Source organism: Symphalangus syndactylus, chromosome 24, assembly GCF_028878055.3.
Source record: "Symphalangus syndactylus isolate Jambi chromosome 24, NHGRI_mSymSyn1-v2.1_pri, whole genome shotgun sequence".
NCBI lineage: Eukaryota > Metazoa > Chordata > Mammalia > Primates > Hylobatidae > Symphalangus > Symphalangus syndactylus.
Window position 1 is genome coordinate 14,806,099 of NC_072446.2, and position 141,346 is coordinate 14,947,444.

The window sequence follows — 141,346 nt, forward strand, 5'->3', positions numbered from 1 at the left end:
TCACTCATCTGGTTAGCAGTGATGCTGGGACTTGAAACCAAGTCTGACTTACTTGGAGTTGGCATCCACCACCAGAGTCCTCAGAGATTCAAGCTGCATGCCGCACATCTGGGGCCAGTGGAGAGGCTTGCAGCCTCGGAGCCACAGGGCTTCAGAGCGCAAGGTGGTGATTCTGGGATTTCAAACACAGACAGGAGGCAAAGCAAAGAAAGCCAGGGCAATCACTGTGTGCCAGCCACAGAGGGCCCCCTTGCGGGCTGCTGGCCTGGGGAGACCAGGGAACAAAGCTGCTCAGGGCATTCAGGAGCTGGTGGGACACGTGAGTAAAGCTGACATGTGTGACACTAGGGAGGGGTGGGGACCGAGGCAATTCATGTTTAAAAAATGTTTAAATATCATGCAGGCAAAACCAAAACCCCTCCTGCAGGCTGCGCTCAGGTCACCATTAGTGGTAGCTGGTTTAGACTGACAGCCTCATGAGGGCAGGGAGGGTGTGTCATGCCCAGCACTGCCCCCCACCAGCCCAGCACAGGGCCTGGCAAGCAGGTAGCCTGTTTACGGGACATGTGGCCCCAATGGCTGTCTGTCTCACAGTCCCTCTTCCTGCCCAATGCCACCCCATAGGGCTGGGCCATGCCATAGGGGGCAGGACCCCAGCTCGCCTGGCTCTGCCTCACCCACCTGATTCCTATCCCCTCCTTTCCCACTTCCCACTAGCACAGGCCTAACTTAGAACATTCTTGGGAAAAAAAGACTGAGTACTAGACAAGTACTGGGATAGTGCAGCGGTTAAGAACAAGGGCCCCAGGAGTAGACAGACCTGGATTTGAATCAAGCCCCACCACCTCCTAGCCACGAGACCTTAGAAAACTTACCTCGCCTCTCTCTGCCTTGATTTCCACATCTGCAAAATAAGAATAATAATGGTGCCTAATTTGGTTTTATTTTTGGGAATATTGTTATATAAGACTTGTAATTTTGTTAATATTAAATTGCATGTAATACATGTGAAATGCCCAGAACACCACTTTACACATAGTAGGCATTTCATCAGTGCTATCTGTTCTTCTTTGCTGTTGTTGCTGTTGGAGACAGGGTCTTGTTCCATTGCCCAGGCTGGAGTGCAGTGGCACAATCATAGCTCACTGCAGCCTCAAACTCCTGGGCTCAAGCCATCCTCCTGCCTCAGCCTCCCAATTAACTGGGACTACTGGCATGCACCAAGACACCTGCCTAATATATTTCTGTCTTTCTTTCTTTTTCGTTTATTTTTTTCTTTTTTTTTTTTTAAGAGATGAGGTCCCACTACCGTTGCCCAGGGGTCTCAAACTCCTGGGCTCAAGCAATAATCCTGCCTCAGACTCCCAAAGTGCTAAGATTACAGGTGTGAGCCACCGCACCTGGCCTGCTATTGTTCTTTATTGCATGAACAATTGCCATTTATCAAATACCTCCTATGTGTTAAGCTCTGTGCTGAGAACTAGTCTTTGCAATAATTATTCAAAAAGTATTTATTGAATATAAACTGGGGCAGACCTTCCTCAAGGCACATAGGTACCTCCCCGTGGAACTCACACCCTTTTAGAGGAGATACAATAAAAGCTAGGATGACGCAGAGCAGTGGGGAAGAAAGGGAGGTAATGTTGGGCCACCTACCCGTGGTTACAGAGGCAGCAGGCCTGGACTCCCGATGCTTCCCTCCTGCCTTACACCTGATCTAAGAAGGCCCTGCCGGGCACACAGTAGATGCTCAGCAAATGTCTGCTGAAGGGCTGGAGCCTCACAAAACCCTATTGATGCAAACAGGCTCAGCGAGGCTGAGTGACTGGCCCAAGATCCTAAAAAGTGGTGGAGGAATCGCCTTTCACAGGAAAGAACAAGCGCTTCGGGGCCGCAGCTGCAGCCCCGGCAGACCCAAAGCCTTTAAACACCGAGGCCCCGCGCCCCGCCCCGCAGCCACCACGTGGATTTAAAACCCACGCAGCCGCCGGGCTCCGGCCCCTCTCCCACCATTGGCCGAGGCCGCCAGCACTTGTATCCAATAGATCGTGCCTCTCCCGGAATCCAAACTTGGGATTGGCCCGTTCGCTGTGTCATTTCGGGCTGCCCATGATGTCAGCCTGTCTGGCACCCCCGCCTCTTCGGTGTCTTGACTGCTGTTAAAGGAGCCGCAGGAGGTAGGACTTGAGAGTTGCTTCAGAGGCACTGTTAAGTAAAAATGTTTTAAAATTTTTCTAAATGAATGCTCATCGTAGAAAATACAGCAAACAATAGGAGAAATATATTGCATTTAATCCATTACACAAAGCTGACCACTGTTAATATTTTGGCAAATATAATTTTAATCCTTTTTCTAATAATATTTTTGTACAAAGTTGAGATCGGTTCTGCAGCCTATTTTTAAATTTAGTTTATATGGGACTTTATATCATCAGATAATTTTTGAAAACATGGTTTTGAACAGTTTTATGATCACTGGCTTTTATTACGCATCTTCTATTTGTTTTTAATTTCATTGCACTTTTGCTTTTACAAATGAACATAGGATCAACGTTCTTCTCCTTAAAACTCTGTTCACTTCTCTGATTATTTCCCTAAGATATGTGGTAGAAATGGACCTACCGGTTGCAGATACACATACTTTAAGGGACTAGTTGCAAATTGTTTTGCGTTCATTCATTCAGCAAATATTTATTGGGCGTGACCACATGCCAGTCACTGCTAGGGGCTGTCGACACGGAGGATAAGACAGATGTAGCCTCTGCTGCCTTCAAAGATGCAATGCCAGTTTCATTGCCTTTGAAGCCAGCTCTTGGACACCAATTCCCAAGCCCCAAACTGACAACAGATTTACCCGGCCTGAGGGCTCCCTGTGCAGATGGGACAGGACCCTGTCTCCAACCCTGGCACAGAGATGTAGGTGAAGGGCACAGTGTTTTCCTGGGGACTGTTGGGCACCGTCGTGCCCTGTTCCTCTGGGTTCCCACAGTGCCTGCCTGGCATTCTGGATGCCTTGCAGACATCTCAGCATTTGTCCCTAGACCAGACACTGGGGACACACAGGACACCGTCTAGCTGGGGAGAGACACTGAACGAAGCCACTCACAAATTCACACACACAAAATTATAATTTGGGATAAGTTCTCCAAGGGGAAGAAGAGGGATTTAGTAGGGTCTGTTTGTATTTTGTCCAGGATGGGGAGCCCCTGGAATGCACAGCACGCAGTGTTAATCAGTCTCCCGTCCTATCCGTGGGAGTATGTTCTGAGACTCCCAGTGGAGTCTCACATAGCACCAAACCCTGTATACTCTATTTTTTCATACACATGGATACTACAATAAGGTTTAATTTATAAATTAGGCCTAGTAACAGATTGACAACAACAGTTAACAATAAAATAGAACAATTATAACAATGTAGTGTAATAAAAATTGTGTGGATGTGGTCCCTCCCTCTCTCTCTCTCACACTCTCAAAATATCTTACTGTACTGTACCCACTATTTTTGGACCTCGGCTGACCATGGGTAACTGAAACCTTGGAAAGGGAAGCCATGCATGGGGTGGGTGGTGGGGGGACTACTGTAATTAACTTTTTCAAGAGCTTGCTCCAAGCCAGGCCCTGTGCTGAGTGCCCTGCGTGAGTTCCCCATGTAATCTTCCAGTGGCCCTATGAGTGGATACCTGTCAGATCTCCACTTCTAAGATGAAGAAACTAAGGCCCAGAGTAGTTCATTCACTTTCTCCAGCAGGGTCACACAGAAGTGGTAACATATACTTGCCTGACCCCACAGTTTTCAGCATGCAGAATTCAGGTTTTGGGGAAATAGGCAGATGAGTGGGTAAGCCCATCAGAGGGGATACCGTGGAGGCAGAGCTGGCCTGCACTAGTCACTGTGCAGCCCCACGGCTTGTTGCAGCGCCTGGCACGAGGTATGGAACTCTCTCTGTGCCAGGTGAGGTGTCCGGCATTAGCACTGCACAGAGCCTGGCAGATACCGTCATGTCCAAGTCCTCTGTGATCAGCATGGCCTTTGCTGTCACACCCAGACCACTCTACCTGCTTCCCCTCAAACCCAGCAGCAGAACACCAAGGGACAGACTCCCCCAAATCGCCCTGGTGTCATTGAGAAGCACAGTTTTATATTATTAATTACTCCTAACAACAGTACAATGTGTCATTCATGACAAGAGAGACGCAGAACACTTTTGGTTGGGTATTTCTGGCCCATGAAATCAGCTCGAATGACTAATAGTTCTTTCTGAAAGTGTTTCAGACATGAGTTAAACATCTGGAATCTTCCATTCCCCTCTCAAGCTCAACGTGTGGTAGAAAAGTCTGTGTATTAAGTTATTTAAGGTAACCAAAGACCCTGCAGGGCCTGGGCCGCTGTCAGGCACTGGATGGATCCTAGCTCAGCTCTGCCTTTCACTGGCACCTTGAATCTTCTCCAAGTCATGGCCCTCTCTGGGCCTCAGTTTACACATCTGTCAGAAGACAAAATTGGCTCTAATGTTCCCTTCTGTCCTCTCCTTCTGCCCACCCTTGTCTCCCTGCCTGGCTTCCAAAGCCCTCTCTTCTCGGGAAGAATCCAGTTCCCTGCTGGAATTGAAAAATTGGACAGCAGAGAATGGGACGGCACCCCGGGGTGGAGGTGGGGGTGTTATCTGCGGCCAATTTAGCTGAGCATCTTTGGATTGCTGTTGGAGAACTCAACCATCTGACATTTGTCCAGCAGCGAAGCTCCTGTATCAGCGCCTAAACACACACAACGCAATCAAGAAAATGCACACACACGCGCGTAGATGCACGCACAACACACACATACCCTCATAGCACAAATACTCACATGCGTACCCCACACATATGTACAATACAACATGCACCCTCAAACCCTCAACACAGACGACACACACCACACACACACACCCCACAGCGTGAATATGCACATGTACGTCCCGCATATACATGCGACACACACCCACAAGCTCACAGTGGAGACCACACATACACAACACGTCTTTCTGGCTGAGACTTCTGGTTCTGGTCGATACCATGCAAACACTCCTTGCTCTTCTCGGTAGGTGCTAGCCCAGGTGACTGGCTTCTGGATACTCAGCTGCAAGAGGATACTTGGAGGTGGAGAGGGTGAGTGAGCGGGAAGACTTGTTAGCCAGTCATGAAGGCAGCCAAAAATGGGATTTGGATGTGTTTGTTGGTAGGTGTCCCTCCCGCATTTAGTCCACAGAGGTTTGCCAAGAACCCACTGCAGGCCAGACCCCAATCAAGGCACTGGATGCCAGACTGGCCTGCCCCCTGGAGCGGTGGAGGGGATGGTGAACTCACAGACACCGAGTCCAGGGGCCGCTGGGCCCTGTGCTGAGGCGTCCCCACACTGCCCCTCCCTCACTGTGAAATCCCGCTCCTCTCCGTTCAGTGGTGGAGGGAACGCAGGTTCAGTGAGCTGAAGCAGCCTGCCAAGGCTGCCCACACCAGACCCAGAGCAGGTGCTAGAGTGGCCTCTGTCACCAACCCAGCCGCTCCAGCCTCACTCCGCTGCAGAGTCAGCTGCCCCTCATGGTCGGAGTTGAGGTTTTATGAACAAACACCACCAGCGGTGAGGCAAATGGTGGATCCCTGGGGGCCTCCATGGAGCCAAGGGGGACAGTACCAACCGACTCCAGAGGGACAGCCAGGGAGGACCCAGTCAGAGGCAGTGAGGAGAGAGACGGGGTGCAGAAGGCATCATTTGCTGAGGCCAGCCCATGGGCTTTGGGGCCCAAGTACCTGATTCACATCCCAGCTCCACCTCATCCTTGGGTCCCTGAGCCTCAGTGTCCCCATCTGTCCAATGGGAATAATATTAGCTTGGACCTCAGAGGGTTGTTGTGGGGATCCAATGAGCTCATTCCTGGCTCACCTTAGGATCCCAATGCATATTTGTTGAATGACTAAGTGGAAGAATGTGAAGTGGTTAGAACAGGGCCTGGCACGGCACATGGGCAGTGCCCAGTAAACATTGGCTCTTACTAGTGTTTAAAAGTAAAACAAGACAAAAAAAAATGAAATCCAAAGTTGCTAACCTGTGAAAGTTGACAGCGCCAATTAACCCCAACCTGAGGAACAAAATGACCCTGCTGGACGGGGTTTCCAAAGGTGCTAAGTTGGGAGGGGAGGTCATTAAGCTACTTAAGGTTTCCCAAGACTAATTCTGCAGAGGCAGCTCCATCCAGGCAGGCCAGGGGGTGGCAGGCAGACAGAGGCACAGCTGGCCCTGAGGAGGGGCTCTGCCTCGTCCCCTCAACCGGCTCCCCAAGCAGGACTTTTGTTGGCACAGCCAGGCACTTTCCACAGTGGCCAGCCACCCTTGGCCAGCGGGCACAGTCAGAACACTGCCAGCCACTCTCGGCTGTGGCCAAAACCCACACTGACTTCCACAGGGTCCCAACTGGCTGCCAGTGTGGGCCTGGCATCTGAGCAGGACTGGTTACAGATTTGCAGGCCCCCATGTTCATAAATTGTTAACTATCAGGAATTTCAAGATGTCAACAGTAGATAATTAAACTAAACCAAAAAATAAAATAAAATAATACAATAAACCCCCGACCCTTCAGAGCATGGGGCCCTGGCAAGTGCAGGGGGGTCGCACTCCCACAAAGCTGGCTCTGCACACAAGCCTGGCATAGCACAGATGCGCGGCACCACTGGGAGCAAAGCCCCTTAACCTGCTGAAACAGGATGTTTCCTCTGGAAAATCCCCCCTGCCGCGGATTCAACCCATGGGCAGGGCAGATGGTGGCACACGCTGTCTGGAGTCCCAGAAAGGCCTGTGTCTGCAGTCACCTCTTTCACAATCCATTTGCTTCACACACCCATTTCACAACCCCATGGCCACAGCCAGGCTGGGAAATGTGTCCCAAACTCCAAACCTGCTGGGACCATGAGAGTCTCCCAGTTCCTGATGCCCCCACTGGCCTGGCACCCCCTCTCCACTGTCCCCTATATGCCCAGCCCACATCTCCCCATAGAGAAGGCCCAACCCTTTGGGCTCAAGTCGCCTCCAAACCCTCTCCCTTTATATTCTTCCCAGGTCTCGTCCCTCTCTGAAATTATCACCTGGACTCATCTTTTTACACATGTGATGTCAGCCTCATCTGTGAGCCTCAGTATGGCTGGGGCTGCACCTGTGGGTGGTTGGTAACTACAGGTGGAATGAGATGCCACCTCCTCAGGGAGGGTTTCCTTGATCTCACCCCAACTCTGGCCTTTGGCCTGTCATCACCATGTCTGAAATGACCTCCTGACCTCATTGAGCTATGAGTTTGCATGTGTGTCTTTAGTCCCTTTGTCCCCCACAATGTCACACAAGGTCAGAGAGTTTGTTTTCTTCCCAGCCCTGTGCCCAATACCCAGCACAGAGCTTCACACTGAATAGGAGCAGAATGTTTGTTGAATGAGTGAACAAAACCTTTTTTTTTTTTTTTTTGCCTCTGACTTGTGGCCTTCTTCCCAGGGACTCAGGCCTGCCCAATCATGGTGCCCCCTCGCCACTCCCACTCCCAGCAGTGAGCCCTCCCTCCTCAGCCCATTAACACCTTGGTTCTGCCCGTTTCTCCTGGGTAGAATCAGGGAGTTGTGACCTTCTCTGCCTGTGCCTGACAGTGGGCTCTGCCCTTCGTGCCCAAATTGCCAACATCACAGTCCCTGGCACATCTAGGGTTATCAGATTTCACAAAGAAAAATACAAGCTATCCAGTTAAATTGAGATATACTAAACATTATTCATAGTTTATCTGAAATTCAAACTGAACTGGGTGTTCTGTATTTAATTTTCACAGTCCTGGGCACACATGAAGCCTCCTATGAGTGCTGGCAGTCCAGCCTATGCTCCTTCCAAAGCAATTCTCCTTTCCTACTGCCCCGTCAGGGGCCCTGTCTGTGTTGGAATCATCATTCTCCTCATCTGTAAAATGGAAAATAAAATGATAGTGGTTCCTCCCTCCCAGGGTTGCCAAGATGATTAAATAACATGACAACTAAGATGTATCTGGCCCCTTCTCCTCTACTTGCATCCCTTCATTCCTCACAATCATACCACGTGAAGGTGCCATGAAGCCACCCCATTTTGCAGAAGAGGAAACTGAGGTTGGAGAGGTGAAAGCACTCAGCCGAGGTCACACAGCTATGTCCCACTCATCTTTGAGTGACCCTCAGGTTTGGACCTGAGGTCTGAACACTGCATTAAGCTCTCCAGACAGAATCAACTTTGGAACTAGCGCCAGAGACCACTAAGTCAATCCCAGGTGACACCATCAGCACTCAGTAAATGGTAGCCACTGCCGGTGTCGCAGATGGATCAATGGGAGGTCAAGCGTTGTAGGTAGGTTTGGTTTCTTTAAGCCACTGAATTAACTGGTTATTTTTGCCTGCTGGCAGTGCAGCCTCCTTTGTGTAAATGCCATCTCACTTCCAAGACAATCAACGTGTGACTTCTCCCAGCCAGACGAGCCAGGTCTCCCGAGACTTCCCGGAGGCCAGGGGCTGTGTCTGGCGTGGCTGAATTCCCCGGCTCAGGGTTGCAGCTCAGCCAGAGTTTGTTGATTGAATGAATGAAGAAATAGCTGAAAGCAGGGGTGGTAGTGATGACCTCCTTCACCCTAGGAAGTGAGTGGGACCCAGGGCATCTCCAGGCCCAGCCAGTATTTGCAGTGGTACCCCAAGGGACGCTTGGGGACCCCTCAGCTTTTCTCTTAAGTTGCAGGGGCCAAACTGCAGCAATATCTTCCCTGAGAAAAGACACGCTGGTGGTATTGCCCCTTCCTCAAGGCAGGGGCTGAGGGCGCCCAGTTCACAGCAGGGTGCCATCTGGGGTAGACCCTGGGTATTGCCCCACTCCTGGGCCGGGGCCTGGGTCCTGACCTAGTGCTGGCTCTGTGACTCCAAGAGTGAGCTTCTCCTCCCAAACAGAAGACAGTCAGTGCCTCTGAACCGCCCTCTGGGCTGGGCACTCTTGGACTCCTCCAAAGAGCCTGGACCAGCCTGAGCCACATCCCTGGGCTTGACTTCTCCAGAACAAGCCTCCTGGACTTTCTGGGGGAGCTCTGGCGGCACCACTGTGCCTGTGCAGGGAGAGCAGGAACCCACTTCCCGCACCGGCTTTCTCTGAGTTCCTCAGGATGAATTCGCTCTGGTCTAGGTAAGTTCTCCCCCGAGGCTACCTTCACTTCCCAAATGCCAGCTTTTCCTTCTCTATCCAAACTGTTACAAACACAGTAACAATAATTTTTAAAAGCTTTTTTTTTCTCTGAACACACACTAAGTCCCTGCTAATTACTAAAACTCCAGGCATTACAGGAATATGTGGATATTTAAAGAATCAGGACTATGTGGGAGAGGGGGAGGCAGCTACCCCAGAGTCCTGGGTTGGAACACAGGCTCCACCACTGTGTGACTTTCAACAAGCAACTTCCTTGACCAGCTTCCCTCTCTGTAAAATGGAGAGAATAATATTCGGCCACACTGAGTCGGTGTCAGGTTGAGTTAATATTTGGAGAGTTTCTGGCACAGGTAGGTGCTCCTTAAGTGCTTGTTAAATAAGTGAAGCTTTGAGAAAGTGTCTAAAAGGCGACACACTAAATTCTTAAGAGGCTGGCGGTGGGCCAGGGAGGGGAGGTCTCTTACGTAATATTTTAATATCTTTTTAAACCAGAAGAATGTGTTCTTGTAGCACTCCTGTAATTAAAACTTAATGAAATAAAAGTACACCCCTCCCGCTCATACCCCTTTTGAACTCCGGAGCCGCGCCCCCCAGCCGGTGGCCCCTCGGGCAGCAGACAATGGGTGTGGATTCGCCCCAGGTCCCGCCGGCTGGGGCGGCGACAATACACCAGTCCCCGACAGCTATTTACATGACAAGGGCTTCCGGGCGTGTCTACGCGAGTTCCCGTCTTTCCTGGTCGTCCTCCTTGGGTTCGGGTGAAAGCGCTTGGGGGTTCAGTGGGCCATGATCCCCGAGCTGCTGGAGAACTGAAGGCGAACAGTCTCCTGCGAAATCAGGCAATGGGTGATCTATCTTGGGGGCTTCCTTGCCCTTTCTCCAATTTCTCTTCCCTGAGCCCCCAGGGACCTTGTGCTCCTCAGAAGATAGGCTAGCCCCAAGAGCCTGGGTCAAGGACCCCAGGGACGGGGGCGAGGGGAGGGCGCACCAGCAACACGCCCGGGTGCGGCTGGCACCGATTTCGGCTCCCCGGCCCCGGGCGTGCGCCGGGCAGGCGTTCCAAGCTGACCGCCGTTGGGGAGAGGGCACAGCGCCCCTCCTCCGTTGCGCGGGTGCCGGGTCTACGTGGGCCACCTAGCTCTGGCCCTTTAAGAGCCCGCCCCGTTTCCCGTCACCCCGCCCCCCGGCTCGGGGAGGGGGTGCGGGGGAACCTCGGCGGGGATTGGCGCAGCGCGCGCCCCCTCCCCGGCCCCCGCGCGGTGGGAACCGGCAGCCCCGTCTAGCGCTGACGTCAGACCGTCTGCCTGCCTCCGACCGCGGTCTCGGAGCGAAACCCGATCTCCTTGGACTTGAATGAGGAGGAGGCGGCGGCGGCGGCGGCGGCGGAGGCGCTCGGCTGGGGAAAGCTAGCGGCAGAGGCTCAGCCCCGGCGGCAGCGCGCGCCCCGCTGCCAGCCCATTTTCCGGACGCCACCCGCGGGCACTGCCGACGCCCCCGGGGCTGCCGAGGGGCGGCCGGGGGGGCGCAGAGGAGCGCGGTCCCGCGCACTGAGCCCCGCGGCGCCCCGGGAACTTGGCGGCGACCCGAGCCCGGCGAGCCGGGGCGCGCCTCCCCCGCCGCGCGCCTCCTGCATGCGGGGCCCCAGCTCCGGGCGCCGGCCGGAGCCCCCCCCGGCCGCCCCCGCGCCCCCCGCGCCCCGCGCCGCGCCGCCGCGCCGTCCATGCACCGCTTGATGGGGGTCAACAGCACCGCCACCGCCGCCGCCGGGCAGCCCAATGTCTCCTGCACGTGCAACTGCAAACGCTCTTTGTTCCAGAGCATGGAGATCAGTGAGTGACCCCACGCCCCCCTCCCCGGAGACTCCGTCGGGCTCGGACCCTATGTCGGGGCACAGCTGCGGGCGGGGCTCCGGGCCCTGCGCGCCCCCTCGGACCGAACGCCCTGCGCCCCGGCAGCGCCCGCCGCGCCCCGGGCGCGCCCTCCCGGCTCGCGGCAGCTGGCGGCCGGCCCGGCTTTGTCCCGCGGCGCTGCGAGCCTGGCACGGCCCCCGCTGTCCGCGCCCCGCCCGCCCGGACTCGGACCCGGGGCTCAGCGGCGGCGCACGGCGCGGGAGGGCTGGGGCGGGCGGATCCGTGAAGTTTCCATTTTATTTCCCTAAGGGCAGTCGCTATGGAGCAATTAGGCCGGCTCTTTATCAACTTTGGGCGGGGGTGGAGGGGCGTGTGAGACACTGTCTGGTCTGCGAGGTGTCTGGGGCTCGGGGCGTGTGTCTGGAGTGTTCGCGGCGCTGTGTCTCGGGCTCTGAGTGGATGTCCGTGCGTCTGTGGAGTGTGCGTGGCTGCGTGGCTCTGTCTGGGTCTTCGGCGTCTCTCGGGGTGTCTGGGGATCTGAGTCGCGGTCTTGCCCGAGAGTGCGTGTCACCGAGTCTTCCTGCCTCTCTCCGTGTGTCTTTCCCGTGTCCGGGCCGGGGTGCCTTTCTTGAGCGTGTGCGTCTTTCTGGGGGTCTGCTCTGGTTGGGCCGGATCTGGGGACCGTGTGTGTCCAGGTGTCTGAATCCAGGGCTCAGCGCTGGCGCGTCTGGCCCAGCGTGGATCTCGAATGTGTGTGTGTCATTGTGCCAGTGTCTGTGTCCCCGACGCACCTATAAATAGCCTCTGTCTGGACAGCTTGGTTCAGTCTGGCTGAGACCATGGTTACAAAGGAGTCAAAGTTTGGGGCTGTTTGTGTTTGGGACTGCCTGGCCCTAAAAGGAGTCAGTGGACCAACGGTGGGGAGTGGGGTTTTGAACCTTGTGGCTAACGCAGCCGCCTGGGCACCCAAAAGTTCAGATAAGTAAGTCTCTACCTTCTGCACACACAGCAGCCCACCTAGGCGGACATTTGGTTGAGTGGAGAATTGAACCACTACCTCCCGGGTTCTGGCTTCTAGCTTCTAGCCTACACTGTCCCCCAGCCCACCTTTTCGGGGACCTTTTGCTTCCCTGAGCTTTAGTTTCCCATCCCCACCCTGAAGAAGCACCCCAGGTGAAGGGGCACACAGCCCTTCCCTGCCGGGGCCAGGCTGCCCCTAGCTGGGGCCCGGAGCTGAGAAGCAGCCGCCGTGGAATGAAGGCAGTGTCTGGGCGGTTCATAAGCAAGTGTCCGCAGGCGGCTGCCAGTTCGTGGCCCCTGAGCCTATACAGTGAGCTTCAAGTGGTAAAAATAACCAGGCTGGCCGGGATTTGGTGGTGGGTCCTTCCATCCATCCACCTCTCCACACTCTCTCCCAGCCTGGAATGGAAAGCTCTCCCCCTACCCCACCCTAGCTGGCCTGCGCCAGACCAGCGAGGTGCCAGGAGGACCTGCCCAGAGCCAGCGTTTGCGGAACCGACTTGCCTTCCCAGAGGCCCTTTGTGAACTCAGGAGGCTAATGAAATGCACGAGGATGTTATTAAAATACGTTCGCACACGTTTGGAGAGTCTTGCCTTAGATGGATTGCTGCTTCAGTGCCCTTGTTGCCTCACTTTTTGCCTTTCGCTCTGTAAAGCTGCCTTGAGGACCTCCTGCTCGAGGGGCACACATCCTTGTGTCACCCTTATTCCAAGGGCTGGGCACAGTGCAGCATTTTGCTCTGGTCTCTCTTTATGGTTCAGGACTTTAAAAAAAAAAAAAAAGGCATTGTTCTTATTTCTGTCCTTTCTTAGGCTCATCAGTCCATGGTGTTTTTGACCTGACATCAAGGCCTCTTGTTAAATGCCTTGCCGCCGCCCTCTGCACTTTGCCCCGCCGCCCCCAGCAGCCTTTGAGTGATTGGGACCCTTGGGGTTAATACCTGGAACCTAGCCTGTTCCAGCTGGCCCCTGGGTGCCCCAGTTAGTCCTGTGTTCTGTGTATACACAGCCCCCTACTTATTGGAAGAAAGCTGCAAGGCACGGAGGGAACCAACCAGTCTTTAAAATGCAGGTATACTGTAACACTTTGTTTTCATCAGATTTCCCCGAGAGACTAGGGTGAGGAGGGGGTAAGGCCTGGTGTCTCCTGGAGTTTCTTTACACCAAAAGATAGGAAGGAAGGAGGGAAGGAAAAAAGAAAGGAAAGAAGCTAGTACTTGGTTTTTCTTTTAACTAGTAGTGGCTGCTGTTTTTCATCTAGTACATGCTGGGAGTTGTTTGCAACTAGAACTTGATGGATGGTTTGGAGTTGGGCTTTGAGGCCCACGTGGGCTCCTATCCTGTAAGATACCTTCTGGTAGAAGGAAATGGACCTTGCTAGGTCCTTAAGCCACGATGGGCCTCACTGTCTTCATCTGAAGAATGAGACCGTGACGGATGAAATCTAGAATTCTATAGTCTTTCAAGATAGGGTCTCTCCCCTGCTGAGCCTGGCTGGAGGTGTCCAGGCTAGACCGGGCTTCCCACCCACTGCCAGTTCCCCTGGGTGGTCTTCAGCTACCCCAAATTTCAGACCTGAGAGGAGCCTACGCAAGCTCGGGGTTCACATCCTTGGCTTATAGATGAGGAGAGTCCACTGTGGAAAGTTTTGCCCGAGGTCCAAAACCCACACCAGCCCCAGGCCGGGGTGGTTTCTCTTGGACTGCACCCCCCCACGCCACTTAAATTTGGAACTTGGGCCCCAGAGCAGGTCCTCCTTGAAATTGGGGGCTGGGGGAAATTATCAGAGCCCCTTTGTAACCCGGGAGCAGTGTCTGCTCTCAGGATGCTGAATGGAGTGGGCTTGACTGTAACAGGACACTCCTGGGGCCCCATTTTTTCTGAGAGTCGAGGGATGAGGCTGCCGTCTGGTGGGAATTCAGTGTTCCCAAAACATACCCGTGGGAAAACTCTTTCTTTTAAAAAGCCAAGGGTCCTGGGATTAAAAGCAGGCAGCACGAGTGACAGCCTCGCAGATGACAGCCTAGAGCTTGACGCGGCTACTTTTGAGGAAAGGACTCCTGGCACCTGGTTTTCCTGGCAACCTCATCTGCCTCATTTCAGTTCTGCTGCGTCTCAGAGATTACCCCCGGTCTTTCTTCTCTGGCTATTGCCTCAAACTTCCGGGGCCCAGATGGATGCTAAGTTTGCACTCGGGAAAGACTGAACCTGGGGCCATCCAGTGTCGGCTCACACAGGAGGCGTTTCCCGAGGGTCCTGGGAGGTGCCCCTGCCCTGGGCCCATCTCTGGTGGTATCTACGGTGGCAGCTGTCTTTTTAACATCACCCGCTGGCCAGAGTCACCGAGCATCTGATTCTTCTTCTCCAACCTGTTCCAAACAAATATGAGAAAATATCAGAAACTCACAGGACACCCAGGTTTCCCTGGGCTTGCCTGGCACATGCTGTTTGACACTTGCTTGAATCAAGTGAGGGTGTAGAGACAGTGCCTTGGCACTGTAACATTCTGAGCCCGGTAATTCTTTGTTGGGAGGCAGGAAAGGCCGTCCTGTGCTCTGTAAGGTGTTAGCAGCACCCCTGGCCTACACCCACTAGATACCTGCACCCCTCTCCTAGGTTTGACACCCAGAAATGTCTCCAGACATGGTCAAATGCCCCTTACTGAGACCACTGTTTAATCAGTTAGTGGTTTCTCCTAAGGGGCTTGAGGGCCAGAGGGCAGCATCTGCGTTGCCAGGAGACCCTTAATTCCCATCAGACGTCCGTCCCTGTGAAGGCCTGTGGCCACTCCGCAGCCACTCATCCACTCAGCTTTTACTGAGGGCCTGTTGTGTGCCATGAAGGAAAGATAGGGGCTTCCTCTTGAGATGAAGTTTTCCCGTTTTCATCTTGGATTTGCATTTCTAAGGAGAGACCCTGGCATTAGTGAAAGCTGATGTTTTGGATTGGGGTTAAAATATAGATGTCTAACACCAGCTGTTCTCCCCCGTGGGCCCGCTAAACCCTGGGACTTTTCACCCACAGGTTTTCTGACTGTCTGGGTTTTAGGTTGTGGTGCAATAAGGGAGTTGAGTTCTGTGACCCGAATCTTAGGTCAGACAGTTGGCCGCAGCTTCCCAGGAGGTCTGGGTTAAGCCAGCTACACTGCCCAGTGTGACCCAGGATTGACGTGAGTTTAGCATTTGTCAAAGCCAAAATAACTAATTGTTCCTGTACAAACACACACGCGCCTGTGAGTGGGTGCCTGCATGCGCACACGTGCAGACACACACAGACGTGCGCACACACATTCATACACAGGCACACACAGCTTCTACCCCATCTGTCTTTCCTGCCCTCTTCTCTTTGGGTTGGGAACGGTTAAAACTTCTGGGCATGTAAGAAGAAAAGGAGGAAGAGTGCACGTTCTCCCCTGTAAGAGGTGCGAAGGTATGCACTCTCTCCATAAAAGAAGGAAGGTGGACCCATGTGTGCCGCTGCCCAGGAGAAGGGAGGCCGTCGGGAGGTCTGTGGAGGCTGGAAGCATCTACAGCAGAGTTGCCTCCCTTAGGAGCCCCAAGGCAGCCTCCATGCTGCAAGATGCACCCGCCACCAAATTGCCCCAGAGCCCCGGGGTCAGATGTGCCCACATGCCTGCCCCCACCATCTCCACTCCCATCTTGGCCCAGGGTCAGGGGGTTTAAACGTTTATAGTCCGGTCAATAGTTTAAAAGCCAGAAAATGTTCAGAGGAGGGTGCTGGTGGCAGGGTCCAAACCTGAGGATCAGTGTGGCCTTCTCTCTTCAGGTGTTAGCAGGCAGTGACCAAGTTTGCAGGCACCCCGGTGTCTGGGATCCTGCCCAGAGAGAAGGGACTCTTAGACGGTGAATTTCGGAGGCTGTGCTGCTGCCAGCCTCGGGTTCTGTACGGTGCACATGCTGAGAGAAGGAGATTGAAGCCGAGGGCCCATTTTTTGCTTTTTACAAAGTGTTGCGTAACGCACGCATGGTTGGGGCACGTGCGGGAGCTGTGCGGGAGGCAGACCTGCTCTTCATGCACCCTCTGGAGTGACAAGGATGGTACCATGCTGTGCCAGGGGCTCCCCGAGGCTGGGGGAGCATGGTTGAGGGGAGCAAACTCAGTTGTCTTTGGGGTGGGCTCCAGGGAACTAGGGGCAAGAGTCCAGTTTAAAGGCACTGTGGCCGCTGCTCAGCCCACCATTGCCACATGGGCCCTGAGTGGCCAGATCTTTCCATTCCAGGGCAGCCGAATGGTTAGATTTTGACATAAAACTCCTGGGTTTTAAGTGCTGGCAGTTCCTTTTGTCTCCCCTGTCACCAAGAAGCCCCACAGAACGTGCTGGCAGACCCTATCTGTCCCATCAAGTGACCTGCCCTGCTGTGGGTGGGTTAGGAGTGAGACCGAGGGCCAGAGGGATGGAGGCGTCAAAACTTGCTGGCCGCATCCCCTTTGTGTCCCCCTTCACTGTCACCTGATGGGTCTGTAAAGTGGGGTGATAATAGTCCCTGTGCTAAGGGTGCCGAGAGATTCTGGCTGTGTGTGGCCTGGTGTCTAGAGCAGCTGTGTGTTCGTAGAGGTGAGCGATGATGGCGGGGCAGATTGGACTCGATGGTCCATTCTGCCTGGTTCCCTGGCGGTCACTCTCTAACAGAGTGCCTAGTGATGAGAAGGCCGTCACCAGAAAAAGGTTGCCCATCCTCGGACTGGCTGGGAAGGTTGGAATCAACAGGCCCATCTGGGGCCCGTGGCCTTAAACATGGAGGTAATTGACTATCTGTCTAATACTCCTTGTCCTTGCCAGGCCCACCGCAGACCTGCCTGGCAACGACCCCAGCATGCCCGTTGCTGGCCCAGGAGGCCCCAGACGGTCTCTTTGGGTCTGCCAGCAGGGTTCCCTTAATCCACTGCCAGGCTTGGTGGACAGAGGCTGGAAGACGGGGTACAAGGCAAGGCACAAAAATGGGGCCGTGAGCTCAACACCGCCCTGAGGTCCAGATGCCCCACTGGCTCCAATTCCTAAGACAGCCTAACCTGGGAGCAGAAAGCCCAGAAGCTTCTGATGGTTTGGGGCTCCCCTTTTTGAGAATCAATTGAAATTTTTAACAGGTGAGCATATGTGAGGGCAAACCATTAAAATAAAGGCCCTGATGTCCCCCACCCCCATCAACGGGTGCAGCGGGGGGAGGGCTGGGGAGGGGCTGGTCTTCAGTTTCACTTCTGCTCCAAGCACTCCCTCCTGCCTTCTCCCCAGGGTGGGCTGCACACCTCTGTGAAGCTGTGACAGTGCCAAGTACTGACAGTCAACCTCATTTTCCCATTGGATGACACTACAAAGCCAAACCTTGACACCTCAGGGGTCTCGCCAGGGTCTTGTCAGGCGGGCACTGGCAGAACTGTTTGTCACCAAACCGGGAAAAATCCCAGAATGACTTACGAGCCAGGGCAGGGGCTTCAGTACTCTGGGGTGGGCCTGGAAGAGCTTGGGGCATCCCCAGACTATCTGAGAGCCACAGAATGGCTTCTCTTTTCTGTTCCTGGGTGACTGATGGATTTTTTTGCTTCTGCTCTTTTTCCTAGTTGAATATGAAGAGATTATTATGTGCCAGGTATTAGTGACGCATTTTTCTCAGTGTTCAAAACAACCCTGAGAGAGCTATTGCACCAATTTGTGGATACAAAAATGGGATCAGAGAGTGTAAGATACTTGGTCAAGGTCACACAGCCAGGAACTGATGCTCCATTGGGATTCAAACCCAAGCTCCCTGACCTTGCAGTCCACACTCCCAGGCTTTCTTTTCCACCACACTGACCTCCTGAGCTCCAGGGCTTTCTTTGCAAGATTGGCCATTGCAGTGGTATTTTAGGCTCCCAAGACTGCAAGCCCATATTGGACCATTTGTTAAGGAAGAACACATACGAACTGGCCACCTCTCAGAGCAATTGGGTCCATTCTACTCTGGCAAGACACTGGCTGACATTCATTGGAAATGTCTCCCCAAAACACACGTGCCTTGTCAGGCTGCGTGAGGAGCTGGTGTCTCTGTCTCTAGCTCTCTGTGCATCTCTGACATACCAGCACCAACAGATGTCATGGCAGGGGTTTGGGGAGTAGCTGGGGAATGTTCCCAGGGAATCAAATGTAGACTTGTTAGGGGAACATCACTAGACACAGGCTCCGCAGGGGCTCGGTGTTCAGCACCATTTGCCACGCACCTCTGACCTCCTGTGCTGTTCCCAGGGCCGCAGAACGTCAGGGAATGACACAGACAAATTCCTGCCCTCTGCGAGCTGCCGCTCTTGTAGGGAGACAGGTGAAAGAACACGAGTCATTTCAGAAGGGAAGCTGAGAGGCCACACTCAGAGGCACCTTCAGGGCCTTGCCTAGGAGGACCCCCAGCCTGGTGTCCTGTTTGGGGCCCAGGAGCACCCCGGCCTTCCTCCTGTCGCACCTTTCATGGCAGTAATTGAATCTTTGTGTCATTAGCTGTGCCATGTCTGCTTTCCCTCCAGGCACCAAGCACCGAGGGGTTGTTGTTGGTTGTGTCCCCGAACCTGGTAGGAGTCTCATGTGCGTTGGATGAAGGGAGGAAGTGGGCAGGTGAGCTTTCAAGAGATTCCAGATTCTTGTGATCAAGATACAGGCTTTGAAGACCTTCATTCTGGGGGTGAACGTGGTATTCTCCCGAGTCTCCAGTTGACCCTCTGTGAAGTGGAGGGAAGAATGACATCTGTTCTGTGGGGTTGTCAAGACCGTAACCATTGCTGGCTTTGGGAGCATGAAAGTGACAAATCCAGCTATGAATTTGCCTGAGTGTCAGTAGTTAAGAATATAAAAAGGTGTGTTTTTATATTTACAGCCACATACATATCTTCGAGTATATACAATATACATTTGCATTTTATGTATGATATATGTAAAACATGGACTGTCGAAACATGTGAGTTCCAACCGCCGAGGCCGGGAGGCTTCTCTGAGGGCCCTTGTTGGGGTCCACCATGGGCATCCCACCTCCCACAGGTGTGTCACAGGGTGAGCTCAGACGAGCCTGACCTTCTCCCAGCTTTGCCCTGGGTTCCCCCAGGCAGGTGAAATCAGATTTTCCAGGCTGTGTCCTCAGCAGCAAGAGAAGTGGGAAGCTGAATCAGTTTTTCAGAAATTTTGAGCAATGCAAACTACTCTTTCCCCCAGGAGGTTTTCAGCACCAGTGGTCTCAGTTGCCTAGTTACCCCTCTGCTCATCTAGATGAAATCCCGAGAGACTGCCCTGCACCCCATACGCCTTGCTTGGCCTGTGGGGCAGTCCTGGCACCTGGTAGTTGTGCAGGGAGAGAGACTGTGGAGGGGTCCTGGGGCTCTTTAACATAGCTCAGCCTCTTTCTAGATGTGGCTCCTTACTCTCCCTGATCCTGGCTGCCTCATTTATAAACTAGGATTTATAATTACTGCACGGAGGTGATTAAATACATTGTCTTTTAAGCACCTATCACAGAGCTAATTCCTAGTAGATGCTCAATAAATGGCCACGAGGGTGTTGGTGCCGATGGTAAGTAGGGATTGGTGGTAAGCGGGACGGCTGCCTGAGAGTGTGAGCTGGGCGGAGCTCAGGTTGGCTCCCTCTTGCATCAAGCTGCCCACTAGGCTTGCACATCCTTGATGCGGGCAACACCCACAGACGGCACAAGCTGTCCCATAAGGTTCAGATGCCCAGACAATAAGATTCGGTTCGAGCCCTGTGGGGTGATTCATCACAGAGACCACACTTCCTTTAGGGAGGCTCAGCATGTGCATGGGGCCAACAGCAAACGCCTTTCTTCATTCCCCTGAGTTATACAGCAGGTAACAAAACACCTCGTGGATGTCAGTTGAGAGATGGCGTGAGAGTTTGGTCGTGGTCAGTGATGTGCTTCAGACTCCCAGAGAAGGGAGAATCTCGATGTCCTCTTATGGCTGCTACATTTAAGGAATAAAAAATAAAAGTTAGTACAGAGACTTGCCAAGTCTGTGTGTGTGTGTATCTATATGTATGTGCTGACTTCTTAGGATTTCTGCAAGGCCTGGAACAGCTTTCCAGAAGGTGGAAAGTGAAGCCGGGGAGCTTTGCACAGGTCTGGGAACCCTGCAGGAACTTGGTGCCCGCCCCACCAATTCCGCAGATTCCCCTCACCGGGCTGAGCTGATGTCTGTAGCTGGCCAGGACTCTAATTGCCTTCCTAAAAACAATTTAGTCGGTAATAATTCTATAAACCTCTGAATCAACTTTGCGCAAACACCCTGAGTAATTTCTTTGTTCTTTTCTTTCTACTTTGTAATTGGTGTCTGTAAAAGCCAAAGGTTTGGTCTTGCGAAAGGCGTGATTCATTTATTGGTGTCTGTGCCTCCTCGTTATTGAGTCATTTCAGATGCCATCGCGGTGAGCCAGGGCTGATTCATATGAGGCTGAGCTTGGAAGCCAATAGGGTCACAGCCATAGGAGGAAACTGGTTTTCTAATCTATTTATGATATGGGAGAAAGAGGCGGGTGTATTGAGATGATGGAGAGGGTGTCAATTACATGGGTGAATATAACCAATGAAATAACACCAACCAGCCTTTAAACACCACTCCACTTGCTGCTGTTGATCGTTAGGCTAGATCGCAGCTCAATGCACTCCTATCTCGGGTGTATCTCTCCCTGTGTTTATGGATCTTGCTCTCTGAGCAGGCTGACACGGGAGGGATGCCCCTGCCCCAGACCTGGAGGGACGTTTCAAGTCGTAAGCCACAGATGCAGAGAATGTTGCCTTTTTAAAAAATGTATCAGCTGGACCTACCATGAAACAAATGTTTAAATGTTTAGGCTCACGTGTAAGGGAGCCTCTGCCCCATTCCCCACTCATTTCTCCAACAATGACAATTATTAGATGTTTGCGGTTATTAGTTCTTTGCATTATTCTCCAAACTGTGTGAACTTACACATGGTGCCACTTATTTTGCCTAATTTTATTAGTTGCTTTGGCCCTAAATTGTCACTGTCCTCCTCTCTAGAGGGTAATCAGAGTTGCTTGCCACGTGGCCCGGAGGTGTAATTATGAGTCCAAATTCCAACCGTCCATATAAATCTAGGCTCTGCCTGCAAGGGGAATATTTCTTCCTGCAGTGGTTTCCTCTGGTTGGTTCCCCAACTGCATGGCTGCACTGCATCCTCCACTCTGCATCGGGGAACAAGGGTCTGTCTCAGGTAGTTTTGAATCTCCAGCTCCTAGCTTAGGGCCAAGTGCAAAGCATGTCATTGGTGTCTGTCTGGCTGCTGGTTGGATGGCTATGAGAAAGATCACTGGAGGAGAAATTTGCCAGTAACCCTGTAGAATCCAGCCAGTATTTATTGAGCTGCCTAGTGACTTTCAAAGTATAGATGAGGGATGTTGAATGCATGGCATTCGATCCAGCATCCCCCACTTGCTGCCCATAACAGACATTGCTAATCAGTTGCACCCTCCATCCTTGCTGGGCTCAGATCCTCACCGAGGTGGTACTCCAAGTGTCTGCTCCCAGTCGGGATTCAGAGAGGGCTTGAGTGATGACACCTGTTGGTCATTGGTTATGGATGATCCTTATGGGGAAAACTGGAAGTTGTGCAGACAAATGACTGAAAGACTAGTGGGGCTGCAGAAATCCCGGCGCATGCAGCCAGCCACCAGGACCAACTCCCATCTGCTCCTCCGTGTCACCCTGTGTGAGTCCCAAGGCAGTTCATTCCATGAGTTCCAAGGACGTTCCCCATCTGTGGATGGCCCAGCCCCACACTGCAGCTACCATGCAGCGGGACCTCCCACACTTCAGTGAAGCAGCATCCAAGGGTGACTCCAAGAGCAAGGGTCCCCGAAGAGCATGACTCCCTGGAGTAAGCATTACTCCTTGGTTCCTTGACAATATGTCATTTTTCTTTTTTAAAAATCAGGGGTGTAAACGGAAATGTGCACAGAGGCCTCCATTTTCTCTTGCCAGCCTCTCTCCACGAAAGTCTTGAGCTTTGCTCACAGCACTTCACAGCATTCCCCTTCACTCTAGTGAGAATGAGCTCTGGATCCTTTTCCCAGAATAGACTCAGAGCAGAGTGGAGGGTGGGGTTCAGGAACAAAGACAAGAAAGGGGAGAATCTGGGAGGCAGTCAGTATTTAGGGAATGAACCCAACAGCCAACAGCTTTGTCTCCTTGATTGTTTTTCTGGGTTCTTGCCTGTGACATCGTGGCTTTTTGAACCCTAGCGATTCCTACTGACAGTGGCAGGTGCTCACTGAGCACTTTGCACACCCTGTCTCATTAATCTTCATGGCAACCCCATCGTGTGGAGGAGGCAGAGCTAAGTCACCTGCCAGGGATTGCCCAGCACACCGCAGAGCAGCATTTGAACTTGGGCTGCAGTGTCTTGGCACAGGGTGGGAGGGAGAGTCACAGAGAAGCGGGACCCTTGGCCACCACATGGTCGAAGGGGAAAGTTCTATACACAAGGTTTTCCTGGCATTCCTGGAGCCCCAGGGGCGCCCAGGCTCATACCTCTTTCTTCCTGAAGCCTGTGCCTCTCGTCTAGGCAGGGACGAGCCCACCTTCCCCTGAGCCTAGAACAGCCTGTCACTTGGTTTAAGGGATGGGCTGATTGGGGGCCTCTGCCCCTTCCTCCTCTCCTCCCATCCTCCACACACTTCCCTCCTTGGAAGGGTGCCAGCAGCGATCCCTGGGGCTCAGAGCAGGAGGAAGCAGAAATCGTCGGTAACAGGTTGCAGCTGAGGGGAGAAAGTGGTCCCTGTGACCAGTAGCGTGCTTGCGCAGGATCTGAGCTCCCCAGGAGGGGTGAGGGGAGAGTCCAGAGAACATCTGGACTGGAGGGACCCTCTCTAGCCTTCTTCAAAATGCAGTGGTTCTCAGTCCTGGCCACACATTAACACCACCTGAGGGGCTGTGGCGGCACCCCAGACCCACTACCTCTGGGATGGGGCCTGGCCATCCGGGTTTCCTAAAACTCCCCAGGTAATTCCAGGGTGTGGCAGAGTTAAGCCTGCTAAGCTGCCCTCAGCCCCAAGCTTGCAGATGGGTAAGTTGAGGTCTAGTGAGGGGGAGGAGGAAACTCAGGCCACTTTTCAGCCACAAAATCCTTCTGGTGCTAATGAGAGGAGTATTGCTAGGCCAGGCACAGTGGCTCACGCCTGTAATTCTAGTACTTTGGGAGATGGGTTTTCACCATGTTGGCCAGGCTGGTCTCGAACTTCTGACCTCAAGTGATCTTCCCGCTTCAGCCTCCCAAAGATTACAGGAGTGAGCCACTGCGCCCGGCCAGGCCTGCAGTTTTAAGCAGGGCAGACGGATTGTGAAAGGGCCAACCTGGGCTGGAGGTCCGATTCTCTAGTGGTGAAATGCCAGGTGCCTCAGTGGGGAAAACATTTTGTAACCTGGATCTGGGCCCATAACGGCTACCAGAGACCTGGGCGTCTGTCCCAGTGCCAGCCAGGGGTCCCAGGGTGGTGGCAGAGCCTTGGAGACTGGACAGACTCCAGCAGCTCTGGGGCTGGGTCGGCCCATCAGCCTCTGATGCCAGCCCCGCTGGGCTCCAGCCCAGAGCCACCGCCTGCCCGCCTCACCTGGCCTGCATTCCTTTGCAGGGAATGAGGATGTGGGTGACCCCAGACAGGTATGAATCATGTCTTGGGGAGGTGGTTACTCAGAGGTGGCGAACGCCGAGGCTGCCTTCCTCCCAGACAGCGTGGACCTCAGTGTGGAGCTTCATGTCCTGGGCTTGGGGCACGGCTGCTGAGGTGGGTGTTTGAAGGGCCTCACTGGAGTGAGATGGGCTGACAGGCCGTGATCCCTCTCCCCGTGACTCTAGCATGCTGTGAAGAAGAAGAAGAAAAGAGCAGTGTGGCTGTGGCACCGGGATGCCAGGTCACAGTCACGGCAGCCTCACTTACCAGCTTTGTGGCTCTCAGGCCTGTTTTTCATCTAGAGATAGAAGTGCTGGGAAGCAGTCCTGACTTCCTCCTGTTGTGAAGGCAACGTGGACCCCCCTACCCTTATTTCCTGAGTGCCTACCATGTGCCAGGCACAGCGCCACATGCAACCCTGCGAGAGCACTAGACCTGTCTTACACGGAGCTACATGCAACCCTCCAAGAGCTACTAGACCTGTTTTACAGATAAGGAGACTGAGGCTCAGAGGGCAGAAGTCAATTGCCCAAGAGTGCATGACTCGTAACTGGCTCCGCTGGATGTCGAGCCCATTGCACCCACCTGTGTCCTAGCCACCCTCCCATGTCAGTTCCAAGAAATCTATAAACCCAAAGCAAACGGAGCCCATGAGAAAATTAGAGATGGCACGTGGATGAGCATTTAAAATGTAATAGTTCCATACTCCTGTGAATGTATGTTAAGAAAAATATAACAAGCACATTGTCAATTTCATGAGTATTATTGCTTAAGACTGGGTTGAGTAATAAGTAAACCAATTGAATATTTTATTTCAGTTGAAAAGAAAAATACTGAAGAATTTTAATTCCTTTAATGGGGTACTTGAGTATGGCAAAAATCGGGAAGGCTGAGAGTGTCATTTGGGAGCCGTCTCCCAAGCCCCTCGTGGGTCTTTAATCAGCAGTTACAGATCCACAGCTCCTCCTCCAGGATGGCAGCACTTTGCTCTTTGGCCTTTTGAGGTCACCCAGCTATTTGAAGGTCAGGGTCAACTCGATTCTAATGAGATCAAGGTCACAGGGTCATGTTGCCCTCAGGAAAGTGGGACATGGAGTTCTGTGACCCAGGCTGTGGCCCTGCTGTAGGGCTGGGAGGTGGAGAGGTGTGGATAGAGAAGGACCTCCCGTCCTCACCTGCAGAGAAAGCTCAGAGATGCTCCCAGCCGGTGATGGGGCTCCAGCCTAAATCTCAGCCTGCTGCTGATGATGGAGAAGCCAGCACTTCACTGAGTACTTCCTTGGTGCCCCGTCACCACCCAACCCCTCCTCACAAGGCTTGCAGAAGAGCCTGGAGTGTCTGTATCCTGCCCCAGGTTGCAGCTGTGTGGCATCCTGATCTCTGTGTATTTTAACCAAGATCTCGATGTTCTCGTTTTGTAATGGAAAAAAAAAAAGTCTCCTTAATTTAATTGTTCTATGATGTCTGAAATGGGTGGATATTCTGCAGAATAGGTCTGTGACTTATTATTTAGCCTCCCCATGTACCTTTTTAGCTCTGGGGAGAGGGAAAGACAATTGGAAGCAAGTGAAGAAAAGGGCTCAGGTGTGTCCCAGCCCCAGGCGTTGCAGTTACACCTGCCATCTGCTGGCCCCCACCTTCGACTTTTACCGCTAGGAAAAGTCCCGGGGCGGGGAGGTGTTGGGGAGGTTCCGCTGCCTGTCTGGCTTGCGGTTTGGCAAACCTTCCTGGACGCAGGTCTCGGATCCCGGGCTTGGGTCTCATCCTACAAGAACTAGGGGGAAAGGTTGAGGAGGCAGCTCCTGAGCCCACTGGCTCTGACTTGTGTGGGGCAGGGAGGGCACCTGGCACTCTGGGCCTGGTCTCTCTGCTCATCCTGTGGGCCTGCCTCCTACCTGACTACCTGTCTAGGAATTTTTATTGCAGCCCGCAGAGGTACTGCAGGTCGGCTGGAATGTGAGATCCTGGCCCTGGGAGGCGTGGGGTAGGCGGGCTTCAGACCCAGCTCCTGACTGCTGAGCAGGAACACCGAGCGAGGCGGCCACCCCCGGCCTGCTCACAACATAAGCGTGAACATCGTGGTTTTGCGCTTCGGGACGTGTCTGGGTTTTGCCATGTTTCCTTATGCCCTGATTCTGCCAGGTTAATTCTGATTAGGTTTCGGTTTGACCACTGCCTGGGACAACTTGACCCACAGCAGGGATTGAGATAAACAATTGATTATGATGAGTTGTGAAAGCCGGAAAATAGTCCTAATACCAGCAGCACTTAGGCAGCCCCCCTGCTTCCTGAGACATTGCTGAGTGCTGTCCTGTAGAACAGAACCCTCCCACCTAGCCTGGCCTGGATCTCTGCCTTTTCTCTCCACAATAAAGAGTATCCAGGCAAGAGGAGGTGGACGGAGGTTCCTCAGGCTCCAGGTGACCATGGCTTCCACAAGCCGCCCTGCCAGTGGCACCTGGCTGGCATGGGGTGGGACAGCCACTTGGCCTCCTCTGCATCTGGCAGCCTCAGTCCTCGAGGAATTAAATCCTCCTGAGGCCAAAAGTGGCCGTGCTCGTGACCTGCCAGCCGCAGGCCAGGTACAGACCTGGGTCCTTGGAAGGAGCAGTGGCCTGGCAGGGAGGGGCTTCAGGGGGACCGGGCTCAGGAGTACTGGGCACCCTGGTCATGAGATGGGAGCTTCGCTCCCCTGTCCGGGCCGCCCTGTGAGTTCCTGCCACCAGCCCTGACAGCCCATTGCTCACCTGCCCCCATGACTCTTCCCACACCTGGTGGGCTGTGCTGTGGTGCTTGCAGCTGCCCAAGTCCAGGGGAGGCCACACCTTGTCCATAGGGAGTGAGTGGTCACCACATAAGAGTGTCCTCGGGGTTGCGTCTCCTCTGTGAGCCTCTGTTTCTTCATCTGTAAAATGGGGATTGTAATAAGCACCCACTACACAGGGGGCATTGTGAGAATTAAATGAGACAGTTTGTGGCAAGGGCTCAGCTCAGTCCTGGGTGCTTTGTAAATGCTCGAGAAACGCAGCCTGTTCTGTTAGTAAGACGTAGCCAGTATTGGGGGGGTGGTGGCTCCGTAAGCCCCGGGACCTGCCTGTGAAAGGGGAGAAGAGGGTGGTGGGATGTGAAAAGTTGGGAGGCTCATCGGGAAAGGAGATGTGAGAATGAGGCCTGCAGTGTGAGTAGGAGTTGTGCCCAGGGGGAGGTTTCAGGAACCAGCCCCTCCCAGGCACACCCAGGGTTCTGTTCCCCCACTCTGCAGATGGAGGTAGTTGTTCAAGACCACACAGCAAGGGTGGCTTTGGAACGAGGGCTGCGGGCACCAGTGAGGTGGGTCTGAGCTCCTCTGTGAGTATGAAATGGACACAGTCCGGAACGGGAGATGATGCACCCGGCCCTAGCTTGCAGCTTCTTCCTCTGAGAGGGGTGAGAGTGAGGGTGAGGGTCCTGCCTCCCCTGTCCTATTCCCACCTCTGCTGTGACCTGTGTAACCCTCAACAGCAGAGTAATGATTTTCTTCCGGGGAAAACGTTCTCCCTACCCCATCCCTGAGGAAGCAGGAAAGGAGTTTTGGGGAGTAGGAGCTGGCATCAGCTCAGGGGAGAGGAGTGGTGCCAGTGGTGCCTGTCCCTGGGGCTGCTGTAGCCTGGGCACCTTCGCCCTCCTAGACCGGCCCAGAGACTGTGATTGGACTCTCAGTCAGGCTGGGGCCTTGACTGGTCCTCGGTCTGTTCCTCCTCCTTCAGAGCCTGCACAAGAACCCCTAGCGCAGCCCCTCTGCTGGAGGGACCCTCGGAAGAGTTGGGGAGAAGGAGGCTACCCTCATGCCATGTTAATGGGAGGGAACACCAGAAGGCTGGGTGGCATTTGCCATTTTGCACAATTAGGAACCTCACTAATGGGTAATTTTACTCAATATTTCACGCCATTCATGAACTCATCTGACACATTTATTGACCACCTACTATGCGGTGGGCTTAGTGTTTTGGACGTGCACAACCGTGAAAAAGACAGGCCAGCTCTAGCGTGGCAGACCAGAAATTGGCCAGAAAACCAATGACTGTAGAACAGCTTTTCAGAAGTCCCGTAGGAAAAGACTGAGGGGCCGACAGGGACAAAGAGGAGGCACCAGGACCAGCTTTCTCTAACCCCACTGCTCTGGTAGCCTTGTAAGCGGGATCCCCAGGCCTCGGGGTGTAGAGGCATCAGCTTTTATCAGGTGCAGTAGTTCTTCCCTCGGATGTGAGCTGAAACAGGGCGAGTGCAGGAACCTGCATGCTTACACATTTTCTCCCAGGAGGTGCAAGTTCCAGAACCCCCGGCCCCTGGATCCTCACCAACTGGTGGGTGAGCAGTAGATGGCCAGGTTCCACCCCAGAGTTCCAGCAGGTGGGGGTCGGCCGGGTGTATCACTTACAAAACTCAGAAGAAGCCAGATCTTCATCCCCACCAAGTGTTTCCCAGGACAGAGCCTAAGCCGGAGAAGCGCAGGCTGGGGTGCGTGCCTGCTCTGCAGGCCCCTGCCACCTGTTTGCACATGACCCTCTACACCCGACATAGCAATGGAGACCCTGCCTCCTGCTACAGTTAATTCATCCTTCTTTTTTCCTTCACAATAAAAATAGCATGGCTCTTCTGATTGTAAAAAGTGATATACACTCCTTATTTTATGAAAAATTCAAAGAATTGGATAAATGACAGGCGAAAAGTCAAAATGCCTGCAATTCCAGCACATGGAGGTAAGTTTCTTCTCTGGGGGATATTCTCAGGAGCATTTGCATGTGTAGCACTGATGCAAGGCGGGTGGCAGTGGTGGGGGTGGGTGCAGGCACTGGGCCCAGCCCCCCCGGGTGGTCTGTGCCCCCGAGCCGCTGCCCAGTGTCTCTTCCCTAGGAGATGAGGTCAGAGGCTCGCTTGGGGACCTCTCTGGACTCCCTGGCAGCCCAGCTGGCAAAGGCAGGGAGGGTTCCACATGGAGGCCCCGGGGCTGAAAGCCAGGCAGGTGGGAGGGTTAGATCTGGCTGGCTGTGCCTTCACCCAAGAGCCTCGTCCTCCTTATCCATGAAATGGGGTGACACCGACAGTTCCTACCTCGCGGAGCTGAGGTGAGGGGTGCATCGGGTGTTGGGAGAAGCTCAGCAAACACCCAGCACACAGTAAGTGCCCCATGGACCTCGGCTGCTGCCGGCCGATGCAGCCACTGGGCCCTGGGACCCACATCAGCCCGAGCAGCGCCGCATCTGCATCCCTCCGGTATATAGAGCTGCGGAATCAGACTTTGATTCACAATCAAAGGCTTCCGTGGTCACACACGTCGGAAAGGCCACAGCCTCTCCTTTTACAGCAGGTCCCTGAGACCCAGAGAGGGTGAGTAGGAGGCAGGAGCATCTCCCTGTGGTCTTGGGAGGCAGATGCAGGGTGGCCCCTGGGTCCCCTTGTCCCCCGAGGTGGGAATGTACTCAAAGCTTCTAAGCTGGTCTTCATGAGAAGCAGCTATTTATGTGGGCACATTTGTGAGGACTCTCCTTGAACTAGTTCCTTTAGCGACGGGCAGAGAGGATTCCCTGAGTTTCATTTGGAGACTGCCCCGTCTTGGCACTGACCTAGGTCTGATTCCCGGTGCTGCGTCTGATGCTGGACTCCCCAGGAGGAACGGGGCGGTGTCTGGTGCCACAGAGGTGGACCAGGCCAGAGTCACCCCTCACCTCGCCCCACTCCCCAGCCGACCTTTCTGCCTGGGAAGGCCAGGCCTCTGTCCTGGTCACACAATACCCCCTTCTCACATTCAGACTGGCGGTCTAGACACTTATGCTCCCTTTGTTCCGAAGGGTCAGGGGTTGGGGGAGGGCCCCAGAAAGTGGGATTTGGGCCGAGACAGAAGAGAGGGGGTGGGTAGTGGGTGAGGGGAAACTGGCTTCAAAGGAGGCGGCCGGTTCTCCCTCCGCCTGCCCAGCGAGTGACCAGCCCTACCAACAAAACGTGCACCAATTTCTAATGATAGAGGCAGCTCCCAAACAGAAACGCGTTTTGAAACCCAATCAAGCTGACGCCCACTCGGGCCCATGCGCCCAGAGCTGTTTAGCTGACACCGTCTAAATAAAACCCCACAGCCTGTGCCAATAAGTCTGGGGCGGGCTGCCAGCAGGGATCGAAGGCCCGGAGGCAGCGCTCAGCCACGTCTGAGCCAAAGAAACCCCTGGGGAAAGACGCAGAATTCCCACCCCACCCACTCAGGGCATGCTCACCATGCCTGGGTGCCCCGTAAAGGGGAGGGCAGGTGGGAACATCCCCGAAGCCACCTTGTCCTCACGGCCGTTAGTGACAAGAAGCTCCAAGTGCTGACCCAGGAGAGAGGCAGAATCTCCAGTTTGATTCCCTGGCTCTAGGCTGAGTGTTTGCCTATTCAAGGCCTGTACCTCTTTTAGCCTCAGTCGCCTCATCTGTCAAATGGGAATGTGAGCATTTGCCGTGATTCCTTAGGGAGAATGAATGTGAGGCTCTGCCTGGCACAAAGTTCCCTGCCTGGCAGAGTGAGGTCGACCACTGGGTGCTGAGGATGATGATGTGGTGGTCATTCAGCCCTTGCTGCCTGCCGTTCTTTGTGGCTTCCGGATACTCTAACTCTGCGGTTCTCAACTGCCCCCTAGGGACATTGGCAGTGTCTGGAGGCTTTTTGGTTGTCACAACCTGGGGCATGGAGGAAGTGCCTACTCCATAGCCGTCTAGTAGGTAGAGGCCAGATTGCAGCTCAACAGACTGCCATGCCCGGAACAGCTCACCCCACTCCACCCCACAAAGAAGTGTCTCCTTCCTAAGGTCAGGCAGGTGGAGGTTGAGGAACCCTGATTCAACTTAATCCAGGCCCCAGACACCCCCTCTCCAACTTGCTCCCTGCATAATTACTCACATGACTTGAGGAGGAAAACGGAGAAATCTTGGAATGGGGAGAAACACCCAGGTGCCTGCTCCCCTGGGGAAGTCAAAGCTAGTGGAGGCTGAGCTGAGGCCATTCTGAGGTGGAGGCTGAGCTGAGGCCGTACCGAGGTGAGGGCTGAGCTGAGGCCGTCCCAAGATGGAGGCTGAGCTGAGGCCGTCCCTAGATGGAGGCTGAGCTGAGGCCGTCCCTAGATGGAGGCTGAGCTGAGGCCGTCCCGAGGTGAGGGCTGAGCTGAGGCCGTCCCAAGATGGAGGCTGAGCTGAGGCCGTCCCGAGGTGAGGGCTGAGCTGAGGCCGTCCCAAGATGGAGGCTGAGCTGAGGCCGTCCCCAGGTGGAGGCTGAGCTGAGGCCGTCCCGAGATGGAGGCTGAGCTGAGGCCGTCCCGAGATGGAGGCTGAGCTGAGGCCGTCTCGAGATGGAGGCTGAGCTGAGGTCGTCCCCAGGTGGAGGCTGAGCTGAGGTCGTCCCCAGGTGGAGGCTGAGCTGAGGCCGTCCCCAGGTGGAGGCTGAGCTGAGGCCGTCCCGAGGTGAGCGCTGAGCTGAGGCCGTCCCTAGATGGAGCCTGAGCTGAGGCTGTCCCGAGGTGAGGGCAGAGGCGGCAGAGAGGCCTGAACCACCCGGCCTGACCTTATGGTGCTCACAGTGAGAGGGGAAGAGGGAAAGACACCGAACCCAGGGTGGGTGCAATGTCAGGGCCCGATCTAGATGCAGGGTCAGACTTACTTCCCTGGATAGGGAACCCATAGACTAGAGAGAGCTCGTGGCTCAGGAGCCCTGCTGGGGGCCCTTGTGGGCTGGAAATGAGTTTGGGCAAGCTTGGGTCAGCTTGGAGTTGAGAAGGGCAGGCCAAGCAGGGCCCTGTGGCACAGGTGCAGAGGCCAGACATTGCTGTGGATATTTCTGGTGACTCCTGGAGCCCAGCTGTGTCAGTTGCTCCCCAAATGCCCCTGATCTTGTCCTGCTGGATTTCTGATCTTGCCTCTGAATATTTTATCCTTTCTTTTCAGGTCAACCACCCCGTGATTATGTTTGGGGAAGAGTTGGCCAAAAAAGTTATTTCCCTGATGGATAGAGCCTTCCTGGTGCAGTGGGGAGAGGAAGCTCTTGGAGGCAGGGCTGGGCTCTTTGAGAAGGAGTGTGGCAATTGATTAGTAATGTCTGCCGTGGTTGCCAGACCAGGGGAGTGGCTGTAGGTATGTGTAGGGGAAGTCACACAGGCAAAAAGCACCTGGGTTCTTTCCTGACCTGGTTGGGTTGCTCTGGGCAAGTCATGTCCCCTCTGGCCTTGGGGTCCCTCTGTTAAATGGCAGGGCTGAGTCAGTGGCTTCTGGGTCACTTCACTGATGTGCTATCTTGTGGAGCCTTGGACCAGCCCCAGGCGCAGGTGCCCCAGGCACAGGAGATCGCCTGGAGAAGAAGGAAGTCGCTCAGTTGAACCCCTTAACGGAAAAAGAACATTGCTCCACGTCTTGAACTCATTCCTCCGTGTCGGCAGATCCCTTCTAGAACCTATACATCCATGTCTGGGGCAGAACCAGAGGCTGTGCCCACAGACAGCAGAGCTCGTGGGCTGCTTGCTGCAAGAGGAGCGAAGATTAGGAACAGTTGTTTAAAAGCAATTATTAAAAATGAGAGTGTGGAAACCAAAAACAGAAATGGGGGAACCTCTGCAGTCCTCTGACATAGCCCATCACCCTTTTGGGGGGCTGCTGTAAGGACCAGCTGGAGAGGTCCTCTGGGTGTATCTCCCTGGTGCACTGTCCTCCCCACGGGATTAGTGTAGACAGCTGTTTTTGGTGGGGATCCTAAGCCTGACTGTGGTTTTGTTTGTGGGGTGCTCGCCGCAGGTCCAGCACTGAGCTCCACTCTTTGGTGTGCACTGTCATCTCCTCCTCATTGCATGGGTTTGGGGCAGGTACTTCTGGTCACCCCACCTCACAGGTGAGGGCCTCGAGGCCCAGAGAGGGGGTAGGGGCCTGCCCAGGGCCTCGCTGTTGAAAGAGGCCAGTGGATGCCATGTTAGTGGCTGGTTAGTGGGTTAAATGCACCAGGGCATTTAATCCTCACAACAGCTCTTTAGGACAGGTGGTTGAGACCGCATTTCACAGCTGGGAAACAGGCTCAGGGAGGTGACTTCCCTTGGACCACATAGCCTGAAGGTGGTGGAGATGGGCTTTGTCTGGTTCCAGCATCTGGGCTTTACAAGGTTTGAGAGAGAAGAAGGAAGGAAGGGAGGGCAGGAAGGAGAGACAGAGGAAGGAGAGCAGACCAGTCTCATATAGAAGCTGCCATGAGCAGGGCAGGCATCGAAAGGAAGTGACTGTTTGGCCGGCACCCCATCAGAGAAAGGTCGGTGGAGTGAATGAGCCCTCACTGGGCATCTGGCAGGCAGCAGGTCTTTCTCTAGATTGGAAGCTGACAGTCCCAGGGGAAGAAACTAGTTCCCCCATTTAGGACAGCCACCCCTGTCCGGCTGCCCCGGAGTGTAACCTGGAGGAGAGGTCAGCGCACGGCCTGTGTTGAGGCTCTGGGAGTTCCTGGATGCGGTTCTTCCGCCCTTGGAACCCACCCTCGGAACCTTGGCTGCATGGAGGCCCACTCCCCAGTTCAGAGGGTGTTTGGGTGTCACCCTGAGCGTGTCCCCGGGCCACACCCTTGCAGCCAGCCCACCTCCAACCCTGTCTGTCTTTCCTGGGAAGGGAGAGTGACTCATTTTACAGCGACCTTTTGTATAACAAGGGCTAAAATGCAAAGTTGGAGGTGAGACCAGATTCCTCTCCTCTTGGTTCTGGTCCACCCGGAGCAGGTGGAAACAAGTTCTCCCCCATGCATTTTTATGTAACCTTTTTTTGCCACACACCCCCCTTTAAGTGAACAGTGCTACAACAGAATTGCTGCTACTAGGTGTTAGAGACATCTTAGCAGGCGCCTTCCTAGAACAAGAAGAGCCAGAATTATTTGCTGGGCGGCCACGTACAGACCTATTTTAAGAGCGACCTGGAGGGCAGCCCAATCACAGATGATGGTTTCTAGTTCTCTGGAGCAGCCAGCCCCCTCCCCCCAGCCAGTCCACCAGCAGACCCCAAACCAGACCGATAACTTAGCATTTTCATTTAAGTCCATCTGACAAATCGTTTTAGGCCGAGAAAGCAATACTGCATCTTTAAATGGCTACTTTGTCAGCGCGTCTCTGCGCGCTGTAAAAAGTCCTTTGTTATCTGTGTCTAGACAGCACGCCAGCGGAATATTTGGTCTGCGTGAGGGGAGAGAGATCTGACAAGGTTGAATTCATTTACCGGCTTATTTAAAGCAGGATTTCAAAACACTTGCTCATAAACTGTTTTCGGCCCAGACTCCCTGGCCTCCTCCTAGCCCACACTGGCTTTTCTTGCTTTTATAATTTTTCACCTGCTCGGGCAGTTAGCTGGAGGTTGCAGCCGGGTGGGTACCCTGGCGAGGAGAGTGACTGCGGCTTGCAGCTTTTTTCTTTTTTTAATTGTCCTCTTTATGACTGTCTAGACGTTCTGCAGATGCACGTTCTCGGGGGAAATGGCTTTTCCCTCTGGTTACAGTACTCGGGAGGGTTGCAGACGGCACCCCCTCCAACCATTTGACCACCCAACCCCCTTTCTAAAACCCCTCAGCCGTTCTTCCCCTCCTTAAATTAAGGCACTTTGCCTCCTGGCAGCATCTTTGTGTTTATAACACATTTACTTGACTGTGCTAATTTTATACCATCATCAAAAAAGGAAAAGTGACATTCCAGGTTTTCTTCTCTCTGAGGGGTGGGCAGAGACCCCCCTCCCAGCTCCTCCCCACAACTTCCCCCGTTTCTTCTTACAGCCCCTCCTTTTGTGGCAATGTTTTGTTTTGAGGCATGCCTACATGCCTAGACAAATACAACACCAGAGGTTGGCTTCTTAAGGATGAAAATATCAGGCCTACTTGAATGCGTCCGAGGTTTTAGTTCTTCGAAATAGATGCATTAATTAACCTCATTGCCATAGCGACTAGGTCATTGTTACCGAAGTGAAAAAGGGGCAAGCTGTGGGGGTGGAGGGTCTCCCGGGCCCCCCAATCACCCATCACCCGCCCCACAGGAACCGGTGCAGAGGCCAAATAGGCATTGTCCTGCCAGCAACCAGAAAGTGGGCCCACTTTGGCTCCCTCAGACTCTGCAGTGGGTGGTGGGGGCGGTTCTCAGAGCTCCCCTCCTTCTTAGGCAGCTACAAAGCCCAGTGGACTTGGGAAATTCAGTTGACTTCCAGGCCCGCTACATATTCAGGCCAGGAGGGAAGCAGGCTTCCGAGTCCCCCTCTGGAGCGAGGGCTGCAGGGTGGAGAGAAGTCACCCTGCCCCCCTCCCAGCTAGACCCCTAACTCCGCCACCCCCACCCCTGAAAACTATTGTTATTACCATTGACCTGCTGCAAAGCCATAAATTTCCACCGCCTCCCGTCCCGCAGTCATCAATCTGCCCTCTGGTTTTTACTTGGTAGGGGGCACAAAAGGTGGGGAGGGGGACTCAGGCGTGGGCAGCTGACCAGATGTCTCCTGGGATCCCTAAACTGCATCTCATTTCTGCCAGATGAAGCGAGTCTAACCTATCAGCCTACTTTACTGCGGTGTTGCAGGGCTGGGGGTGGGATGCGGTGGGACATTTCATCTGCAGGAGATAGAGAAGGACGTCCCATAACACTCCGGGTTTCTTGGCCAGATCTTTTTATTTCTACCCCCAAAACAGCCTACAGGCAGGAGTGGTCTGTTGAGCAGCTACTCCCATTGTGCCCCGCATGGGTTTATGATGGGCTTTGTGCAGGTGGCTAGACAATGTGCTTCGGAGGCCGAGAACTCCGAGAGCTGCTGGGCTCTAGTCCTTCCCTATTCGTGGCAGCCTGGAAGCCTGTAAATTTCCCCGCGGAGTGGGGAAGTGGGGTGACTGAGCTTGTAATATTTCAAGTTATACAGTCATTCAGGGGGTTCTTTCTGCTCTCTCATAATTACAGCGTCTTTAAGAAGAAATATCAACATGAAGTATTTTCAAGGGAAGAGACTTGTAAAAGAAACGCGCGCACACACACACACACACACACACGCACACACACACACACTGGCCAGAACACCACCACCGAGTTAGTATAGTAATGCCAGTTCGTAATGCATGCAGGGCTGCTTGCTCCAGGAAGCTCCCAAGCAGGAATGTACCTGAAGGATGGGCTATTAAATATTGGATCCTCAGGCTGGCAGATGCGTCTGCGCTGTAATTGGGTCTGTCCTGGAGTAATTAAAGGAAAATGATTATATTAACACAGTCACCAGGCCAGCATGGCATAGAGAACTGAATGGCAGCAGTATTGATGTTTCCCTCCAAAAACTGGCCTTTCTCAGCACATCAAAAACGCACCCTTGGCTTAAGTTTAGGGAGCTTTTCTTTCTTTGCACTTTCTATAATTGATCGCGTGTCTCCTGGCCTTCTTTTTCTTTTTAAAAAGCAGTGGGGGATATCCGTGCCCTCTAACGTGAGCAGCCTCTACCTGCTCAGGGAGATCTGAGCTTAAGGATGGGGTGGCGTAAATGCCCCAGGAGATTGCGGCGTGAGAGACGACATTGGAAAAGGTCTGGCTTTTAGAGCTCAAACCTGGGAGGTGTGGACTCTCTCTTTTTTTCTTCTTCTCCTTTTCTGAAGAGTTGGAGAAGCCGGAGTTTCAAGACCGTCTTGGTGTGCTGCCTTATTTAGGAGGCGAGCTGCTGCTCATTTGTCAGGCAAAACAGATGTGGGGAGACAACATCTATTTTCATAATTCGAAACAAATCTGGCGAGCCGCCTTCCTTTTCAGCGGGGCCTGCTCATGCAGAAAGCCCAGCTCCCAGGCAGCATCTAGCAGAAATATTTATAGCTCATCCATTGAACTTTCCTTCCTCCAGGAGGAGTTGGTTTCTGCTGGCGATGGGGACACAGACTTGATAGGGAGTGGGTGCTGTTTCAGGGATTTTTTTTTTTTTAAATCAAAAACTGGAGGAGTGTGGGTCACAGCCAGCGACGCAGCTGTGCCTCTCCTTCTCGTGTCCTTTTGTCTTCCAGGTGTGGGGCGGTGGCCACGGGAGCCTGCTCTAGCATTCAGCAGCCTCTTTACTGGGAGGGCAGTTAAAGGCTGACTTTGAAACTCCTCTGGGCCGGCGCCTAGGACCTTGACACTTCAGGGAGACCCAGGACCTGGGCGCCTAGTTACCAGTGACTTTGTGCTTAGGTATGCAAGGGCAGCGGGCTGTCATTTCCCCATTTTATGGATGAAACCACCGAAGCTCAGAGAACAGCTTGCCCAAGGTCACACAGGGAAGCGCTGGTGGAGCTGGTCCCCTGCTCTGAGCACCATTCACACTCAGCTCAAGCCTTCATTCCTACTGGGAGCCTTTGCTACGCCGTCACCTCCCATCAAAGGTAGCTGTGTTTGTCTGTGTGTAATAGTGACCTAAGGAAGGAGGACAGACGCGGTATTTGGGCGAATCACCCATCGCCTGTTCATTTATCCAGCTCCTTCCCTGTGCCACTGGAGATGGGAAGACCTGGTGAATGGAACAGGCCTGAGCCTGCCCTCAGGGAGCTACTAGTCTGGTGCAGATGGGAAACAGAGTCAGATACTGAACGGAGGAGGAGATTCCACAGCATCACATGACTGTGCCTGGGGGCTGCTTTATTGGTCTGAGAGGGTCTCTCAGCAGGGCTGACCTGGTGCTGAGAATTGAGGGATGAGAAGGAGTCAGCAGTGGGAAGACCCTGGGGAGAGTACCTGAGGCAGAGAGGAGAAGCTGGGAGGGTGGGGTCTGCTAAGCTAGGTGTGGTGGCCAAGTCCAGTTCGCAGCTGGCCGTGTCACCTTGAGGAGGGACTAACCAGGTTTCAGTTCCTTCTGTAAAATGAGGGGGTGACAAAAAAGTACACAAGTTCTGATTCTGGGAAAACCACAGAGAATCGAGTTTTGTAAGGTGCTGCCAGTAGGGGAAGCGGTGGAGGGTATATGGAGAGCTCTATTATTGCTTACAAAATTGAGTGTGAAATGACAATGGTTGCTAAATTACAAAGTTGGTTATTTTAAGCAGTGAAAGGTCTGGGAGGGCCGTTCCCTTCTCGATGCTGGGACCACCCTTGTACGAGGCAGCGCCGTACCATCCTCACGGTCGTCTCAGGCGGGGGACACCCTAGAGAGGTCTCTCGCTGTCACCTGCAGATGGTAGAAGTGGGACTGGCTTCGGGGCAACCCCTCGTTGCCTCGCGCAAGGCTCCCTCCCCGACAGGAAGGAGGCCTATGCAGGGTGAGGGTGCCCTCAGGAGCTCAGGCAGGCGGCAGGTTTGGAGGGACGGGGGTTCCCAGTGGCAGTGGTGGAGGGGTGTTTCTCATTCCCCACTGCCGTGATTCCACGCAAGTGGATGGAGCGTGCTGGAGAGGTCAGGAAGGAACATGGGCGCCTTCCTCACACCTGCCCCACCAGCACTCAGCCAGGCCTCATGAATCACAATGGGTCCTGTCCCCGGTAACACCCAGGGTTGATGAATGGGGACTCCCAGGCCCTGGGGCGCCTGGAAATCCCATCACCTGAACAACCAGCAATAGAGATCACCGTTGGGAGCTTCCAGCCGGTCAGAGCACAGCTCTGCAATTCGGAGGCCACCCAGGGCCATTCCAGGTCTTTATAAAGACTGAATGAAGGCCCTTGGTTTCTTAGAGGCCCTTTAGCTTAGGGTTTCGTATGCATTTGGGTAAAAAGACGCTCAGTGACTGCCGTTCGTGCAAAAGGTGGAACCTAGAAGTTGTCTCAGACTCCAATTTTCCTGCAGATCGACATTCTCAGAACTCCTTCCCTCCCTTTCTCACTGACCCGGCCCCAACCCGTGGGATGATTTTCATTCTCTTGCCTCCAGAGAAGGACCTGTGAAGCAGTGCTTACGTCCTCACGCAGACTGCTCTCCGCCACTTTCCCTCACCCATGTATTCATTTCACAAGCATTTACGAAGCGCCTCCTGTGTGTCTGGCATGGTGGTTGGTGCCAATGTGCGTTGATCGGTGATCAAGGTAGTTGCGACTCCAACCTTCAGAAATGTACAATCCAAGTATGAAATGAACAAATGCCCTTTCCTAAGCGTTTGCTTTCAAAGCAGATTTTTTTAGACTAAGTTGTTGTTATTCTTTAAACCAGTTGTATGTGATTTAAGTCCCTGCTGCTGTCTTCACATTGAGGCCTAATTAGGAATCAGCTGTTGCCTAGCTAATGTTTATTGAGCAAGCACTATGCACCCGGCACTGTGCCTTAGATATTCACTATCATCTGATTTAATCCAGAGTTTCTTGACCTTGGCGCTGACATTTGGGCTCAATAATTCTTTTCTGTGGGGGACTTTCCTGTGCGTAGCAGGGTGGATGTTTAGCTACTTCCCCTCACCCACTGGATGCCAGTAACACCCCCTCCTAGTTGTGGCAACCACAAATGTTTCCAGACATGGCCAGATGTCCCCTTGGGCAAAATCATCTCCGGTATAAGAACCACACCTTAGCCCTAGCAGCTGCCCTTGAGGTCCCAGTCCCTTCATCTGCGGAATGCGGGTGATGACGGGCCTCCTCAAAGCAGCTCCTTGGGAGCTTTGAATGATATAATGCACTTAAAGCTCTTAGCACGACCCAGCTAAAGCTGGAGTGGCTGCAGCTCTCCCCGCTGGTGTGTCTGAGTGTCTGACGGGCAGAAGTCGTTTTTACCATCCACTCATCCCCCCCATGGTTCCCTGGGGCTTGCAGTGCAAGCCAGACTCCGTGCCACAAGCTAGGCTCACCTTGTAAAGATGGTCAAGGTCACAGCCACTGTGACCCTCACTCCCACCAGGGATGTCTGCGTGGACAGCCTGTACCCAAGGAACTGGAAGGCGCAGGCTGTGGCTCTGCCCAACTTTGCACAGTTGCTCTGTGTCTCTGGGCAACTCCCTCCCCCTCTCTGGCCCCATCCTTTTCTCATCTGACCCATTTTAGGGGCTTCTAAGCCACTCTCCTCCCTAGAAACTCAGTATCTAAGAGGGTGAGTTTTTTCCCAAAGTTTTCCCCTGGGTCGTTCACAATTTTGATCACTTAGGGATCTCTGAGCCACTCACAGTGCCAGGTGACCACCCCCTTCCACCATAACAAATTCACCTATGTGGCTCCGGCAGTTGCTTTTACATCCTGGGCTTCATAATTGAACAAGTGGTTCCTCCACTAAGGAAGCGAGCGCCTGGTTGGAATCTGTTCATCCGTAGTGGGCACTCGTAAGTCCATTCCCTGCAGGTCCCGGAACCCACCACTGAACGATGTCGATTTCAGCCTGTTGGACACGGCTCCCCCATTGTCTGAAAGGGGCTTCCCCAGCAGTTCTGATGTGTGCCGTCTTTGGAAAATCACACGGGAAAATGATACCTGAATCGTTTCAAGTTCACATTGTCTATGCTGCCTTTGCCCCAATACACACACACAGCCACCTGCAGGAAGTCTCAGTGCAGCTTTGCCAAGCCCCAAAGCAGCTAGCTTTTCATTGCATCTTCACCCTATGCCCCAGGAGGTAGGGTTTCTTGCCCTTGAATGAGACAAAGATTCCTACCTCAGGGCATTTGCACTTGCCATTGTTCAGCCAGGAGTGTTTTTTCCCCAGCTCTCCTCATATTTAAGGTCTCTGCTGAAAAGCCACCTCCTCTGAAAGGCTGTCCCTAACCAGATCATTTAAGGAGGTCCCCCCTCCTAGGTGCTCATTATCACAAACCTGCTCTAGTTCTGTTCCAAGTTCTGGAGAAGACAGAGGAGGACCCTTCTTCAAAGACATTTCTGTTGTTCAGAGATCCCTGCAGTTCCTGGCTCTTCTGTACCTGAAGTGCTCACTGGCAGAGAAGTTTGCAGTTCTTCCTGAGCAATACATGGATACTTTACAGTGATACTTTCTCTTGGGGATATAGTGGTAGTTTGGGACATCCTTTTAGGAGTATTTGATTGTATTGGGGAGGCAGTGACACTTTACATCAGGGAATCCCAAGCTGCCCTCCCTCCCCTGGCTCTTGTCACCTTTAAGACAGAGGTTGGAGGTTCCGTGCTTGTTACTTGGGGCAGACAATAGGAGCCAATGCTTCCAGGTTACTTAAAATCTCCTTTCCTCATTTCTAAATTTTAAATGACGTGTTTAGAATTTAATCTTCAAACCTGGGAGCCAGACCTGCAAGTAGAGAGATGACAGCCGAGAGATGGTTTCGTGTGGCTGCAGCAGCCAGATGGCAGATGCTGTGAGCGGGAGGCGAGGGAGGCTGCGAGAGAGGGAAGCGGCTTCTGTTTCGGCTCTTACCCTCCCTTTGCAGGAAACTAACCCCCTCCCCCCGTGCCAGGCCTGGGCCAGGCCCTAAGGACCGCTTAAGGCTGCTGGCCTCAGCCTCTGCCAGGGCGATTCTAGTGATGCCAAGGGACAGGGCACTCCCCGACCATTCACTTGTTTGCAGAAAACTTTTTATTTTCAGACAATTGTTTGTTAGCATGCGGCTGTAAAAAATAATACAGAGAGGTTCTATGTAGATATCCTCCAGCTTCCCCCAATGGTACCGTCTTACATAACTGTAGTACAGTGCCAAAGCCAGCAGTTGACATTTGTCACAAACCATCAACCTTACATTTCCCCAGTTTTACACACACTCATTCGAGTGTGCGTGTGTCTGTGTGTGTGTTTCGTTCAATGCAATTTTATTGTATGCATAGATTTGTGTAACCACCAGTCAAGACACAACAGTCCCATCACAAGAACTTCTCATTCTACCCTTTTCTAACTGTATCCACCCCCTTACCCATGAAACCACTAATCTCTTCTCCATTTCTATAATATTGTCATTTAAGCGTGTTATAGAAATGGAGTCATACACTGTGTAGCCTTTTGAGATTGGCTTTTTTCACTTAACGTAATTCTCTGAAGACGTCTCCATGTTGCCGTAGGTATCAATAGTTCATTCCTTCTTGTTGCTGCGTAGTGTTCCAAGGTATGAATGCACCATGGTTGCTTTCACCATTCACCTGTTGAGGGACATCTGGATTGTTTCCAGTTGTTTTTTTTTTGTTGTTGTTGTTGTTTTGTTTTTTGCTATGAAAAGTAAAGCTGCTGTGAACACTCATGCACAGGTTTTTGTGTGAACATTAAGTCTTCATTTCTCTGGGATAAATGCCCAGGAGTGCAATTGCTGGGTCGGATGGTAGTTGCAGGTTTAGTTTTTGAAAGACCCTTCAGTTTCCATTCACATCCATGCCCTCCTCTGGTCTCTGGCTTTGGTGGAAAGATGTGAGTGCTGGGGAATGGACACTGTGCATAGATTCCTTCCTCTTTCACATGTTAATCGAGGGCCACTTACTGTGTCAGGTATGGTGTTAGCCCTCGTGGATACAGCTCCAGGATAAATAAGGGTCATCGAGGCGCTTTCTTGCTGGTGAGGTGCACTTGACAATGAACAAGCAAGAACTTAGAAAGAAGATGGTTTCTCATAGCAGCCAACACGTACTCAGTGCTTCCGACACACCAGGTGCTTTCTGAGTTCTTTATGATCCTCAAACAACCCAATGAGACGGGGCCATATTTCACTCCATGGTACAGACAAGGAAGTGGAGACACACAGCTGCTCCCACAGACAGAATAATCCATGCTCCTGACCATACCCTGCACTGCCCCTCGTGACCAAGACAGGCCACCAGGCGATGCAGAGTAAGAGAAGAGGTGAGAGCGCATGTGGGATGACAGACCCAGGGCAAGTCTTCCCACAGACAAAATTGCATGTGCAAAGGCCTTGGAGTGGGAGCGGGCAAAAGGCCAGGCTGGCTGGCGCATGGTGAGCGAGGAAAGAGATGGGAAGTGCAGTGGTGAGGTGGGGTGGGCCTTGCAGGGTTTTAACCTGAGCATAGTGTGGGAAGTCAGAGACTTGATTTTTTTTAAAGATTGCTCTGGCTGCAGGGTGCAGAATAGACTGGGGGTGTGTTTGCAAAAGAGGAAGTAGGGAGACGAGGCCACGTGGACAAACCTTCTGCTCTTGAGGGATGAGCGCCAAGGTTCTCTCTCCTCCTCCTCGGACCACAGGGTCCCTGTGTGGGTGCTCAGCAGTGCAGGGAGGCCTCTCCTCGTGGGGGGTCCAGCTCTGAGTGGCTCTCCCGCAGCTCCACCCCTCGAGGGCAGGAGAGCTGATCCCCAGCCAGTCGGCCCCTTGAGCCTCTGCAGCTGGACCATGAGCTCCCATCTAGGTCTGTCTTCTGATGGATGTTTCTGGTTTCTTGAGTTTTCTCACCATTTCTCTTTCTTCCTCTTTCCGTACCAGTTACGATTCTATAAATTGAATTTACCTGCTCAGTATCAGCCACTCCAGATCATTAATAAACGTGCGCCTGACGTCCTTGATGTATTCACCATGCTTGCCCAGTCAGCATGCATGCTTTGCCATGTCATGATGATCACCATTTATTATGCACTTGCTGTGTACCAGCTAGCGTTCAGAGAGCTAGTACCTATGTCCCTGTTGAGTTCACCCTTAAGTAGTCCTGTGAGGCCAGTACTGTTGTTGATTCGTGCCTTACTGTGAAGAAGCTGAAGCAAGGGGCCAGGTCACCACAGACACCACACATACAGCAGGTGGCTGCATGTGGATTCGAATCCAGAGCCAGGCTGCCTGCCTTCCACAGCTTTGCTGTGTCCCCATCTCGACGCTCAGAGAAAAGACACCTCCGGAAGCTTCCCCTGCTCCCTTCGCAGAACAGTTGGTCAGAACCTCGTCTTCCCAGAATTTGGGATTTTCTGCTTCTGGAAGATGCTGCTTCGAAAGGAAGTGATAGCAAGGGCTGGAATAGCCTCGCCCGTGGGGCGGGGACAGGGAGAGGCGGCTGATGTCTGGGAGGCTTAGAACTTCCTTCTTGGAATCTGTTTTTCATGTTGCCTGAAAAAGAAAGAGGAAGAGACTCATACAGATGGAGACACACGGAAAGACTCAACGGATTTAGACCCCAGACAGTCACACACCGGAGACAGACAGACAGACAGATGCCCCAGAGGAAAAGACACATGCCCAAACAATCAAAGGTGGGAGGCAGACACACAGACGCCCTTGGACACACGTTTGCTGCCCTGGATCCCCCTCTCTAGCGAGGTCGCCCTTCCCACCTGAGCTCCTTCCCTCCTCGGGCAGCCGCTGGGCCCAGCGATCCATTCAGGGGCCGACTGTCAGTGTGGCCAGCAGCATTTCCTAGACCCTCCTCCCCCAAACCGGAAAACACTCGTAGCAAGGAATGCCCCACCTGCGGGCCAGGGGTCTTCCTGGGCCTCTGAGCCCCACATGAAGGTGATGAGCCAAGCGCCAGGCCAGGGTCAGCAAGTTGGCATGTTCGGGGGACACGTGGGTCATGATGGCAGTGACCTTCCAGCTCAGTCGGGCTCCTGACACACTCAGGCCTTTGCCTTTTGCTGCTTCCAAGAGGTCGGAGGAGGTGAAGGCGTGGCTGCCGGTGGAGGGGTCGGGGCTGCTGGAGGCTGCTTTTCGGAGTGGATACTTTGTTTTGAGTTTGTTGTCCACTCTTGTGACTAGTGAGAACAGCTATCACAGCACCAGGCTCCGTGTCCCAGGCACAGGGAAAGTGTGGCCCTGCCACCTGAACTTCTGTGACTTTTCTGGGCGGGGCGAGTGGGGGGTGGGCGGTGACATTGTTGCACCTCTCTGAGCCTCAGATTCCTTATCCCAAAAATGGGATGATAATAAGACAAGCGTACTTCCTGGGAAGCTGCTGAGAAAGTTAAATGAGATGACAGAAATCCTTTCATACGGGGCATGAAACACAGCAGGAGCTCACTGTACCTACTACACATTTACTGTGGTCAGAACCGCTTTAGAAGATTCCAAGCTATTCCTCGTATGTCCACATTAGTCTGTCCAGATATAAGTCCAGCCTGATTTCTGGGGTACAGGATCAAATTGCTCTGCTCCAGAGAGGACAGATCACAGTAGGATTTGCGTGCCCTCGCTCCTGGGGCCTGGCCTCAATCGTCGTGAATTCTCAGCGCTTGTGCAGGGCCTGGCATATAGCAGGGGCATGATAAATATATGCACTGCCGCGGTGAGGGAATAGGAAGGGAAAGGGCCTGAGGATAGATTTAGATGACAGAAGAAAATGTCTTTCATGGAAAATAAAATCAGACCCCCCCACAAGGCGTCCCTGCATGGAGACAGAGGGCAGGTTGCTGATATTCTGTACCAAAGGGGTGCAGCTGGGATTCTGCAAGTCCATCATCCAGGGCAGGGGTCCTGCCTCCTCACCTTGCAGCTCATTTCCCTCCATTCAGCCCCCTCTGTCTGTCTAAACAAGGTGTATTATTCTGCTCAGGCCACTGTAATAAAATAACCCGGGACTGTGTGGCTTAGACAGTAGACATTTGTTTTCCTGCAGTTCTGGAGGTCGGGAAGTCCAAGATCAAGGGGCCGGGAAGTTTGGGTTCTGGTGAGAACTGCTTTGTGGCTTGTAGATGGCCACCTCCTGGCTGCGTCCTCACATGGCCGTTCCTTGGTGCCAGCACATGGAGGGAGGAGGGAGAGAACGAGCTCTATGCTGTCTCTTCTTATCAGGTCAGTAATCCTGTTGGATCAGGGCCCCACCCTTATGACCTCTTTTAACCTTAATTACTTCCCTAGAGGCTCCGTCTTCAAATGCAGCCACACCAGGGGTCAGGGCTTCAACATACATTGAAGGGGCACAGAGGTCTATAATACGAGGTCCTTTGCTTTCTGCTTCAAACAGAGGGTTTGGGAAGGGAGGCAGGAATGGCCACCTCTGTAATGTTACTATTAGCAACAACCCAATAGTGGCCACCACTTGTCAGGCTTTGGGAGAGGCATTTACTATGGAACTCCCATGTTGGTTGCATGAGTGAGGCCCCATTTACTCATAGGGTCTGAAGGTGGGAAAACAAGCCCAGAGAGGGGAGGGTAGCACTCAGGTGTCAGGTAGCAGAGTCCGGACTAGGGTGCAGGTGTGTGCCACATCCAGGTTCACACCATGAGCCTCTGTACTGTTCTGGAGGTAGTAGCTTGGCTGATCATGTGTTGACTGGCTGTGGGTCTCTTTGCTGCCTGTGGACCAGGTGCCAGGGACACTGGTGAAGGGACACTCATGATGGGACACTCTATTCCTTGTAGGTGGGAGTCCCACGTGGTGGTGGCCTGCGCTTGACACCACAGTAGTTACTACTACTATGCAGTATTGTGGCAGTTCTCAGGCGACCAGCCCTGGGCTTTAAGGGTTAAAGAGGAGTCCACCAGTTAGAGACGGGACCGGAGGGCTCCTGCATGCCCGGCTCATGCCGGCTTTGAGGAGGCTGCAGGAATGAGGCGATTGCATCTGACAGAGTGGCCAGACCAACGATGGCAGCAAGACATAGACCGAGGAAAGGCTAAGTCGTGACTTAGACATTTTCTTAGAAGTCATAGCAGATGTCTTGGGTGGTATTTACAAAATTAACCACCACATGGGAGAGCTTAAAACTGCCAGAGACAGCCAGAGAAGGAAGTGGCTACAGGGGCTGGGCCATTGGAAATGGGGTAGACGCAGGCCACCGAGAATGGGCAGCAGGAGGAGGGCAGGCACCCCAGGCAGGTGGGCCAGCCCGGGCAAAGGTGTGGCCCCAAGAAGGCAGGCCTTCTGCTCCCAGGGCGGCCAGGGTGCTGGCAGCCGAGAGGCATGGACCACAGTCGGGGCAATTGGTGATGAAGTCGGGGCGGGGGCCCAGGAGAACCGGCATGTTGGGCCCAGCAAGCAGCCCTCTTACCGGCAGCTGATACTTACTGCTCACCTAAGTATGCACCAGGTGCGGCTCATTGTACTTAACGGCTCTTCACTCCACTGCATCCACACAGCAACCCATGCGTGGGTGCTAGTGGTATTCCGCTTTTCCGGATGTGGAAACCGAGGCACAGAGAGTGAATGAATCACTTCCTGATGTCCCGTGTTTGGCCATGGGGAGAGCTGGGGGTTGGATCCAGGCAGGTCAGTGCCAGGGTTCCTGTTAACCACTAAGCCACCCTGCTCTGAGTGTTTACTGAATTGGATTCAACTTTGGGAGCCTGATGGTGCAAGGGGCCTTCCCAGACCCTCACCGCCTCCTCCAGCCTCTCTGACGTCTGACTTTGCCCATCTGCCCGCCTCCCTGCCTCTGTCCTAGGGGAGACCAAGAATAGCTGGGCCCCTCTTGCTCCCAAAAGGCAGAGCCACCCCGGGTTAGCGCCGAGACCCCTCCAGACGGTGCCCGTCGCCGGCTGACCCTCGGAGGCTCTCCAGCACGCGGCAGACATCAATGAGGCCCCGGGGATTGAATGAGGCACTATTGAGAAGCGGCTAAATACCGGCCGCATTGTGCTTCCTGATCCAGGGCTTCGCTTTTTGTCCAAGAGGCTTGGAAACGGAGCCCTGGTTCACTTCCCCTCCCCCGGGCGCCGCCCGCCATCCTGGCTCATGTCAGGAAACACCAGGCTCTTGAAAATCAGTAATTGAGAGAAACATCTGCTGGTTACCAAGGAGCACGAGGTGCTTGCCGAGTGGCGAGGGCATACGTGCGTCACTGTCGGCCGGTTGGAAACACACATGTGAGTGCATGCAGGCACACACGTGTGTGCGCGAGAGTCTTTCTGGTATATTATTAAGATTTAAAAATTAAAAGTGTTATGCCTGTTATAAAAATGCAAACAATTTACGAATACAAAAAAGTAAAAGGGATAGCCCCCTCATCTAGAAGAAGTCATCATGAACAATTCAATTTTTTATCTTCAATTTTGCTATAAAAATGGATCCATATTTTATTTACCGCTCCAGTTTCATTATTTCTGCCCCACAGTAATTGCCAGCATCCAGCCATTATCAGACTGAATTGGATTCAATTCCTGGGAGCCAGACAGTGGACCAGCAGTTCTTAGCCAGGGGTGACTTGCCCCACAGGGGGCGTTTGGCAATCCCTGGAGACATTTTTGAATGTCGCAATGGGGAGGCGATGGTGCTTCTAGCCTCTAGTGGATAGAGCCCAGGTTGCTGCTGAACACCCTGCTGCTTAGGACGGCCCCACAATAGAGATGATCCAGCTCCAAGCTCAGTTTCCCCTGCTTAGAGCTCAGCGTAGATTTATGTCATCTGTTTTAATGGCCTCATTATCCCATAATGTGATGCACCAAGGTGTGTTTGGTGGCATTTAGATGGTCTCTGGTTGATCATTTAAAAAAACACCCCATGCAATATATATGTATGAACGAGGATATATATGTGTGTGTATATATGTATTTGTTTTGTGTATATCTAGATATACATTTTGGGCCCTTTTGTGAATTTTTCCAATGGATATGATTCTGGAAGTTGAACTTGCAGGGTTGAAAGGTCAAGTGCATGTGTAACGTTGACAGGCACCGCTCAATATCCTCCAAGAAGGCTGTGGCCATCGACACTACCACGGACTCACTGACCCACGCCCACCCGTTCCCCATTTGTCATCCACTCTCCTCATTTAACAGATGCATTTGGTTTATTTTAAATAACTTTCGCATGTTATGCACCTCCGACATGTCCATTGACTGCTCGCTCACTGTGAGTTCACTCCGTTCTGCCAATAACTCAAATGGTGATTGATATTTTGCTGACAGTGGATGTTTAAAGGTGTTCGATGTCAGTGATAATAGAAACAAAAATCCCATCAGTTCTTTTCATTTGGATAATAGCAAGAAGGATGAAAGGCACAGCTTTGTCTTTTCTTATTGGAGGAGTATTCTAAAATCATCAGGTTCTAAAATGATTCTAGAGACCGTATCCTTTCCTGTTCCCCGAATGCACTTTCAGACCCGGGGCTCACCCACGGCCACAGCTGCATCCTCCTCCAGATCCACCTCCTGCATGATGACTCGGGACACTGGTTGGGGGTTGGGGGGGTGGTGGGGAAGCACGTGTTTCTCTGTGTTGCTCAGGAACTCCTGAAGCTTCAGAAATGAATGGGGTTCTGCACAGTTCTCTCTGGGTGGTATAAAAAGGCAGCCCACCCCTAACCTGAGTGGCCCTTTGCAAACTAGAACAGGGTACCAGTGAAAAGAGAAGCACACAGAGGCCAGGTATGTGCCGTTCGTTGATCTCTGAAATCTCTTGGGTCTGTGCTGGCTGGGGACGGAATACAACGCGGAGTCAGGCACACCCAGCCTGAGAGGCTCAGGCAATAGGGCAGGGGGCCAAGTGGGAGTTAGTGCGGGAGCCTGGAAGGGGAAGACCAAGGCCAACAGGGCACTGCAGGTGTGCATGCGACCTGAGGGTGGAGGCTTGTCGGGCTTGTCAGCTTTGATCCTGGCACCTAGGAGGGAGGGAGGTTGGAAGGAGGGAGGAAAGATTGTGGTGAGTCGGCCAGGTGAAGAAAAGGTGGAAGTGGTCTCTAGACAGCGGGCATGAGTGTGGATCCTGGGGCTTGAGGCCGGGTGGTGAGACAGCACCCTCAGAACCATCATCTGCCAGCCCATTTGCTGTGCCGCACCACGGAGGCCCAGAGAAGACACCTTCCTCCCTGGAGTGGCCCAGTGAAGGAGAGACAGTGGACCAGTGGGTGTCACAGGGCAGCCTGCATGGCTGGCTCCATGTACTGCCCCCCCACCCCACCCCTACCTCCAGGCCAGGAGAGGGAAGGCCCAGGAAGCTGAGATGTCTGTCTGGTGCCTGGATGCCACCTTGGGGCCCTCAGCCAGGGCACGTGGAGGGGTGATCAGGTACCCCTCCCTGCCCCACCCATTCCCAGTGCAGTATCTGTGCTCCTAGGGTCAGGCAGAGACTGTCCGGCCTTCCCACCCTAATTCCGAGCCCTTCCCCCAGCAGCCCTTGTCAGCCCAGGGTGACAGCACCTCCGCAGAGACCACCTGGGAAACCTCATTATGGGAGCAGCTGTCTGTTTTGGATACTGACAGATGCTTCTCAATTCTTTTTTTTTCCCTCTTTTACTATAAATATGATTATATGTGCCCCAAAATGCTGAGATTGCAGAAGTGTATTACACGGAAGGGGATGTCCCCTGCTGTCTGTGGTCCCTCTCGAGGGACCCACAGCTGGCAGTTTCACGCATGCCCTGCTGGTCCCTGGTCTGTGCAGACATGGACAGTCACTCATAAATATAGGTGTGTATCAGAAGATTTCACCTGTATTTTTAAAAATATATTTGTTGTTCTTTTCTAACCCAGTTTGGGCTCATCCTGTGAGGACACAGACTGACCGGTGGCTGTGCTTCCCAGGGTGGTGTCATCCCTGCCAGGGACATTTCAGTGGTTCCCAGTTGATTGTGACCTTTTGTGCAAACCTGCAGGGGGCCTTCTTGCACACTCATCTGTGTACACCAGAATAAATGTGCTTCGGCTGGGTGCGGCAGCTCACGCCTGTAAACCCAGCACTTTTGGAGGCCGAGGTGGGTGGATCCCTCGAGGTCAGGAGTTCGAGACCAGCCTGTCCAACATGGTGAAACCCCGTCTGTACTAAAAATACAAAAATTAGCTGGGCGTGCTGGCGGGTGCCTGTAGTCCCAGCTACTTGGGAGGCTGAGGCACAAGAATTGCTTGACCAGGAGGTGGAGGTTGCAGTGAGTCGAGATTGTGCCACTGCACTCCAGCCTGGGCGACAGAGTGAGACTCTGTCTCAAAAATAAATAAATAAATAAATAAATAAATAAATAAATGTGCTTTTTTATTCAGTGTAGTCATTGCGTGCCTGCCTTGGGGAAGGCACCATTCTAGGTACTGAGGACACCATGGAGAATGAGTTCGCTCTGCGCCACTGATATTCCAGGGGAGAGAGGCGGAGAGTGCAGTCTTGGGTGGGTCATATACAGCTTCCAGAACAGGGCTGCAGAGATCAGTAAAGCAGGCACAGGGATGGGGGGCCTGGAGGCTGGAGGGCAGAGGGCTGTTTTAATCCGAGGCAGGGACCTGGGGGCCGGGATCAAGGCAATGAAGGGAGCAAGCCATGAAGATATTGAGGAAAAATCATTCCAGGCAGGAGGAACGGCACGTGCTGGGGTCCTGAGGTGGGTCATGCATGGTGCTTTTATAGAACAGAAAACAAGTGACTGGAACAGAGCACATGGGGGAGGAGCCCAGGGGAACTGGAAACAGGTGATCAGCACCCAGCTGTCGATATGCTGGAGCAAAGGTTCACACCTGAAAATGTCCAGCGTTTGCTGTTTCACTCTGCAGAGGTGCCCCAGCCTACACTGCACATAAGTGATGGTGCTGGACCGGGGCCTGCTTCAGGGAACCTTCTCCACCCACTGTGAGTTTGGATGCCTGCAGCTCATGTCTTGTGGGGAGAGGGGACAGGCGTAGGAGGAGCCTAGCCCAGAGCTTGGAGTTCTTGACTCAAGAGGTTCCATCAGGGAAGTTAACTCGGGTAGTTTTTGCTACAACCTTGTGTACAGGGGACTTAGTTATCTCTCCGTTTTCTCCTCAGATGTGAGTACTGGGAGATTTACTTCAGGTCACAGCAAATGGCAATGCAAGGACTTGAGCCCAGGACCACTGGGTGCAAGCTGCATGCTGTTAACCTCTATCCTAAGATTCTACCAAGAACAGCAGGGCAGGGAACCACTGCAGGCCCTGATGTGGGCCCCAGTCCCCACCCTTGCTGACCACATGACTTGTCCCCTCTCAGTGTCCCTCCCCGACATGGGACAGTGTCCCAGGTTCACCTGTCCAGGTGCCAGGTGCTCAGCCATGCGCTTGCCACAAAGCAAGCCCTCTGAAAGCAGTGCAATCTGGTTTTACAAACGAGAGAAAACCGGCCTAGATTTGCCGCCCGCCCCCCAAAGCTCAAGAGAAAGAGCAAATTTTTTTACCCATAAAAGGTCTTACCCTAAGAAATAGACATGCCATCGGGGGTGTTTGAAATGGCACCAGGAGTGATCAGAAAGTTATTCCTTTGACAGCTGGTTTGATTGTACTTAAAATTCGGGGGGCTGGGGTGGGGGGGCAGGGAGCTGGGTTCCTATTCAAATGTAGTGGGAGTGGGTGGGGGAGGGGACAGTAAATGAAGTGGCTGGAACCCCAGGGCCGCTGGGGCTCTGCAGAATGACAATGAGGCCCCGCCAGGCGGGTCTCATCCGGGCAGGCCTAACAAGATTAGATTTTCATAAATTTCAGACAGCGCCAATTCCTAATTCCTCGGTGTGCGGCCAGGAGGCCAGACAGGGCCCCATGCACTGGCTGCTTGTTAACCAGGAAGGACGCCAGCTGCCCCTCCCCTGGGACAGACTGTGGGGGTGGCGGTGGAGGGGGGTCGTCTGGTCTGGAAACCTCCATGGGGCCGATAGGAGCCAGGTGGACTCTGCTCCCAGATCCCCAGCTGAAGAGAGAGAAATGAGCCCCAGCACCCCATTGTCGCCCCCGTTATTTCTGAGAAACTCAGTTGCCGCTGCACCGCCCCCCACCGACTGCCCAGTGCCCCCGTGGGCTGGGTGGGTTCTTCTTGCACATTAACAAATTCTCCAGCCACCCTCTCCCCATTTACAGCCACGAAATCTCCGAACAGGAATCTGAACCCTGGGGCCCCTGCTCTGCCCTCAGTTCAGGTCCAGGCTCTGCCCCCAAGAACAGAGGTCCAGAAACTTGGATGGGAATTGTGTCTTTGCATTACCTGAGCTCTAACTGAAAGGTGGGGTCCCCTTGGATCGCAAATGCAGGCACCTGACCATCGTCTCCTTGACGGCACCAAAGACACAGCTGGAGGTGGGAGCCACCGGCTTCACTCCACAGGCCCGTGTCCCTTACAGGCCTTCCAGCTCTGGACCCTGTGGGTGTCCACTGCGAGGTCATTTAATGCGATTATATTTCTGTGTCGCACACGTGCCATCCTGTGTATCATTCCCGTGTCACAAATCTGCTTCGGAGTTTGGCAACTATTTCCAGGCCTGTCCCCTCGCCTGTGATTGGGGCCAATGCTGCCCCTCGGGGCTTGTCATGAAAAACTCAGAGACTGGGTGAAGTCTTTCGTGGCGAGGGGCTTGGCACACAGGAAGTGGCAGAGGAGAGGGCAGCTGTCAGCGTCTGTGTTATGCCATGGCAGGTGCCCAGAACTCCTGGCACCCACTTCCTTCCTCACGGTCCGGATTTTGCTCTGCACTGGCTCGGAGGTGGGCACCACAGTCCATAAATACCAGCTTCATGGATTGCGTTTGGGGTGACACACCAGGCACTTGTTGTTGACCCCAAGATCAGTCACATTCAACACAAGCCCTTGGCTCGATGTCCCGCTGTTTCTGACATTCTGGGATAATCACACTCAGGACTGCTGGGGGTCGGGCAAACGGTCAGGCTTTGGGGTCAGAGGAACTCAATTCTGAGCCCTGGACTGTGTGGTCTTTGGCGGTCGCCTCACCTCTCCCAGCCTCAGTCTCCTCATCTGCAAAGTGGGGGTCCTATGAGTACTGACCTCACAGAATGACGGTGAGAATTCAATCAGACGATGTGCATAAAGGGTTTGACTCCCCTGCCTGGCATCTAGGGAGCGGCCAGCTCACGGTTCCTCTCTTGCCAGTGTAGGACGAACCAGGACAGGGCAGAGCTGTGCCCGCACCTCCCAGAGGGACTGTGCCTGTCTCTGGAGGAGACCACGAAAAGGAGGATGGGGCCTCTCCAACGAGGTGCACGAACCTGTTAATGTGAAATTATTCACAAGGAAAGAGGACACTAAATTAAATTAGAGTGACATTTTGCGTTTGGAAGATGGGTTTGGTCACCCCGGAGAGCCTGCTGCATTCATCACCCTCCCCAAGGGAAAAATTACGAAGAAAAATGGCAGGAGCCCCCCGGCCCTCCAAGTGACGAGCACAGGCTTGATGCCCAGAATGAAATGAGAGCGAGGAGATGTTTCTCCTTCCCAGCGGCTTGTGTTCCCACGGCGGGCCCTTGGGGGAGAGAGAGGTGCCTCCCTGCAAGGGCCTCAGTGTCAAGTTCAAAACATGATGTGTTCATGAAGCGGCACCAATATAAACATGGGATCCAGCGCATGTTAGCCCCTGGGGGGCCTTGGGTCCAGCCACCATCCTGGGTGACCTTTGGGACTGACTTGAGCTCAAATCTCCCACCTTGGGGACAGAAGCCAGTCAGGGAACACCTGGCTCATCAGGCTTGTACTCTGCAGCCCGGCAAACCTCACCATTTCCAAGGAGCATCATGGGAACGAGGGATGCTTTTTGTCCCCAGAGGAGTGTCAGTAATTGTGACAATGGTGACAGTTGGGTGTGCTGTGTTCTGTCCCGTTCTGAGCTCTCACATCCATTATTTCACCCCTGCCCCTGGTTGGTTCTTTTTTTTTCTTTTTACAGATGATGTAACTTCCTCTCAAAGAGACAGATGCGCACAGCGTCACACAGACAGTGGATGCACGAGGACCGGACCAGAACGTCAGAACCACAACCTCAGATTCCCGGGGCAGGCGGCAGGTGGACCAGCGCTGTGGGCGAGCTAGGAAGATTTAGCAGGAGAATGAAACCCTTCTCCCTTTTGAGTTCCTATATGGCGGCTCTGGGTTCAAGTCTCAATCCTGCTCCTAGTTGCATCATCTAGGGCTACTTCTCCCTAAGCCTCAGTGTCTCCGTCTGCAAAATGGGCATGGTGATGTTACCTAAATTGGGGAGGCTCAGCTCAGTGGCCCCGGGTCATGTGTTAGAATCATGATAATACTTAAAGTGACTACAGTGAGTTTGGGTGTGCCCTCTCCTGCTGTGTCCCCTGTGGTCTGTGACTGCTTGGCAATGAGTCCTGTGGTCAGGGACAGTGGCAGGACCCACCCCTGCAGGTGTCGTCCTGGGCATTTGACCTGGGACGTCTTTGCTTATGCCTTGGTAAAGGGACAGTCTATCAGATTAGGGAAACTGAGGCAGGATTGGTGTGGCTCCATATCTGCCAGTAGTCACTAAGTGACCTGGGGCCCAACTCTTGGCCAGAAGTCCTGAAGCCGCCCGCCCTGCAGATGCCTTGGGTGTGGCCTGCTTTACCCTTTTAAAACTCTTAAATGAGGTTCCAGCCTTAAAGGACCACAGCTTCACAGCCGGCTCCAGGGTCCTCTGGAGAGAGGGAGGGTTGTGGCCGCGCTGGGCCTCCTCTCCTTCCACCTCGCGTTGGCAGTCCTGCTGGGATTCCTTCTCTTGCCCGCGAGGCATCTGATCCTGAGAGTCCGGCTCTCAAACTGCGACTGGGAATGGGCCCCAGCAGCCTCCCTGCGCTCCTCGGAACCAATACAGGCGCGCCAGAGGATTCTGTGAGCTGCCGCTGGGGGAGAGCCATGTTTATATTGGTGCCACTTCATACACACATCATGTTTTGAACTTGACTCCGAGGCCCTTGCGGGGAGGCACCTTTCTCTCCCCCAAGGGGTCTTTGCTGGTGGATTCACGGTGCCTGCCCAGAGGGATGTGTGGGACTTAGTGGGGGGAGGGAGCCCATGCTCGATGAACTTGGCCTCAGCGGGCCCTGAAGTGTGCCATAGAGACCCGCACGCTGAGTCTCAGGCATCCCCGGGGTGGTGTGGGGTGGGGACCGACAGTGTCAGGGCGTGGCTGCCCCAGGCTGGGTGGGTCCCAGGACCAGGCCTGTGGAGAAGGTGGCTGCCCACAGCCCTGCTCCTGTGATGCCAGGTGAGAACACGGCTGGGGCCAGGGATGGTCGGTGCACATGCCCTTGGGTCTCTGGTTTGCGACTGACCTCACCAGCAGGCACTGCATGGTCCACTCCCCAGAGAATGCGTTCCTGTCCCCTAAAGCTGAGCATCTCCTGGAAGCAGCACCGTGGGTGTGAAAGTGCGTGGAAGGGTGCGTGGAAGGTGCCCAAGGGTGGTCTTCGTCGGACCTGTTTGTGGGCCCCGATGCTGCTGTGCCTGACCAGCCTTCCTCCCGCACAGCATCCGGGCCGGTGGGGCTTGACTGGAGCTGGATGGAGATTTCAGGGCCTCCTTGGCCAGAATACTCAGCCCAGGGTGTTGCCTTCCTGATGGGTGGGGGTGACCCAGCTGCTGGGGCACCTCTCTTGCCCCCCTCAACACCTCCAGGTCTGGGCATGTCCAGAGGCATCCAGGAGGGTCTGGCTTCCGGCCTCTGCTCACCTACACCCTCTGCCTGTACCCCCCTCTGCCCCTCCCTCCGTGCCCTGCACCAAAGGCCTCAGTGCCCACCTTACAGGGAGCCCTGCAGGGTCTTCCGTTAGATGCTCCCTCTTCGATTCCAGAGCAGGTCACGTCTCTTCGAGGGTGGAGGGGTTTGGGCCACCCTTGTTCTGGTGGAGCCAGGATGGAAGTGAGCATCCCGTGTCTGGGTCCACCTCCGGGGAGCACTACACGCTGAGCACATGTCCCCCGCACATCCTGCTGCCCACTGTCCCCCCGCTGACACAGGGAGACTGTGATGGACTCAGAGAGGGCCCCCCAGAGCCAGGCTGGGACCCGGGCCCTCTGAGGCAGCCACTGTGCTTCCCTGCCACCACCCTGCCCCTCTCCAGGGTGCTCCTGAGCTGTAGTGTCAGCAACCCTTGCAAATCTCCCTCTCCCTAAGCCTGGACCCAGGCCCTTGGCTCACCAAGTCCAGCCAGCGGTCAGTTGTAGTTCTCTTTTCTGGAGAGTTTTTCCCTCCCCTCCCCCGTGTGAATTTTCCTGGGCCTGTGACTCAATGGGGGTTGGTGGCCCGGGGACCAGGGTGACGCTTTTATGCCCTACTGAGCCCGGTGCTCATTTCTGGGAGCGTTTTTCTCACTCTGTGGATATAGACATCCAAAAGTCAGATCCTCCTGCCCCTGGGGCTGAGCCTGGAGGGGGCAGGAGAGCCGTGAGGGTTTGTCCACACCCATTCAGTCTGCAGGGGCCTCCGCCATTGCCCCTGCATCCCATCCCGCCGGCCCTGCAGCCCCAGCTACTGTCTCACTGCTGTCTGGGTCCTGCGGGCTGCCAGGGCCCGGGACGGGGACAAAGACAGCCACACACCTCCCTCCCTCCAGGGCTGGTGTGGGCTGGGCCCCTGGAGACAGCTGGGGAGGGGGGGACTGGGGTGAAGAGTGCACAGGGTTGGGGGGCAGGGAATTGCAGGCCCCGGGGGTGGGGGGGCGTGGGTGTTACACAAAGCCAGCCCTGTGTGTACGCTGAATGCGGCTTTATCCTGAGTGCTAACAGACGGACCTGGGCCCTACAGAATCAGACCAGGCTGCCCCGGCCCTGGACCTGCCTGTCTGGGGAGACAGGAGGTGTGGCCACAGCGACCTGGGTCTGAAGCCTGATCTCTCCTGGCCAAGAACGTGCGGGTGTCCCACAGGCGGCTCAGGGCTTGGGGCCTGAGTTCCCAGCAGGCAGGGCCCCAGCCTTCTCGGAGCTTGGGAAAGCCCCATCAAAGCCCTTGGTTAGTTCATCCTCTTCCTCCTGGCCCCACCAGGGTGAGATGGGGACGCATCTCACCCAGGAATCCAGCCCAGGCCTAGGCTCAGATTGAATTTCCTGGTGCAGAGGCCGGCCACCTAGTGGGAGGACCCGCCAGCTCTAGGGTCTTGGCCTTCTTGAGGCAGTCACTTTCCCTCTGAGCCTGTGTCTCCTCGCCCGTGAAACGGGGATAATAATAAAAATGCCTGTTCTTAGGTGTGGTCAGCCCACAGCATGACCGACTGGATCGGATCACTGTTTGTCATGGCGGACAGTCCTGTCGGTGCAGGACGGTTACCACAGCCCCTGGCCTCCACCCACTCCATGCCAGGAGCACTCCCCAGTTGTGACAACCAAAAGTGGCTCCAGACATCGCCACATGTTCCCTGGGTGCAGACGCGGCCCCAGCTGAGAAACACTGTCAATAGCGGTGTAGACAGTGGCGCACTGAGCGGTTGCGCAGATGCATAAAGTGCCCGAGATGGGGAAGTTCTGGAAAACCTGGTGGGGAAGAAGGGGTGGCAGTGGACACAGATGTGGGAGTGCTTCTGTGTGGAGAGGCATCTGCCGCTTCACAGACAGTGACATTCCCATCTAGGATGGGCTGCTTTTCTGCCTTGGGGAGATCGAGGCTGGTGGCAGGAGATGGCTGGCCCCCCTGGGTTTGGAGTGTGCTTGCCTGGGCCGTCTGATGGCCCGAGCGCCGGGCATTGGCTCTGCAAGGCCTGTTGTTTCTCCAGGTCCCACCTGACACCTGCCCACCCCGATCCCTCTCCCCCGGCTTTGGTTCCTTGGTCCTGGGAGGAGGAGGAACGGAGTCAGTGACACTGGGCTTGAACCGGGGCCCCCAGGGAGCCTGGCTAATTGCTTGTTAGTGCCAGGGAGCCCTGGGGAGTCCTCCTTGCCCCCATGCCAGCCGGGGTCTGGGGAGTCACATTCCTGCACACCTTGGGCAGGGCGAAGCTGGAGGAGCTTTGGCCCCGGACGCTGCCGGCTGGTGCCTACTCTGCCATGTCACCTCCAAGGGACCCGGCGTCTTGCCCATTGCTGGGGGCTCTGCTGGCACCGTGCTCGGCCAGCTGCCGAGGCCGCTTCGGCACAGACCCGCTTGAGTCAGCAGAAACTGCCCGGCTCAGGCAGGATCAAAATAACCTTCTTCCTATTCCAGCACTTGAGGGTTTTTCCGCCTTCTAGGGGAGAAACAAATCAAAAACCAAAAAAAAACCCAACCTTAGAAAATGCGAATCGCAACATCTGCAGCCATCTGGAATGTGGGTTTTCTGAGGCCTTTTCACCAAGAGGAGGGTCCTGACACCCCCGTCCTGTTGAGCGTGGCGTGTGTTTGTGAGTCGTGGGATAGGTGTGTGCGTGTGGGTACGTGTGGTGCGCTGTGTCTGTGTGTGTTTGTGTCTGTTGGGAAGTGTGTGTTGGGATGTTGACCTGGGTGTGGGACTGTTGAGGGGTGTGTGTTGGGGTGTTGATATGTGTGTGGGACTGTTGAGGGGTGTGTGTTGGGGTGTTGATATGTGTGTGGGAGTGTTGGGTCGTCTGTGTAGGAGTGTTGGGTCATGTGTTGGTGTTGACATGTGTGTAGGAGTGTTGGAGTATGTAGTGTTGTTGACGTGTGTGTAGGAGTGTTGGGGTGTTGTGTGTAGGAGTGTTGGGGTGTTATATGTAGGAGTGTTAGGGGTACGTGTTGGGGTATTTGTGTAGGAGTGTTGGGTGTGTGTTGGTGTTGACATGTACGTAGGAGTGTTGTGTGTGTAGGAGTGTTGGGGCATTTGTGTTGGTGTGTGTGTAGGAGTGTTGGGGTGTGTGTGTTGGGGTGTTGACGTATGTGTAGGAGTGTCAGGTGTGCATAGGTTTGTGTACACACATTCACATGTAGCTCCTCAGTTTAATTCCACAAAGCTCCACTCCCAAACTCGGTGCCAACTTCCTCTCTCCGCACTCAGGGGTCCCCTTCTCCTCCCAATTGCTCCCTCCCTGGGCCCCCAAGACAGCTGAAGAGATGGCCTGTGACCGTCTGCCTGAGCCTTTGCCCAGCGACAGGAGCCAGTGCGCAGGGCTCCCTTTCTGCCGGTCAGATCACACTGTGCATCCGCAGAACGGCTCCAGGAGGCTCTGAGAGCAGAGAGCAGGGCCTTCCTCCTGCCTGTCCCGTTACCTCCTTCCGGTCAGTCCCTACAGAAGAGGTGTCTGGGTCCCAGGACACCTTTGAGGTGCTCCCCCAGCCAGCAGTACCCCTTCCTCCCCCATGAGAGCAGCTTCCCTGCACGTACCCCAGTCCCAGGCATCGCCTGTGACCTTGCCGGGAGAGTGGCGGGGGCTTCTTGAGTCTGGGTTGCACTCTCGTCCCCCTGGGCGGTGAAAAAGCTCAGAAGGGCTGAGCCCTGAGCACAGCGGCCTGCGAGTGTCCAGGGTCTCACGTGTCCCTCTTTGTCTCCACAGCGGAGCTGGAGTTTGTTCAGATCATCATCATCGTGGTGGTGATGATGGTGATGGTGGTGGTGATCACGTGCCTGCTGAGCCACTACAAGCTGTCTGCACGGTCCTTCATCAGCCGGCACAGCCAGGGGCGGAGGAGAGAAGATGCCCTGTCCTCAGTAAGTGCCCCGCCATCCTGTCTGTGGCCTGAGGGTGCGGCAGTGGGACACCCCTTGTACAAACTCGGACGGGATTCAATGGCAGCGTTTGCAGGAAACAGATTCAGGGCAGGAAGACAGGGGCTGAGGAGCCCACCTGATACCAGCTTCCTCCCCTGAAATGGGAGGAAAGCACCTGCCAGGTGGGCCTCAGAGATGCTGGAGGAACGTGGGGAATGAAGAGCTGGGCTGGGAAGAGGCTTCGTGATCCACTCACACACTCAGCTGACTCTCAAGCAGCCTCGGGTCACAGGCTCTGTGCGGGGCCCGGGGAGAGGGCAGCACACAGGTCCTTGCTGTCATGGAGCTGACGTTCCAGGAGGGAGATGGGGAGACGCCCGGTGGTGATAGCGCCATGCAGGAGATGCGACCACTGGGGCCTGGGGGAGCCTCTGCGAGGAACCCTCGGCTGGGGAGGCAGGGCTGGGCTCACAAGCAGCGCAAGCTGACCTCCGTCTTGACCCACATCTCTCGGGGCTGAGTGGAGACAGACCTAGAGGGATGAGGCTGAAAGCAGGGAGGCACCTGGGGCAGGCAGCACAGGAGGGCATTCTGGGTCTACACAGAGGCCTGATGCAACAGGATGGTGGAGATGAGGGGCCGGCATTTGGCTCTTACCCATCGGGGTAGTGGTGGGAAAGGTGCCTGCAGTCCTGCAGCCCTGACCCAGATGAAAGGGAGGTGGCGGCCCTGTCCTCGTGCTATGCTGACATCTGGTCATGTGGTCACAATGCCGTGGACAGCCATAGAGGCAACAGGACACCAGGTCCCGGGGCCTGAGTTTAATCCCATCTCCACCAGTACTGGCCATGTGCCCTCAGACCTGTCCCTGATCCCCACAATGGGGCTTCAGATCCCCCATGTGTAAAATGGGCTGACAGTCGCGTCCACCTCCCCAGAGACTCAGGGCTTTAGCACAGAGCACGGGTCTGGCCACTGCTGGCTGTAAAAGCACATCCATCCATCCATCCATCCATCCATCCACCCATCCATCCACCCATCCATCCACCCATCCACCCACCCATCCACCCATCCACCCACCCATCCATCCATCCATCCATCCATCCATCCATCCACCCATCCACCCACCCACCCATCCATCCATCCACCCACCCATCCATCCATCCATCCATCCATCCATCCATCCATCCATCCATCCACCCACCGACAGATCTCTACCCAGCACACACACGGGGTACGCAAAACTCCCCCTGCGTTTGGGAAGTGGCTGTGAGCCAGTCCCGGGGGTGCTGCTGGTGAGTTGGATGGGCGCAGACAGGAGCAGGTGCGTGGATGAAGGAAGGCGAGGGCCGTGGCCGGGAAGTTGGGGTGAGCTGCTCTTGAGGCCCAGCTGTGCAGGACCAGGTGAAGTGGGCGTGGGAGTGTGAGGAGGACAGAGCCCTGCAGGAGGGACCCTGCTCTCCGTTACAGTCCTGGGTGTTGATTTCTCAGAGTTATGAGCATTGGTGGGTGTTCTGGAAACCCCAAGAATTTCCCCTTCAAGTCTCCACAAAGTCAGGGGCAAACAGGGCAGATCCGGGTCGGTGGGAACTTGCCCGCCTCTGACGGTGAACTCCCGGCTCCACGTCGGCCGCCTGAAGCCCTGCCATTCGGTATCCTTCAGCAGGTGGACCAAAGGGCAGCGCAGAGTTGATCTCTTAATGGCTTCCATCTCTGCACCCAGGATGTGTAACTCAACAATGTGGGGCAGGAAGCGGCTGTTTAAAGAGCAGGCTGGGAACTGCGGGGAGGAGGTGGCACGTGGCCAGCCCCGGGGCTGCGGCGCGTCTCTGAGCCGGGGCTCACCAGGTGTGGGGAGGACCCACAGAACAGGCAGCACTGGGTGTGGCCTCCCCACTTCTGGGGACGCCTGGGGTTGGTGGTGGTGCCCAGAGTCCCTGGGCTGAGCCAAGTCAGCTGAGAAGCCTGTTGGCCATGGTCCCTAGCCGGCAGGCCTGTCCCTGGCAGGTCTGGACACCTCTGCTTGCATCAGGCCCCAGCCTCAGTGCGTCACCAGGTTGCCAGGGCAAGGAGCATCAGCCCTGGGACCTCTGATGGGAATGCCGGGCTCCCCAGACCCGGGGCCCGCTGTGCGTCCTAGCGTGCTGTCCGGAGGGCGTGCTGCAGACCTGCTGCTCTCAAGCCCCGACGTGTTTATTCGCTGTTGCCACCACTGGTTACATCTGCCCAGGGCTGCCGTCAGGGACTTCAGGGGTTCACCCCACTTTCCAGAGGAGAAACTGGGGATGAGAGAGGTGGAACATTTGCCGGAGGCCACACTGCTTGTCACTGCTGGTGTGAAGAGCCCACAGCCTATTCCGTCCTCCCTCAGATGCTGGGGAGAGTGACAGCGCCTGGACATTCCAGAAGGCACCAGCCTTGGAGGGGCACACACTCCAGGCTGGGCTCACCTTGCCCCTCGGAGCCTGTGTGTGCATCTCCACGGTGGGTTGAAGCTAGGCCTGTGCGGCCCGTGGTCATGGGGAGGATGCAGTTAGTGAAGCGTGTACGGTACCCAGAGGCCGACTGCAGGGGCTTCACTGTTGTGGAGCGGAAGACGGCACCTGGGAACCTGCTGCCAGGAAGGGGTAGGATTCCGTCACACCTGCGGCCAATAGAAAGTCTGCTCCCACTGTCTACCCAGCCGCCTGCACAGTCACCCGGGATGCCTGGCTGGGTAAACGTGGAGCCTCACTAGGCCTAAAGCAGAATGTGGCAGCTCCCCTGGGGACCCCCTGCCAGACAGGAGTCCCTGGGCCCCGCGGCCTTCCATAGAGATCCACACACAGCTCCTATCTGTCCCGGGCCCAGTCTACATCCCCCCAGGCTACCTATGCTCTGCCCCTGGCATGGCTATCCGACCATGGCCCCTTTTCAGGGTGACCCTGGGGGTCCCCTCTTGCCTGTATGGAGACAAGAGCTCGTGCCTCACCCACCTGCCTCACCATCTCAGGTAAGACCCTGAGCTCTGAGGTCTGGTCCTGGCCTTGTCACCTCCTTGTTGTGTGACACTGGGCAAGGATCTGCCCTCTGAGAGTGGGGCTCCAGTGTAGGCAGGCCCCTCGGCCAGGGATGGCACTTCCACCCTGGCGCTGCTCTGAGGGTATTCGGGACATGATGCAGAACGTCACTGCAGTGACCACCCAGCCACCGAGTGGCACAGACCTCAGATTTACCCAGAAAGGCAATCCCAGTCTTTGTGCCCAAGGCCTGCCCAGACTAGGAACTCAGGCCTTGGATGGGGTGACCCTTTGTCATCTTTATCCCCAAATCAGTCCTCAGTGTGGGTCTCCTGCTCCCAAGAGAACCCAGCCCACCAAGGGCCCATTTCCCAGGGGTAGGGACAAGACTGTGGCCAGGCCAGTGTGCGACAATCTGCCAGCAGCGGGAGCCAAAGACCTAGCGTCCACTCCCATGGCCTCAGAAGATACCGAATTCCCCCAGGCCCCTTGTGCTAGGCGGTGTCCTGGCCAGAATCATCTTTTATTCTTTAGAAACATCTCTGAGTCCTCACAGTTTGACAGAAGGCCATCCCGTCCCCTGGGATGGGAAGATTGTGCCTGGGGACTCCAGGGGAAGAATGGGGAGCTGCGTTCTGGCCTCGTGGTGTTAAGACTGGAGGGGTCTGGGAGGAGCTGCATGAGCGTCAGCTCACTGTGGCTGCCTGGTTTTGTCAATGAGGGCTTCTCCGAGTGTGAATGAAGTCTTTTCGAGTGCGTTTTGCCCATAGCTGCGCTTGGCTGTAGCAGCAGGGTTCAGTGGTATGACAGAGACCTGCCGGCCCACAAAGCAGAAAATATTTTACTCTCTGGCTCTTTATGGAAACAGTTTTCAGACCCTTGGTCTAGAAGCGTCTAAATGGGGAAGGCACAGGCAGACTGGGTGTGCCCACTTCAAAGAAGAGGAGTCCACCCCGAGCCCTGGGAGCCTGGAAGTGGTTGGAGGCTGCTGGGAGCAGGGGGCTGGTCAGCAGTGGCTGTAGGATCGGAACCTGTCCTTGTCCTCCACCTGGGGGTGACTGCCAGACATAGCCAGAGGCTGGGGAAGGTTCCAGACAATTCGGAAGCTGGGCCCCCTCCCCCCACTTCTCAGGTCACTTTGGGACCTAATTCCACAAAGGTGACTTGCACGGGTCACTCAGCAACCTTCACACTTGAGTAGCAACCTGAGCACTCCCTGATTGCATAGCACGCCGGCGCCTGGCACTGGGAAAACAGCAGCAGCTCCTGCAGGGCGAGTGAGACCCATGAATAGGCCACCAGGGGCAGAGGGACAAAGGCTGTGGTGCAGGAGGGGACTAGAGGAGATGGGAGGAGGTGCCTGACCCGCCTGGGGGGCTAACGGAGAGCTCCGGGGTTAGCACGCCTTGGCAGAGGCTTGAGGGGCAGGTCAAAGTTATTCAGGAAAGGGAGGAAAGAGGGGCCATTGGTCCAGGCCCAGGATGGGCTCACATCCAAAGGCAAGACGTGAGAGTCTGTGTTCACTGGGCACCTTGCAGAACACACTGTGTGGTGCATTGCAGGCGCTGTCATCAGCCCGCTATACAGATAGGAAAACTTGTTAAAGGAAACAGCTATACTACGGCCGTGGACATCTATAGGGGCATGGGCTTCGGTAAGGGGTTGGAACTTTCTCTCCTGTAGACAGCGGGGGGCCCAGAGAGTTTAAGCAGAGGAGTGGCAGGGTGTGGGTGGGGGGTGTGAAGGAGATGTTCCCACTTCTGTGAGGAGGAAGGACCCTGGGGAAGGGCAAGAGTGGAGGAGACCCTGGGAGACCCCTCAGGGACCTCAAAGACCAGCGGCACTCACAGCTTCTGGGAGATTGTGAGACACGCAGCCTCGCCAGCCCTCCTGCTACAGAATCTGCATTTTTGCAGGCTGCAGATGGACTGTCTGCACGTGGAGGCCCTGGTTCCATAGGACTTTGCTGTCCGCTAGGCACAGATGCTGGGGAGAGAGGTGGATAGAACTGTCTAATAGAGGGAGAAGTGAGAGGGGATCAAGGGTGGGTGGAACAAGGGTGGTGGGGAGAGGAGCTGTCAGGAATGATCCCGTGGATCTGACTTTGCAACTTGAAGAATGTCAGAGCCATTCGTTAAATCAGGAGACAAGGCAGGATAAGACCTCCTTAAGGGGTAGGAGCGGTCCTGATGGGACAGTTTTGAGGGCCACAGAGCCTCCTAGTGGCCATATGGGAAATTACTGCCCTCTGGCTGTTTCTACCCAGTCTGCAGGTGAGCGGTATCCTACCTGGGAACCCTCGAAAAACCTTCCCCAGGGGAACTTTTGAGGTGATGGACATACTCATTATCTTGATTGTGGTGAGAGGTTCTTGGTATAAATATATGCCCGAACTTACCAAATTGTATGCTTTGAATATGTCCATTTATTTGCATATCAGCTATATTTCAATGAAGCTATAAAAGTAACAGACATCCCTTTCCCCGGGCCCAGGGCTTACCGTCATGGCATTTGGGGAAACTCAGAGGAACTGGTCCTGGCATGGGGTCTCATTTTCCTGGGAGGAGGTCCAGGCCCCTGCTGTAATCTCAGAGCAGATGGCATAAGCTTCATGAAGTGGCAGCTGTGTCCCTGCACCCAGACCAGAGCTTGGCTCCGCAGTGGAACCACACACCTCCTCTGCCAGAGATTGAATCGCTGTTTTATGGCAGAGCAGCCGCCTTGGGCACTTTCCTCAACTCTCCTGTCTTTCACCTGTGAACTGGGACATCAGTAATGATGAGCTCACCAGATCGAGGGAGAGAAAGACTGTAAAGAAATAAATGCATAGAAGCAATGATTAAGGTAGGACAGGTGCTGGAAGGGGAATCAACAGATGACAAGGTTCACGGGAGAGGCCCTTTAGATGCTGGTCTCCAAGGGTCTGCAGGGGACGCTGGAACTGAAAGTGGACAAGAGCCGGCCATGCAGCCTGGCCTGCCGTGCGAAAGACCTGGGGCTCTGGCTGAGCTTGTTGAGGCCCCATGGGGCCGGTCAGCGTGGCTGGTGGGAGTGTGGAGGTGACACCCAGCACATTCACATGCTACCTGAGTGCCACATGGGCTCCGGGTGGTTTTTACGTTCAAATTCAGCAAGTGCTTGAACAACTCAATGAGGCAAGCACTGTAATCGCAAGAACTATAATTCAGGTACAGAAACTGCAGCATTGAGATTAAGTAACTTGCCACAGGTCACACAGCCAGCAGGGGGCCCAGGCCCAGGGGAGTGGGGCCAGGGGTGAGGGGGTGAGGCTACGCTCAGCCTGGTGAGAAGCCGCTAAGGCCCACGGGAAACTACAGCCAGCTTTGAGAAGGGAGCCTCACGAGTGGGTGTATGTTTTGGAAAGTGTCAGGCTGGATTTTCAGGGGACAGCAGTGGGCGCCTCAAGGATCGGTGAGGAGGTGATTGTGGTCACGTCCTGGAAAAGCGTCCAGGGCCAGGGGCTGGGGAAGCTGGTGCGGATGCAGAGAGGTGGGTGGGTTCAAGAGCTGATTCCAGGGTAAAGGCCTAAGAGTCGAATCTGGGTTGAGCCTTTGCTGTCCCTCCTGCCCACCCTACTGACCCTGCTTGTACGTTTCCTCCTACGCAGGAAGGATGCCTGTGGCCCTCGGAGAGCACAGTGTCAGGCAATGGAATCCCAGAGGTGAGACTTCCCTGGGCCTCCCCTCCAACACCCCCACCCCACGCTGGGTTGCTCCCGCTGCGGCTGGAAGAGTGTGGGCTGCTAAAGGCTCACCCCTCCGCCCTTCTCTGCAGTGCCCTTGCTGCCGGGAACCTCCTCGCTGGAGATCATCTGCTCCCTGCCCCTGAGGGAGCAGCCCAGCTCTCTGCTCTCTGCACACGGGAGCACGGACGCTGCCACTGTTTCGAGGAGGGCGGTGCAGCTCTGCAGTGCTGCCCCCAGGCCAGGGCCCCCGCAGGATCAGGCTCTGGGCTCCTGCCCCCGCCAGCCCTGCGGCCCTCTCCCTTTCCCCAGAGAGCCAGGTCCCATGCAGCAGAACTCGTCTCAGGATCGCTTCTGGACGACCCACCTGAGACAGCCGCCCTCCCTCACTCCCGCTCTGCTTCCTCCAGCCGCAGGTCTACGCCCCGCCTCGGCCCACCGACCGTCTGGCCGTGCCGCCCTTCGCCCAGCGGGACCGCTTCCACCGCTTCCAGCCCACCTATCCGTACCTGCAGCACGAGATCGACCTGCCCCCCACCATCTCGCTGTCGGACGGGGAGGAGCCCCCACCCTACCAGGGCCCCTGCACCCTCCAGCTTCGGGACCCCGAGCAGCAGCTGGAACTGAACCGGGAGTCGGTGCGCGCACCCCCAAACAGAACCATCTTCGACAGTGACCTGATGGATAGTGCCAGGCTGGGCGGCCCCTGCCCCCCCAGCAGTAACTCGGGCATCAGCGCCACGTGCTACGGCAGCGGCGGGCGCATGGAGGGGCCGCCGCCCACCTACAGCGAGGTCATCGGCCACTACCCGGGGTCCTCCTTCCAGCACCAGCAGAGCAGTGGGCCGCCCTCCTTGCTGGAGGGGACCCGGCTCCACCACACACACATCGCGCCCCTAGAGAGTGCAGCCATCTGGAGCAAAGAGAAGGATAAACAGAAAGGACACCCTCTCTAGGGTCCCCAGGGGGGCCGGGCTAGGGCTGCGTAGGTGAAAACGCAGAACACTCCGCGCTTCTTAGAAGAGGAGTGAGAGGAAGGCGGGGGGCGCAGCAACGCATCGTGTGGCCCTCCCCTCCCACCTCCCTGTGTATAAATATTTACATGTGATGTCTGGTCTGAATGCACAAGCTAAGAGAGCTTGCAAAAAAAAGAAAAAAGAAAAAAAAACCACGTTTCTTTGTTGAGCTGTGTCTTGAAGGCAAAAGAGAAAAAAAATTTCTACAGTAGTCTTTCTTGTTTCTAGTTGAGCTGCGTGCGTGAATGCTTATTTTCTTTTGTTTATGATAATTTCACTTAACTTTAAAGACATATTTGCACAAAACCTTTGTTTAAAGATCTGCAATATTATATATATAAATATATATAAGATAAGAGAAACTGTATGTGCGAGGGCAGGAGTATTTTTGTATTAGAAGAGGCCTATTAAAAAAAAAAGTTGTTTTCTGAACTAGAAGAGGAAAAAATGGCAATTTTTGAGTGCCAAGTCAGAAAGTGTGTATTACCTTGTAAAGAAAAAAATTACAAAGCAGGGGTTTAGAGTTATTTATATAAATGTTGAGATTTTGCACTATTTTTTAATATAAATATGTCAGTGCTTGCTTGATGGAAACTTCTCTTGTGTCTGTTGAGACTTTAAGGGAGAAATGTCGGAATTTCAGAGTCGCCTGACGGCAGAGGGTGAGCCCCCGTGGAGTCTGCAGAGAGGCCTTGGCCGGGAGCGGCGGCCTTTCCTGAGGGGCCACTGTCCCTGCAGAGTGGATGCTTCTGCCTAGTGACAGGTTATCCCCACGTTATACATTCCCTACCGAAGGAGACACATTTTTCCCCCCTGACCCAGAAGAGCCTTTAAATTACAAGCAAAATAGGAAAGTTAACCACGGAGGCACCGAGTTCCAGGTAGTGGTTTTGCCTTTCCCAAAAATGAAAATAAACTGTTACCGAAGGAATTAGTTTTTCCTCTTCTTTCTTCCAACTGTGAAGGTCCCCGTGGGGTGGAGGATGATGCCCCTCACAAGCCGCAGCGGCTGGTGCACGGGCTACCAGGGACACGCCAGAGGGCTCGATGACTTGTCTCTGCAGGGCGCTTTGGTGGTGGTTCAGCTGGCTAAAGGTTCACCGGTGAAGGCAGGTGCGGTAGCTGCCGCACTGGACCCTAGGAAGGCCCCGGTATTCGCAATCTGACCTCCTCCTGTCTGTTTCCCTTCACGGATCAATTCTCACTTGAGAGGCCAATAAACAGACAACCCAACATGATAAGGTGACAAGCCTGGGTTTCTGCCAGGATAGGTGAAAGGGTTAAAATGAGTAAAGCAGTGGAGCAAACACCAACCCGAGCTTCGGGCGCAGAATTCTTCACCTTCTCTGTTCCCCTTTCCATCTCCTTTCCCCGCAGAAACAACGCTTCAGTTCTGGTGTGTCTGTTGATCTGTGTTTTCATTTACATCTCTGTTAGACTCCGCTCTTGTTCTCCAGGTTTTCACCAGATAGATCTGGGGTTGGCGGGACCTGCTGGTGACGTGCAGGTGAAGGGCAGGAAGGGGCACGTGAGTGTAAATAGAGGTGACCAGAGGAGAGCATGAGGGGTGGGGCTTTGGGACCCACCGAGGCCAGTGGCTGGAGCTCTACGTGTTTCCTCCCCATGGGGGTGGGAGGGCCCCCAGCTGGAAGGGCAGACTCCCAGCTGCTACCCCCTCCCTTCCCATGGGAGTGGCTTTCCATTTTGGGCAGAATGCTGACTAGTAGACTAACATAAAAGAAAGATATAAAAGGCAATAACTATTGTTTGTGAGCAACTTTTTTATAACTTTCAAAACAAAAACCTGAGCACAGTTTTGAAATTTTAGCCACTCGAGCTCCATGCATGGGAAACGTGTGCTTTAAGAAGGTGGCAGCTGACAGACGTGGGCTCTGCGTGCCGCCAGCCTAGTAGAAAGTTCTTGTTCGTTGGCAACAGCAGAACCTGCCTCTCTGTGAAGTCGTCAGCCTAAAATTTGTTTCTCTCTTGAAGAGGATTCTTTGAAAAGGTCCTGCAGAGAAATCAATACAGGTTATCCTGAAAGGTGCAAGGACGCACTTGTAAAGATGATTGAAACGTATCTTTCCTTTATGTGACGCATCTCTAGTGCCTTACTGAAGAAGCAGTGACACTCCTGTCGCTCGGTGAGGACGTTCCCGGACAGTGCCTCACTCACCTGGGACTGGTATCCCCTCCCAGGGTCCACCAAGGGCTCCTGCTTTTCAGACACCCCATCATCCTCACGCGTCCTCACCCTCTCTCCACCGGGGAGGTGCCTAGCTTGGTGAGGTTACTCCTCCTGCTCCTCCAATCTTTTTTGCCAAGGTTTGTGCATGACTCCCATCTAGGCTGAAAACCTAGAAGTGGACCTTGTGTGTGTGCATGGTGTCAGCCCAAAGCCAGGCTGAGACGGTCCTCATATCTTCTTGAGCCAGACTGTTTGGGTCTCGTTGCTTCATGGTATGGTCTGGATTTGTGGGAATGGCTTTGCGTGAGAAAAGGGAGGAGAGTGGTTGCTGCCCTCAGCCGGCTTGAGGACAGAGCCTGTCCCTCTCATGACAACCCAGTGTTGAAGCCCAGTGTCCTCGGCTTCATGCCCAGTGGGTGGCAGAAGTTCATGGGGTAGTGGCCTCTCAAAGGCTGGGCATATCCCATGAGAGCCAGCAGGTTGTCTCTGGAAACGACCAGAGTTAAGCTCTCGGCTTCTCTGCTGAGGGTGCACCCTTTCCTCTAGATGGTAGTTGTCACGTTATCTTTGAAAACTCTTGGACTGTCCCTGAGGAGGCCCTCTTTTCCAGCAGGAAGTTAGATGGGGGTTCTCAGAAGTGGCTGGTTGGAGGGGGACAAGCTTCGTTTCAGGGGTCTGCCGTTCCATCCCGGTTCAGAGAAGGCTGAGCGTGGCTTTCTCTAGCCTTGTCACTGTCTCCCTGCCTGTCAATCACCACCTTTCCTCCAGAGGAGGAAAATTATCTCCCCTGCAAAGCCCTGTTCTACACAGACAGATTTCGCGAATTGTGCTAAGAACCGTCCGTGTTCTCAAAAAGCCCAGTGTTTTTGCAAAGAATGAAAAAGGACCCCATATGTAGCAAAAATCAGGGCTGGGGGAGAGCCGGGTTCATTCCCTGTCCTCATTGGTCGTCCCTATGAATTGTACGTTTCAGAGAAATTTTTTTTCCTATGTGCAACACGAAGCTTCCAGAACCATAAAATATCCCAACGATAAGGAAAAAAAATGTTGTTGTTGTTGTTTTTCTGGAAACTGCTTGAAATCTTGCTGTACTATAGAGCTCAGAAGGACACAGCCCGTCCTCCCCTGCCTGCCTGATTCCATGGCTGTTGTGCTGATTCCAATGCTTTCACGTTGGTTCCTGGCGTGGGAACTGCTCTCCTTTGCAGCCCCATTTCCCAAGCTCTGTTCAAGTTAAACTTATGTAAGCTTTCCGTGGCATGCGGGGCGCGCACCCACGTCCCCGCTGTGTAAGACTCTGTATTTGGATGCCAATCCGCAGGCCTGAAGAAACTGCTTGTTGTGTATCAGTAATCATTAGTGGCAATGATGACATTCTGAAAAGCTGCAATACTTATACAATAAATTTTACAATTCTTTGGAACGAGGCTTTTTCACTTCTTTGGCCAAATGTGGCTCTTCTCACTTCCCACCCCTTTCTACAACAACCCCGGGTGCATTCAGTGGAGGTGAAGCAATCCCTCGGAGCTGCTGGGCAACCTTGAACAATTCGTTCAACCTTTCTGTTAGTTCAGACAGTATTCAGGGAGCCCGGTGAAAACACTAGCTTAGGCAGGTTCTGGTAAAGGGGGTGGTCGTTGTTAAACAATTTTGCAAAACACTGCATACTTTTCCTCCCTCGGGAAATCATTATTCACCATAGCATGACGAAAGCTCTGATAAGGTCTGCAAGAAAAGAAAACTGTCTTAGGTAGGGTTCTTCCAGAAGTAACCCTGAGACGTGGCCTTGTGTGCAAGGGATTAAGGACGTTTTAAGGATGTGCTCCCAGGGAGCTTCCGCTAAGGGAGTCAGGGAAGAGGATCAAGGAGGGGGAGAACCTGAGCAAGGGAGACACTTGTGGACAACGTTCCAGCCTCAACTTGATCCCAAGGGGACCTGTGGGGGTTCTGGACCCTGGAAAGGTAGAGTCCCAGACCCTTCTGGCTCTTGGTGCACGAGATGGAGGAGTGAGTCTCAGAAGCTGCAGAACTGTCCTCCCAGAAGCCAGCAACTAGCAATGCTCATGGAGACAGGGGGAGGGCTGTACAGACTCCCTAAAGGGTTCCAGCGGGACCTGGGGGCACCTGCAGTACCCACTACAGAAACTGTCTCATTTATTTTTCTACAGTTGGCCCTTGAACAACAAGGGGTTCAAGGCACACTGAACCCCCTTGCTGTCAAAAATCCATGCGTTACTTGTAAAAAACTTCTTTTTAGAGATGGGATCTCACCTTGTCACCTAGGCTGGAGTGCAGTGGTGTGATCATAGCTCACTGCAGCCTCGACCTCCCAGGATCAAGCGGTCCTCCTGCCTCAGTCTTCTGAGTAGCTGGGACTAGGTGTGTGTGCATCACCACGCCTGACTAATTTTTTATTAGTCTATTATTTGTAGAGATGAGTTCTCCCTACGTTGCCCAGGCTGGTCTTGAACTTCGGGGCTCAAGAGATCCACCCCCCTCAGCCTCCTCAAAGTGCTGGCCTTATAGGCATGAGCCACTACGCCAGCCTCATGCATTATTTTTGCCTCCTCCAAAACTTAACTATTAATAGCCCTACTGTTCACAGGGAGCCTTACTGATTGATAAACAGTCGATTGCCACATGAATAGACTAGTATCTATATATATATTTCATGCATTCATGACATAGCTTTTTACCATTTGATAATATTTTAGGCTACATGTTCATCTTTGAGTTTTTTCCCACTGCTGTAAACCTCCAAAATATTTTCCAATCCATTAATTGAAACAATCTACATATAAGTGGACCTGCACAGTGTCAACTGAATCATCTTTAATGTCTGATTAAGATTATGTTTAGTCGGCCAATATAAAGAGGCAAAGACCCCACCACCATGAGGGATTGGACACCATTTGGCCTTAGCCCCAGGGTTTCCTAAGCATCTGGACCTCAGGGCCCTAGAAACATCTCACTGCTTTGAGGAATGCTGCCCAAGACAGCAGCCCACATGATCAGGACAGAACTCAGCACCCCCTGCCTTCCCGGGGCCCTTTCTGGTGGAGAAAAACCTCAGATATTATGAAGAATTGGAGAGAAAACAAAAGAGCTTGTAACTCCTCCGTGATGAGAGCAGAGGACCAAACATGGTGACCCAGCTGCCTCCTGCTAGGGGTCATTCCCCTGCCGACCCTCAGCCTCCCGGTCCCTAGCATGGGGTTGATGCGGGCACCATGAGCTGCTGGCACTTGGTGTCTCTGATGAGATAATGCCTGTAACATCATCCCAGCAGGGTGCCTGGCACCCACAAGGATTAGTCACTCTTCATACTAACATGGACATCTACATGGGGCTTTCATATTACAATTGAATCCCTTGAACCTTCGGATCAGCTTGCAGGTCCTGGGCTGGACCTGGAGACAGAACTGTGTCCCTCAGGTGGTCAGGACAGAATAGAGGGCCTTCCCCAGCTGGAGAGAGGAGTCGGGTTCTAATCAAGAAGGAGACCACCCCCCGCAATCCTTGATCATAGCTTAAGTAGACACAGATCAAAATCAGAGCAGTCCACGCTTACTCAGCACCTACTAAGTGCCAAGCTCAATGCTAAGTTCTCTGAAGGCAACAGCTTGTCACCTGGAAGGTCTCATCTTTCACTCCATCCACTACATTTCTTTTGTCACAACTGGGTGCCAGGCTGAGATAGCTGCTGGGAGGTACCAGCACTCAGATGCAATCCCTGACCTCCGAGGACTCACCTTCAGGTTTTAGAGACAGACTCACAAACTGGAACCACAGCACAGTGAGGTGAGGGGCAGGAGAGTGGGATTTTTGGAGGAAGGGGGTGGTTTATAGAAGGCTGGATCTTCAGCTTAGAGATCAAGAGATCACCTTCCTTACAGGCAAAGGAGGCAAGAGGGTGAACTGGGCAGTGCATGAGCCCAGGCTGGGAGGGGACTTAGCACAGCTGCTGCTCGATATGACAAAGTGACCCCCGCAAGGGGAGGCAGGCCCCCCCACTCTCCAGCACACCAGCCCGGAAGGGTGATGAGTGTGGGCTGACAAGCAGCCCCAGCATGATCACAAATGTCACTTCCTGTGGCTTCAGAGCACCACGCAGTTACCACAGAGCATAACAAGAAGGGACCTGGGCTTGGGCACCTTTAAGTCCATCTGATGAGCGGGCAGTGTGCACCCACTGTGTGCCAGGGGCCACTGACAGGGACATAGGGTTGACCGGACAGATGTGTCCTCGCCTGGACACCTGAGGGCTGGCACTGGCTGCAGGTGGCAGGCAGAGGCCCCCACTTCCCCCTCACAGGCCTGATGTCAATGTGGCGGCCCTGGGGATGGCCTCAGGGCCTCTTCGTGGGTACGTGAGCCACCCTGGCATGTCCAATCCTCGCTCGTCCTGACCAGAAGTTACCTGAAAACCAGCAAGTCACCTGGTCTGGCCGCCTCCGTATCTGTCATCAAGCACCAGACATAGCAGTGGGCACCTCCTGAGAAACGTCTGGAATCCATCAGAGGCAACAGGGAATTTCCTGAGCTTGCTCTTGGTGGCGACCATGGTCTGCCTGACCAGAGCCTCCTTTTGCCCACCCGCTGCTTCTCCCAGATGCCCCTTCTCCCTCCCCTCCATGCCACCCACCTGCTGCAGGGCAGAGAGCACCCCTAACTAGCTTGTGCCCGTCCCTCCCCACATCCCTACTGTGTGGTCTGGGCCAGGCTGCCATGCCACCCAGATGCCCACCATTGCCTCCTGTCTTCCTCCCTCCCTCCTGGGGGAGCCCCAAATCTGGGGAAGCTTAGGATCCTCCGTGGCCCCCATGGCCTCAAGAGGAAGCCCAGATGCCCTCGAGGCTCTCAAGGCCCTGCAGAGCCTTCCCATTCTCTCTGGCGTCTCCCAGATGCTCCAGCAACACGCACCGTTTTCTCCCTGTGGCTGTGCTCACTGCTACCCCTTCTGCCTGGGATCCCTTTCTCTCAAACCCCACATTGCCCTGACGTCATTCAGACCCAGACCCAGTTCAGACAGCACCTTCTCCAGGAAGCCTTCCAGGATGCCCCCAGCTTCTCTGTGCTGGCTCTACTGAGGCAGTCACTGCACTGCTTGTGGCGTTCATGGCTCCTCCCCAAGGTCACTGCACTGCCTGAGGTCAGGGCCCGACTCACGTCCATTGTCCATGGGGGATAAACACATGCTCCCAGGAGGGACCAGGCCTGCACTCCACAACTGCTTCCATTCTCACAACACCCCATTCTTCAGACATGGAAACCAAGGCAGAGAACTCAGCCTGCCTTCTGTGTCACCGGCTTGGAAGTGTTGGGATGCTCTCTCCCACCCATGCCGTTTCCTCATCCAATTTCCTCAAAATCTTCCCATGGACAGGCAGTCAGACATGGGCAGACAGATGTGCACCATCCAGCTGCCTGTCCACCCCTGGCCTCCCCCACTGACCCCAGTGCAGCCAGTAGGAAACGGGAGGAGTGGGCACAGGAGCTGGCACACTTGTATCTGTCTGGGGGCTTCTGGCTTCAAGTAACAAAAAATAAGCAAACAGGGATTTCAGTGACTAGAAAATGCATTATTTCCATAGCAAGATGCTCTAAGGAGTGTCAGGGCCCTGCTGGGCTCTTGGACTGTTTGTGTCGTCTCTCTAGACAAGGGGTCACCGAACATTGGCCCATACACCAAATCCCCAGCTGCCTGTTTTTGTAAATAAAGTTTTATTGGAAAACAGCCACAACCAGTTTAGTTACAGGTCACCTATGGCTGCTTTTGTGCTGCAATGGTAGAGTTGAGTAATTGCCACAGAGGCCATATGACGTACAAAGCCTAAAATATTTACAATCTGGCCTTTGCCAATCTCTGCTGTATTCGTTTGTTTTCACACTGCTGGTAAAGACATACCAGAGACTTGGCAATTTACAAAAGAAAGAGGTTTATTGGACTTACAGTCCCATGGGACTGGGGAGGCCTCACAATCATGGCAGAAGGTGAAAGGCACATCTCACATGGCAGCAGACAAGAGAAGAAAGCTTGTGCAGCAAAACTTCCATTTTTAAAACCATCAGATCTTGTAAGACTTACTCACTATCACAAGAACAGCATGGGAAAGACCCACCTCCATGATTCAATTTCCTCCCACCAGATTCCTCCCATGACTTGTAGTAATTGTGGGAGATACAATTCAAGATGAGATTTGGGTGGGTACACAGACAAACCATACCATCCTGCCCCTGACCCCTGCCAAGGCTTGGGATTTCTGCTTTTTGAAGCAATAGCCCGACCTGTACCTTGTCCCCTTTTAGTCACGGCTGGAGCAGCTGGGATGCAGGGCACCAAGTCCCTAGACTGCACCCAACAGAGGGACCCTGGGACTGGCCCACTAAACCATTTTTTCCTCCTAAGCCTCTGGGCCTATGATGGGAAAGGCTGCCATCACCACTGCCTTGGTGATTAACATTCAGCTCCTCATTACTTATGCAAATTCTGTGGCCAGCTTGAATTTGTCCTCAGAAAATGGGATTTTCTTTTATATCACATTGTCAGGCTGCAAAATTTTCCAAACTTTTATATTTTGTTTCCCTTTTAAAACTGAATGCCTTTAAGAGCACCCAAGTCACCTCTTGACTGCTTTGCTACTTAGAAATTTCTTCTGCCAGATACCCTAAATCATCTCTCTTAAGTTCAAAGTTCCACAAATCTGTAGGGCAGGGGCAAAATGCTGCCAGTCTCTTTGCTAAAGCATAACAAGAGTCACCTTTGCTTCACCTCCCAACAAGTTCCTCATCTCCATCTGTGACCACCTCAGCCTGGACTTTATTGTCCATATCGCTATCAGCATTTTGGACAAAGCCATTCAACAAGTCTCTAGGACATTCCAAACTCTAGGTGTTCATGCTATTATAGGGTTCCATTGTTTCTAGGCCCTTTCAGCTGACTTAGCAAGGAAATATATGTGTGTATAGTAGCCCATGTATATACGTATATTTATAAATATTTGTATATGTAACCATCTGTATTTAAATTAAACTAAACATGAATTCATACTGCTGTATCCAATCCTAATCTGTCACCACATGAATTATTCTAGCCTTCTCCCCTTACTTGTCTGCAATCTCTCACCCCAGCAGTGAGAAACATGGGTCCCATCACTCATCATCCATTTATTTAATTATCCAGTTCCAGTGTACTTAGGTAGCAGTATCAGAATTGTTAACTGGTATCCTCATAGGAAATAATTTTATCAACTAGCATCCAGTTTTTATGTATGGTTCCTTTCGTCTTTAGTCTTACAGGCTCCACTCATTTCCAAAGTTACTTGGGTTAGCACCCTTTCCCTTTCAGTGAGGTTGTTTCCTACATTTGTAATGCAGTTAGATTGTTTGGTCACATTGTACATTTCATCCTGAGATTCCCTCAATCTCCTAATCTTTAAAAAAATTACACACATCAAGATTCATTCCTTGTTCTGTAAAGTTCTATGGATTTTGACAAATGCATAGAGTCATAAATCTACCATTATGGTATAATTGATGTAGGGCAGGCAAACCCCAAAGTGGGGCTTAGCCTGCAAGGGTTCTTGGCTTCACCCAGGAAAGAATTCAAAGGTGAGTCAGTGGTAGGGTAGATGAAAACAGCTTTGTTGAAGCAGCATTGTTAGAGTCCTAAAAGTGTTACAGCCCCATGACTGCTCCTGCAGAGCAGGGCCACCCTGTAGGCAGTGTGCTGACAGTAGAAGCTCAGGGCAGTTCTGCAGTTGTACTCATACCTACTTTTAGTTACATGTAGACTAAGGGGCGGTTTACACAGAAATCTCTAGGAAAAGGGTGGTTACTTTTGGGTTGTTAGGTCATTGTCATGGAAAGGGGCAGTAACTCCCAGGTGTTGCCACGGTGATGGTAAACTGACATGGCACACTGGTGGTGTGTCTCATGGAAAGCTGCTTCCACCCCATCCCTGTTTTAGCTAGTCCTCAGGTTGGCCTAGTGTCTCAGCCCCACTTCTGGAGTCAAGTCCTGCCTCCTACCTCATCGTTATGGAATAGTTTCACTGGCCTAAACATCTCCCATTTTTCACCTAATGCATCTCTTCTCCCCTTTACCATCCTCCTAATCCCCTGGCAACCATTTATCTTTGTACTATCACTGTAATTTTGCCTTTTACAGAATGTCATGTAATTGAATCATACAATATGCAACATTTTCAGACTAGCTTCTTTCACTTAGCAATATTCATTTATGATTCATCCATGTCTTTTTGTGCCTTGATAGCTCATTTGCTTTCATTGCTGATAGTATTCTATTGTATCAATATACCATGTTCTGTTTATCCATTCCCCTATTGAATGACATTTTTGTTGTTTCATATTCACTAGTTTGCAATTCCAAACAGAATTGCTACAATGTTCACATGCAGGCTTTTTTGTGGTCATAAGTTTCAAATCCTCTGGGTAAATACCTAGTACCACAATTGCTGGATTACACAGTAAGACTATGTTTAGCCTTGTCAGAAGCTACCAAACTATCTTCCAAAGTAGCTGTACCATTTTGCATTCTCACCAGCAAGAATGAGAATGCTTGTTGCTCCATATTTTTGCCAGCATTGGTATTGTCAGGTTTTCTTTTTATTTTAATTATTTTAATAGATGTGTGATGGTAACTTATTGTTGTTTTAATTTGAAATTCCCTAGTGGCAAATGATTTTGAGCATCTTTTCAAATGCTTTTTTGCCATCTGTATATCTTCTGTGTTGAGGTATCTGTTCAGATCTTTGGCCCATTTTTAAATTGGGTTGTTTGTTTCCTTATTGTCGAGTTTCACAAGTTCTTTGTATATTTTTGATACAAGTCCTTTATCGGATGTGTATTTTGCAGATATTTTCTCCCAATCTGTGGCTTGTCTTTTTATTCTCTTAACATTGTCTTTCACAGATCAGGATTTTTTTTTATTCTAATAAAGTCCAATTTATCAATAATTATCAATTTTTTCTTTCATGGATCATGCTTTTTGGGTTATATCTGATAGCTCACCACCAAGCCAAATGTCACCTAGATTTTTTCCCATGTTTCCTTCTCAAGGTTTTATGGTTTTGTGTTTTAGGTCCAGGATCCATTTTGAGTGAATTTTTGGGAAAGCCCAAGCATTGCATCCAGGTTGATGTTTTTGCACATGATATCCAAGAGTTCCAATTGTTAAAATTGTTAAAAGGACCAATTGTTTAAAAGGGCTTCCCTCTCTACATTGAATTTCCTTTGCTCCTTCATCAAAGATCAGTTGACTATATTTGTGTAGTCTCTTTCTGGGACTCTATTCTGTTCCACTAATCAATTTGTCCACTTTCTTGCCAATACCATGCTATCTTGATTGATACAGCTTTATAGTAAGTATTCAGATAAGTTAGTGTGAGCCCTCCAAACTTTTTCTTTTCTTCATTATTGTTTTGGCTATTTTAGATATTTTGCCTTTCAATATAAAATTTTGAATCAGTTTGTCAATATCTACAAAAGAGTTTGCTGGGATTTTTATTGCGATTGTATTGACTCTATGAATCAGGTTGGGAAAAATTGACTCATTAATAATATTGAATCTTCCAATTCATGAGCACAGACTATCCATTTATTTAGATCTGTTATTTCTTTTATTAGGATTTTGTAGTTTTAGACATATAGATCTTATATATTGCTAGATTTATACCTAAGTATTTCATTTTTGGTTGGTGCTGTTTTGAGTGATATTAATTTTTAACTTCAAATTGTAATTGTTCATTGCTGGTATATAGGAAAACAATTAACTTTTGTATTAACCTGATACACTAAAACATTGGTATTATTACTTATTTGTTGCAGACACTTTTTGTTGTTGTTGTTAATTCTTTAGGATTTTCTATGTAGACAATAATGTCATCTATGAACAAAAACAGTTTTACTTATTTCTTCTGTATCTGTACACATTTTATTTCCTTTTATTGTCTTATTGTCCTAGGTAGTTACCTAGGCCTTTCAGTACAATGTTGAACAATACTGAACAGAACTAGTGAGACGGCTATCCTTGCCTTCTTCCTAATTTTAGCAGGGAAGTTATCCAGCTTCTCACCATTATGTATACTGTTAATGGTAAGTTCTTTGTATAGCTGATCTTTATTAAGCTGAAGCAGTTCTCCTCTTGTCTCAGTTGACTTGGGCTGCTATGACATTAATGCCATAGACTAGGTGGCTTATAAACAACACAACTGTATTTCTTACAGTTCTGGAGGCTGGATAGCCCAAGATCAAAGCCATGGTAGATTCAGTGTCTGGGGAGGGCTTCCCGGTGCATAGACAGCTGTCATTTTGCTGGGAACTCATGGTGGAAGGAGTGAGAGATCTCTCTGAAATCTTTTTTTATAAGGGCACTAATCCCAATCATAAAGGCTCTTTCCTCCTGCGCCCATCTTATGCCATCACCTTAAGAGTTAAGATTTCTACATACACATTTGGGGATACACAGTCCGTCTATGGCATCTTTATTCCTACTGCCTTTTGTCAAGAATGGATAATGGATTTTGTCGAATACTTTTTCTGTATCACTGATATGATCATATGATTTTTCCTCTTTAGCCTGTTAGTGTGGATGATGTTGGGTTTTCTGAGTGTTAAACCCGTCTTGCATACCACTGGGTTATGGTGTATAATTCTTTTTATACATGGTTGGATTCAATTTGCCAACCTTTAGTTAAGGATTTTTGCCCTATTTCAAAAAAGATATTGTTTCATAGTTTTTAGCTCTTGTGAAGTTTTCATAAACTTTTGTTAATAGAGTAATTCTAGCCTCATAGAATGATTTATATAACGTTTCCTCTGTTTCTATTTTCTGGAAGAGATTGTAGAAAATTTGTATCATTTCTTCCTTAAATGTTTGGCAAAATTCACCAAAGAAAATCATCTGAGCTTTATGCTTTCTTTATTGGAAGGTTATTAATGATAAATTAGTTTATTTGTTGACATAGGTATTCAGATTACTTATTCTTGTGTGAGTTTTTTGCAGTTTCTATCTTTCAGGGAATTGGTCTGTTTCACCTAAGTCACCAAATTTGTAGGTTTAGAATTTGTTTTTGTTTCGTTTTTTTAAATTTGTTTGTTTGTTTGTCTGAGACAGAGTCTTGCTCTGTTGCCCAGGCTGGAGTAGAGTGGCACAATCTCAGCTCACTGCAACCTCCACTTCCCGGGTTCCAGCGAGTCTTGGGTCTCAGCCTCCCTCTTAGCTGGGACTACAGGCATGCACCACCACAGCCGGCTAATTTTTGTATTTTTAGTAAAGATGGGGTTTCATCATGTTGGCCAGGCTGGTTTCAAACTCCTGGCTTCCAGTGATCCACCTGTCTCAGCCTCTCAAAGTGCTGAGATTGCAGGCGTGAGCCACCATGCCCAGCAATTTTTGATATTTTTTATTATAATTTCAATGTCCATGGAATCAGTAATGATGACTCCTCTTTTATTTCAGATACTGGTAGTTTATGTCTTCTCTCTTTTTTCTTGATTAGCCTAGCTAGAGGTTTATGAACTTTATTGATTTTTTTTAATGAACCAGCGTTTGGTTTTGTTGATTTTTAAAAAATTGTTTTACGATTTTTATTTTCACATCTATTTGCTTTAGGCTTAAATTACTCTCCTTTTTCTAGTTTCTTCAGGTGTTGACTTGGGTTGTTCATTTGAGATCTTTCTTCTTTGCTGATCTTTACATTTTAGTGCTAAAAGTTTTCTCTAAGTGCTGCTTTAGCTGCATCTTACAAGTTTTGGTATGTTTCATGCTTTCATTTATCTCAAAGTATTTTCTAATTTTCCTTGTCGTTTCTTCTTTGACTCATTGGTTATTTAGGAATGTGTTGTTTGAGAGCCAATCATAATGCCAAAGACACAGTCCCGAATGCTGAAATCTTAAAAGATAAAAGTCACCGAAGTCTGAAATCCCAAAATTTATAATCCCAAAAGATCAAAATTTCAAAAATATAATTCTGAAAAAAAATTTATTTAAAAGACATTTTAAAGAAGAAATTTTAAAGAGGAAATTGAGAAACATAAAAACGTAACAGAACACTTCAGAGGCCACTTTACACAATAAAATAGACAATAATAACACATATTTTTGCAAGCAGGTATACTAAAGACAGCCACATAGGTATAACAGTTATGAGCAGACAAACTGCGTAAAGAAATAGGGCAAAAAGGGAACATATAAACGTGTATGACTATGGTTGCTAATTGTACACAACCGGCTTTCTAACTGTGGTTGTCTGCAATACTGTGACAAACAATCTAAGTCTGATGAGACTGTTAAAACCCACAATTGATTACCATTGCATATAGTTTCCCAAAGAGCCAAGATCTCAAGAAATGTTATCTTTCACAAATGCAGATGTACAAAAAGGACATCTCCTCGTTTATTGAGACAGTTTCAACATTTTTCCACACATGCACAATGCTTACACACAAAGTCAACATTGCGATAGTGCACTTTCATGGAGTCAAATTTGTAAAAAATGCATAAAATGAATTAGAGCTCCCTAAAAGTCTCTATAAAATTTATATTTTCAGTATTGGAAATGATTCAAACATGAAATACATAGCAAATGAATTGTAAAAACGAATGCTGACAATTTAAAATAATGAAAAAAAACTTGAAAAAAACAAAATGCTGGGCACAGTGGCTCATGCCTGTAATCCCAGCACTTTAAGAAGTGGAGGTGGGAGGAGTGCTTGAGCCCAGGAGATCAAGACAGCCTGGGCAACATAGGGAGACTCCATCTCTACAAACAAAAATTTAAAAATCAACCAGGCATAGTGGTGTGTGGCTGTATTCCCAGCTACTCTGGAGGCTGAGGTAGGAGAATTGCTTGAGCCAGGAAGTCAAGGCTGCAGTGGAGTCACACCACTGCACTCCAGCCTGGGTGGCAGAGTGAGACCCTATCTCAAAAAAAAAAAAAAAAAAAAAAAAAAAAGAAAAGAAAAGAAAAAGAAAAAAAGGAGAAAAACCTAAAAACCTAAAAAAATTTATGTAAGTAAAAGGTATTTCAGGTATAGATTATGGGTAGTTCCATAAGGATAGTCCATAAGAACTGGCTGGCTTTCATGGTCATTAACTATGTTTTGAAGTCTTGCATCATGATGAATAGCTGCTTTTTTCCTTTTAGCACATGACTGTCCTCAAAGAGATGTTCACATTCACTTTCTATATGGTGCCACTTTTTTTGAAATTCTATGACTTAATAGACACTGACATGAGCATTCCCGATGATATTTTCCTATCTTCTGTGCCATACTTCTGTGTTGTTTTGGGCATGCAAAAGCCCGTTTCACATGCACTTACATACAGACCCCAGATTTGGCAGAAACAATACTGGCAATCAAACAGCAACACCCAAAATAATGCTTTACTAGGATTCTAGTAAATCTACTATTTCTCAATCCAGTCAAATCAACACCTAAAATTAAGTCTAAAAGTTCACCTCTGGTCAATTTGGCTCCCATATACACATCTCCCTAAGCCATGCTTAATTTTTAAATAAAGACAATAACAAGGTAACGGTTCTGCCTAACATGATGCAACCATCATCCTGTGATTGGGATTTTTGGGATTTGAGACTTTAGAGATTTTTATCTTTGGGGATTTCAACATTTGGGATTGTGGCATTCAGGCTTGTGTCTTTTGGAATTATTATCCAAATCTATGTTGTTTACATCCAGATATTGATAACTATTGATATAGTTTAAATCCGTTGTGGTCTGAGAACATACTATGCATGATTCCTATATTATTTTAAATGTGTTAAAATGTGTTTTATGGCCCAGAATTTGGTCCATTTTGGTGAAAGTTTTATGTAAGCTTGAGAAGAATGCTGTAATTTGCTGTCAGATGGAGTATTATATAAATGTCAATTACATCATGTTGATTGACACTGCTCTTCAGATCATTTCTATTCCTACAGATTTTCTGCCTTCTTGATCTATCAATTACTAAAGAGAGGTGTTGAAGAGTCCAACTGTAGGAGTAGGTTTTTCTACTTCTTATTTCATTTCTATCAGTTTTTGTCCTGAATATTTTTATGTTCTGTGTTGGGTTCATACATGTTTAGGATTGTTGTATCTCCTTGGAAAACTACCCCTTTATTATTACGTAACATCCCTCTTTATTCCTGATAACTTTCCTTGTTTTGAAGTCTGCCTTTGTGAAATTAACATAGCTACTCCAACTTTCTTTTGATTTGTGTTAGTATAGTATATCTCTGTCTATTCTTTTACTCTTAACCTGTTCAAGTTTTTTATTTAAAGTGGGTTCCTGTAGACAATATATAAAAGGATATTGTTTTTTAAAAATCTATTCTGGCACTCTGTCTTTTAACTGGTATATTTAGCCCAATTCACATTTAAAGTGATTATTGATATATTTGGATGAATATCTTCCATCTTTGTAGCTGTTTCTCTTTGTTGTACTTATTCCTTATTTCATTTTTTATCTTCCCATTTTTCTAATGTCTTTGGCTTTAGTGGAGCATTATATGATTCCATTTTTCTCCCCTCTCTTAACAAATCAATATTTCATTTTTAAAAATCTAGTGGTTGCTCTAGAGTTTTCAATATACATTTACAATTATTCTTAGTCCAATTTCTAAAAATGGACTGCTTCATGTAGAGTGCATGTATTTTGTAACAGAGTGTCTTTATAACCGTCTGCTCAGACTGCCATAACAAAATGCCATGGACTTGCTGGCTTAAGCAACAGAAATTTATTTTCTCACAGTTCTGGAAGTTAGGAAGTTTAAGGTCAAAATGCCAGCTGATTGGGTTCCTGGTGAGGGCTTTCTCTTTGTGTTGCAGATACTTACCTTCTTGCTGTGGCCTCACATGGACTTTTCTCAGTGCATGTGTGTGGGGAGGTAGGGAGTGACAGAGGGACGAAGAAAGAGAGAGAGAGAGGAGTGAGAGAGAGAGAGAAAGAGAGAGAGATCTTCCTCTTTTTATAAGGCCACTAATCCCATTATGAGAGTCCCACCCTCGTGACCTAGTCTAACTCTTAATTACTTCCCAAAAGTCTCATCTTTAAATATTATCACATTATGAATTAGCAATTCAACATAAGAATTTTAGGGGAACATAAACATTCGGTCCACAACACAGAGTTTCAATTCCTCCCTCCTGTTCTTTACAACATTTCTGTAATTATTTCACTTTTCCATAAGTTATTATCAATGAATAAATTGTTTCTATTGTTCTTTTGAACAATTATCTATTAAATCATCAAAATAAGAAACATAAAATTTAATTTTATCTCCACTTATACTTTATTGAGTGCCCTTCCATTTTTTTATGTAAATCTGAGTTTCTGACCTACATCAGTTTTCTTCTCCCTGAAGAACTTAATATTTTTTTGCAAAGCAGGTCTATTGGCGATAATTTCTCCAGTTTTTGTTTATATGGAAATGTCTTTATTTCTCTTAATTTTGAAGGATATTTTAACTGAACATAGAATTCTAAGTTGGTAGTTGCTTTCTTTTGACACTTTAACTATTTTAGTCCACCCATTTTTTTTATTTTTTTTTTTGTTTTGTTTTGTTTTTGCTTTTGTTTTTGCTTGAATTGTTTCTGAAAAGAAGTCTGATGTAATTATTTTTCTTGTTCCTCTATAGGTAAGATGAGGCTTTTTTTCCTTTTTGGCTTCTTTCATTGTTTTCTCTTTATCTTTGTTTTTTGTCACTTTGAATATATCTAGGTAGATGTTTTGGTGATTATCCTGCTTGACGTTCTGTGAACTCCCAAGATCAAATAGTTGGTGTCTGTCATTAATTTTGGAGAATTCTCAGCCATTATTGCTTCAAGTATCTCCTCTGGTCTGTTTTCTCTTTCATCTCCTTCCGGTATTCCAGTTACCCACGTATTAAATCTTTTGAAATTGTCCCACAGTTATTGGATTTTCTATTCTGTTTTCTTCCATTCTTTTTGCTCTTTGCTTTTCCAATCGGGAAGTTTCTCTTGATGTATTTTCAAGCTCTTCCTTTCCTTTGCTGGATTCATTCTATTGATGAGCCCATCAAAGACATTCATTATTTCAGTTAATGGTGTTTTTTATTTCCAGTATTTCCTTTTGCATCTTTCTTAGCATTTTTATTCTCTGCTTACATTGCCCAACTACTTTTTTTTCCCATTAGAACCCTTACCATATTAATCATAGTTATTTTAATTTTCTGCCTGATAATTCCAAAATCTGTGTCATTGCTGAGTCTCGTTCTGATGCTTGTTTTGTCTCTTCAGATTATGTTTTTTCTTGCATTTCAGCATGTGTGGTAATTTTTTTATTGAAAACCAGACATCAAGTATTGGGTAACAAGAATCGAGGTATAGAGGCCTTAAGTGTGAGGTTTTATGTTATTCTGTCCAGGAGTTGGGCTGTATTTAATGTTTTCTGTAGCTGTAGTGCCAGAGACTTCAAATTCCTCTAGTGTCCTTGTTTTCATTATCCCTGTTCGCTTAGGGCTCTCCTAAGTATTCCTTCTCAAAGACAGCCTGTGTCTTCCTGCTCTTCCAGGTGAACTCTCCTATTTTCCTGAAGCCCTATTGGTGTGGTGGTAGAGTATGGAGAAGATAAGTATTTTATAATCTTATGATTGAATCTGAGTTACTTAGTGTGCTGCTGTTCCTGGGCCATGACCTTCACAAGTGTTGCTTAGCTTTTTCTCTCCCTGCTTAGGTAAGACAGGAAGGCTGAGGGCTCCAGTGGAGTCTTTTTCCCTGGAGAGCAGGACATTTTTGTGGAGGACACTCTGGGTGAATTGCAATGGCTACTCTTTCCCTTCCATTGCCAGCCCAGCTGGGGATCTTTCTCACTTCTTTACTGTAAAAACCTGAAGGGATTCCTAGAATCCCATGAAAATGTGGGGGCCCCCTAAGACTGCAGCTGCCAGGACTAACTTTCATGCTAGCACACACTCATCCTCTGACAATTCACCAAAATTACCAGTTAAGTGTTTCTACCAATTTATTCCAAAAGCTTCTTCCTTAGGTAAACAGATATCAGCTGGGAGTCACTGGATTGAGTCATCTCTGCATATTTTAGGGTGGCTGTTTGCCCTCTGACCTCAGTTCTCTGAGGAGTCAAAGAAAAGTTATGGATTTTCAGAGTGTTCAGATTTTCTTGTTGTAAGGGTTAAGAGTGATGACTTCTAAGTTGTTAGCATGTCAGAGCTGAAAATGGAAGTTCTCCTGCAAGACTCACTTTCTTTTTTCTTTCTTTCTTTTTTGAGACAGGATCTGCAGGTGTAGTGGTAATCCACTGTGGTTTTTGAACCTCATCAAAGACGTCAGTTGTTTGTCACAGTATTTCAGATGACCACAGTTATGAAGCTGGGTGCACACAATTACCGGGTTGCCCACGCTGGAGCGCAGTGGTGCGATCATAGCTCACTGCAGCCTCAACTCCTGGGCACAAGCAATCTTCCCACCTCCACCTCCCAAGTAGCTGGGACTACAGACGTGCACCACCACACCTGCCTATTTTTTAGTTTTTATTTTTAGTAAAGACAGGGTCTCACTATATTGCCCAGGATAGTCCTGAACTCCTGACCTCAAGTGATCCTCCTGCCTTGGCCTCCTAATGTGCTGGGATTACAAGCATGAGCCAGCATGCCTGGCCATCTTTCTTTCTTTTTTTTATAAATTTAAAAAATTGAGACACAATTCACATTCCATAACATTTACCTTTGTGAAATGTACAATTCAGAGTTCTTTTAACATACTCACAAAATTGTGCAACCATTATCATTATCTAATTCCAGAACATTTTCATTGCTCCAAAGTGAAATCCTATTCCCATTAGTAGTTGTTCCCTCATTTCCCTCTTTTGCCATCCCCTGGAAACCCCTAATCGATTTTCCACCTCTGTAGATTTGCCTGTCTGGACAGTTCATCTAAGTGGCGTCATATGATATGTGGTCTTTTGTGTTTGGCTTCACTCACTCAGCATATTTTCAAGGTTCATCCATGCTGTAGCATGAATCAGTACTTCATCCCTTTTTGTTGTTATTGAATAATATTCCATTGTATAGATGTACAATATTTTGTTTATCCACCAGTTGATTGACATTTGGGTAGTTTCTACTTTTCGGCTGCTACAAATCATACCACTATGAATATTTGTGTGCAAGTTTTTGTGTGGCCATATGTTTTCATTCCTCTTGGATATAGACCTGGGAGTGGAATTAATTGCTGGGTCATATTGTAGTTTTATGTTTAACTCTTGGAGGAAGAAACAAACTGTTTTCCTCAGTGGCTGCACCATTTTATATCCCACTGGCAATTTATAAAGGTTGCAATTTCTCCATTTCCTCACCAACATTTGTTATTTTCCTTTTTCTTTCTTAATGGCCACCTTAGTGGGTATAGAGTGGTATCTCACTGAGGTTTTGATTTGCATTTCCTTAATGATGAATGATGTTCTGAATCCTTTTGTGTGCTTATTTATCATTTGTACATCTTCTTTGGGGAAATGTCTTTCAATGCTTTGCCCATGTTTTACTTGGGCAATTTGTCTTTTCAATGTTAAGTTGTAATACCTATTTATATACTCTAGATAGTGTATCTCCATCCGATATATGGTTTGCAAAATTTTTCTCCCATTCCTTATGTTGTTTTCACCTTTTTGATAATGTTCTTTAAAAGTAAAAAAGTTTTTCATTTTCATGAAGTCCAATTTAGCTATTTTTTTCCTTTGGTTCCTTTTAAAATTTCAGTGTCATGTTAAAGAAATAATTGCCATATATGGTCTATCTTGAAGAATTTTTCGCTTGACCTGGAGAAGGATGAACATTTCTTGTTGCTAGATTGGGTTTCCTAAACATGCCTGTTATTAAAGGAAATCAAAAATATTTCACCCCAAAATATATCTATCTGACATATTTCTAGATGGCTATTCAGAGGTCCTGTGAACCTAAGGCTAGCCCTGCAAAGATGTCTTTTGTAGGGGAGATCTGCATCTGCAGAGGAAATACAGTGAAGCAAACAACAGATGTGAACAGGCTCTGTCTAAGCCCATCTTGTCCAGATCTAAAAAAGAATTAAGTGAGAGTTTGACACCTTTAAAGTTCTGACAGAGAAACATTCCCACCAGCTACCATCTATTCTTTCTGAGGTGGGGTTTCATCTGCGAAACAAGATTGTCTTTGCTGAATGCCTTTCCTCCCTTCTCTCCTTCTCATAACCTGCATTGCCTCCATAATATGTGTTCCATGCACCAAACTATTCTTTCTGTAAGCTCATGATGCTATAAAAGCATCAGCCATCTGGACATTTCTTTGAGTTTTCATATTTTGTACGACTCCTGTGCACACAGTGCACCTAACACATTTGTATTCCTTTTTTCCAGTTAATCTGTCTACTCTCAATTTGTTTTATAGTCTCCATTTTCCAAAACCTCAGGGGAAAAATATCACTTCCCTGCCTCATCTAGACTCTATTTCTTGTACCACATAAGGGGATGTGGCTCTACACTCCCCATGGTGCCAGTGCAGAATCCGGAACCGCACCCTGGCCTCCAGCTCACTGCCTCCTCTGGCCTCTTCATTGTTATGTCCAACTCTTCAACACCAATGACATCTGGATTCTGCCCTGCAGCATAATGAAATCATCTGTGCTTTATCCATGAGATGTTTCTAAATCTGAAACTCAGTAAATGGCGTTTACATTGTGACTATGCCGATATTGTTCATTGCATTGCAAAGTGCCACGCAATGTAAATAATTGATTTTTGCTATTATTTTTATTACACAGTGCTATGGACTGAGTTGAGTCCTCTCCAAATTGGTAAGTAGATGCCCTAGCGCCAGTGGGATGATAGCTGGAGATATGGCCTTTGGAAGGTGATTAGGTTTAGACATGATTATAAGGATGTGGCCACCATGTGCCCTGAGATCATTGCCCTAAGACACCAGGGAGCTTAGTTGGTCTCTCTCTCTCTCTCAATGACACAATGAGAAGGCAGCCATTTGCAAGCCAAGAAGAGAGCTCTCACTGGAACCTGACCATGGTGACTCCCTGCTCCTGAATTCCTAGCCTCCAGAACTGTGAGAAAAGAAACTTCTATTATTGAAACCATCAGGCCATGGTATTTGTTATGACAGCCCAAGCTGACTAAGAAACACAGGTAATCCATTTTTATTATAGAAAGAAAGGAAGTCTAGAATACACATCACCTATGTATCTCGGAGACATATTCCATACCCTCAGTATTTTTCTGGGTTATGGATAATCACAGACATTTTAAAACGGAATCATACAATTTATAAACATTTTTTCCCAACACACTGTGAACACTCTTCCATATCAATAAATACAATTCTAGGTCCCATTTTTCATAGCTTCAGAGCATTTCACTGTACAGACTTCCTAATTCATGTAATTGATCTCTTTTGTTTGGATATCTAGGCTGTTTGTGCCTCCTTCGCCTTTGTAAACAATCCTGTGATGAACATCTCATGTGTACATCTTTGAACAATGTAATATTATCTCTAGGATAAAAGAAAGGAACTCTGATTATTAGCACTGCTACACACACAGCGAATGGCCCATCACTGAGGATGAACAAGCAGGGACCACATGGCAAGGTTGGGACACAGGCATTCTCTGGACTGACTATACTCTCTCAAAAATGCTTTCATCCCTAGACCTTCACCCAGTGATCTTGAACCAGTTGATTCAACATTTTGGTTTTCTGTTAAAACAAAATTAAAATAAGTTTATGTATCAGTTAAATCTTTCTATAGTAAGTGACCTACACCTAAATTAGACCTTTTAGCAGAAAAGGACATTGTTGGCGCATATAATTGAAAAGCCACAGTCTAGAGCTGGGCTAGATCATACACTACCGGATCTAGACACACTCACGGTGGTGTTAGGGAGCAGTTTGTCTCCACTATCAAACTGCTGTTGTCTCTACTGATTTCTGTTCAAATTCTCCCCTCCTGGCACTATCTTTTCTCTAGGCTCATTTCCTTACACTTCTAAATCCACTCCGAAGAAATTAGTCCCCAGTCCTTCCTGCAAAAGTCTCAGAATTGAAGCTCATTGGCTTGGCTTAGGTCACATGCCCATCTCTGGACCAGTCACTGCAGCCACAAAAAATGGGATGCTCTAATTGGCCAGGCTTGAGTCCCACGCCCTGCCCTGAACCTTGGAGGCAGAGTCAGCTCCACATGGATTGAGAAGGGGAGAGGAGGTTTTCAAAGGAAAATTGAGGTGATTTTCCCAGAAGAAGGGGTTGGGTGCTGGGCAGCTAGCAAGAACAGATTTCACTACACTGGACAAGTAAATGGATTAGTCATGAAAAGCCGGAAGACTTTTCTAGCTATGGCAACACTCTTGCATTGTGTAGACAGTGCAGTTTTCTGTGCATGAAGCTGGGGAAGGCAGCCGTGTCTGAACCAGTCCGTCCATTTCCAACGACTTCAGGTTGGGTTTAAGTTGACATTTGTTGAAATTAGTTCAGCATGTGTGTCTGGCTTCCTGTCTCAGTTGCAGGCCTAGACGGAACGTTCAGTGTGAGGAAGAATGTGTGAGCCAGCGAGGAGACAGAACACACAGCAAACCCGTGCCAAGTCAGCGATGCATTTTCTTTAGCACTTTGTACAGTTGTTCTGAAGTAAAAGAACTGTTTCTAAAAATAAAACAAAATATTATAAAAGCTTCACAATCAAACAATTTGAAACAAACCATCGATTTAAATGTGCAAATGAATTTTAAAAAGAAACATACATCTGTGTGTGTGCCTGTTTGTGTGTGTTAGCCCACTTCCTCTAACTTCCCCTTCTCACCCTCACCCCCCACTTCCCTTCCTGCCCTTCCCCTCCCCCCACCATCTTGCCTAATAATTCTGTGAGCAGAGGGCTGAAATCATGACGTTCAACTTATTAAAAGGCTTTTATTGAGTTCAAACTTATTAAATTTGTCTTTAAAAGCTTCTAACTTGATTGAGTGAGTGAGTTTAAAAATGAATTTTTTAAATTCACAGAGTTAGAGTCCTGCCTGCCCTTCATAGGAGTCAGCAAAGGCAGAGGAAGCTGCAAAGCCTGAGGTCAGGGACTCCAGCTCTGTGGTCATACAATCTGAATTCAAATCCTCTCCACTGCCCCTTTCCAGCTATTCAGCCCCAGCATGCTACTTAACCACTCCAGGCCTCAGCAGCCATAAGGAGTAACTTACGCAGAAATCTGTTGCAGGTGTGGTTGGTATCCCACTCACATCCACTTGGCCCCTTGCATTTCTGTCCACATGGGTCCAGCTTCCAGGTGAAGGCATCTGTGCCTTGCCTGGAGTTTCTTCTGGCCCCCATGTGGCAGGCCAAGAGTTCCAGGGAATTAACCCCCCCCCGCCAGGGGCAACCTCACTGAGTGATGATGGGAGTGGGTGGATCAATACCCCAGCTCCCTCGCCCAATGGGTAGATCACCCTGAGGCACATGATCTCCCAGCATTGTCCAGCAGGATTGAGCTCCAGCTGCCCGCAGAAGTCATCAGCAGATGGCACATCCTCGACTGTTCTCCATCCTTCCTGGGCTCACCTCCACACCCACCTCCCAGAATTTCCTGAGACCACCTCTCAAATAACCAACTGGCACTCAAAGCTGTCCTTTGGAGTGTGCTTCTGGGAGTGCTCAGCCTCAGACAAACTAGAAAGCAGTGGTCAGTAAAGTGAGAAAGTCAGAGAACCTTGGAGGAGAAGGGCTTAGGGAGGAGAAAGCACAGAGAGGCTATGTGTGTGTCTGGGGCTGCGTGTATGAGATCAGTGTGCACATATAGTCACCTTGTTCTATTTTTAAAAATTTTAATGATTTTTTAACCCAATATATCAAATATTGTTTCAACATGTAGTCAATATTTTAAAAATCATAATGAGGAAAAAATCTTAAATATTAGACTCTCTTCTTCTAGCTAGTCAGCTTTCTATGCCCCTGAGTACTTGGCACAATGTCCTGTTCCCTTGGGCGCATTCAGTCAAAGAAACCTTAGGAAACGATGACACTGCAACTTATTTTTTCTGACAGGCCTCAGAAGCCATGCTAGATAGCAGAGTTGTCTGGCATAGAAAGCATTTCTTCTTATCTTTGCAGAATTATAACAACAGATTTGTTCCTCGCAATATTAGAATTGCTAAGTGCTTGGGTTCTAGGGTCTCATAGCAATCCCATCTTTAATGCTCACTAGCTGTATGATCTTGGCCAGTCAACTTGGTAATTTCTCCATGTCTCAGTTTCCTTGTCTGTGAAATGCAGATTTAATCTTAATTACCTACCATATAGCATTGCTATAAGAAGTTAATGAAATAGTGTAAGGCACTGGAAATTGAGTACACAGTAAGCTCCAAATAAATGTAAGTTGCTGTTGGGTTACCAAGTCTTTTAGGGGCCGTCTTTGGGTCAAATTTCAAAGGAGGATACCCGTTTTAAATGAAAAGAAGTTGCACATTAACATGTAAACGCATCTACCCTTGCCCTGTCTTCTGTCCCACACTCAGCAACACCCAATGCCACCATCAATTCACACCCTGTCCACTATTCTGGGAGGCCAGGGACCCTGTCCCTTGGATGTGTGTCCCTCCATTTCCCCATCTTACCTTTTAAGTGTGAAAGTCTTAGAACATCAGCCCAACAGACGTTTCAAGAGCCTCTGAAAATGTTTGTGCCCAAAAATATGGAAGAAAAAAAACCCCACTGCAAAATTAAAATCAATAAATGTTTAATTAAACATCTAGAAAACTAACATTATGGCAAGTTCACTAATTGTTCCATTTAGTTCTCATAAAAATTTCATGACACTGCATTATATTTGAAAAGAATTTATAGGTTGTGAAATTTTCCACATTTTGCAAGAATTCCCAAGAATAATGCTTGGTAAATTGTGGCCAATTGTAATTAAGTGAATTTTTTGTAGACAAATAATTTTGGAAGCAAAATGATTTTTAAAATCTTTTGATTATAATAAAAGTTAAATATGAAGTGGCCGCCTTCCCTCTCCCCTTGCCCACTTCCTGTCACCTGTTCTCCCAGCAACCAGGGCCACCTTTCCAAATCTTCCACTTGCTTTTAATGAAAGTCTTCCCCGGCCCTTCCCTTACCTCCTGGGTAAAAATCTCAGTTTTCTACCAGGACTGTCCGTGCCCTGGCCATGCCCACTTCCCTGACCTCATATGCACTTGAGAGCAGGTGCTGTTGCCCCCGTCTCAGGTCGCCTTTACCAGTCAGTGCTGGGGCCCTAGGACTTGGTCTGAGCCACCCCGTTCATCCCAGGACCAGGCAGTGTGGCCTCTTCTGCAGCCAGAGTGGGAAATGGAGGCAGGAATCAGCAAATGGAACTGCTATTGTTAGAATGTCCCCTGCAAAACACATGTGGAAATTCAATTGCCATTGTGATGGTATTAAAAAGGTAAGACCTTTAAGAAGTGATTAGGTCAGGAGGGCTCTGCCCTCATGAATGGACAAATGCTAATTTTTGCCAGTGTAGTTTGGTTATCTTGGGAGTTCAGCTCCTTTCCCCTCTGTCTCATATGCTTGTATGCCCTTCTGCCTTCTGTCTTCTGCCTTCCACCATGAGATAATACATCATGAAGTCCCTTGCCAGAGGCTGGTGTCATGCTCTTGGACTTCCCAGCCTCCAGAAGCATGAGCCAAATAAAATCCTATTGTTTATAAATTACCTAGGCCGTGATGTTCTGTTATAGCAGCAGAAAACAGATGAAGACAGAGATGTTTCTCCCATGCCCTGCAGGGCCCAGCATGTGGCCCGATAAAAGGAAGGCATGAGAAAGTATTTGGCAAATGATCAGATGAGTGAATAGGATTGCTTTATTACCAGAGAGACGGACAGCTGAGCATCACATGGTGATAACATGACTAGCTCCTGTTTATTGAGCACACACTATGGGCCCAGTGCTCTACTAGGACCTACAGGTACACGATCCCATTTAACCTGTGCAACAACCCCACAAGGTAAGTACTTCTATGACCCCCTTTACAAAGACATAAACTGAGGCTCAGACAGAGCAGTAACTTGCTCAAGGCACAGAGTTAAAAAGGTGGGTGCCAGGACCAGAACCCCAGGTCTCTTCAACTCCAATGGACACAGATAAACAATGGAGGCCCCATCAACAGCTCTGCCTTGAAGAGCAGAGAACAGGGCCAGGGCAGACTCCTCTAGGGACTGCAATGAAAGCCTGCTTTCCTGGACACACCAGTTTTACTCAGTCTTCATTCCGCCCCAGGAGGATGACTTTGTGACCTTGGGCAATCTCCATTCCCCTCTTCAGCCACCCCTGGTTCTCTGACCCTTGTCCCTGACCAAAGACATGTTATTATTCACATTCAGTACCTTTCCATCTCTTCCCTCTGCATGAATTCACAGAGGAAATCTGAAAATAAAATCCAGGCTGCCTGGTAGAAAGGAGACTTGGGTTTTGTCAACACAATGTGCAGTAAAAATATCTCTCTTTTAAAAGAGAGAGCGAGAAAAATTTAAAGACTCAAGATCAGTAACATGTAATTATCATTTGGTTTGGGCGGAGAGCTCTAATAGTTTCCAGAAAAACACAAGCCATGAACAGGGAGTGCGCCTTCCAAGGCAAAAGGAGATGTGGACTCCAGCAGGCAGTGGTGCCATCTTGGAAGTCTTGCGGCCTTTGAGGCCCTTTCCAGGCAGAGTAAGGAGGCACAGCAACTGCTGAATAAATAAACTCCGTGAATGGACACACCTGAAGACACAGAGGAGGTATCTTTGCTCCTTCCTTGGGGACACAATGGAACCTTGAAATGGCAGAGATAGCTAGAGCTAGGTCTCTGCCAATATCTACTGTCCCCCATTTTAAAGTCATAGAACCCCAATTTTAGCTGAGCACATGGTGACCCACAATACAGACCATCTTTCCAGGCCTCCCTTACAGATAAGAGCCACAAGACTGACCAATGGGGTGTTAGTGGAATGTGTGTGCAACTTGTAAGATGTGTGCTTAAAGGGAGATATCTGCCCTTGTTCCCTTTCCTACTTCTTGCTGGAAGGAATGCAGATGTAATGGCTGGAGCTTGAGCAGCCATTCTAAAATGTAAGGCAAACTTGAGAATGAAGGCCACAAATGGCAGACCAACAATGTAGAAGGACCCTGGGTTACCACACTAAACCTGGAATGCCTACAACTGTTTCAAGAAAAAGACACAACTTTATTGTTTTAGCCACTGGTATTTAGGCTTAAAGATAATCCTTAGGGTCAAACTCAACTTAAACAGCTCTTAAATAGAGAAGAGAAATAAAGGCAGTCCAAGTATTTAAAAGTAAGACTCCCACTCAGTGGGTGACAAGCACATAGCAGATTCCTGGCTTCATCTCCAGATGTGCCACGGAATGCAAAGAAAGGTGGAAAGGTGGAACCCACCCGTGTGAACTGTTTTCTTCTTTCTCTTTGTCTATTGCTCCCTTTTGTTTGTTTGGTGTCTAAAGAGATACTGTGGAGATGCATCACATTTTCTAACTTACGCAAATTTTGTGAGCACATACTAAGGTCAAAAATGCTTTTTCTTAGTATCTCTGCTTTATAGTTAAAGAAACCACGGCTCACAGCTGGGAAGGAGAGCCTGCCCTGGAGAAGAGACAAGACAGAATCCTTGTCCAGGGAACTTCCCGAGGCTCTTGGTCTCCGCTGGCACGGTGGTCCCTGCTACAGACTCCTAAGAATGGCTCGGGCCCGGAGGGGCTCCATGTGGCTTCAGGATGTGGCCACGGGGACAGAAAGGGGTCATCCAAGAACAGTCTGGATGGAGACCAGCCATGAGGGGCACCAGCCTCCTCCCTGCAGCAGAAGCCATCTTCCTAGAAGCAAGACTGGCACCCAAGACCAAGCTAACATCCCTCAACCTGACCTGCAAGCCCTGAGCTGCAGAAGCCAGGGAAGGAAGGGGAGAAGCTAGCATGGGCCCTGGAGACAGGGGGAGAGACGGTTTCCCCACTGGGGAGTGGTGGGCTGTGTCAAGACCAACACTGGGAGGCCAGGCTGGAGGAGCACAAAGAACTGCCTGGAGGCTTCACAGAGAAACAGCTAGAATCTGACTCCTTCCAGGAAAGATGAGTGAAGAAACCACGATGAGTGATTGAAGAGACAGGAAGAATAAAGGATGATGCAGGACAAGGCAGGGGGAGGGGTGGGCATGTCTTGGAGCCGTGAGCCGTCAAGTCTGGAGTCCAACCATGGGTTGGGGTCGGAGCTCCTCCCTGCAGATCAGAGGGAACTTGAAGCCAAGGGGGGCCCAAGCCCAGGTTGGTGAGTGGCATCACCTGGTGGCCAGTTCAGGCATGGCACCCCAGACACCCAAGGGACTCAGCCTTGCAGGGCTCAGCCGGTGCCCCTCCCGGAGGGCACCTTCATCATCTCCCTCAGCACCCCACCTACCCCCCATTTAAAGAGCACTATTGTTATTTCATAGGGTGATACACGCAGTTTTCGCTTTTACGTAAGAGGAGAATAAAAGCATCCTGCAGTTTGCTGTTACTGACTTGTCCCAGACTTACTGGTTCTCCACCTGGAAGCAGGAAAAGTCACCCAGGAGCATAAAAAATCTCGCCCTCGGGCCCCAGCCCAGATGCTGGAGTTGATTAGTCTGGGCTGGCCTGGGCATTGAGACTTTTTTTTTTTTTCTTCAAATCCTTAACATGCAGGCAGGGCTGAGGACCTGGGTTCCAGGTGCTCGCTCTGCAAAGACAGATCGCTTCAGCATAAACCTCCAGACCCCCTTTCCATTTGTATTTGCTGCTAAGCTGTTCCTTATGCATAAATGGGGTCTGCAAGGAGCCCAGACGTCTCTAGCCCTCCCAGCCCTCTGCAGATGAGACACAAACCCCAAGTCCAGGGACTTTCAGGGCTGAGCTCTCAACCCCCTTAGCTGCCAAGAGCTGGGGGGCCTTGTACACAGCATTCACCTCTGTGGGCCTCAGTTCCTCCTTCTGTGATATGGAAGAGAACAGTGGCTCTGAGTTTTTCTGAGGTCACTGGTCCTTTTGAGAATGATGTGAGCAATGGGTCCTCTCCCAGAAGCATTCCTGTGAGGTGATCACGGTGTCCATGACTACCGATGGCTCTGGGGCTCTAGCCCGACAGCTGGGCTGGATTAGCCCCTTAAGTCCTCACCTCGACCCCGTAAGCTAAGTCCTTTGATTAAGTCCTTTTACACATGGGGAAACTGAGGCACAGGGGGGTTAAATAATTTGTCCGAGGTCACACAGCCGGTAAATGGTGGAGCCAGATTTGGACCCAAGCATGCTGACCCCAGGCTTGCATTCCAAACCACTCAGCTGCCGGTTCTCACATGCTGACCCCAGGCATCTGACTCTGGAGTTAATAAGCAAGTTTTACGATGAGGCTGGGAACTCCATGTCGTCTGTGCACTAAGGGTGATTCACCAATGACTTCTGGGTGTTACAGATCAGGAAACACAATTGGGGAATGGACAGGACAAGCTCTGCCATGGACTCTTTGTGGCCTTGGACAAGTGATCTTGCCTTTCTAGCCTCAGTTTCCCCCCTGAGGAGAAGACAGAACTGGCCCCTATCTTGTAGACAGGTTGGAGGAGCACTTGAGATTGGAAAACGCATAGTAGGTGTTCATTAAAGAGGCTCACATGGATACACACAAGAACAATCTCAGGGTATTCACCCACATAAATTTTCTGCCCCTAGTGTGGGCAAGGGAAATAAACTGGGAAGAAGACAAGAAAAGCCACTGAGAGCTGGGGACGGTGCCTCTGTAGCACCTGTGAGCCCCCGAGGAGGAAGTACCACATGAACCAGGGGGGCCGGGCGTGGGGGCTTGCGCCTGGAATCTCAGCACTGTGGGAGGCCAAGGCAGGGAGATCGCTTGAGCCCAGGAGTTTGAGACCAACCTGGGCAACATGATGAAACCCCATCTCTACAGAAAATACAAAAATTAGCCGGGCATGGTGGTCTAGGCCTGTGGTCCCAGCTACTAGGGAGGCTGAGAGGTGGGACGATCGCTGGAGTCCGGGAGGTGGAGGCTGCCATGAGCCATGATCACGCCACTGCACTCCAGCCTGGATGACAGAAACCCTGTCTCAAAAACAAACAAAAACACAGAAACCAGGAAACCAGCCCCAGCTCCTGACATCATCAGAGTGATGCCACGCCCTGACATCACCCCTCCAGGTGGTGAATGCTCTTTTTTTTTATTTTTATTTTTTTCAATTCTCTGATGCTGATTCAGAAAATAAAAATGTAGAGGTCCAGGTGGGCTGTGCCTGGAACGGGGAAGGTGAGGGAAGTCCTCTGTCTCAAAGGCCTCTTCGGAGGACGCTCTGGTCTTGCCAAGTTTACAGCTCCTCCCTGTCAATATCAAGTCAGGGCCCCAACTCTGTCTTGCTCATCCACGTGGCTTCCACTTTTTTTTTTTCTTTCAAAAGACAAACAGAGAAGTTTCATTTTCTTTTTCTCCTGAAACCTAATCTGGCCGGCCTGGCTAGGCGTCTATTTCCGGGCTGTAAACAGCTGACACCTGCCCGGTGGAAGCTGGCATCCCTTCCCTTGTGGGTTCAGAGCTGCAAGAAGTACCAGGCTCGGCCACTTGAGAAGCCCCAGCCTCGACCTAGCCCACCCTCTCAAGGCCACAGTGCAGAAGCCTGCACCACCTGCCAAGTCTCTCCGGCTCCTTGCAGCTGCCGTCAGCATGGCCCAGGCTCCTGCTGACCCGGACAGAGAAGGTACAGTACTTCTTCCTTCCAAGGACCAGCGGTAGCTCCTGGGATGAGATTTCCATTTCTCTTTCTTCCTGTTTTGCTTGGTCCAGATCATGATGACAATAGCAGTATCCTAAAGAATAGCAGACCAGCTAGGCGTGGTGGCTCACGCCTGTAATCCCAGCACTTTGGGAGGCGAGGTAGGTGGACTGTTTGAGCTCAGGAGTTTGACACCAGCCTGGCCAACATGGCGAAACCCCATCTCTACTAAAAATACAAAAATTAACTGGGCATGGTGGCGCATGCCTGTGATCCCAGCTACTCGGGAGGCTGAGGCTGGAGAATCGCTTGAACCCGGGAGGCGGAGGTTGTAGTGAGCTGAGATGGCACCACTGCACCCCAGCCTGGGTGACTGAGTGAGATTCCGTCTCAGAAAAAAAAAAAAAAAAAAAAGAAAGGGACAGCATAGCCATCCTCCTTCGACAGCTGACTATGCCCCAGGCACCTCGAAACATGCTTTCCAAGCATTTCCTGATGGCCTGCAGGGACAAGTGCCATGTCATTCCCATTTTATAGATAACTGAGGCCCTGAGAGGTGAAATGACACTGTGGCGAGCGCTGGTGCTAGCGTCTGAACACCCATGTCACAGTCATAGCGAGAACAAAGTGGTTTGCTTTGATGAGATACGTGTGCGCCTTTGTTCCCCCTTGTTGTATTCTTTCCCCAACTAACACTTCATTCATTCTATTCCTAGAAGAGTTGCAATGAAAGCCAATAGCGTATCGAATAATTGCTGTTCTCTAGGGTCTCCACTAAGCGCTGTAGACTGTAGGTGAAGTGTGGTTTTGCGGTCTGGGGGATGGGTTTGTTTTGTTTTTAGTCCTCACCACAATCTTTGAAGTAGTTATTATTGTCTCCATTTCACAGAAGGGGAACCTGAAGCCGGGAGGAGGTCACATAGCTAGTAGTTGGCAGGGCTGGGAGCTCAACCCAGGAAATCAGCCAGCAGAATTTTAAAAAACCAACCCAGACTGTGCCCCTAGAGGGCTAATATCAGGGTGTGGCCCAGGAGCCGGGCTGGCCACTGAGTTCCTGTGATGCTTCCTGTTCCGGGACTCACGGGTGCTGACAGAGGTTCCGGACTCAGCCCTCGCTGGCTTTTCTTGTCTTCTTCCCCAGTTGATTTTCCTTTTGTGACCAAATTGTTGCCTATACCTGCTCCATTTTACAATTTCCCATTTTCAGACACAGTAGCCTGGGACTCAGCGGTCGAGGCCAGCCCAGGGCCCGTGCTTGTCCTGCATCCACGCCTCTGACCCCATCTCCTCTGGGGTCCGTGGAGCCAAGGCACTGACTCCCTAGGGTCAGCCTTCCAGAATCAAAACTCTGCGGCAGGGCGCAGTGGCTCACACCTATAATCCCAGCACTTTGGGAGGCCGAGTTGTGGGGATCACCCAAGGTCAGGAGTTCGACACCAGCCTGGCCAACAAGGGGAAACCCTGTCTCTACTAAAAATACAAAAATCAGCTGGGTGTAGTGGCACGTGCCTGTAATCCCAGCTATTTGAGAGGCTGAGGCAAGAGAATTGCTTGAACCCAGGAAGTGGATGTTGCAGTGAGCCGAGATCACACCACTGCAGCCTCAGCCTGGGCAACAAGAACAAAACTCCATCTCAAAAAAAAAAAAAAAAAAATTCTGCGAGACAAGGCGAAGTCAGGTGTGAAGTCAGGCGCATGGGGGTGCTGCTGGCTGCTGGTGGGGGAGTTCAGTGGGTGCAGGAGTGGGGATTCCCAGGTCTTCTCATTGCTCTTCATCTGCACACGGCAAGCCTGTCAGCTTTGTAACCATCAGGGCGAGGCACAAACTGATTCTTCCCTCCCCTACGAGTGCTGTGACCAAGGAACCCTGGGCAAACCTGGAGAATCCTCTGAACAGGAAAGAAAGCCCAGATGACAAAGGACTGAGTCACCGTCCTGGAAGGGGAACTCAGATCTTTCCAAGAAGGGCTCTCCAACGCACTGCCCTTGGGTTCCTTGAAGCAGAAGCTTCCTGGTGACAGGTGGGGCCCCCGCCCACAGTGGCTCTCCCAGGCTGCTGGCTGCCAGGCGCTGCCCATACCCTGTGTCTGCCCCAGCCTCATCTCCAGGCAGGGCAGCTGGCTTTGATTTTTTAATTATTGTGTGAGCTAATGGCTTTGATTTTTAAGAGCTGCCTCAGGAGGAGCAGGGGTCATTTGGAGAATTCCTCCTTGAATCTCTTGGGGTCCTGCTTAGTCCTCATTAAACGCAGTCCAGGAAACAGCAGCACATGCCAAATGGCCAAGGAGAAGCTGCCCGGGCCCTGCCTGGGGTCTACTGGGTAAACGTCTGTCCCTAGAGACAGACACTCACTCATTCAGTCCTTTTTTTTTTTTTTCCCAGAGATGGGGTCTTGCCCAGGCTGGAGTGCAGTGGTGCATTCATAGCTCACTAGCTGCAACCTCCTAGATTCAAGCAATCCTCCCATTTTAGCCTCTTGAGCATCTGGGACTACAGGCACGTGCCATCGTACCTACCTGATTTTTTTCTTTTTTTGTAGAGATGGGGGTCTCACTATGTTGCCCAGGCTGGTCTAGAACTCCTGGCCTCTAGGGGTCCTCCCATCTCAGCCTCCTGACATGCTAGGATTACAAGTGTGAGCCACCACTCCTGGCCCCATTCATTCATTCATTCACTCAGTCACTCTTACATTCAACTGCCATTTCCTGAGCACCTACTCTGTGCCCAGCACTGTGCTAAATGCTGAAGGTACAACAGTGAGCCATGCAAGCACAGCGGGGGACACTAGCGGACGTTCTGCAGGGGACCCACACACAAGTAGCATCCCAGCCACTCTGGGACACAGGGACAGGCTCTCCCAAGGAAGTGGGGCATCTGAGGAGGCCTGGAGGTTGAGTAGACATCATACAGGTTGGGGCGTGAGGGAAGGGTGTTCCTGGCAGCAGGAACAGTGTGCGCAAAGGGGCTGGGGTGAGTGGGGCTGAAGGGAGCACAGACAGGCCAACACTTGGAGGGAAGTTGGGGGCAGGTGCAGGCCAAGCTGGGTGGTTGGCAGAGCCAGATCTGGAGGATACCCGGCTGGAGCTGGTGGGCCAACGGGAAGCCTATCACTGCACCTAGGAGATGGTGAAGAGGAAGGGGGTGGTGCCAGCAGAAAAGAGAGGAGTGGGGGGATTCCAGAGAATCCGGGAATGGCATTTCCAGGGCTCCATGACTGGGCACTGGGGGAAAGGTCTGTTTCTGATGTCTGGTCGGTCTCTGGCTTGGATGGATATGGCGCCATGGATGGATGGTGAGCCGACAGGAAGGGATTCCCAGGGAGGATGGCGATGGGCATCAGGTACACCCAGGCAGGCGTCCCAGGCAGAACTTGCCTTTGTGCTCCCAGGTCCCCCTGCCTCCCTCTGGCTCCGTCCTTCTGCCCTCTACTCCCCTCTGCCCTGAGGACACCTGAGAGCTGAGGAAATCCACTGCCCTCTGAAACCCACACCCAGGGAGAGCACAGGCGGGGCGGCACCTCCTCTGGCCACCAGGCTGCCCAGCCAAGGCCGTTTCTGATCAGCCTGCATGCCTCTCTCTGGGCAGGGGCAGCTGCCCTGCTCTTAGGGGGCATCTGCTGGGGTCCTTGCCCTTTCCTCTGCCCTGGACCCCTCTCAAAAAGGGGCCTATGTGCCTCCTGGAGCCTTCAGCCTGGGCTCAACTGTGGGGACCCGGCAGACTCAGTTCCTCTCTCTGTCCCCCGCTCGCTCCCCCAGGCCACCTTGAACAGAGGATCCTGCAGGTGCTGACAGAGGCTGGCTCCCCGGTGAAACTTGCCCAGCTGGTGAAGGAATGCCAAGCGCCCAAGAGGGAGCTCAACCAAGTCCTCTACCGAATGAAAAAGCAGCTGAAAGTCTCCCTCACAGCTCCTGCCACCTGGTGCTTGGGCGGGACTGATCCTGAAGGCGAGGGTCCTGCAGAGCTGGCCTTGCACAGCCCTGGTAACTGCCACCCCGGGGAGGCGGGTCTGACCCAGCAGGGACCATCCTGGCAATGGACAAGCACAGATTTGAGCCTGGGTTTGAATCTGAGCTCTGCCACCTGGGAGCTCACAGGTTTCCTCTCTGTGCCTTGGTTTCTTTTTCTGGTTGATGGAGCTCACAGCAGGGGTGCTTGGTGGGGGTTGCTGAGAGGAGGCCCTGTGTCAGGCTCAGCCCAGCCCTGCATACAGGAAGTACTAGGCAGAACACTAACAATTATAATAGAAAATCATCACGATGGAAACAGCAATGACGCGATGGTCCTAATCACAGAACACATGCAGTCCCACCAGCCCCCCTTTTCTAGCTTTACAGCCCACAGCCAGAAAGAGCTGCCATTTATCATGCACTTAAGCTGGGCACTGTTTTGGGGTTCACCCAGCCCTCACACAACCCCAGGAGGCAAAGGAGGCTGAGCCCCAGAGAAGTTAATCAGCAGGAAACCGCAGCTGCCAGGGTGCAGGCAGGATTTGAAGTCAAGTGTGTTTAACTCTGGAGTCTGAGTTTGCAATTACCGGCATTGCCACTCACCCCTAGGGAGCTGCCCACCTTTGTGGGTGGGGGCCTGGTGCGGTCTCCTGTCCCCAACCCCTCTGACCCATCTTTCTTTCTCCAGCCAAGAGGACCCAGCAATATTCAGCTACAATTCCAGAGGCCCCTGGCCCTCAGTTCAGCCAACAACGGGGTAAGTCGTTGCATGTCCCTTCAGCTCCCGGGACACAGGATCCCAATCCCCAGGAACCCCAGGTCCTCCTTGAGGGTACAAGATCTCACCAGTGTTCAGGGGCCCTGTCCCACCCACCAGGCGGCTCCCACACAGTATTCAGAGCTAAGACCCAGCCCTCACAGCGGGAGAATCTGAATGGCTGAGCAGTGATTTCTCTAGTCAGACAATAGCTGACCCTCACCATGCACCCGCCATGTGCCAGGCCCAGTGCACAGCACTCTGTGCACATCCCCCACCCTCAGAGCACCTCTGCGGTGTGTCATTATGACGCCGTTATCGTGACACCCATTTTACAGATGAGGAAACCAGGCCTCGAGGGGCCGGGTCCAGGGCCACACAGCTAGGAAGCGGTGGGGCAGATGCAAACCCCAGGATTCCTCCCTAACCACCTGGCCATCCTGCCTCCTAGAGGAAGACATCTACAGGTTTCTCAAAGACAATGGTCCCCAGAGGGCCCTGGTCATCGCCCAGGCACTGGGAATGAGGACAGCAAAAGATGTGAACCGAGACTTGTACAGGATGAAGAGCAGGCACCTTCTGGACGTGGATGAGCAGTCCAAAGCATGGACGATTTACCGCCCAGGTAGGTGCCTGGCTGCCTGCACCTGGGCTGCAGAGGGAAACCATGACACTAGCGCTTGGTCTTTGCTGGGTGCTCTGCTGAGCAGCTCACCAGAAACTGCTAGAAGCTTCTGGGGGTCCTACTGACAATTCACTGCAAGGGCTTCCAGGAGGAAGGGGTGTGCTGGCAGGATTAACCAGGGATGGCTTTTTGGAGGCGTAGCCCAAGGGCTACAGTTGCAGAAGGCCAGTAAATGGGATGGAGGTGGCCCATTCCCAGTGTTCTCAGCTCTGGGGTGCAGGGATCAGTCTGAGTTTGGGAATAGTTTTCTTTGAACACTTTGCCCAAGTTGGGTTTAAAAGTTGGCAGAAGAGAAGGCAAGACTAGGCTCGGACCCCTACCGGGTGGAGCCCCAGGGTCAGCTTCCCCGTGAGATCCAGCAGGCACAGAGGGCCAAGATCCAATAGGTGCATGGCACTCTTAGGGGTCCTCGAAAATGTTTTAATTTTAATTTCATTTAAAATCAGAAGAATGAATACTATAATAATAATGAATATCTAAAAATGGGCCAGGCACGGTCACTCACGCCTGTAATCCTAGCACTTTGGGAGGCTGAGGCAGGCAGATCACCTCAGGTCAGGAGTGACCAGTCTGGCCAACATGGCGAAACCCTTCTCTACTAAAAATACAAAAATTAGCCAGGTGTGGTGGCAGGTGCCTGTAATCCTAGCTACTCGGGAGGCTGAGGTAAGAGAATAGCTTGAACCTAGGAGGCAGAGGTTGCACTGAGCTGAGATTGCGCCATTGCACTCCAGCCTGGGCAACAAAAGCGAAACTCTGTCTCAAAAAAAAAAAAAAAAAACAAATAAATAAAATTAAATTTAAAAATCCAGTCTGGGTTATCCTTGCCCTACAATGTAATTTAAATAGTTGTGTATAGGGGAAGGGCCCACAAAGGCACAGGAGCCGAGACCCCAGAGGGTGCTGATGGGCCCCACACAGTCTGGGCAGGTGCCTGCCTCGACCCCAGCGGGGCTGACTCTGCTACTCACGACGGGTGCCCGAGGGGGTCTCAGCATCCTAGGGCTGCTGTGAGAAAGGAATAACGCGTGACAGCCAAAACACTAGTGACAAATTCAAATATTTAAAATGTCATGAGAGCCCAACACAACCGATCTGGCCCGATGGGCTGCTGTCTCTCAGCCACTACTCAAGGGAGAAGGGCAATGGTGCAGGTGCTCGGGGGTCTGGGCTGTGGCTGTCCTCCAGGGATAGCAGTGTGGGGCCCCTGCGGTCCTCCCAGCCAGCAATCATGGCGGCCCGGCCATGGGGCAGCAAAGGACACAGGTAGGGTGACTCACAGTGGCTATTTTCAAGCAAGGCTCCCTCTGAGGTACCTGTGGTGTCTGTTAAACACCCAGCTCTGGCCTCCCACTTGGCCCTACTGACTCAGAACGCCCAGGGTATTTTAACAAGCTCCCCAGGAGAATTTGGTGCTGCCGACTGGCATTGGGAACCCCTGACCCATAGAGAGGGGCGAAGGGATAGAGTTGAATATCATTTTGCAGAAGATTCTGGAAGAAGAGCAGAGTCGGTCTCAATTATTCACCAGCACAATCCAATCAACATGATCTGCCAGAATGGACCCAATAGCCGGATTTCCATTGCAAACTCCAAAGCCATCCAGATTGGACATGGGAACATCATTACAAGACAGACAGTCTCCGGGGAGGACGGTGAGTCACCCGAGAGAGCCCGGGGAGGGGACCTCAGTGGGAGGCCACCTGATCCACTGGGTGGGGGCAAAGGGTAGGGATGGGGAGTGGGGGGATTCAGCCCTCCAAGGGGAAAGGGTTGCTTCCAGATCCCCACAGTCCACCTTTATGGCCGTCCTGAGAATGAGGACACCTGGATCAAAGCTCTCCTGATTTCCCTGTGCTCTGATACCTTCTACTTCATTTTTAAATTTAATTTAATTTTTATTTTTCTAATAAAATTTTAAAATTAAGATGGGGTATCTCTGTGTTGCGCCTGACCTTATGCCTCATTTTCAATGGGGTCCGGTGTTTTTCATGAGAAACAACTCAACCTCCTCTCCCTCCGTGGAATGCTACAGGGGAGGTTATTGTAGTACGGTATTTGTTCTGAGACACGCTACTTTCCCCCACATTTTAACAGGCTGGAAACTGGGGTGCATCTCACCACCTGTGGCATCCTAGTTTGGATGAAATGCGGTGTTGCACTTAGAGCACTTACCCTGTGCCGGGCACTGTGGCAAGAGGGGACAGAGCCACGTGTCAGCCCAGCCTTGTCACCTGTGAGTGACAGCATCAGCCCCAAAGTCAGGACACTCCTTGTAACCTTGGGAGAACCTTTCCCCACTGTCAGCCTCAGTTTCCCCAGTTGTGAAATGAGGAACTTTGTTCTAGAATCTAGATCATGGTTTCCCTAGCTTTAATTCTCTGAGCCCCACCTTCCTGATTCTGGCCATACCCACGTCTGATTATTTAATTAATGTTGTTGAGTAGTGCACCTTTTTAAAAAGTTATTTTAAAACAATTTTATAGTATTATTTTAAGTGAAAACCATGAAAATCACCGTAAAAATAAACGTTGTCCCTGGCAGTTAAAACACTGCGGGAGGCTCTGAGCCTTTGGTGTTAGCACTGAAGGAGACTTTGTCCTCATGAGGTGGGAAGGCTCAGGAGTGACTGGGAATCAGAACGAGGAGCTCATTGTTTGGGTTTGTGAGTGTCCCTGCAACACCCAGTACCAGCCCCGGTCCTGAGAACCCAGGGAGCCCCAAAATGAGCTATTCCGCCAGGTCCTCTTGCTCTCTAAGCCGGAGCCTGAAGTCTTCGGACCCCAGTTCGATGGTGTCTAGGAAGAATTCAGAGGACAGGAATGTGTGTGGTGGTGAGGGGAGGGAAGAAGCCTGCAGTAATCTCCAGTCAGGCTGTGCCACTGTTCCCTGCCAGGTTCCACCGGTCCCTGCCACCTCCCTTCAATGGCACCAGGTGATTCCTCAACTCGGAGGATCCCGGTTAATCCCTGGGGCCCCCAGGACATCCACATGGAGCGGTCCATACTCAAACGGGTGCAGCTGGGACACAGCAATGAGATGAGGCTTCACGGCGTCCCGTCCGAGGGCCCTGCCCACAGCCCTCCTGGCAGCCCCCCAGGTAACTGGCATCTAGAGGCCAGACCCAACCCTGCCACCCCGTGGGTCCTCACTGGAAGGAACTGGAGCCAGAATCTTTGTGGGGAGAGAAGCATGATGGGAAATTCCTTTCCTTCCACAGGGCGGCTGAACCAGAGTAGAGCAGGTGGGGCTTTTAAAGCTAGCACTCTAGGCTGGGCACGGGGGCTCACACCTGAAATCTTAGCACTTTGGGAAGCCAAAGTGGGTGGATCACCTGAGGTCAGGAGTTCGAGACCAATCTGACCAATATGGTGAAACCCTGTCTCTACCAAAAATACACACACAAAAAATTAACTGGGCATGGTGGCATGTGCCTGTAGTCCTAGCCACTCGGAAGGCTGAGGTAGGAGAACTGCTTGAACCTGGGAGGCAGAGGTTGCAGTAAACGGAGATCACACCACTGCACTCCAGTCTGGGTGACAGAGTGAGACTCCATCTCAATAAATAAATAAATAAAATAAAGCTAGCACTCTGGATCCCCTTCCCCTACGACTGACTGCAGGAAACCTCAGTTTCCTCATTTGTAAAATGGACAGAGAAGCAGAGGCTGAGCCAGCTGGAGCAGGGTGGTGGTTTGAGACTGCAATGGTGTTTAGGGAGGATGGAAGACAGGTGCCCTACTAGGTGCTGTGGCTGCAGTGACCAGAGGGCCCCGGGCAGAGGCCTCCCCCGCACTGGGAATGCAGAGATGGGCTGGGGGAGAGAACCAGCAGAGAAGCCAGAGAGGGAGGAGGAAAGCAGAGGCCCTGGGAAAGGTGTCTCCAGAGAGAGGCCAGGCTGGCGGGGCCAAGGAAGCATCTGTGGGGTTCAGGGACAGGGGTCGTGGTAACATTGCGGGGGTGGTTTCTGGGAACTAGGGAGCAGAAGGGGTCTGGGGAGTGGTGGAGGTGAGACTCAGTGTGGATGATTCTTCAGAAGTTTGGGTGGGAAAGGGGAGAGCCAGATGGCAGGGGCTGGGGCCAGGCTGGGACCCCCCATAAGATTTCAACCAAAAGTGGGGGCCAGTGTTCCAGTGCAGTGGGAAGCAGGAAGCAGAGGAGAGAGGAGCTGAATCCCAGAGGAAGACACTGACGTCCAGATCAGCTGGGCGGGATCAGTGGGGCAGACCCACTGCGGGATCAGTGGGGCAGAAAGACGCTTCCCAGACAGCGCAACAGCACGAGTGGAGGTGTGGCGGGCGGAGGTGTGGCGGGCGCGGGTGTGGCCGGCAGGCACAGGCTGTGCGCCTGGGATGGTGTGGGCCACTGGTGGGAGGTCTGGGGAGGAGGGTGAGCCAGGCTGGGGATCAGGGTTCCCGGCCACTGTCCAGCTGCTCCTGGCTCCAGGCCTCTCTCCCTTTGACCCACAGTCTCTGCCACTGCTGCCGGCCCAGAAGCTTCGTTTGAAGCAAGAATGCCCAGTCCAGGAACTCACCCCGAGGGGGATGCTGCCCAGAGAATCCACATGAAATCGTGCTTTCTCAAGGATGCCACCATCGGCAACAGCAACAAAATGTCTATCAGCCCAGGGGTGGCTGGCCCAGGAGGAGTCGCAGGGTCTGGAGAAGGGGAGCCAGGGGAAGACGCAGGTGAGCTTGGGGGGGCAGAGTGGACCCCTGTGTGTTCTCTCTCCCCACCTTCCACTCATTCATTCATTCATTCTCATCGATCGTTCGCTAATCTCTGGTTTCCCGGAGTCTGGAGGCAGCGCCCACCCATAGCGAGAAGCAGCAGCTCTGGAGTCACAGCTTCGAGGCTCCGTCCTCCTAGTGGAGGGACCCACCCAAGTCACTTCACCCAGGAGCCTCTGTCTCCTTAACTGTCAAGTGGGATGGCAAGAATAGCCTGAAGCAACTCCTACAGTGGTTGCAAGACTGGGGTAAAATCTGAAGGCAGAGCTCAGCCCTGCACCAGCCCTGCCAGCATTCAGGAGATAGGAGTGTTATTGTCTCATCATTGTTGTCATGATTGTTTTGGGCCCAAGAGAGGTGCTGGGTTGCCATGCAAATGAGGTTCTGCATCAGGGCACAGGCTGACCTGCCGCAGTGGAGATGCCACATGTGGCGGCCCCGCCTACTTGAAGCCCAAGTCTCATGTCCAGGCGAGGGTAGCAGATCAGGGTTTCTTTTACCTCTGTGCTGAGTCGTCCCTTGGGCTCCATCCTCGTCTGTGGGGTTGAACTTAGCACCAGCAAGCAGAGGGGCAAGAGAGGGTACAGAGAGCAGCTGTTGTCTTTGACCAAGCCCACCCACTGCATCTGTGCTGTTCTGAGGGCCTGCACTTAGCCACGGGGGGTCTGGGAAGTGCCGCCTGTGTCAAGGCAGTCTAAGCCCAGCAGAGACTCAGGGGAGGGGGCTCCACTGCCAACAGGAAGAGGGGAGAGGGGAAACCAGTGCGGTTCACCGTCCCAGCCACAGTTCGGTCCCTGGAAGCTGCACAGGCTGGTTGCAGGGCCTGAGGATCCCAACTCTGCAGAAGGGAGCTCGGGGCCTTGGGTGGGGGCAGCTGGAGAGTCGGGCAGGTCCATGCAAGGTGGGGAGGGCCAGGGCAGGTGTACTTGGTGGGTGGAACCGTGTGGACAATGGCCTAGAGGTGAGGACATGACGGTGTGGGAACCCACAGGGGTTGTGACCTAAGCGTGGAGAGCAGAGCCAGGGCCTGGCTCCAGGCTGCAGCTGATGCTAAGGCAATTGGGAGCCACGGCGGCCCTTGAGCAGGAGAGGGGCAGGATGAGATTTTTGCCTCCCATGTGAAGAAAGAATTAGAAGGAGGATTTCCGCTCCTACCCTTTTGGGATCTGGAATAAGGGATCACACCCAATCCCACCAGTGGGGAGAAAATGTGGATTCATGGAATCTGGAGGATTGGCCGGCATCTACCCTCCAGTGCCTGAAGGCCCAGGGCATGCATGTCCTGGAAGTCCAGAGGGCCTCCTCACCCCAAGGGCCGTGTCCTTGCTGTCCCAGCATACTGAGGACACCCTGGCCCCACGTGTCTTCAAACTCTCCCTCCAGGACCCCTAGGAGCCCCATGCACATGTGACACCTGTGGAATGGGGACCGGGAGCGCATTCCTCAGGACCCAGGCCATGAGCATCTGGGAGCACCGACTCCCTTCCAGCAGCAAAGGGTGTCTCTGAAACCTCCAAGGCCACTGGGAACCCCTAGGAGGGCATGTGCCACCAGCCCTCCATCCCCCATCCGGCTTAGGACCCCACAGCACGGGCCATCTGCAGAGCCCTGGAGGTCTCAAGCCAGACCGTTGAAGACTCCTCTTTCTGGAAAGAACACAGCTCTGTGTTTTTAAAAAATGGCCACACTTCTGGGCATGGTGGCTCACGCCTATAATCCCAGCACTTTGGGAGGCCAAGGCGGGTGGATCACAAGGTCAGGAGATCAAGACCATCCTGGCTAACACGGTGAAACCCCGTCTCTACTAAAAAATACAAAAAATTAGCCGGCCATGGTGGTGGGCACCTGTAGTCCCAGCTACTTGGGAGGCTGAGGCAGGAGAATGGCGTGAACCTGGGAGGCGGAGCTTGCAGTGAGCCAAGATCACGCCACTGCACTCCAGCCTGGGTGACAGAACGAGACTCTGTCTCAAAAAAAAAAAAAAAAAAAAATGGCCACACTCCCAGATTTGTCCTGCAACATCCTGACATTCTTCCCTGAGGTTCCAGCAGAGGAGCCAATGACATCTTTGCCTCTTGCCCTGACCCACCCACCTCTCTTTGTCCCCAAGAGACATCAATAGGCATGGCTCAGAGATATTATGGGTGAGACCACCCCAATAAAGCAAGTCATGCAAATTTTTGATTTCCCAGTGCATATACAAGTTATATTCACACGATGCTCTAGTCTATTAGGTGTGCACTCAATCACGTTATATCTAAAAAACGATATACATACCTTAACTTTAAAATACTTTATTGCTAAAAATGCTAACCATCACCTGTCTTCTGCCAGTCATCATCTCTATGCTGGTGGAGGTCTTGCCTAGATGTTGATGGCTGCTGACTGATCAGGGTGGCAGTTGCTGAAGGTGGAGGCAGCTGTGGCAATTTCTTAAAATAAAGCAACAATGAAGTTCGCTGCAGCAATGGATTCTTCTTTCATGAAAGCTTTCTCTGTAGCATGCAATGCTGTTTGATGGCATTTTACTCATACTAGAACTTCTTTCAAAAACGCAACCAAGACTCCCCAACCCTGCTGCTGTTTTACCAACTAGGTTTATATAACAGTCTAAATCCTTTGTTGTCATTTCAACAATGTTCGCAGTATCTTCACCAGGAATAGATCCCATCTCAAGAAACCACTTTCTTTGCTCATCCGTAAGAAGCAACTCATCTGTTCAAGCTTTCTCATGAGATCGTAACAATTCAGTCCCATCTTCATATTCCACTTCTAATTCAAGTTTTCCTGCTATTTCCACCACATCTGCAGTTGCTGCCTTCACTGAAGTCTTAAACCCCTCAAAGTCGTTCATGAAAGTTGGAATCAACTTCTTCCAGACTCCTGTGAATGTTGATAGTTTGACCTCCTCCCATGAATCACAAATGTTCTTAATGGCATGTAGATTGGTGATCTTTTCCAGAAGATTTTCAACTTACTTTGCCCAGATCCATCTGAGGAATCACTCTGCATTGCACTTATGCCCTTATAAAATGTATTTATTGAAGAATAAGAAGTGAATGTTGAAGTTACTCCTTAATCCATGGGCTGCAGAATGGATGCTGTGCTAGCAGGCATGAAAACAATGTTAATCTTTTTTACATCTCCATCAGAGCCCTTGGATGAACATGTGCATTGTCAACGAGCAGAAAAAGAAAACAAAAACAAAAACAAAAAACATTTTTTTTTTCTGGCCCTCAACCCAGGATCCTGAACACCCAGCTACTGTGGTATGGACAATGAGCAGTAAAATGTTCAAAGGAATTTTTTTCTTCTAAGCAGTAAGTCTCAATGCTAGGCTTAAAATATTCGGTAAACCATGCTATAAACAGGTGCTGTCATCTAGCTTCGTTGCTTCATTCATAGAACACAGGCAGAGTCGATTTAGCATCATTCTTAAGGGCCCTAGAATTTCCAAAATGGTAATTGAGGAGAGGCTTCAGCTGAAAGTCACCAGCTACATTAGTCTCCAACAAGAAAGCCTGTCCCCTTTGAAGCTTTGAAGCCAGGCATTGACATCTCCTTTCGAGCTATGAAAGTTCTAGATGACATCTTTTTTCAATAGAAGGCTGTTTCATCTACATTGAGAACCTGCTTGTCATGTAGTCACGCTCATCAATGATCTTGGCTAGAGCTTCCGGGTAACCTGCTGCAGCAGCTTCTCCATCAGCACTTGCTGCTTCACCTTGCACTTGCATGTTATGGGGACGGCTTCTTTCCTTAAACCTCATGAACCAACCTCTGCTCACTTCCAACTTTTCTTCTGCAGCTTCCTCACCTCTCTCAGCCTTTAGAATTGAATAGAGCAAGGGCCTTGCCCTAGACGAGGCTTAGGCTTAAGAGACTGTTGTAGCTGGCTCGATCCTCTATCCAGACCACTAAAACTTTCTCCACACTAGCCACAAGGCTGGTTCACTTTCTCATCACTCATGTGTTTGCTGAAGTAGCACTTTTAATATCCTTCAAGACCTTTTCCTTTGTCTTCACAATTTGGCTAACTTTTGACCTAGCTTTCAACTTGTCTTAGCTTTGGACATGCCTCCCTCACCAAGCTTAATCATTTCTCACTTTTGATTTAAAGTGAGAGACGTGCAACTCTTCCTTTCACTTTAGCACATAGAGTCCATTTGGGGTTATTTATTTATTTATTTTTATTTTTTTTGAGATGGAGTTTTGCTCTTGTTGTCTAGGCTGGAGTGCAATGGCACAATCTAGGCTCACTGCAACCTCCACCTCCCAGGTTCAAGGGATTCTTTTGCCTCAGCCTCCTGGGTAGCTGTGATTACAGACCTGTACCACCACGCCTGGCTAACTTTGTATTTTTAGTAGAGACGGGGTTTCTCCATGTAGGTCAGGCTGGTCTCGAACTTCCAACCTCAGGTGATCCGCCCGCCTCAGCCTCCCAAAGTGTTGGGATTCCAGGCGTGACCCATGGCGCCTGGCCAATGGGCAGGGTTATGAATTTTCCTAATTTCAATATTGTTGTGTCTCAAGGAATAGGGAGGCCTGAGGAGAGGGAGAGAGAGGAGGAGACGGCTGATCAGTGACAGGTCAGAACACACAGATTTATTAATTAACTTCATCATCTTATACAGGTGATATTTGTGGCACCCCAAAGCAAAGCAATTATAACAGCAACATCAAAGATCACTGGTCACAGATCACCATAACACATATAATCAAAATGAAAAAGCGTGAAATATTGTGAGGATTACCAAAACGTGACGCAGAGACAGGAAGTGAGCATATGCTGCTGGAAAAATTGACACTGATAGACTCGCTTCACGCAGGGTGCCACAAACCTTCAACTCGTGAAAAATAAATGCAATATCTATGAAGTGTAATAAACCAAAGTACAATAAGGTAAAGTGCGATAAAATGAGTCTGCCTGTCACTTCCTCCTTGAGTGGCGGGCGGGACCTTATCCTGAGATGTGTAAGGCCTGGAATGGTTTTTTGTTTTGTTTTGTTTGAGGAAATTGCTAACCAGAGACTGTCAGTGTCAGAGCACGTAGAGCCGTCTTTTGGACTCCCTGGGGGGACTGGGAGAGCCCTGGGATAGGGGCTTTCTGGTGTTATTTCTGCTCCTCCATGTCACTGCTGTGAAACTAGGACAGGACTGGCTACATGATCTGGGGGCCCAGTGCAAAGTGAAAAGGTGGGGCTCCCTGTTCAAGACTTAGTACAAATCTCAAGACAGTACAACAAAGGCTCAAGCTGAGCTCGAAATCCTTCCAAGAGTGGGTCCCTGTGGAAATGCCCAGGCCACGTGCCCACGAAGCTCACCCCCCATCTTCTCTTCCCCAGGTCCTCGTCCGGCAGACACACAATCCAGAAGTCACTTTCCTGGAGACATTGGTCAGCCCGTCACTCACAGCCACTCGAAGCTCACCTCCAAGCTGGAAGCTATGACTCTTGGAAACAGGAGTCACAAAGCTGCAGAAGGCAGCCACTATGTGGATGAAGCCTCACGCGAGGGGAGTTGGCGGGGAGGTGGGATTTAGTGCACAGCCTCACGTGGGGCTTGGACACAGGCTGGGAGTGGGCGCACGCTAGGGAAACTAGCCTGCTGCTCTCTGCATTCCTTAGCGTCTTGTTCGACGTGCTTGCTTGCAGACATAACCTGCATGCGTCAGTTTTGGGGGGATGGACCTGGCATGGGGATGGGTTCAGGCCAGGTCTTTTGATGGCCAGGAGCAGATGACAGGGAGTTGCCTTGGGGAACCTTTGGTGTGCCGAGAGGAGGTGGGTAGATGGGAGTGGGGCTCGGTATCCCAGGCCCAGGGGACTCTCTCCACTCCTTCCTGGGCTCGGGGCATCTGCCTGGAGTTACCCTCCATCATGGCTACCTGCTGTGGTTTGAATGTTGGAGTCCCAACAAAATTCATAACAAAACATAATCCCAGCTGGGGGCAGTGGCTACGCCTGTAATCCCAGCACTTTGGGAGGCCGAGGGGGGCGGATCAGGAGGTCAGGAGATCGAGACCAGCCTTACCAACATGGTGAAACCCCGCCTCTACTAAAAAAAACACAAAAAATTAGCCGGGCTTTGTGGCGGGCGCCTGTAGTCCCAGCTACTCGGAGAGGCTGAGGCAGGAGAATGGCGTGAACCCGGGAGGCGGAGCTTGCAGTGAGCGGAGATTGCGCCACTGCACTCCAGCCTGGGAGACAGAGCGAGACTCCGTCTCAAAAAAAAAAAATAATAAGTAAATAATAAACAAACCCTAATCCCCAGTGCAGTGGTATGAAGAGGTGGGGCCTTTTGGAGGGGATGGAGTCAGGAGGGCGAGTGGGATTAGAGCTCCCATGAAAGGGCTTGAGGGAGTCTGTTAGTCCCACTTGCCTGTCGGCCATGTGAGGATGCAGTAACAAAGTGCCATCGTTAAAGCCGAGACCAACCCCTCATCAGACACTGACTCTGCTGGCACCTTGATCTTGGCCTTCCCAGACCCCAAAACTGTAAGCAATAAATTCCTGTTGTTTATAAATTACCCAGGGTGAGGCATTTTATTATAGCAGCCTGAGCCAACTGAAACACTGCCCCACTCTCTTCTCACTTGAGGTCTGACTTCCTCAAGGCCCATCGTGGCCACCTGACCTCCTTATCACCCGACCTTTCTAGAATCTTCTCTCCTCAGCCTTGATCTCTCAAGATTTTTTAGCTGGACTCCCAAAGAGAAAATTCTTTCCCACCCCGACCCTGGGTCGCCAGGCCCTGGTGGAAGTCATTGGCTGACCCATGGGTCAGGTGACCTCTTCTGGCCAATCAGCAGGGAGTGCTTGTGGATTAGCCCATTTTCACGCTGCTGATAAAGATATACCCAAGACAGGGTAATTTATAGGGAAAAAGAAGTTTATTGGACTCACAATTCCACGTGGCTGGGGAGGCCTCACAATCACTGTGGAAGGCAAAAGGCACATCTTACATGGCAGCAGGCAAGAGAGAGAATGAGAGCCAAGGGAAAGCGGCTTCCCTTATCAAGCCATCAGATCTCATAAGACTTACTTCACTACCATGAGAACAGTATGGGGGAAACCATCCCCATGATTCAATTATCTCCTGCTGGGTCCCTCCCACAACACAAGGGAATTATGGGAGCTACAGTTCAAATGAGATTTGGGCGAGGACACAGCCAAACCATGTCAGCTTGTTATTTACCAGACTCGACCACCCCGCTAGGGGCTAAGTTCCCATAGAAGGGTTATGGGCTCTGCAACATTTCCTGAACCATGGGGTGGGGTGGGTAGTGGAGGGATTTGGTGGGGCATGGTGGGAGGAAGATGGAGAGGGATAGAGGGAGGTGGTGATCAGCTGGGCAGGGCGATTGTGGAACAAGGACTGTGTCCTTCCTTCAATGTGCACATAGGCACACACATGCACACACACGTGTACACACACACACATGCACACACGCAGGCACTCTGCTGCCCCCAACTCCAATGCCACACCCAGTCCTCAAGTAGGTGTTTGTCACACTCCACTGTGTCTCCTTCACTGGCCTTGGCATCTGACACCCAAAAGCTGATGCCCCCTGGGGCTAATGTCTACCTTGTCGGGGAGAGGCTGGCTCATCACAGGGCCTCAGTAAAAACAGTTGTTGAACAAATTCATATCTCCTTGCCCAGCTCAACTGGGAGGATCTTTAGGGCAGATGCTTTGACATATTAGTCAGAACCTAGACTGATATATAGAACTTACAGTTCATCCCTTAAAGGGGATTTGTAAGACATTGTTTGAGCTCCTAGATCCAGTCATTCCTGAAGCAGAACCTATCCTAGCACTTACCCATTAGAAGAACTGAGATGTCCCCTTAGTGCTGAAGCTGGCTCCACTGGGGTTTCCATTTCTGAAGGGCAGCTGCCCCCTCACCTCCCCTACCCACTCCTCTTAGCTCACTGCTACTCAACCTGAGGCATGACCTTACTGGGAGATTTCAGAGCTCACAGCCTAGCTGGATGCCTCCTGTCTGCTCCTGAATCCTCCTCTGCTCCCCACATCAAACCCACACTTCACTGCCCTAACATTGCCTTGTCATTAGTCTAGCTCTATGTCCATCAAGACTCATTTGGCTGTAGATGACAGAAAGCTGAGACCTGCTTCAGCACAAAAGGGGATGCACTGGCTCTTCTAACGGACAAGTCCAGGCATACAGCCTGCTTCAGGAAGATCTAGATCCAGGAGCTCAGGTGATGTCTTAGAACTCAGCCTCGCTCCACCTCCCTGCTGCTTTCCTCTGTTTTTAAAGACAGCCCCTGGCAGCTTCAGGCCCCCACACCATTAGCTTAGCTACTCAGTGGAGAGGGATGACTTTCCCGACGGCAAAAGCCACAACCGATGGCTTTAATTGTATGCCCATTCCCCACCAGTCATTGGCCAGAGGAATGGAAGGCGGTGATTGGCCAACTGGTATCACATAGCTTATCTCTGGAACCAGGATGGGGAGCAGCCACCCCCAGTCACATGGCCTAAGGGTGATGGATCAGCTGTTTTCTAAAGTTACCAGGAAAGGGATGCTGGACAGGCTAGAACCTCAGAAGTCCGCCGCACTCCCCAGCTTCGAATGAGGAATTTATTGGGCTCAGGGGCCCTGGCTTTCGACTCTTATACCTCCAGGGTCCAATGTGTGCTGGACAAGGCCCTTCACTGACCACATCCTGCAGGCTAACCCCTGTGCTGGGCCCTTGGGCTACTGAGAGTGGGAGACAACGCCCTGTCACTGATAGTGGCTCACAGTGAGCCAGGAGGGGGACACACACAGGCAGGGAGTTCAGAGCAGGAACAATCACAGGGAATCATAGGAGTGTGGGGCAGGTGCCCAGACACAGCCTAGACGGGTTCAGGAGGCTTCCTGGAGGAGGGGAAAACTCTCGAGAGCCCATTTTTCAAGACCAGGCAGAGGGAGGAGGCTGCGTAGGGCAGGAATGGTGCTCTAGGCAGGGGCACAGCTGGGGTAAAGCCGTGAAGATCAGAACCAGCTGAGTTATTCAGAGAACCACCGTGGTTTGGGTATTGCCGGAGAGCCCAGCACAAAGAAGAGTGGAGGGAGGCTGGCTGGAGAGGCAGGTGGGGACCAGACCGTGGCTGCTTGGGAGTTTGGACTAGACACTGCTGTACAAGCCAGCCCACAGGGAGGACTGGGCAGATCTAGGCAACAAGGTCGGTACAGCCATTGGATTGACTCTGGGGGATAAGGCGTCTTGTCCCATGGACTGGAGCTGCTCAGCCATACTGCAGGCAAAGTTATCTCAACCACCATATGCTGACCTGGGATCCCCAGAGTATTTTCTCATGGAGTAGCCAGTTTGCAAACATGAGTCACTAGGCAGGAGGGGATGAGAATGGGGTTTGGCTCTCTTTCTGGGCATGTCTTCCTTCTGCATGGAGCTGCAAATCAGTTGCTTACCTCAAAGTTTGGCCAGACTCTGTGGATAGCCAGGCCCCCTGTCAATGAGGAATCAAAATGCAGCTTCCACGCCCAGCCTGAACCAGAATACTCATTTTCCCAGCAAGATTTTCCCTGTGTAATTAATTTGTCATAAATACGCTGATAAAGCATTGCTAGCAGTTAATGGGGGCCAGAGGTGAAGGTCAATGTTAGTCTCCTTGGGAAGGAAATTTACTAGATACCATTAAAAGCAGAGAATGATTAAGTCATCCACCCCTCAGCCCGTGCTTTGGCTAGCCCGCCCACCTGCCCCTCCCTTCTGCGATGGTGTGTGCAAACGGAGCTTGCAGCCCCCAGAGCTCGATGCGGGGAGGAGGAATTTGCTCCAGGAGTTGGAAATGATTTTCTGAAACCACCAACCTGCTCACAGATGCAATTCTATGTTCTCATTCCAGCTGCTCTCCTCCTCTCTGGGTGACCCCAGACAGGACTCCTCACTTGTGGGATTTTACCAGGCAACCAAAATTGGACGCTTAGAGCAGGAAGAAGAGTCTACAGAGGGCCTCAAGGGCATTTTGGCTTTGAATGGCCGAAGCCTAGCTCCCCAGGCTTAGGCACAATGGCGAATGTATTTGCTCATGCAACTGGGGAATCAAGGGACACTCATGTTCAGGAATGGTTGGATCCAGAGGCTCAAGCCTTCCTTTCAGGCTTCTGTCTCTCCATCTCTCTGATGAGGCTCTCTCCACAGGGCCCCAGCCACTGAAGGCACACACACACACAAAAAAAACAAAAAATCCTGCATGGGGAGTTGTGAGAATCTGAAGCCTGACACTGCACAGAAAACCTATGAAGCCACTGGGTCTGGCCTGGAATGGAAGGCTGAGTGACTGTGGGAATAAAGTTTCAAGTGGGAAAAATGAAACCAATAAGATTTTTAAAAATACAGTCGGTTATGTATGTGTGGGTTCTGAGGATCGAAAATATCTGAAAAACAAGATGATTGCATCTGTACTAAACACATGTGGACTTTTTTTGTCATTATTCCCTAAATGATACCGTGTAACAATTATTTACACAGCATTTACATTGTTTTAGGTGTTATAAGTAATCTAGAGATGATTTAAAGTATACAGGAGGATGTGTATAGGTTATATGCAAATACTATATCATCTCATATCAGGGACTTGAGCATCCATGGATTTTGTATCCACAGGGAGTCCTGGAGCCAATCCCCTGGGGATACCGGGGGAAGACTGTATGTTTAGGCATCTGTTAAAATACTGTAGGTGGGATGTTGCAGATCTATTTGTACTTTTGAATCAAAACCAAAAGCAGTATTTTTTTTTTAGTGTGTTTATTGACTCTTGCAAACTAGCAGTGTTCAGGTAAGGCCTCATCCAGCAGCTCAAACAATGTGGTTCAGGACCCACTGTCCCTCCGTCTCTCTGCATGGCTTCCCACAGACTCAGCTTTTTCAGGCTCCACATAGAGACTTTCCAGCCACTAAGAGTTCTGCCCTGCTGGCGACAAAGTGGCTGCAGTGGTTCCAGACCTCACATTCCCCCAGTGGACAAAAGCAATTTCTAAACCACCCCAGTATTTACCACCTCCAATTGGGCATGGGGATGAGCATCATTAGCTGTAGCCAATCCAGGCTCACCCCTGAATTTAGGGTTGCTTAGAATGGTGGGGACCTTCTGTGATGAGGGCATTTTCTAAGCATTCTTTAATCCTCCCCTCAAGTACATGAGGAGACTGGGGCCAAGGGAGGGTAAGTGGCTTGCCCAAAGCCACATGGCTGACAAATGAGACCCATGTTCAAAATTCCAGATTGAAAACCAGATTTTTCCAGTCCTGGTGGTCAACCCATCACGGAGGATTTAACACTCCCATCTGCCAGGCTGCTAGCTCCCACGGATGAAAGCAGACTGGCACCCACCCACGGGCAGCCACACCACCTCAGATGGGGAGGGGCCAGCAGGACCAGGATTTTGCATTCCATGAAAACCCTGTTCTGCAAGAGCTCCTGTGAAACAAGGGTTCCTTGGACAGCTGTGGATATGCAGCATGATGCAGCCACCCCTGCATGATTCCAAGGCAGCCACTCAGGGAGGTGAAACTACTGCCGAAGGACAGAGAGAGGATTCAAACCCACTCAGGGAGGTGAAACTGCTGCCGAAGGACAGAGAGAGGATTCAAACCCATTCAGGGAGGTGAAACTGCTGCCCAAGGACAGAGAGAGGATTCAAACCCACTCAGGGAGGTGAAACTACTGCCAAAGGACAGAGACAGGATTCAAACCCACTCAGGGAAGTGAAACTACTGCCGAAGGACAGAGGTAGGATTCAAACCCACTCAGGGAGGTGAAACTAGTGCGCAAGGACAGAGACAGGATTCAAACCCAGCCATCAGGCAGGCTTGCAAGCTGCCTGTTACTGAAAAAGCTGCCTGGGACATATCACCGCGGCCTGGCTGTCACCACCCAGCCCCTGGCTGGTCAGCTCCCCCACTGTGTCTCGTTGACCTGCCCCCAACGCCCACCCCGGGGCACAGTGGCCTTTGCCACAATCAGCTGAGTGCCCCCAGCTGCTGGAGAAGCAATCCAGCAGGGCCAATGCCACAAAGCCCTGAAGGCGGGAGTGTCAGTTGGGGGACCGGGTGTGGAGAAAGAGGGGAGGGGGTCTGGCGCCCCTGGCTACAGAGCTCGGGACAGGCCTAGCCCTCCCAGCTCCGCCTGCAGGTGGGGGGCGTGGGGGGGTGAACTGCGTGGCTGAGGGATCCTGGAGGTGAATCTTTGACCCCCCCATTTGTGTGACTCCTCTCTGCCCCCAGCATCTGGCTTACCGGCTCTGAACCTCCGTCTTTCCCTCTCACCTCCTCCTTCCTTTTAGATGACCCCTGTGATGACATCAAGGCCACCCTGATAATGCAGGATGACGCCCCACCTCACGATCTTTAACTTAATCACCTCTGCAAAGTCTGTTTCTCCATGTAAGGTAACATGTTCCAGGTTCTGGGATTAGAACACGGGCATCGTCCTGGGAAGCCTCACACAGCCGGCACTGCTAAGCATGCTTCAATGTGCAGGCTACCCCACGCCCTTCAATGCCCAGCACACCCCATGCCCCTAACACAGACATCCAGCCTAGAGCGCCAGTAAGGCCCAGACTGAGAAGGTCCGTTACAGGCGCTGCTGCTGCTGCTGTTAATATCACGAATATAAAAGAATAAATGGGGAAAAAATAATGGGGCTTAGCGTCACGGCCCCTGGTGTGTGCAATCTCGGGCAAGTGAGTGTAATCTCAGGCAAGTCCCGCTACCTCTGAGCCTCAGTTTCCTACTCGGTTAAATGGGCAGAAATAGGGACAGATCCTACCTGGTGGGAGCTCATGCTAAGAATGAATGGAGCCCTTGCCCAGTGCTTCCCAGACCTGGGGGCTGAAGCCTAGGCCCTCCCGGGGATTGATTGACAGCCGTCTGTACAGGTGGGGCTAGGCCGGGAAATTCAAAATTTCCTCTGTGACACCCCCCCCCCGGGCTGAGATGTCTCGGCCAGCTTCCAGCTGGGCACTGGTGGGCTGCTGCCCCAGCTGTGGCCCCAGCTGTGACCCCAGCTGTGACCCCAGCGGCCCCAGTCGGGCTCCCGGAGACTTAAGGCCAAGTCAGCCCCCGCCCGCGCCCTCCGCAGGTCTCAGCTGCAGGGGCGGCCTGGAGGGGAGGAGCGCGGAGCCGGCCTCGCGGGCGCTGGGCGCTTTCACCGCCTTGGCCCGAGCGCCCTCTGCTGGCCGCACGCCGCCGGCCGACACCAGGCTGGGCTCGGAAACTTCCAGGGCCTGAGGTGGGGTCAGGCGGGGTGGGGGGATCCCATGTGACCCCTCTTGTTCCTTCCCCACAAAGCAGCCAGACACACGCGTTTCCCCCACGGTTCCGGGGTGGTGCACAAAGGCTTCAGCCCGTCCACAGACCCCAGGTGTAGTTCCTGCTCTGCCCTCCCGAGCGGAGGGGGGGAGCTCCTTTCCGGCTGATGCCAATGCCCCGAATTTGGGGGAAGGGGCACAAACACAGCACCCTTCAGAGGCTGATTTTCTTCTGTCGTGGGGAACACCCCTGCAACCTGGGTATCCCCGCTCAAGTCCCCAGTCCAGCTCCTGCGTGACTTCCAAGGACCCTGCCTGCAAGCCCATCTGTGGCATCAAAGTCCCGAACCTGCGGGACTGATGCCCCCGGGACTCCCGCAGGCACTAACTCACTTCATCCTCCCACCGACTCCACGAAGAAAGGAGTCCACCTGTTTACCCCGTTTCACATGGAGAAAAACTGAGGCACAGAGAGGTTAAGCTACTTGCCTAAGGTCACACAGTCAGTGAATGGCCCTCTAGGATTAAACCCAGGGCACAAAATGAGTACAGTCAACCTCCAAGTGTGGAAGAAAACCCACATCATCAACCCCTGTCTGGGAGGTAGGGAGGTGCCTTATTTGCAGGACCTGAAGAGAGGGCCCGTTTGAGCTCACAGTCAGCCCACAGGCCCCTCTCTGGCTTACCAAGTGGGTGGATGCCTCCCAGGTCTACATAACAGTGTAGGGCCAAAGACACAAACTTGGACCACCTCAGACTCAAGATTTTGCCCAACCATTTTCTAGTTGTGTGACCTTGGGCAAGTACCTAGTCCTCCTGTGCCTCCGTTTCCACATGTGCAAAATGGGATGATCACCTGTGTTCAGGATGAAACTCGCAGGGGCCTGCCTCGTTGGTGTGGCCGCATCAGTGCCGTGGGTAATGTACCTTCACCACGCCCCATCCTGAGCCGCCCCCTTCTCTCCATCTGGCCCCTCCTTCTCTGACTCCTAGTCTAGCCCCTGGCTTGAATCTGACAATGTGCTCAGGTAGGATGGATTCAGAAGCCATATCTGCCCCAAGCCTGGTGGACAGCGGGTTTACCCTCTGTGCTGTGACATACCCAAGTGACCCGCTACCTTGAACCTCAGCACCCCCCACCAGTGTGCACACACACATACACACAGCTCAGTGCCCAGGTAGGGCCCAGGCCTCCAGACAGGGCAACGACCTCCCATCTCACACACACAGCACCACGGCCACGCTCTGCTGAATGTCACCTCCTCCCACTCTGCACAGAGGTCCTGGAGTCACTGACAAAGGAAAGAGGCCCCCAACAAGACCTCCCCGAGTGGCAGCCAGGCCTGAGCTCCAGAGGGCTCCGCCACTGACCAGGTGTGAGATGTTACAAGTGTCATTGGATCCCTGAGCCTCAGTTTTCCCATCCGCAAAACGGGGTTAAATGAGATCATCGGTGGAGAGCCCCAGCGCAGGGGACGTCAGTGGGTGTCAGGGGACGTGGCTGTGTTGTCACAGCGGCTGTGGTTCCTGGCACAGCCACAGCCTCATGAATAGCAAAGGCACCACCAATAAGTCACGCCCCACCATGACCCCCAAGGAGGCACTCCAGCCCTTCGGCAGGTGATGAGAATAGGCCCCCATCCTGCAGCCAGTGACGAGAGCACAGGCCTGGGGGACCACGGTGCTCTTGTCCCACACCCTGTGGTCCCTTGAATGGTAACAAAGCTGACAGTTACCAAGGGCTGACCACGGGCCGAGCCCTGCGTGGAGTGCTTTACAAAGACCACCTGTTGAACACAAAACAGCCCTGTGAAGCGTATGATCTGCCTGTGCGTCCATTTCAGGCAGTGTAAACCCTCAGGCTACCAGAGGGGCCCAGGGTGGTTCCCAGGGTGAGTAGCAAGTGCCCCTATGCTCCCAGCTTCAGACACAGGGAGGTGGGGGGCTTGGACCCTGGCACCATGAAGTTTACCCCTAAATGTGGATTTGTCAAAACCCGTTTTGCACCAGAGAAATGAGGGCTTTGATGTTCCTCTCTTCCCCAAGGGAGGCAAAAACAAAATGAAAAAACTCTGGAAAACTCACTTTGCTCCAAAGAAATCCAACCTACAGGGGCTCAGTGGGCCTCAATCACTTTCTGGCCACACCCAAAGGGCGTGCACAGCTGCAGGAATGACGCTGTAAAAGCATATTCACTGGCACGAAAGAGCCACGATCTAGCGGTGAGTGGGAAACAGCTCGGCAGGTTGCACACTCTCTGTGGGGTGTGATTCACTTTTTGTATGAAAATGCCTGGATGGTTGAAGAAGTCTAGAAAGAAATCCGTGTACATGTGAAGAAAGGTTTGTTCTAGGTGCGAAATTCCAGGTGGTTGCTTTCTTTCGGCTTTATCTGGGTTTTCTACTGTATCTGCAAGGTACATATATTAATTGTGTAACCACAAACATCTACAAAATCAGAAGTGACCTAAAGGGACCGGCCTCCTGAGCCCTGGCCACCCTGGACCGCGGCCTGGGCTGAAGCGGCCACGGCCTCAGCTCTAGCCACCAGGTGGCGCCCCTGATCTGTTTATGCAAAAAAAGCCCACAGAATTCGCAGGGCAGGAGGGCACGGGGGCATGGATGCAGCCCTCTGCCTCAATTCGGTTCAAGACCCCTGGGCCAGGGGCTGGTCCCCGAGGTCCCACCCAGGGTCAGAGTTTCTGATTCTGAAACCCCCTACACCCACCCCATCTCTGCAGACCCTCAAATCCCAAGTCAGGCCGTTGGTCTGTGTAGCACAGGTGATGCCCTGCGTATGCTCATCTGCCCAAAAGTGATGGCTTCAATGCGTCCTTCAGCGGCTTTGTGTCCAGTCCCTGCAGGAGCTGCCAGGGTCCCTCTGTTCTGGAGGCTTCCCACCCACTTCTGAGACCTCTCCTCTGGCTCACGTGGGGGACTCGGTTCAAACGACCCCTCTCCCAGCCCAGGCGCTCTTTACTGTGTCCTGGTCTATTTGCTTCTGAGCACCCGGAGGGATCTGCCATTATTTTATTTCCTGTTTCTTTAATTACAGTCTGTGTCCTCTGATGACACTCCTTTCTCCACCAGGGTAGGGGTCTCATCCGTCAGTTCCCCACGGGCTCCCCAGGGCCGAGAACTATGTCTGGCCCACAGTAGCACTCAATATGCACCTCTTGAATTAGTGAAGGAATGAACTCTCGCAGGTGACCCTGATGCCCAGTGGGTCTGGAAACCCGGCCGATTAACCTGTCCCTCGGGGCCTTTCAAGATCTGGCCCGACCCACGCATCTTCCTTCTCTTATACCTTCTTACTTGTTTGCTCCTAGGATCTAATTACTGCAGCTAGGAACACCCCTCTCCAGCCTCCAGGCCTCTGTTCGGGCAGTGCCTTCCGCCTGGAGGTCCTGCCTCTTAACTTGGCCCATTGCCCTCTTCCTCCTCCCTGTAGCCCTCCCGGGCCTTCCCCTGAGTCGGAGTTTCTCTCTGTGTCCTGTAAACTCTATCCCACATCTCAGGGGCCCCTTGTGTTCTGCTTGAGACACTTGTGTCTTCTCAAATGAGCAGCACCATTCCAGGGGCCAGGCCTGTACTCAGACCCCGGTGTGGGTGGTGGCTGACATCTGCCAAGGGGCTGGATGCAAATCACAGCTCCAAGGCCCCGCCCCCAGGTGCTGTGTGGGGAAGTCGGGTGTGATCAGGGGTTCAGCAGCCCCTCCCCAGGAGGCTCTGCCACAGGCTGTGGCTGGCAGCCTTGGGGACTCACCTCTTACTTGGCCCAGGTCCTGGGGTGAGATTAAGGACAGAGAAGGGGCAGTTCCTGACCTTGGCCCTTTGTGGGACCCGGGGCTGAAGGGTAAATCGAGGCCTCCTGATCCTTCTTGTTCCGGGGCGTGCTCTCTGCCCTGCAGCTGTCTGGGTAGCTGAGCCCTCTCCCAGCCTGCTTGGCTCTGGGCAAGTGCCTGCCCACCCTGTGCCCGGTTTCCCATCAGCGCTGACCTCGCACGGTTATTGTGGGGGTTTTAGGGAGTGGACACCTGTCGCGCTTGGACAGGCCTGACGCACAGCAAGTGAGTGTTTGTTGGACAAGAAAAAGTCAGCCTCACACAGAGAGTAAGCCCTCGAACGAGGCACGCTCCCACACAAAGAGGTGGCGGCTGCAGCAGGCTCACCCGGCTTCACATCCCTGCTCTGCCACCTGCCTGCGAACCACCCTCCGAGGCTGGGTTTCTGCTGTTGTCATGGGGGACCCTCCTCCCGCTTGTTCTCCCACTGCACCGTGAGCTCCCCAAGGCGTGGTGTCCTCTCCCCTTTGTGCCCTCAGCTGGCTGCCCCTGGGTGCCATCTCTTCCCTTCCTTTCTCTGGCCCCTGTGACCAGCCAGGCTGGTCCCATCCCCTCAGCCCACTGTGATTCCTGGACTGGGGCCATGGCAGCCAGGATGCATCTCGGATTCCCTGGGGGCCACAGTTGGGCCCAGAAAGATCAAGGTGTCCGGTAAGCCCCACGGCCGGCCTCTGAACCCACTTCCTTGGCTGCCACGCACCCCCACGCAGAACCAAGTGCACGATCTCTGGACCTCAGCTGGGGTTTGAATCCCACTAACCAGTGGGGGACTTTGAACAAGGACTTCACTCCAAGCCGGGGTATTTACAAAAACCCAGGTCTGGGTCCAGGTTCCGAGGTGGTGGCCGATGTTCCTCTTGAAGTCACCAGATTAAGCATTGATTTTTCTGGCTGATTCCAGTTTCGGACAGGGGATATCTAAGGCCAGGGCTGGAGGTGACATAGACTGTCCAGAGACTTTCTGCCTGAGATGAGGGGCTGCAGGATGGGGCTGGAAGTGACAAGCTCCCTCCCACCTCCTCTGCTGACTGTCAAGGTCCAGACAAAACCTCCTTTCTGTCCCCACCCCAAATCCAGAACCTCAATCCCAGCCTGCACATCCAGAGGGGCCTCCAGGCTGGCCCACTCCTTCCCCGCCGGCTTGTCCTCCCCTGGTGGGGGATGGGCAAGGCCCAGTGCAGCTCCCATGTCCTCCTTGCCCTTCTCATTGCTCTGAGGGCTTCCAGCCACTCCTTGGTGAGACAGGAAGAGCCTGTCTCACCAAAGAGAAGGCAGGAACCCTCAGAGCAATGAGAAGCGCGACAGGCCCCCTCCCGGCGCCCCAGCAGCAAGGTAGGGTCCCAAGCCCTGCTCCCCATGTCTTCTCTTGGGACCCAGGCAGATTTTCTCTGCTTCTGGTGAAGCCTCCTTGGGGAGGGTCCCATCAAAACCCACTTTTAGAATCCTCCACTCACCCATTCTCCCCACTTCCAAAACCACCTCCAGCCAAGCCACCACGTCTCTCTTGGCTATGGAAGGAATCTCCCCACTGGCCTCCCATGTCCCTCTGGCCCCTCTGTCCATTCTCTCCACATCCAGGGATGCTACAACTCCAGTCCTGTGACTCCCTGGCCCTAACCTTCTGTGGCTCCCTGTTGCCCCCAGGATCAGAACACTGAACTCCTGAACTCAGCCCTCAGTTAGCCAGACCCGGCCCTCCGCCCCCTCTTCCTCCTCCTCCTCCTCCTGCTTCCCAGCCAGAACTCAGCACACCAGATGCACCCGTGCAGCCACTTCCAGGCGCACCTGGCCTGGCCCTTGCCTCTGAGCCCCTCTATAATGCTGTTCCCTCTCATGGAGCTCCCTTCCCGCTTCTTCACAGGCTCGTGCCCTCAGGCCCCCAGGCCTCTTTCAGGTGCCGTCTTCCGGGCAACCTTTGCTCATGGGCCTGTAGTGTGGGCTGCTCTCCTAGGAGAACTGCCCCAGCCCCACAGAAGAGCCGCTCAGTTGGAGGCAGCTGTGTTGGGCAGACGTGGGCCTGGAGCAACAGAGGCTGTGGGTGTCCCTGTGAAAGAGGACAGAAGAAAACAGAGGGAAAGGCAGAGGAGTGAGTGGATGCAGCTGTCTGCCCGGCTTGGTCCCCACCGGGCCCTCGTGGGGCCACACTGCACCCACTGCCCAGGGTCCCTCCCAGTGATGTCGCCTCCACTCCAGCTGGTGGCAGTAGGTCTCAGTCCTGGACTTGGGGTCTGTGAGTCTGTGATCCCAGGATCTAAGAGTTTCCGGCCACCTCTGCACCACATCACGGGGAACCGGCTGTTGGACCAGGGTCTCTGAGGGGACACGTGCACCTCTCCCTTCTCCACCCAGGCCTATCCCACACCTGGCTTGGAGGTAGGTCCAGCCTCCTCTGCCATTTCCTACCATGGGGCCTGGACAAGGGTCTAACCCGACAGAGCCTCAGTGTTCCCCCTGAGAAGTGGACACAGTGACAGTCCTTCCTGCTCGTGTTGCGGGAGCATTAGACAGGTGGCTCCTGGGCGCTCGGCATGGTGCCTGGCATGCAGTGAGTGCCCAGTAGGCATGAGCCTGTCCTTGTCGATCTCATGCACCTGTTACGATGCTTCTCTTTTCTTTCTCAGGTTTGAATCCGGCATGGTCCACTCCGCAAGGCGCGCGGGATGTTTAGGAATACACAGAAGCCTGCTCTATGGGCTGCAGGAGGGCGTCTCTGCAGCTGTCCAGGTTCGGATTCCCAGCCCCGTTTCTCATCTTATCCCACCCCACCCCTCTGGCTCTGGAAGGATCATGGGGAAGGAGGCGTGGGCAAGCCCAGGGGACCACTCCTCCAGCATCACAGCAGGGACTCCCTTGGCTATGTCCAGCCACAGCGTGGGCATTCGCTCTCCCCACCGCTGCCCCTGCCCCTTCCCTGGGCAGGTCACCAGAACACCCCCATTGGAATGTTTGTGCCATCCTCATGCTCAGCCCAGGCCGTCCTGTGGCCTGAAAACTTCATCCAGGCCGAGTCCCGAATCTGCGGAGAATGATTAACGGAGCCAGCTCGGGCTGGATCTCCTGCTGGAAACTTCCAGCTCTCAGAGACTCTGGCTATGGGTTAGCTGGGAGCAGCCCCGCCCCATCTAAGCTCTTCCCCTCTGCTCAGGACTTTGGTCAAGAAAAATAAGGCCTTGCAAAGCCACCTGAGAGAGAGGTGGTTGTTGAAGGAGACACACGGGGGACACCCCCACTGCCGGGACAGCAAAATCCCCGGTGTTGGATGGTGCTCACTGGGGGTAGGGGGACTGGTATTTTTCTCAGCATGTGCGTGTGTTTAAATCTGGAGGCATTCCTGGGGGACGGGGCTACTTTCGGGCCAGGAGCCCAGGGGGCCAGGGGCTCACAGAGGGCCACTCCCCCAGACTTGGTACCTCTGCCCTGGATACCTCCTCTCACCTGGGGAGCCAGGCCCTGGTCAGAACACAGCCCAGAGCAGAGGGTGGGCAGCGGGGGTGGCCGTGGCACACAGCAGGAGTGGGGCCTGTGAGGAACCTGCTGTGTGCCCAGCGGTGCTAAGAGCCTTACATGCTTGACCTGGAGGCAGTGGGTAGCAAGAAGCTGGGATGGACTGAGAGCCACACTGGCTGGGTTCAATGCCAGCTGTGCCATGGTGCGCTCCTCTAGTTATCCAACTCTGAGCCAGGTTCAGAGCAGCAGACACAGGCTGGGATCACACAGGTGGCAAGTGGCTGTGCAGGACACCAGCCCAGGCAGTGCAGCTGTGGGGTCCTTACGCTCCCCATGACACACCCCAGCCACCAACAGCCTCAACCATGGCCACTTCCAGGTGTGTCATGGGGGTGTCAGCAGAAACAGTGCAGCCTTTGGGAGCCTGCTTCAGGGGGATCTTGCCTTTCTGCCTGTGAGAAGGAAGCAGTAGGGGCGGTAGTGTGTGGTTGTTAAGCTCTCATGCTCTGCTGTTTGAGAGACCTGAATTCAAATCCTGCCTCCCTGTGTGGCCTCAGGCAAAGGTCTAGTCTCCCCATTTATACAGGGAGAGCACTGGTAGCCCCTCCCTAATGGCGCATTCTGGGAAAACACCACTGTCTCGGCGTGCACAGCCTCATTTTCATCCTCCTTACTGGTGCCCTGATTCCCTGGACACGTGTTCAGGGTCTGGGCTGCATCCAGCGTTCAAGTCCACAAGGAGCATGGGATCAGGGCTCAGGAGGACCAATCACAAACCCAGCTTTGTCACTTATCCTCTCTGGCTTCAGTTTCCCCATCTGTAAAATGGGACTCAGGAGAGGCTTGCACCTGTCACATCTTGCCAGGCACAGGGCCCTATGCTAAGCCCTCCACATGTGTTTTCTTATTTAATTCTCACCATGACCCCACAAGCCAGCTGTGGGCATGAGAGGCCCCCACCTCCCATGGCTGCAGGGAAGAGAGCACAGGCAGAGCTTACAAGGGCTGGAGATGCAGTATAGGTGGCTCTATCACCATCACGAAGACAGCGAGGCTGAACCCCCTGCCAGGCCTCCCCAGGACATAGTGGGGTCTGCAGGGCCAGCTTGAGGGTCTAAGCTCACTCGAGTGGGTACCCCTTTTCCATCTTGCTTCCTCTTCACTCCTGCTTAATGTTGGGCAGCATCAACCTCAAAAGCCTCGTTAAAAGACCAGGGCTGTTTAGGACAAATCGGGGTGGGGGGGAGCTGCAGGGTGTGGGGGCTCTTTCCCTGTCTATGGCCCTGAGGTGGCATGTTCTGAGAGGCTGGACTGGGCAGCTCCCTAAGGCAGCAGTGTCACAATGGAAGCAAAATGAACTCATTCTGGTTGAGCGTTTAACACTGTCCCTGGCTCGTTGCACCCAAAACACATTGTTTATTTTTTAGAGATCGCTTCTGGTCCTAAATCGTATGGCTCTATGGCTTTGTCTATGTGCATAGCATGAAGAAGGGACACCCAGGCAAGAAAGTGCTGAAGGCTTAGGATTAAGTGAGAGACCGATTAAGAAGTGAGTCTAGATGCTCCCTGGCCCCAGCTGCTTTGTTGCTAAGACATCTGTGGGAGTGTGATAAGCTGGAGAAATTCACATTTATCCAAGCCCCTCTCCGGGTCAATGTGTTTGTGGTTGCAAGGAATTCCAGGATAAATTACTTGAGCTGGAGATGAGACCTCTTTCCTGAAGATGTGCCAAGACAACAGCAGATACCACCTCAAACGTCTTCTAAGGAGGTACAGCCATGCCCCAAAGGGCTTGGGTTTGGCCGAGCAAGTTTGGGCTGAGCAGAATTGCCCAGGCCAAGAAAGGAGGCTGAAAATTCTGACAGCTGCCTTCTCCACCCTTGGTCTAAATTCATCCCATGCCTCCTGTGAATTCAGGATACATACTTAGGATGCCTAAGGGGCAGTCTGCCTGGGGGGCACCCTCCCCTCCATCTGTCTGAGATTCAGCCCCAAATTGAGAGACCCCTTTCTGTATGGAGAAAGATGAGAGAAAAGTAGGTTCCTTATGGTTAAAGTTCCACCAGCAGCAAGAAAACATCTCTTTTCTTTCCAGAAGAATCCACAGGGTTGAGAGTTCACTACCCTCTGCTGAAGCTGCCAAGGAGGGCACTGGGGCCACCTGGTGCACCCACAGTGTGTTCCCAGGAGTCCTTGCTCAAGGACAGACTGAAAGGCACTGAGCTGGCGGTCAGGGCCTGGGACTCTGATCCAGCCCTGTGTGACCTTGGTAGGTCCCTCACCCCGTCAGGCCACACCACCACAACATCACGTGATGCTCTCTAAGCTGTCACCCTCAGAGTGTGTGCTCTATGGACAGGGCCATGTCTGTCCAGTTCACCATTGTATCTTCATGTGTACAACTGTACCTATATGTGGTAGGTGCACAATTAATATATACCGGATCAGATTGAGTAAAGTCAAAGATTTTATCCCCTTCCAGAGACAAGTGTCTGTGTTCCTTCTCTACCTGCCAGCCCTGAGAAATCACACTCCTGTGCACAGTGAATCCGCACCTACCTTTCCAGTCAGACCTGCTTCTTTACCGGGCCCATCACAGGTATCTCCTACTGAGCTCAGAGGGCCACCTTGCCAGCTGATGGCCAGACACGGTCATTCCCACCGCCATCCCTTTCTCCGTGGCAGTCCTCCTGCCTGGTATGGCGTCTCTTCACATCCTTTCCATTCTACAGCTCTCCACTGAACTCTGTATTTCTGCAAGTCCTAAGCATTCCCCTTTCCCCCCAACCCAATCCTTGCCCGTGTGTCCTTGTGTTGTAATGGAGATTGCTTTCCTGGGCATATGAACACTGCACACAATCAAATGATGAAAATATTTTAAAATGCTATTTTAAAATAATCACCTACTTTTTAAATCAGTTGCTGGTGTTAGGATAACTCTGTTCTCCAATGTGAGCATTCACAGGGAGCCAACTGGTGTCCCAGCCAAAGCCTTTTTTGCGCAGCAGGGTGGCCTGCCTTGGGGGCTTCCATCTTTGGATGGCAACCACTGTCTGAAAGCTTTGAAATGCAACGGTGAAATGCAGCTATCTTTTTTTTTTTCCCCCTGAGCTTTAGATGTTTTAGAGTCAGGACATCACAGCTAGGGTGTGGGGTGAGCCAGCCTCTGCCTGATCATTCCTCCCAGGAACAGAGGTTCCCCGAGTGCCACAGTTGTTGCTCCCTTCACAGGCCACAGAACTGGACTTTGCAGCGTGCGCACCACCCCTCCCCACCACCACCCAGTGGCCCCGGCTCCTGCCCCAACCCATTTCTCCCAAGGCTGCCTAGCCAGGCCTGCTCTCAGAGGGAGTTAGGTTCCCAGAAAGAGACTTGCTTCTGGAACATGCAGGGTTGGGGAGGGGGGCAAAGAAGAATTGTCAAGGGGGCAGCCCCCCTTGAACGCATGCCACCCCCTCATTTTCACATGGACCCCTCAGCCCTGCCCAGCCAGCTTCCCCTGGTGTTCCCCACTCTGAGGATGGTGCTGAGAGCCACTTGCTGGCAGAAGCCAAACATCTGGGGGTCATCTTTGGTTTTTCTTCCCCCACCCCCAACACCCCATCCATCTCCAAGTCTGTCAGCTCAACCCCAAATGTGGCCTGAATCTGACCCCATTCCACTCCCCATGCCCCCTTCTCTCCCCTGAAGCCTCTCTTCCCTGGGATGGAGACCCCTCTGCTGCCTCCCATTCCTCTCCTGCATGTCGTTTCTGCACGACCCTCCTATGCCAATGGTTCTCAAACTTGAGCGTGCACCAGAACCTCCTGGGCCCACCTCAAGACCCACAGAATCGAGCTCTGGGGGGTAGGCCACCCAAATCACTCTTTCTGACAAATTCCCAGGCACTGCTGCTGTCACTGGGGAAGAACCACAGCTGAAGAACCGCTGGTCTGCATGGAACCCCTGCCTACTTCAAATCATAGTCAGGACCAAATACAAACTGTGCTGCAGGCAGGGTGGTCAACACACAGACTCGGAACCACCATGGAGCTCAAGTCCCAGCTCTGCCATTTCCTGCGTGTCCTGGAGCAAATGACTTAACGTCTCTGTACCTCGGTTTGATTTTCTTCTCTGCAATGGGAGCAATGATAGTGCCTCCTCTCTGGGATCACTGTGAGGACTAAATGAGCTAATTCTGTGTCTCAGATTGGGTTGTCCCAGGAGCAGACTGGGAGACAAGAACATGAGTGATCCCAGGAAGCCCTAGCAGAGGAGAAGGGAAAGTGAGCCAGGGAAGGGGAAGGCAGACAGCAACACAGGGCACCTTAGCAGGTAAGTTGTCCCTGTGGGCTCAACTTTTCTTGGGAACTTTGGGAGCCAGTGAAGAATGCACCATTAATAACCCTGAGATCAAGTTTATTCCAGCCAGGAGGTGAGGGAGCCAAAATATTTATCCACCCATCTTGGCAGAGATTGATTGCAGGATGCTTCTAGCCAGGGAGTGTGTGAACAGCCTGCCGGTGCATGGGAAGAGCAGCTGCAGTGGTCTGAGAAAGTCTCCAAGCCCAGGAAGTGACAGGTGTTTGCTGCTGGTCACCACTGGGTGAATGGTGAGGACACACAAGTTGGTACCAAAAATATCAGCTACAACATGCAAAGCACTGGGTAAAAGCCTGTGTAGTACCAGCTCTTCTTATAATTCCCTGACCAGGGTCCACGTGGTCTGATCCCCTCACCAAAAATCCTTCAAGACTGGCCCCTCCCATTCCAGCCTCCCCATCCCCTGACCTGCCTGGGCCACCCTCAGCCTAGAGCTTTTGCACCCGCTGTTCCCTCTGCCTGGGGCACCGTTCCCAGCTCTCACAGCCCTCAGTCCCCCCTTCCTCACTTCTCAACCTCACCTCCCCTGATCAGAGCGTACTTTCCCATCTCTTCTCTCTGAAGCCACCCTACCAGTCACTTTCAATTCCATCTCCCCTTTGACTCCCTGCCTAGCACTTTGTAATCTTCATGTCTGTTTCTCTGTCTGGTGGCTCGTGGTCTATCTCTACCTACCAGTCTGTTTCACTCCAGGATTCCAGAAGCTGTAGTGTTTACTACCCTGTCCCCAGCATTTAGCAAACATATTGTGAACACTCATTGAGTGAATGAAGAAATGGATGGATGGATGGATGGGCATGACTGACAGTCAGAGGCAGCAGTGTCATCTAAGGAACACAGGTCCAGGACCTGGTACCGCAGGGCTTGAATCCTAGCTTATTCCTTCCCCTCACTTCCCTCTGACCCTCAGCACCGCATCTGTCACCCTGGGGGCATGAATGATCCCCTGACCTTGGGAGTTAGGCAGATTAGCCTCAACAGTGCAAGTGCGAGCTCCTTCTATAATAATTGAAGAACCTCATGGAACCTACTTATTTGAGAACAGCCTAGGCAGAACCAACATCTGCTCCCTTTTCCATCCTGTGCAGTCTCAGAGCCTAGAGGACTGGTTAGGGTCCAGTGTGGTGCAGGGAGCAGAGACCCAGGGGCAGCATGGCTTAAATGAAACAGAAGATGACTTCACCCTCATGCAACAGAAGCCCAGCTCAGCATGGCCAGGCAACTTCTAGAAGTCACCAAAGACCAGATCCCTTCTACCGTGTTGACCCTCCATCCTCAACACAGAGCTTCTACCTCATTGTCCAAGGCAGCTGCTTGTGCTCCAGCCATCATGTCCCACCTTCAGTCATCAGGAAAGAGGAAGGGATAAGCAGGGGCTTGCTTCTTCCTGTAAGGACACTTCCTGAAAGACCTCACACAAGACCTCTACTTACATCTTACTGGCCAGCACTTGGTCACACTCCCATATGACCAGGAGCTAAAAATCGGGGGACTTGTTAGCAAAGAATATGGGGAGAATGAATGGTGTGGTGCAGCCGGCAGCCTTGCCTTGGGAAACTTTCCAATGAGCCATTTGATTGCTCTGTGATTCGTCTGCTGTGTGCCAGGGCCTGGGGTGACAGCAGGGAGCAAGTTCAGGAACCCCCAGCTTTGAGGGGCCCACATGCCAGTGGGGGACAGTGAAGAGGACAAGTCAACACGCACACAGCCACGATGCTTGCTAGGCCAAGTCCTGTGGGGAACATGGCAGAGGGGTAAGAAAGAGCATCGGAAAAGTGGGGGTGAGAGCCTACCCTAGCTCAGGGAAACAGTGAGGGCCCTTCTGAAGAGGTGACATTGGGACAGAGGCTCGAGGGATGAGAAGGGGCCACTGAGCATTTCAAGGACTCCGAAGTGCCTTGTGTACCCCAGGTCAGCTGCCTTGCGTACCCCAGGTCGGGGCTGTGTACCCCTGGGCAAGTCACTATGCCTCTCTGAGCCACAGGTTTCTCAGCTATGCAACGTGAGCAGCAGCCGTGCTCTCACCGGGTTGTGGGGTAGAAGCCTTGTTCGTGAGAATGTGTGTCTCCATGAAGAAATGAGGCTCAGAGAGCCTGAGAACCCTGCGCTACATCAGTAGATCTCAGCCAGGGGAGATTTTGCCTGCCAGGGGTCATGTGCCAATGTCTGGAGACATTTCTGATCGTCGCGACTGGGGAGGGGGCTGCTGCTGCTGACATCTAGTGGACAGAGACGGCGGTGAGGCTGAACGTTCTCTAGTGCACAGAGCAGCCCCCGCACTGGACAAGCACGCAGCCCCTCATGACAGCAGTGCCGGGGCGGAGAAACCCTGCCGTCCACAGCCAGGAGGTAGACACAGGGCCGTTCACCGGAAGCCCACTCTTCACTGTGTTCCACAGCCCCCACCCCAGACCCCTCAGCCTGTGCCCTTGGCAATAGGATCTGTCTGCTTTTTAAACAAACATCTCCAATGACTCAGACATCCACTGAAGTTTAAGGAGAACTAAACTTCTTTGTTTATCAAGTGCCAGGCACGTAGTAGCCACCACCTCCCACCAAACCAAAATCCATTACAAGTTTAAAGTACAGCTATTATTTTTACAGCATTGCTGAGAAATGGCTTGCGATCTCTAATTTGCTAAATTGATGTGTATATTGACTAAATAAATATTCGGCACGAAGCCCAAGTTCCCCTCCGCACTTATTAATCCTCAGGAAATGGAAACACAGGACACAAAATGAGCTTTTGCTCAGAGCTGCAGACAGGAATACATTATGTTGTTTTTCAAGCGTTCAGGGACTTGACTCTGCAGCAGAGACGGCCCAATCACCAGCCTCCAAGTTTTCCATGACGCACGCCTCTGCCCAGGAGACGTGCCTGTGTTGCTAAGGTTCCTTCTCGGACTTTAGAAGTCTAGGAGAAGAAACTTTTACTTCAACAGGGGGAATCTGAGGTGACTGTTTTTTGGGGAGTTGATTTGAGGGGAGTTGATGGATGACAGCAATATTCGTACGTAGAAATCAGGGCTGCTGGCAGGACCTACAAAGTGAAGACCCTGGGATGGTCCCTTTCTTCAACAATTAGGGCTATCAGTGCTCTCGGCTCTGGGGAGAGAAGGCAGGGCTACCTGGGCTGGGTGGGGGGCACCGTGTCTTCTGTCACCAGCCTGCCCCGGATGGAACAGCATACAAAGGGACTAGAGTACATGGGACAAGATTTGCTCTAGGTTGTCCCACCTGCGGAGACTTTGACCTCTGGGATGTTGATGAGTCCCGGGGGCTGGTCTTGTACCAGGATGGACAGGGGCTCCAGATACCAGGGGAAACCTAGCGGTGCTGGCCACCTCTCTCCTGTGTTAACTTCTAAAGCCTCCCAATCCCACGGAACACTTGTCTTTGGGGGGGGGCGGTGAGGGCGGCTAATGGCAGTGAAACAATATGGCCCAGAATTAGGAAAGAAGTTCATGCTGAGTTGGGAAATGGGGAAATGTTCTCCAGAAGAGGAAGAGGCACGAGTGTGCCTTTTGCCCTATTGGGGGAGTGTGAATCCCAAGAGGGGCTGGCATTTCATATCATCTAGCCTCTGCCCAAGGCCAGCCCAGAGCTTCCTTCCCAGACAAGATGCCAGGCCACTCTGGAGGGGGAGGATGATTCCACAGGCTTGAGATGAAGGCTGGTCTCCTCTCTGCCTCTGACCTGTGGCATGACCTTGGGCAGTTCCAGTGACCTTGCTGGGCCTCAGTTTCCTGGTCTGGAGGATGAGGTTCGTGATGGGACCCCCCTGGGGACCGTGCCCAGCACCTAGCCCACAGCAAGCTTATCACTGTCAGAGGCAGCAGCGATTCCTTCCACCTGGACACAGCTACCAACAGAAGGGGCCGGAGAATGGAGTTCAGGCAGAAGGAACAGCCAGGACAAAGGTCCTGCGTGGGACCTGATCCTAGGCAGTAGACCAGAGCATGGTTAGCAGGTAGGATGGTGGCCTGGGGTGGTGGCAGAGAGGTGGCCAGGGTCAGATGACACTGGGCCTTGTGACCACCGGAAGGAGAGTGCATTGCATCCTGAGAGCAGTGGGCAGCCATGGGAAGGTTCTTAAAAAGGCAGCTCTGGGTCCCAGCCTCGGCAGCTCCAGGAACACGCGGCAGCCTGGTGGGGAGGGCAGATCCTGGGGACTCAGCTCCTGAACTCAGCCACAAAGATGAGCTGCCTTCCCCAAGGGCTCATGAGAGGACAGCAAAGGCTGTGTCCCAGGACCAGTGGAGACTTGGTGAATTGAGCAAAGGAGGGGGTCTCCTGGTGAGACGCCACTGCACTCACCTGAACAGGTGTCATAAACACCGCTGGCAAGGATGAAGACAGAGCGCCAGCACTCTCGTCCGCTGCTGCTGGCAGGAATGCAGGGGCACAGTCACTTGGAAATCTGTCTGGCAGTTCCTTAAAACGGTAAAACCTATGTCTGCCTTGAGACCCAGCCCTTCCACTCACAGGTGTTTACCCGAAACAAAAGCACCCAGAAAAACCCTTGCGGGAATTCACAGCAGCCTCTCAGAATAGGCAAAAGTGGAAATAGCCCAGGTGGCCATGAAGGGCGGAATGGCCCACACCATGGTGGCAGACCCTCACTACGGGGGATGGCGCAGCGGAGCAAGCCAGGGAGCTGCTCCCAGCTCAGCCACGCAGAGAAAGCTGAGCAAAACAGGCAGACAAGTCCACACCCTCCACGGAAGTCCACATGCTCCGGTGAGAGGAAGAAGAGCAGCGGCTGCGTGGGGCTCGGGATGGGGGGTGAGCAGGGAAGAGTACAAGGGAACTTTCTGGGTTGGTGATGGGGTGTTCTAGACCTTGATCTGGGTGGTGATTATACACAAGTGTCCAAACTCCTCCCATGTTCCACTTAAGACCTGTGCATTTTACTGCAAGTAAATGATGCCTCAATAAAACATAATCCTCAACATAAGAGTCCGCGTTTGGGTCTGGGGTCCATGATCTGCTCTCCTCCCTCTTCTGAGCTGCCCAAATTTCCCAGGCAGATGCTGAAGTTCTGAGCAAGTGCGGTGCCTCATTCCAGGGCCGAGGGCTTCTGAGGCCGCCACGCCTGCCTTCCTACCCACATCCATCTTGTTATTGTCGGAGCCGGGGAATTGCTCCCGAGGTGGAATCTTGAATATTCATTTGATTTACGGCCCGCTGCCGACAGCTTTATGAATCCGCCCACCAATACCTGCAGCCGGTCATCAATCTTCCCTGGAGATTGTGCTTCTGCCAGTAACTCATGAATTAAAGAGGCCCCTGACGGCCCCCACGTCTGCCTCCCCTCCCATGCTGGAGCGTCGTGATGGAAGGAGGACCTGACCAGAAGTCAGAACATTGTTGTCTTGCCGCTGCAGTAGCTCTGATGACCTTGGGTGACTCTCTTTGTCTGCGGGAGGAGGAGAAACTCAGAAGCCCTCAGATCTGCCTCCTCCCGGCCCCAAGCCTCAGTTTCCCCATCCATAGAGATGCAGGGCACAGCACCACCTCCCTCTGCTTATCTGGGCTGGGGGCCAAGGCAGGACAGACTGCCAGCTTGTATGAATGTGGAATGCCTGCCACTATTGTTATGATTATCTGACTTGGAGATGTTCGAAGGGGCAAGAAAGATGGTGGTGCTCACAGCTAATTCCCCATGGTTTTCTCATTAACAGCATGGGAATGAAGACAGCATTTCCCTTGGGCTTTCAGGGGAGACCACGGGAGGGGGCTCAGCATAGCCCCTGGCACCTGGGGCAAACTCCATGGGGAGGAAATATTCTGATTTTACTCCAGGAAGGAGCAGTGGGGCAGGCTTTCGCTCTGGCCTTGGGAAGCAGCTCCAAAGTGTTTCCAGAGCTGACTCCTGGGCAGGTACCCCTGGCAGAAAACCATAGCAGGTGCGGTGGCCTCAGAAGCCTTCGGTCCCAGTTGGACTGCGTCTGGCTTTCCGTGAGTCCCCCAGCCCCTGCCATGGAGACAGCACTCAGTAGATGCTCCAGTGCCAACCGGTAGACACTGGTAACATCTGCAAAGCAGTTGGGGGTCAGCAGATGGAGAGAGTGGCAGAGGCAGTGCCTCTGGGCTCAGACACACTGGGGTTCAAATCCCACTCTGTCCCTTAGGATCCCAGTGACCTTGGCTATCTTGGCCCCTTAAGCCTGGTGAGCAGGACACAGGTGATGGCTGCCTTAGAGAGTAGACTGGGCTTGGAGAGTCAGCCTGTTGGAAATGCCTTCTCTGCTGGTACACAGGAGCTCTTGGGAGGGTCAGCTCCAGTGGGTGTCACCAGGCAGTGTGCTGGGCACCAGAGTCAGAGGAGGTAAGGACAAGACAGCTCCTGCTCCTCGGGGACTCACTCAACAAATGTTCATTAGATGGATGACAAAGAGCTCTTAACAGCTGTCCCCGGGTTGTGCCTGTGAAGAGGGTTGTGAAGGACACGTGCAGGGGAACCCCCTCCCAGGGACCAGTTCCCACCTGTCCCTCAGCAAGGTGGCAGCCTCTCCTGGGACTGCAGTTTGCCACAGTGGTGGAGGAGCTGTCAGGCTTCAGGGTGCCCTTCCTGCGGCTGAATGACAGCAGATCGATCCTGGCCCCTCCTGCCTCTTCAGCCTCCACAAAGTGCGGCTGCAGCCCTTCAGCCAGCATGCAGCAGTGGGACTCCTCTGCCCAACAAACTTTTCCCTGCAGAACTCCAGTACACACAGGAGACAAGTACCGCACGGAGCCCATGTTTATTGAGTGCCGAGAGTATCCAAAGCACTTGGTGTACACCCTTTCTGTGAGTCTTCTCAACCCTGTACGTAGGAAGAGGGAGTTGAGACACAGAAAGGTTAAGGGACTTACTC

At 52.0% G+C, this 141,346-nt stretch overlaps 2 protein-coding genes and 1 long non-coding RNA gene across 9 annotated transcripts; 2 read left to right on the forward strand and 1 right to left on the reverse strand.

Annotated features, from left to right (window-relative positions):
* Nucleotides 1-7,751: 7,751 nt before the first annotated feature.
* LOC129474335 (uncharacterized) lies at nt 7,752-10,330 on the reverse strand. The gene is made up of 2 exons (XR_008654521.2): nt 9,909-10,330; nt 7,752-7,963 (listed from the first exon to the last, which is right to left on the reverse strand). It is a non-coding gene; the product is annotated as an uncharacterized lncRNA (long non-coding RNA).
* PMEPA1 (prostate transmembrane protein, androgen induced 1) lies at nt 9,930-71,076 on the forward strand. 5 transcript variants are annotated; one of them, XM_063633457.1, is made up of 6 exons: nt 36,543-36,666; nt 36,778-37,134; nt 54,071-54,187; nt 59,593-59,747; nt 66,375-66,428; nt 66,860-71,076. In XM_063633457.1, the coding sequence occupies exons 2-6, from the start codon at nt 36,984-36,986 to the stop codon at nt 67,403-67,405; spliced, it is 1,023 nt and encodes a 340-aa protein (XP_063489527.1). In that variant the 5' UTR covers nt 36,543-36,666; nt 36,778-36,983; the 3' UTR covers nt 67,406-71,076. The 5 variants fall into 5 exon arrangements, with proteins under 5 accessions (XP_055121550.1, XP_055121549.1, XP_055121548.1 ...); XM_055265575.2 differs by lacking the exons at nt 36,543-36,666; nt 36,778-37,134; nt 54,071-54,187 and adding an exon at nt 9,930-10,063; XM_055265574.2 differs by lacking the exons at nt 36,543-36,666; nt 36,778-37,134; nt 54,071-54,187 and adding an exon at nt 10,399-11,046.
* Nucleotides 71,077-99,136: 28,060 nt separating this feature from the next.
* On the forward strand, nt 99,137-116,078 carry ZBP1 (Z-DNA binding protein 1). 3 transcript variants are annotated; one of them, XM_055266013.2, is made up of 8 exons: nt 99,137-99,416; nt 103,187-103,411; nt 104,067-104,135; nt 104,587-104,760; nt 106,308-106,475; nt 107,717-107,920; nt 109,289-109,507; nt 114,895-116,078. In XM_055266013.2, the coding sequence occupies exons 1-8, from the start codon at nt 99,383-99,385 to the stop codon at nt 115,089-115,091; spliced, it is 1,290 nt and encodes a 429-aa protein (XP_055121988.2). In that variant the 5' UTR covers nt 99,137-99,382; the 3' UTR covers nt 115,092-116,078. The 3 variants fall into 3 exon arrangements, with proteins under 3 accessions (XP_055121988.2, XP_055121989.2, XP_055121990.2); XM_055266014.2 differs by having other exon boundaries at nt 99,143-99,416; nt 106,311-106,475; XM_055266015.2 differs by lacking the exon at nt 103,187-103,411 and having other exon boundaries at nt 99,163-99,416.
* Nucleotides 116,079-141,346: the final 25,268 nt, after the last annotated feature.

Bases quoted from the DNA above. Each gene is read 5' to 3' on its own strand.
- PMEPA1 (XM_063633457.1), top strand. From the start codon at position 36,984: ATGAAACCACCGAAGCTCAGAGAACAGCTTGCCCAAGGTCACACAGGG. The intron at 37,135-54,070 runs GTAGCTGTGTTT...TTCTTTTTACAG, and splicing joins GCCGTCACCTCCCATCAAAG to ATGATGTAACTTCCTCTCAA. The intron at 54,188-59,592 runs GTGGACCAGCGC...TTGTCTCCACAG, and splicing joins ATTCCCGGGGCAGGCGGCAG to CGGAGCTGGAGTTTGTTCAG.
- ZBP1 (XM_055266013.2), top strand. From the start codon at position 99,383: ATGGCCCAGGCTCCTGCTGACCCGGACAGAGAAG. The intron at 103,412-104,066 runs GTAACTGCCACC...TTCTTTCTCCAG, and splicing joins GCTGGCCTTGCACAGCCCTG to CCAAGAGGACCCAGCAATAT. The intron at 107,921-109,288 runs GTAACTGGCATC...TTTGACCCACAG, and splicing joins CCCTCCTGGCAGCCCCCCAG to TCTCTGCCACTGCTGCCGGC.